This window comes from Topomyia yanbarensis, chromosome 2 (genome assembly GCF_030247195.1).
Source record: "Topomyia yanbarensis strain Yona2022 chromosome 2, ASM3024719v1, whole genome shotgun sequence".
Lineage (NCBI taxonomy): Eukaryota > Metazoa > Arthropoda > Insecta > Diptera > Culicidae > Topomyia > Topomyia yanbarensis.
In genome coordinates, this window is record NC_080671.1 from 145955633 (window position 1) to 146060640 (window position 105008).

The window sequence follows — 105008 nt, forward strand, 5'->3', positions numbered from 1 at the left end:
CCTTTCTTCTGCTCTTCTGTTCTTTAGTTCTCCTTTTTTTATTCTTTTGCTCTTCTACTCTTCTGTTCTTCTGCTCTTCTTTTATTTATTTTTATTTTAAATCATAGATCTTTTTACTTTATTGCCATTTGCCTCTTTATTCGGGTTAAAAAAATATTTTTAGAAAAATTTAACCCTATGCGAATCGGGAATCGAACCCAGGTGAGCTGCGTACAAGGCAATCGATTTGCCAATTACCCTATGCCTGTCCCTGTGAACTACTCTACTGCACTTCTGTTCGGTAGTTTGAACAATTCGATTTTTTCAATGTTTCAAAAATATATTTTTACCCGCTTTTCTCATTCTGCTCGACTTAATTTCATTTCTCCCTGCAAGCTGACTATATCATCCAATTTTACTTACAATTTACTCTCTTTCTGCCCCATGCACCATCTAACTACGTTTCCAGAGCATCGATCAGCGCGGTTTTCGTGTTTGGGTGCTCACGGCTGCAGCACAGTCTTCTTTTACGCCTCGATCGGACCGGTTCGTCGCTTTTCAAACCCGTTTAGATATCTCGCGTGCCACTTCCAAACGGAGAGTATACTCGCCCACAACTTCGCGTGCGTGCGGCGTACGGTGGCGGCACGGTGGCGGACCGAGTCATAACAATTTCGGCGATCAACGCATCGAAAGCCGGTCATCAAGTTGATTGTTTAGTTCCCGTGATCGGTATGAACCTAGTTCCTTGAGTGTTTGCTTTGGTCGTAGTGCAGCCCAAGGGCCGGAACGGCTCATCGTTTGCCACAGGCTCTGTGCCCTCCACCAGGAGGCTCAGTGGTGTAATTTCGGAACCATCCAGTTGTTACCAGGTGTGTGCGTGTGTGTGTGTTATTTGTGATTTGTCCCCCTGGCTCGATATTTGTATCAGTTCAGAAGTGTTATGCTTCTTCTTCTTTTTCTTCGAACGAATGAGAAAGTACCCGTACTCTGTCAGTGAAATGGTTAATCCGCTTTGCTTTCCTTGTATTGAAGAAAGAAAAAATAACACTCCACTGGAGACAGCAGCTTTCATCGCAGAGTCGCGAGCGTTGATATTCAAATTAGGGTCTCGTTGAAGGAAAACTGCGCATGTTCGGCCGGTGATCAGTCACCGATGCGAAAATTTTAATTGAAGTGAATTTTGTCTCGAAAATGCCTCGCTGCAGAGGCGAAATAATAAGTGCACGGGGAAAAGTGTGATCACAATCGTTGGTAATGGAACTGTTCAAGTTTAGTGAGCACAAACAAAGTCTAGTACTGGGAAAGCGTTGTTGTATTATTTTCGTATCAAAGATAAGATTAAATGTGAACATTGTTTGAAACATTGTTACAAACTTTAAACGAGATAGCATAAAAAGGTGCCTTTGTTATGAAGAACATTTCAATTATTGATTAACTTGTTCATTTGCTATGATATTAGAACCTGTTTTTATTCTCTTCTTTATATTTCCTCTGATCCATGAAATTTTTACAACAGATCTTCACCCTTAAAATAGTTTCGAACATTTTACTAAGGAACCAGACAAATGCTTAAACAGAGTCGTTGATGCATAAATCGTTGGTCGAATTTATGCAACAATGGACTTATGAAACTGGTCCACTTTTTTCGTTTCTGCATCAAGCGTTAAACGTTGCTGCCGATATGCAACGAGTTACGGTATCGTTTTTCATCATTGTTTTTGATTTTTTCTCGAAAACTAATGGCAAAATTTCCAGAGCTTCCGGAAGCTGCTGGAACCTCCGTCCTCTTATAGCGGTAAGCTTGAATCTAGTTGGTACCGCCACACGGTACTATCTTTGATTTTAGGCCCGAGTTTAGTCCGGCCTAAGACGTTAGTACCAAGGGGTTTCCAACAGCATTGATTACATGTCACTCCCGAAAAAAATTACCTAGATTACTTCATGGTTATAAAGATTACTACTTCGAAAAACGATTATTAATGAATTACTCGATTACTGTAAAATTCCTCGATTACTCTGGATTACTTCGAAGCAAAGCGAGTTCCTGTTGGAATTACTTAGAATTATTCAATTATTTTAAGCTGAAACTGTTCATGCTTAGCAAATTTATCGCTATTTTATTAGATGCAGTCTAGTTCTGTTGGATTATTCTCACTGCAAGAATCCCAATGCATGTGAACCGACAAAAAATTCAAAACGACGATTCAGATAAATAAAAAGATTTCTTGTTCTTTTTTTATCATTTCACACAATTTTTATAATATTAAAAATGGCAAGCGGCATGCGTCTTCCTTAGGGTTCATCTCTTAGCCCCCTTTTGTACATTTTGCTTGTAAAAGACATTTATGAATATCTTGTAAATTTTAACACGCTAAGGCAACTTTCAGATGATGGAGAGGTCTCCGTAATAGGATTCAAAGCCATCGATCTGCAAGGTACTTTAGATAGTTTGTCTGCTTGGACTTATCAACCGGCTATAAGGTTTGCCATGAACAAAACAAAGCTAGTCGTATTTTCAATAAAACGTGACTCATCAATACTCGTTGAGTCTCCTGACTTCGGCACATTCAATCAAAATTTCACCACTTTCCACCAACTGCTTCAGTTTATGTCTCAGAATTAGCCGTTATTTAGGATATCCTTGGGATCGTTGTGAAGCCCTTCCTGTAGACCATTATTTCATCGTTACGGATAGTATAAGTCGTATAGAGTTCCGTTCGATGGAGCGTGGAAAGTACTCTTCGTATTTTCTGGGAAAAACACGAAAACTCCTGAGTGTTTTATCTGAGAAGTCATATCAGATTACTTTAGTTTGGGGCCCTTCCAATTGCTTCATTCCGGGTAATGAGAAGGCGCGAACTCTAGCTAAGGCGAGTGCATCACTAGGTAATTTTTATGAAAGATCAATTCACTTCAACGCATTTTACAATATATTTTTCACTTCAAGGGACACTCAAAAGAAGGCAAAGCTCGTGGAGCAGTAGAGACTTAGGAAGGTGGCAACATTGTTTAACCCTAAAAGTGTCGACGAACGCCTGCTTTAAGGGGATAGATATGGGTTGTAATTTAATTCGTGTAATGCCCATGTCAAATCATTATATGTCGGATGCGCATTCCCGGTATATTGGGATTGTCGAGAACGGTTTTTGAACTTGTGGCTAGGGATTATCACGACATCGAACATGTTGTCTGGTCATGAGACAAGCATTGTGGCGTCAGATCTCAGATAAACATATTTTTTTTGGTTCTAAATGTGCTGGCGATGAATATCCAAACATTAGTAATTTCTTCTCTTTTTTCTATCATTCTCTGATCTCTACTACAAGACTAGCAGAAAATCTATTGCTGCACTATTAAAAACCGAATGCAAATAATGGACTGGAAGTCGGGCTCCTAAAAAAAGACCAACCGAGACGTGACTATTTTACAAGTCTTCCGTGTGCCATAATGATGCAAGTTTGTGTTCATCTTGTTTCTGTCATCGTTGTCCGCTATCTCTTTGCTGTTTCTAATATGCTCTCTACTACTAAATTCCCCAAATGTCGCTCTTATGAATGACCCCGTTGTGAATATATTTCCAAAGAATTGATCCCCGATGTGAATGTCTTTCCAAAGAATACTTTGCACGCCTACCAATTGCCGAAAAGTGTTTCTCCTAGTTTTAAATGTAAAATCTTGTTAAAATGCTAGGATGTATTCAATTGTTTATGATTGCCTCGCTAATTTTTAAATCAAATCAGTAGATATCTTAGGGCCTAATAAATTCAATTAACAATTTATATATATTACCGATATTCTTAGTTTTAGAATGGCCATTGTATTAATATAAAAAAAAAAATTAAATTCCAAAAATATTTGGAGCTGAAAAGGACTAAATTTAAACATATTGAATTGTAAAACAATAAAATTGTTGGCACCGACTTTTTAACGTAAACGTGCCAGTTGAATAGAGCACTCAAATAAACACTTCATATGCGTCAGGGGACATTATTTAATATGCTACCGATTGTGTTCATTGTTGCGTTGTTCCCAAATGCATTGTCAAAAGTTGTAATTATCTAGAAAAAAATAATAATAGCTTGAAAATCTGAATACACCGTATTGTTTCGTACACATCTACAACGTGGTAACATTCTGAACCTTTAAATAAATTAGAATTATTGATGAATGCAAGAGCAAATAGTAGATTCAATATATTGCTATGTTGCCCCTAATGCGACATTTCAGCACTGTATTTGTTACTTTCAAAACACCATGGAGTTATTGAGGACGAGTTGTTAAAAGCAGCATGAGGTGTGCAAACCTTTTCCTCTGTAGTTTCAATAAGTCTAGTAAGGATCGGAATCGAGGGATTAATTTTTTTCCTAGAACTTTATTGAAATAGGTAAATAGATAAAAATGGCCGAAAAGTTGTGTGTAAATATGAGAATAATGAGAATTAGTGGGTAAAACATTTTAAAGTAAGTAATTTTTATGTGACAACAGCCCGAAATGATTCGAAATTAAAAAACACAACGGGGAATGCATGTCAGAATGACCCATTAACAATTTATTTAATGCAAAATATGTTAAGTAGGCATAATCCTGTATTTGATCACATTGTTATATGATCCAGTTTATCATTAAACCCTTTCTGCCGACGATATTTATAAACAATAACATTTCTACTCTGGGAATTCCCCGAGAAATTCTATTCATTATTCCTCAATAGTCATTACGCTCGAGTTTGTGGCCCAATTATTTTGATATACTCTGAATTAAAGGTTCCGACTGAAATTGAAGAGTAGACTAAGAAACTGTGGGTAAGATGGACAACATCCGTTTCTTACAAACGGGAAAAAAGTCAAAATATACTGAAACCATACAATTTTTAGAGGATATCAAATGATTCTGGAAGATAATGCTATTATCTAATACGTGAATTATCAGATATTTAAGCAAAACAATACTGGTGTCATTTTGGATATGACAGACACAGTAGGGTAGGGAAATATGGGCATATTTATTGGGTGAAACACAGCGGAATGCTGTTAAATTGTTTCAATCTTTACCAACGCCGTATGTCCATCTTACCCATGCCAGGTGTCCAACTTATCCATAGCACTTTTGAAATGACGATTTTGTGCTTCATTTTCACAACCACTTTAAACATCTTTCAGTTTGAAATTTTTTTAGCATCAGTTACTATGTTGATGCAATATGATCTAAAATTACGGTTGGTGTACAATTTGCGAGAACTGCATCAATCGATGAGTCGAATTTGCTATTTAATCATAAGCTGTTCGTCTTAGGTACAGTTCCCCTAAGTCGCAAGTAAAAGGTATTGTGAAATTCATATGTGGAATACCAAAAAATATTTTAAAAATGAAAGCAAAAATGTGAAAATCAAAATAGAATTGATCTTGTAGTAATGAATTACTTTGCGATTACTTTATGATTAATTGATTACATTGTATTTATGGTTGATTACGCGAATTATTTTAAGAATACAGACAATTACCATGCTTATTATTGATTACCAATGTAATCGACGGATTACCGAATTATTTCGAAAATCGAAGTAATTCGTGATTAAGGGTCACTATTTTGGCTTGATGGAAACCCCTTGGTTAGTACCTGTCATTACAGAAATGGCTGCATCCTGAAGCCAAATGAAAACAGTGTAAAAGGCCGCCATGTTCCTCTTACATACATCCCAATAATTTGAATCAACTTTTCGAACTTTATGGGCAATATTATGGCCCATGTTGCACACAAATCATATGAGGGCAAGTAAGCAAGTTTTATCTCGTACGAAAAACAGGTGTAATCGAATTTTAAATGCATTTTTAAAAATTTCCTTTATCGTCCTATATCTAGAAGGTGCTACACGCTCATTTCAAAATGCCACATCGAAGAGTTATATTGTAGGTTAGCAGAATCATATTGAAACAAACTGTCGAACGAAATTTTATAATTGGATTCAGAGATGAAAATTGTTTTCGTTCGTTAGTTTACCTATGGCTATCAAAATGAGTGAAGTTTAATTTGCTCACATTTTTTAGTTATTTTAACATGAGGAAATGAATATATAATCACAATTTGTTTCTTTGTCTAGTTGTATCCTCTCAAAGAACACCATAAGCAAGTGGAAGTTTATTTATATTTTTACTGCTTTTGAAAGAGTTCAAAACTAAGATTGAATAAAAAATTGTAAATGAAGCCATGCCATATAGCCTAAGTAGCACTTTTAAATATGACGGCAAACAAACTGTTACAAATATTCTCATTTTGATCGTTATTTAAATGTTATCGGAACTTGCTTCTATTGTTTCGTAATTAATAATTATCTAGCATATCTTGAACGATTTGCATTTCCGCTGTAGTACAAATCGATCATTCGTTTAATTCTTTATGATAGAACAGATATGCACAGGGTATGAAAGAGCTGTGAAAGTTTAGACTAGACAGATGACTTGGCAAAATGACGCAAAAAGTTGAATACGGAAAAATCGCTTAAATCGTATCGGAACTTAAGGGGGGTTGTGTAAGGTGTTATCGGCAAAAAATTGGGTACTTCAATTTTTTTTCGATGCAAAGATTCTTTGTCTTTTCTGTCAGGCGCCACATCGAAATCTTGTTTTGCGGTATACACCATAACTCAAAATCTACTGGACAAACGTTGAGACATTTGCACAGTTGTTTTTCACAGCATTTCACAAGTAATTAAGGGAGCTTTTATTTTTGGTCGATTCTCGATTTTTTCGTAGTACTTTGATACCAAAGTCCGAATATTGCTAAAACAACGATTAACATATTATTGTAAAATAATAATATTTAGCAGTTTGCAAAAAGCTCTTGTAGTTGCCTGGGCAATGATGTGAAGAAGAAGAAGAAGAAGAAGAACTGTGCAAAATTCAGACGATTGGTCCAAGAAATTTTGTCTGCATCCAGTATCAGGTTCAATTTGTAAATTTATAATTGTCAATTCATTATCAGACAGATGGCAGACTATAGGAAATAACTAATCATAATTTTTATTAATTAAAATTACTGGACTTTTGGTATTTCAGGCTTGATTGGGTACTCGTGCTGATAATTTGAATTACTTCATTTTCAGCAAAGTAGGTCTGCCAAATTCTATATGCATGGTTAGTAGACTAGTTGGGCAGGATGGTATAATAAGCCCCACCAGGCTAAAATTTCAGATTTTCATTCCATGGACAACATAATTATCTGAAGCAAATAAATAATTTTTATGGCATTTTTCATGTGTTGCAGACCAGCAACTGATACAAACTTTTCAAAAGATGTAAGCTTCTACTCTTTTTCTATAAGCATTTGATTTAATTTGGAACAGTCAAATTTGGCTGAACTGACTACTAAGTGTAATGTTAGAGAAGCTCTTCAAGCCCCTGGAGTGGCTAGCGCCTAACAATACAACTCTATAACGCTCTCGATAGTATGCACCAAATTGCTTAAGAGGTTGTAAAACAGTGGAGTAAAATTTTAAAACAATCGATTTTCTATTTATTAGTCTAAAATGTGCTTTAGGATGTAAAAAATGATATCCCAAAACATGGAGAACGAAAACATTTCAAAAATATACAAATCTCGACAAACATATGATTACGGCGTATAAGCCAACTGTCAAAATTCACTTTGAGACGAAATTCCGGACAAACCGTTACTCACCATGCACAAACGTTGGTAGTAAACGTAAGAGAAAAGTTTTCTCTTTCATTAACTGATGTGAACTGTATTCAGCCAGTAACGGTTTGTCCGGAATTTCCCTTCAAAGAGAATTTTGACAGTTGGCTTTTACGCCGTAATCATACGTTTGTCGAGAAATTTTTAATTTTGCCGCAACGCACAGAGGAGTAATTGGGGTGGAATCCTGGCCAAAATTATTTGCTGCTGCAATTGTTGTTATTATGCCATAATATGAACTAAAAATAGACAATTACTAGTTTTTGTAACAATTTGGCATCTACACACTTACCAGTGCAGAGGCCAATTTTCTATATCCTTTCAAATACTAGTAATTTCTAGGTGATCTTTGTGAATACATTTATTTTTCCAGTTGCATAAACATTTGATCAGTGGGAAAGGGAGAAGAAAACGGACGCCTGTGCATATTTTCATAGAGATACATGTTGGCAAACATAATATTTGGCCCTACAGTATTTCGGTGTACCTCAAATTAGTCAAAATTTCAATATTTTCAAATCGCTTGGGATTGGTGGATCGGACAAGATCGGAAGAGTTCGAATATTTTTTGTATAGCTGAAATCTTGTATTGTAATACTGCTTCAGCAACTTTGCCGGATCTAGCCGTATAATGTAACTTTTTTATAATTCAAATTTGGAATAAAATGTTAAAATAAGGTATTTTTTAAAGTTGGTGCAATACACAGCAAGTTTACTTTTTTTAGTTAGTTTTAAGCTGAAGTTAAACAAACGGTTGTGTTGAACTACGTTTGTAATAATATTATCTTATTTAATACAGTCATCATCACTAAAAAGCGATTTTGCTGAATATATAACGAAAACGATTAAAATATCCCATTGGCATACATGCAAAAATTCTTTAACAATTTTTGATATACTCCTAATTTTGCCACGTTATATAGTAGGTTCTTAGGTATGTAAAAAAATATAACGAAAAAAAAAAATCGAAAAAAAATATTTTGGTTTTTGGCCAAGAATTTGTTCTAGTTACTCCTTTGTGCAACGCTTCTTATGTATAACCCATGTGTACTGCAAACTTTACCCGCGTTTTTCTCGAAACCACTGGCCGGAAATGTAACTCGAACAAATGATTTTTGTACGCTTTGAAATTTTCACAGTATATTCAAAATTGATTTCTCCTGTCACGTACGTAGGATTAAATTTTTTATTGCTTACCTTTTTATTGATTAACGATTTTGTGTAGATTTTTATGACATTTTCTACGTTTTATCACTCAAAACTGCGCCATTTCGCTTAAAATCAAAATATCGAAAAAATCCTTCGTACATCGCTATTGACATAAGGAATCAGAAAAACTTTAGTTTTTAGCGCTAGGTAAAAAATCACGGGAGATAGATTTCCGACCATGGACCCCTTCCAAAAAACGCGCATGAGGTGAAAATGCTGCAGAGCCGCCTTCTTGTGATGCAATTGCTCGAAAAAATTATTTTATTTGATTATATTTGTTATAAATCCCATTCAACAAGATGTCGATTCACCATAAACAGTGAATTTTAAATTAACTTTATTGTACAGTTTTTTAACATAGCCGTGTATTGCTGATCAGAACGTAGCAATGCAAATGGCAGCATCATGTTACCGGAAGAAGACAAAAATATGCAAAAATTTGTCATGCTTCTCCTGCACACATTTCGTTATTTTCAATCCTCTCTTCGGCTTTATTCTGTATAAATATGGCTCCCTTTGCTCGCAATAAAGATGGCAATAAATAAGCCAGTTTATCAGGTAGGAAAGACAAGCACTGTTGAACAACACCAATAATAAATAAAATATCAATTAATGCGTCGAAAACTACGCATTTTCAATAAAAGTGGAATAACCCATTAAGTGGGTAAAGAGTTCGTATCCATAAATGAATACAGCTCTTGTACGTCAACCTGGGTATGATTTACCCTTTATTTTTAGCAGAACTGTTACAACAAAACGCGTGAAAAATATCCATTCCTGAAAATCGCGCCAGAATGAAAAATACTGTCAATAGAATTATTTCTGAATTAAAAAAAAACATAAAATAACATTCATTTCACATTATTGTCTCCTTAACTACTTAACAAAATAAAACTGCCAACTGGATAAATTTTTGGTGGCTGGATCTTTTGGCTGCTCTATGCGCATATTTGCAACATCCGCAGTAGTTTAAACAGCCGTTTTTACGAGCATTGCCGAAATGTTCCGTTTCCACCACGTACTCAGATGCAGGCCGGTAATTTGCAGGTTCCGCTACGAACCTTAGTTTGCAGGTAAACTCGCTTAAAATAATTCTTAATGACTTTTCACTCATTATTAAGATCAGAATATCCATTGACATTATCTCATCGAGTAGTTGTGAAATGAATAAAAAGCACCCATTGTTAGAAGCAAAAAATACCCATTTTTGACAGCTCGAATAACTTACGAAAATGGGCAATTTGAATACTTAAAATGGGTAATTTTTTTTTACCGTGTTTATCTACCCGCATTTTTTATTTCCTCGTTTTTTCCTTCTTTCTAGACGCTTGATTCCAGTTGCACATCAAAGGGTTACAGTAGAGCACGTTTGGATAAATTGAGATCAATTCAATCAATTCAGATCAAAGTTGTTTTTGTGAAGTAGAAGAAGAACTACAATAGGAATTGTTTTGATTCTTTTCTTTTTGCTTATCGCTAAGAGAATAAGCGGGACCATTTAATTCGTTAATATAAATCGATAACATATTTTCACGAATTATTGCCCATATATCTATTGTATCAAACATCAAAAAAGTAAATAACGGAAGAAAATTACTGTTTTAGGGGATAGATCCAATCAAATGACAATTGGATATAGATCGTAAAATGCAATATTTTATGAATTTTCCTACACTCGTGGTTAGCAAATTGAATCAGAATGTTAACAACTTAGAAATTAGCTCCACAAATACTCTAAGCTAAGAGTAAATAATTGATTTTAAATATGTGCAATGTTCCAATAACAAGAAAATCACATAAAACATCTGAACACAAAATATTTTGAAATTTATTGTGAACACAACGGTGATCAATATATTTATTTCGATTTTTGGCATATGCATCAATAGTTCTAAACAACCGGTACATTATTCCAAAACATTGCTTGAACCGCGAATCAGAAAAGAATACGACGTAAATATGGAATACGTCATATTAAAATATTAATTAACTCTATAGAAATAATTAAACAGGTATAAGATTTTGTCAGTTGTTGTAATGATCATAAGTTAGTTTGAAGCCAAATTGCGTATAAACGGCACAAATAGTTACAGGGTGTTGATATAAATATATTGGTAGGATGTTTTAAACTCTCATTTATGTTTTAATGTACTTATTATTTTGTTCATAAAAACATAGAAATTTTGTTAGCAAATAAAATCGTTCCAATTTGCATTGATGCATTATAGAAATATATCTATATTCTGTCTGCCACAGTGCAAAAAAATAAATATAACGCTCGTGAATATAAATGATAATTCTGTCAAAGTTTAATTTTTTGTTTGATCTTTGTTTACTTTTTATTTAAACCTCGCTGAAAAACGTGTATAATTTTAATTCGCAGGCCTTCATTGATAATTGATCTTTATTTCAAACTTGTGAAAATTTACTTGAAACGAAAATAAATGTTCTCCCCCACGTCGATAGGTATCATGTTCAATTAGAATGACACTCACAGTTCATTTTTAATTGAAATTGAAATATTTTAACCAATTTTTTAATCAAAGTTTGAAATCTCGACAAACATATAATTCCGGCTTAAAAGCCAACTGTCAAAATTCTCTTTGAAAAGAAATTCCGGACAAACCGTTACTCGCCAATCACAGATGTTGGCAGTAAACAAAAGAGAAAAATGTTCTCTTCCAAACTGCTATGAACTGTGTTTATCCAACGATGGTTTGTCCGGAATTTCCTTTCAAAGAGAATTTTACAGTTGGCTTTTAACCAGTAATCATATTTTTGTCGAGAAATAACTATCATGGCACCAATTACAACCGATGGTTCAGCCACCTCTAACTCGACGAGCGCCTATTCAAACTGAATAAAAACATGTATATCAATTTATTTTCTTTTGTGCATATTATGTCACTACAAAGTACTGTACATCATCGGCCAACTTTCAACTATCCAACACGTTAAAGTTCTATGTTCAGAAACATATCGGCAACAAGTTGACAAAATTGTTCTCAAACCCTATGGAACGAGATATTTGACGAAGAAAAGCTATTTTACTGCAAGAAAATATTGGAATGAATTTACTCATTTTCTTTAACTTGATTTTGTTGTTTTTTAACATTGACGTGTAACGCAGATCAGAACGCAGCCATATAGATGACAGCATCGTTTGATTAAAGCTTACCAAATATTTTAGGCCGGTTTAAAAGTTAGTCCGGTTTAAAAACAGTTAGTACGGCTTTGTGCTTACGGCTATTAGAGCTACTACTGTATAAAAAATGATAGAGCGCACAACCCAACATACAACAACGATACAACATCATGGAGTTATACTATCTTAGAATTCGAAGCATATGATAATTTTCGATCACTAGTTAATCTAATCTAAAAACACATTTAATTTCAAATAGCAATATTACAAATCTTTTAATATAACGTTAAAGGTATTCATAATTCGTAATTGTACACTCTGTTATTATTTTTACGAACTATTTGGAAATTAACAACCAATAAAACAATAATTTATTTTAATATTACTTGAATAATGACTCGTAAAAATTATGATTTTACCTTTCTCCTATAGAAAGTGAAAGGCCAGGCAATCACTCTGAAAACCGACTTTTTAACCGAGGCCCGGAGGGCTCAGTCTCTTATACCATTCGACTCAGTTCGTCGAGTCTGTGCGTGTTGTCGTATGTGCGTGTGTATGTATGTATGTGACCAAAAATAAGCACATCGGTTACTCAGGAATGGCTGAACCGATTTTTTCAAACCTAGTCTCAAATGAAAGGTACAACGTTCCCAGAGGCTGCTATTGAATTTCATTTAATTCTGACTTCCTGTTCCGGAGTTACAGGTTGTAGAGTGGGGTCACGCAAGAATTTCCCATATAAACCGGAATCAACATAGTATATAAAAGATGCAAAACTTCATGAAATGTGTTCGAAAATGTTTGAATTTATAGTTTAAGCTCACTGATGTCCAATCAAACCCACGTTGACCACATTGGACAACTTCGGCGGAACCGGAAGCTTCTGGAAAGTGGTTATGTTCCTGAGTTGAATTGACATCTGCTTCTCAGAAATGTCTGACTCGATTTTCACATAATCAGTCTCAAATAAAAGCTAGAATATTCCTATTGATTTCTATTACATTTCCATTGAATCGGAGCTCTGGTTCCTGTTTTACGGGTTGAAGTATGCGGCCACATGCGAAATTTCCATATAAACTGCTAAACAATATATGTATGAATGATAAAAATAATTAAAATGAGTTACAAATTGCTTGAATTTGAAAAATGAGTTACAAATTGCTTGAAATTGTTGGCCGACACTCTTATACCATTCAGCTTCGTGTGTATTTGTATGTGTGAGTTGACCGAACCGATTTTCTCAAAACAAGTCTCAAATCGCCGCTGTTGTGCTATCTTATGACAAACGCCATTTTGGGGTGAACTGAGTTACATATGCCATATTACTAAGTTTTAAAATCTCCATAAAGTCGCGTTTTCAGAATTTCGAAATTCTGCTGGGCTACTGAAATATAGTGAAACACGATTATGACAAGCGCCAATTTCTCGAGTGATCGAGTTGTGCTATCTTATGACAAAGAAAAAAGAGACAACATTCTTAGTTTGTTGGCTTGCTATAAGCCGAAAAGCTTATAGCAAGCCCACAGATGTCTCTGATGACATAGGTAATTCCTATGCAGATCAACCATAAGCATTAGCTAGGTTCTTGTCTCGGGAGCAAAACTTTTCCCACCATAGTTTTTTTCTGGGAATGGTTGGCTTATATATTCATGATTATTGAACAAATTTCCTTTTGAGATTTCCACTTGTTTTGGAAAGTATACCGAAATGTAGTGATGGATTATGCAAGAAGAACATTTATTTCGTCTAGTCACCTGTCAACAATAACATTGTTTGATAAACATTGTCTCTAAATTGTCAATGAAACCAATTTTTGTTCATTGTTTTTCCTGAATAAAGGAGGAAAATTGGAAAAATTTTGTGTTCTAATACCATCATTTTGTAACCTGATATTGCTGCTATCGCATGGAAAAGTATAATATTGGACATAGTGATCTATAACGCATAATTTTACGAATCAATTATAATTCATTTTTATATGAAATCTTCTGTACACATTTGTGACACGTCATACATATTTTATCATCAACACACACTTATGACACGTATGTGAGCGACTTTGGTTTACATTTTAAGTAAAAAATGTAAATATAGTCAATCTATTTTCTCACAAATCGATTACTTCAGAAAAGATAGAAGCATCGAATGCCTGCTCCGAAAAGCTTCTAACATTTATAAATTTTAAGATATTGAATCTCAAACTTTAAAAATCGTTTTTCTCGAAATGTGCTAAATGGCGCTTGTCATAAGATAGCACAACAGCGACGAAATGGAACGTATAATATGCAGTTTGGTGTAGTGTCGCTTCCCGCTTATCCTAACACCTACACCTTGCATCAACCCCCCCCCCCCCCCCTGTCGACCCCCGCATCTGCATTAGGGCATTGCAAAAAAAAACACTCATTTTTGTAATCTGAAAGGCCTCCTATTGTGACAAATAGCAAAGTAAACTCAAATGCCAAATTTCATATCATTTGGACAATTTTAAATCTCTGCCTACGTTGCTTGAAATTTTTGACATTGGTTTCATGGGAAAATACAGTGTGTCGCCCATTTATACGTTCACCCTAATTTCACAGATTTTTTTCTGTTCAAACAAACTGCACCAATTTTTTAGCGTTTGATTTGAAGCTTAATCAACCATGCTTCTCGGAATTTAGAAGTCCTGGACAGAGTTAAAAATAATCGAAACTCTTTTTTGACGGCTGAAAATGAACCTGTTGCGACTCGCGGTGAATAGAAAAAATATTCATTCAACTATCCATCTTATTCATTCAATTGAATAGGGTTCGTCGCGGTGCGGATGTGGGCGGTAAATGGATTGTCCGCACCGCAACCGCAAAAAAATAATAAAACCGCACCGCTTACCGCAACCGCACTTTATTTACCGCACCGCACCGCGCGGTAATGCGGTAAAATTCATATATATTTTTAAAAATAGTTTTGAAAAATTGTTCATTTGTGTAACCATATAGCATAAAATGTTATTATTATTCACACGAAATTTAACTTTAAGAGACTCCTCAGAATGTAATGTTCATGAAAAAATCAATTTTTGAATTTACTATTAATAAAATTCCATACATTTTCAGGCAAACATGATACATTGAAAAACGTTCTACTGCAGTAATAGGAAAACTTTTATTTTAGCAACCCTTCAGTTAATTGAAAAATGTGAAATAAAAATGTAATAAGAAATGAAGTTGCATATTTGTTTCTTTAAATTTTCATATTTTCAATGTTTTGACATATGAAAATGAAATGGATGATTTTAGCATTTACGTAGTAAAAACCACCTTTCATTCATACCAGTACTTCCATATAGTAGCGCATATATTCCAATACAGTGAAATAAAAACATATTGTATTTCATGAATAAGAACGACGCCATATTTGACAAAAAAATGCTCTATACATTACATCTAATCAGGAGTCCGGTCTCAACCGGTACAGAATTATTAAATATTAGAAAAACTGCAAAAAATGTATGATTTGTAGCATACAGCAGAAATGATTTTTAAAAATAGGGGGTTTTACGGACAAAATATCCCAAAAGTCTAACTTCCGCATTCTTCAAGAAACGGATGTATTCTCATTCAAAAACTAAGATGGCTCCCTTTAAAAATGCACGAAGTGCAATTTTCTAAAGGCTAGTTCGAAAGTTCTAGCATTTAATGTTTTTTTTCCCAAAGAGCCAATGGCAAAAACTTCAATTGAAGTGAACGGGAGTCAAACTATGTGGTATTTGGCAAAAAAGCTACAAAATAGTCTTAACTGAAAAATATTAGGACTTAATTTGGTAGAAAATTATAGTAAATTTAAATGGAAGTACGCGAAAAAAAGTTATGAGAAAGAGTCCAATAAAATTGACTGCAGAAAAATTCACAATGAATTTACACAGCAATCAAAGAAGATAGAAATACGATGTTGATGAACGAATGATAGAATAATCAGCTTAATTTGGACCCCTCCTTATTTTGAACACGTTCATACATTTGTATCTTTTACTGCCAATTACTCCAAATTCGTTTGGTTTGATGAAGATAATTACATTCTTTGGGTTGTGTTTAAGTTCCAGCATAATTAGTTCATCTCTAATTCCTTTAAATTAGTCAAAATTCACAATTGAAAAATTAATATCGAAAACGATTCACAATTCCACGATTTCCAACAGAAATTGGGAGAAGTGATGCACTTTTAAATTGGATTTAAGAGTACAAATTCATTGTTTTTAAACGATCTAATCATTTTGTCTCTATTTGGATCTTGCATTTTATGTATTTGAAATGGTTAGTTTGTTAAGTTTTACCTAGAAGTATAAAATAACTAGTCCAAAATATGTCGTAAAAATAATAGCGTCAAAATATTTCGGGCACAGCTAGATTTTCGTAATAGCAGTCTGTTTATCAATTTAGAATAATCAAAATTATCACTTTATCAATTTTTTTGCGGTGCGGTTGCGGTAAAACCGCGCGGTAAAAGCTCTTTCCCGCACCGCATCTGCGGGAGAAAGTGTCTCACCGCACCGCAGATTTCATACAGATTTCATTCGGCTTCCCTAATCACTAGGGCATTGCAAAAAAAAAATTTTTTTTGAATTCTCAAAGGCCCCCCCTCTTATATTGTGACAAATGTCAAAGTAAGCTCAGATGCCAAATTTCACATCATTTGGACAATTCTAGACCCCCGCCCACTTCGCTTGAAATTTTTGTACTTGGTGCTATGGGAAAAAGTGGAGGAAAAATATATTAAAGGCTATAACTTTTGAAGAAGCAATCAGAAAATTACATTTTATACCTCTTTTTAAAGGAAATAACGTTAGTACTGGAATGGAGATATTCCTTTTTCTATAAAAATACGGGAAAGTGGGGTACTGGGTCATTTTGACCCCAAAATCCCCTATTTTTTTGAATTTTTCTGCTCCGTTGTGCAAACCATACATATTTTGCAGTTTTTCTAATGTGAAAAAATCTCAGAAATCGTACGGAACCTTTTAGACCTTTGGCCGAATACGAGAAGTTGGGGTTATAGGGTCTTTTGTCATTTAGATAAAATTTTATCATTTTCTCGTGCATATATCTCTATTATTTTTCATTCAATTTTCGTAAATTGTACCTTGTTCAACGTGGAAAATCCTTAGGAACAAAATAAAAACAGATTCGTTACCGGTAAAATTCAGAAACATCAAATTATCTGACATATAGTCTCGATTTCACATTTTTATCATAAAATCGCACACATTAACTCCATTTAACAACAAAATTCTTATTTAATTTACTATTTATAGTGAAAAATGCGCTTAGGAATCACATGAGAAAATTTTCATACCTGGAAAAATAGGTGAAGTTGAGGTATTAGGACATTTAATGAAAAAAATGTGGTTTGTAGAGTTAATGTCAAAAAATTTGATGTTTTTGAATTTTAACGCAAACGAATCTATTTTTGCTGTATTTCGAAGAATTTTTCACGTTCAACAAGGTACAATTTATTAAAATTGAATGAAGATTAATAGAGATATATGCACAAGAAAATGATAAAATTTAACATAAATGACAAAAGGCCCTATAACTCCAACTTCTCGTATTCGGACAAAGGTCTAAAAGGTTCCGTTCGATTTTTTTCACATTAGTAAAACTGCAAAATATGTATGGTTTGCAGCACGGAGCAGAAAAATTAAAAAAATAGGGGATTTTGGGGCCAATATGACCCAATACCCCACTTTCCCGTATTTTTCTAGGAACAGGAATATCTTCATTCCAATACTAAGGTTATTTCCTTTAAAAAGAGGTATAAATTGTAGTTTTCTGATTGCTATTTCAAAATTTATAGCATTTAATATATTTTTCCTCCACATTTTCCCATAGCACCAATTTCAAAAATTTCAAGCGAAGTGGGCGGGGGTCTAGAATTGTCCAAATGATGTGAAATTTGGCATCTGAGCTTACTTTGACATTTTTCACAATATGAGAGGGGGGGCTTTTGAGAATTCAAAAAAAAATGTTTTTGCAATGCCCTACTAATCACTTGCCCCACTCCGAAGAAAATTTCATAGTTCCTCCCAAATAAACTTCCCTAGTAGGTCTGCAAAACCAGTGAAAAATTTGGTTTGAAATGATTTTGAGTTTGAAAACTACTTTAAATTTGAAACTAATTTAGAATTTGTTAACAAATTGAATCTTTTTGGCGGGGTCCGGACCCCCCGAACCCTCCTCCTGGATCCGCTGCTGGGTTCAAGTGTTTCAGCTACGACACATAGCTTCTCAGGTTCATGGCAGTCGATCCATTGTTTGTATGGTGCAAATCGTACTGAATATGTAATGGACATTTTCACCATTATATTGAACATAACCAGCCATGGAATCGTACACAAAAAACTAGTCATAAATTCATGAACAAAAGGTCACGATTTCGTGAACTTAACATTTTACAAAACCCATGACCAAGTTCTTGAAATTATGAATAATAAACTTCGGATTCATGAAACTATTTGTGTTTTCAAAAAACTAGTTCGCACCGAATATATACAAAGCGTTACATTAGAATGTTTGGTTAGGGTACTGTTATTGTTCCATGGACATGTTGTGTTTTTGTTGTGATTCTAGTTCATGATTTGGGAATATACAGCCGACAGTCAAATGATGTTCATGCTTTCAAGAACTTATTCGCGATTCTTGTGATTTCTCATCACGTTATTGGGCTATCTTATTCATGAGTTTACTATCACATTTTTCTGGCAGCCTAGTGGGATTAAAAATCATGATTTCAGGATCTTAGTCGCGATTTTTGTAATTTCTATTCACGTTATCGTGATATTTTAGTTTTTTATTCAATTTGTTTATTTGATAAGGCAGGTTTGCGTTAGCTTAAAGGTGCCAATCTTGGTTTGTTTTACATTTCAAATTACTTAAAACTAGGGGATTACATATTGATTTTTTTTAAATTAAACTAAGGAGCATTTATAGCTATACATATGCACAAGGCGGTAATATAATTTTCGTAAGATTAGGGGGGTCATTTCGTTTTTATGGCAATATGGTTTGAAATTTTTAGTAGGAAGATTATTGAAGCAAATAATTTTTAACTAAGGGGGACAATTTTTATAACTAAAAACTAGGAATAACTAGAGAGCGTGATTTAATTTTGTAAAGATTCGGGGAGATTAATTAGAATTATTTTTTGTGGTAGTAGAGTTGGCCATTTTCAATAAGATTATATAATATAACAGTTAGAACTAGAAAAGAAAGAAAGGGAAGGGAGGGGCTAAGGGGTGATACTTCTGGGTATAAGAGTCAGGGGAGGGAGGGTAGACAAATATGGCAGGGAAGAAAGTTATTAACTTTCAGTTGCAGGCATCGGGAGATTAACGGCATAGGATGTAGACTCGGATGGCCTTCATCAAGAAGAATTATGTACAGGGAGTCCGGATGTTCTTCGTCGAGTCGGCAGGGGTTCCTCCAGACGGCTCAGATGCAGATCGGAAAGAGTTCGAGTTGCGCATGTGATGTTCGTACTGTAGGTCCCGTGTTTGTTGGCTCATTCGACAGAGATTTTTTGTGTCGCCTTGGAGTCCCATCAAGCCTTCGTGGGTGTATGGTACAGGTGGAAGAGAGCGTTTCTGAGAATGATAGGAAATAAGGGGCAAGTAAATTTTTATATTCATGGTTTTTACGAAGATGTATATAAGGGACATATAGAGGACATCGCGGCTTGCCAGCACATCTCGAACCGGGACGTTGGGTGGTCTTCCTCGGGCCCGGAGGGTGTCCATAAGCCGAGACCTGGCGAAACTGTACTCGGTGCACGCCCAGACAATGTGCTCGATATCGTGATAGCCGTCGCCACAAGCGCAGATACCACTCTCCACGAGCCCAATACGCTGGAGATGTGCATCAAACGTATAATGGTTTGCCATGAGTCGGGACATCACACGAATGAAGTCACGACCCACATCCATCCCCTTGAACCAAGGTTTCGTCGATACCTTAGGGACTATCGAATGTAGCCACCTTCCTAGCTCCCCATTGCTCCACGAAGTTTGCCAAATTTCGAGGGTTCTCTGATGAGTAAAACTGAAAAATTCGTGGAAGCAAATTGGTCTTTCAAAAATGTCACCTTCTAGGGCACCCGCCTTAGCTAAGGAGTCCGCCTTCTCATTGCACAGTGGTCGCAATGGTACCAAAACGTGCGTTTAATTAATGGTGCTCTAAGAGTTGATTTTAGCGATTTGGTGTGTTAGAAACACTTTTTCAGAATGGAATCCCCCTTCTTTTGATGTATACTGAATTGTGATTAATCCACCTAAAAGTGGGATAGAAAATTTATTTCCACTAACTTTTAAGATAGAGGCACGATGTCAATGACAAAGTTATAATAAATTCTACTGCGAGAAAACTTGTTGAACATGAAAACTCTCCAGAATGTAATGGTGTTGAGATAAAGCACGTTGTTTGTGGGAGGCATCATAAAATCATTTTTTCATTATAACTTTTTTCTGAGATTTTTTCAATTCTTCAAATGTTCTATGAAGATGTTGAAATTAAGAAATTGCAGATATTTGTCGAAGACGTCAACATTTTTTATTTTAAAACTTAAGAGTTATTAAATAAATTGGGTTAAAAATACCGCCATTTTGAATGACAATTACTAAGAGATATGGAAATATGTGGAAGACATTTCGATTCTATGAGAAAGACAGTGAAAACTACTATAAGCAAAAATACTACTCAGAACGGGCATCCACTGGCCTGTATATAAAAAATACTTTCCGGCAATGGATGTTTTTCATTTTGTAACAAAATAAGTACGAGTTTTTCAGCATAAATTTTTTAGCGATTTTTTTTTCTATGTGTCGAATATTCTAAAAAAATCAGTTTCATCCGAATAATGATATTGCACTATATCTTAGTTGTTGTATATAACACTAGGATTGTTTTTTCTTTGTAGATCGGTTCGAAAAACTTATTTACCATTGTCTGAAAAATCGATCCAGCGAATACTGGATAGAAGCGACTTGATAGTCAACACGGTTCAGCTTCTTCTCCTGATGATGAATTAACGTCTAGTAACTGGCGCTTTCATTGCCATCCATCAGTGATGGCATAATTAGTACCTCATCAGTAAAGCATGGTTACACAAAGTGGAATAAAGATAATCGTTGCAATTGAATAGCATTATGCTTGCATAGTCGTGATGCCGATGTCCTACAAATTTATTGAATAATAAGAAATGGAAATGAGTTGAGCTCATTTCAAGAGCACTTCGCTGTTCCAATTGAGCTAATAATTCCTTAATCTACTGATTGAGATTGCATTACCTTACCCCAGCGTTCAATGACATTTGTGAACAAAATTTGCTAATTGAAGGAACGGTTCCAGATCATACCGCGAATTCTGAGTTGGAGACGATTTCGCCTGTCACTAGTTATCACAAATATACGATGATCAAAAGTATTTTCTAGGTTTCGATAATGTTTTCAACTATGTTTCATGAAACTAGGATAAATTATAAATTGGTTAGCACCTTAATTTTTTCTTTAAGGGGTATTCCAGTTTACATAAATCTTTCGTTTTGTTCAACAACAAAAAAGTTTGTTTCTTCTGCGGCCTTCATAACTTTGCTGAAGACACAATTTATATTCATACAGTTGATACCTTGAATTCAATTTTTAAACGTTTTCTTTAATCAGTGAATTTCTATCAGATATTTATCCTATAAAGTTTTAGCCCCTACTGAATTTCATCAATTTTTAGAAGATAGTAATTTATTTTTATCCCGATTTTGGGATTTAAAGACGCATAGTGCACTGGACGGGTAAGAGTATCCTCTTGCAATCAATGAAGTTTTCGTGATAAGGTGACATCAGCACGGTTTGATGAAACTTGATCACGCATTCAAAGAAGTTAGCACATTAATTGGTCATAACGTCCATTTCGATGCCTAATGTAGTTCCATGAAACTTTTTCGAAGTCACTTAGTCACGAATACGTCAACGAAAAACAGGAAAAATAGTTTTGATCGTCTTTTTTGGGATTGGGTCTACTGTGCGCTAGTGATGTGTTTTGCTTTTTCTTTAGAGCAGATTCCTTTAGATTTTTGCCTGATATGTTTATGATCAGTGGAATTAACTTGGATCCACCCTGCAGTGCCTATGTTACGCGTCAAAAAATCTACGATATCAGCGAAGTCAGTAATCTAAACAGCAATTTTCACGATCCGTATTTTCTTCTTGGTTATAAAAATCATGCATTACTGCTGGCGGCTTCAGCTGTCCTCTCGTAAGACCACCTTCGTTTCTTCGTTGTATGCTACCCGCATAACTTATTCCTGTGGAAGTAATATTTTTACAGCGGTGAATCTGGTCAATACGACAGCCGCTTCAAACACAATCGCTTCTCAGTCTTCTTTTCCATGAAAATTAATAGTAGAAAGCTTCCATTTATTTGCTATTTGCAAATAATGAAACACTTTTTCACTTTGTTTAGAAGTGAGAAGAAAAAATAAATGAAAAAAACAACAACAGCAAAAATAAACATTTTACTGCCGAATGAATCTATCCACACCAGACAGAGGCGGAAAGACACCAGCGAATGAAAAACGGTGGGGTACACTCAGGTTGGTGGTTCCATTCGCCTAACTGAACTATCACAACAAATCAGATGAAGCTGTACAACTATATAAATGTTTATGCTCTGATGAACATGCGCCGAGTGGATTCACCGTAAGTCGGTCGGTTGATCCAGAATTAAGCCGAGGGAAAGATCGGTTTCCGGTTTTCACATACAGGTCCGTTTAACTTTGTTGTATTATGTTTCAGCTTAGCTGCTGTTTTTCCTTTGTTTTGCTGTCTTTTTGTGTAACTGTTAATGTTTTCAGTCGGAATGATTTCCATATGACTGGTTATATATGTTAACCATTTCATTTTTATGTGAAGGGTTGATCCACGTAATAGTTTGTGCAAGTTTCGAATTCTTTATTTTTTATTTTTTGTGGTACTATATAAATCTCATCTCTGTAATAATCTATAGTATAATCCCCTCTTATTTTTTTTTGTTATCAAAATTCAATATCTCGATATAAAATCGGTTTACGAGCTAATTTAATTGACACGACAAGCCCATTCTCTTGATATATTTGAAGTGAGATGAGAAATTGTAATGACTAATGAGATGTCTTCAGCAAAAAGACGGTCATAAGTTATTGTGAGGGTTTCGGATAAACTTCAATTAAAAATTATCTTCGCAGTGAATCTGTCCCGATCAGCTCATCTGTTAGGGCATAATTCGGAACAAAATAGTTTTCCTTGCATTTTAAGTTTCTCTGATCATCGAATCCTACACTTAAGCAACACTTCTTGTAAACCAAGCTGTTTCTGCAATGCAATATTAATACCAATTACCTGGAACACAAAATTTACGATGTTTCAAGTAAATACGAGTCCTATTCCTCTCTGTTGCCAGACAGCAGTGAAAACTAGCAAATCTATGAATCTTCTTTATTCGTTGTGAATCAAGGTTGGATTATAAATTCCTGCATGGAGGATAATCTTGTGTTAGGATTAAGTTTTAGGGTATAAATACAAATTCTTACTGTTAATGTTTTCGCTGCCGTACAGAGCTGTCTAAATCGTAGCCGTACAGTAATCAGTCTGTGTCCTATCATTTAAGTATAATAGTATTAGAGATTCACGGTAATCAAATAAGCTAGGAAGTCTATTTAAACTGTAATTTAAATGTGCTCCTAATGGTATTATCCACACAGTCTTCGATCCGTACTGTTTCTCCGTATCAATTGTATCCGTACTGTTTCCTACCCGCACTAACTCTGTCCGTACCGTAGTTTTAATTCCTGTTAGGTTCAGTTTTAGGTATTTATAAACATCTAATATGATTAAACTTACCAACGATACAGTTAGGGTAGATTTAGTTAGAAATGGGAACAATTATTTAACTTGAGAATTGGGTTAATTTATAACAATTGTGAAAATGTGTTCTAGCTCACGCTACTTTTTACCGAATGACTTGACTTTTTTCTTTCTTCCTATCTGACTGTCTTGTCCGTGACCGATATTCGTGCCAATCCCTCGAGAAGGCGAAGGGCGCGGTTTGTTGATGTTGATTTGCTGTATGGGCGCCGAGGGGCTCACTGAACTGTATGGCGCTATTAACACTCTCCTTAAAATTTACTTATCAAAATATTCATAAACTGAATCTTAGTTTCACCATTACCTTTACTCCCGTAAATGGCCTCACAATTAACCTTATTTCAAATTAATACCGTCTACTTTCTATTTCGACACTTCATATAATCTAAAAAAAAAACTATCGATCACTTTACACTTAGGGACCATCCATAAATGACGTAGCATTATATGGGGAAGGGGGGAGTTTTGTATTTTGTGATGATTTGTGACGACAGGGAGGTAGGAGATCATGTCATGCTACGTAGCTTTTTTAAAGGGGAATAGGGGTTGACCTGATGTCACGAGAATCTTACCCGTTTTCTCTAACTAACATCGTTTTTGATTTTTTGAAATTTTTTACGGGGACAACGAGGGGGGTGAGGGTTACGGTCAAGCTACGTAATTACCAGGGGGGTATATAGAAGTTTGTGATGAAATGCTACGACGGGGGAGGGGGTGTTAAAAATCACTCAAAAAATGCTACGTCATTTATGGATCATCCCTTATTCTTACAAACCAATTAAATATGCACACTCACTGTGTGATGACGGTCTGTAGAGCTCAGAGTTGCCGACACATCATTAGCGCGGTCATAGTTAAGGAGTTACATAGCCTTTTATTTAAAAAAAATCGTTTTTATTATTACGTTATCTAAAAGTCTATGAGAATATTTTTCCAAATTTTCGTCCATCAAGAGCAGAGGTAACTTGAAATTATAAATTTGATTATCTCGAAATGTCGTTTTTCCAAAAATGGCATTTCCGTGATCACAATTGCCGAAAAACCACTCAACCGATTTTCTTCATTTTTTTCAATAGTTCGTAATTAATTTTTCTCGTGCCTTAACGATTACTTTTTATGACTCAATTTTTGTTTTACAGATAAGAATTTTTTAATACAACTTTCAGATTCAGATTGATTTTCTAGGGAGCAAGGCAAGCGAATGAAAGAAAATCCTGTTTTAATCCACCTAGCGGTGCAATTGTGCCTTTCTCATTTCTCTAAACTATGGCACGGAGGCTTTTTATGTTCAACATAATTGTGGAAATGTCCATTACATTCTTAGTACACTTTGCACTTATACACAATGGCATGCCAGCCACGAACTTGATGAGCTACGTGTCGACGGTGAAAAACTTGAAACAAAAAAATATCGTACTTCATTAGCCTCATCAGCATTAGATCAATGTTATCTGCTTGCTAACTCATTTTTAAGGGAGGGGAGTGAACAGTAGAGGGGAGGGGTGTAACCCCTCTCCTTAAACCATCAGCTACGCCTCTGTTAAAATCCAGAAACCTTATACGAGTCAAAAAAAAAATTTGGCCGGGATTAGGTTGACGTTTTTCAGAGTGATTGCATAACCTTTCTATATGAGAAAGGCAAAAATATTATTTATTAAACTAATCGTTAAAGTATCAGGAATACTCCTATACTAATGGAATTGAGTTTTGGGGTTTTAGTTGATCTGTTGAACTTCAAGCCTCTTCAATTAAAAAGGGATTCGAAGGAAAGGCCATAACTCCGCCAATTACACTAGTTTACAAATTTTGGGTTAATTGCATGAAGTTAAGAAAAAGGGTGTTTTCTAAGTTAATTTTGGGTCGCTGAGCACGAAAATTATATCCATTTTCTTTTTCAAAGAACCGTTTTTGTGATTTTTTAAAAAAGGTGTTTTTGAGCCCTTTTTGCAGTTTTTGGTCAATATCTCAGGAACAAATATTCCGATTAACACAAACGACTCACCATTCGAAAGATGTGCCCATTCCAAAAATGTATAACATGTTAGGATAAAATATCAACAGTTTTGGGTTAAGAGCAACCAAAGTCAAAAAAGTAGTGTTTGGTGAAATTACTAATTTTTGGTTGATTTTTCATAAAAAAATAAATCAGCCAAAAAAATCTTTCAAGATCTTATGTGACAAGCAAATTTCTCACGTGAATTTTAAGCCTAAGATCACGAAAATCCGACAAAAACTGGTGATGTTATTGGGCAGCGAGTGAAAATTGCTCTGTTTTTCACATATCTCTTTTGGTCTTAAATAAGATTACTCCAGTTTACAAGAAAAATAAAGTTACGAGAAAAAGTGATTTCTAGATTAATTTTATGTCGCTGACTACGAAAATAATACTCTATTTCTCTTTCAAAGAATTTCGAGTTTAAAAAAAATGTTTTTCTTTTGCTTCCGCTTTTTGTTTTAGCTCTATTTTCTATTACAGGAAAATAATTTTTCATATTTTCAGAATCTAATGTGACAGATTTTAACAATTTGAAGTGTTTCCTCAGTTAATTTTGGATAGCTGAATACGAAAACCAAGTCCATTTTTTTCAAAGAAGCATTTTCAAGATTTCTTTGAAAAAGGTGTTTTAGGGCACTATTTTAGTTATTTGTCAATATCTTGTTCAAATAGGATCCGATCGAAACAGTTCGAAAGGTATTGATGTGCCCTTTCCGAAATTGTATAATATGCGTAGATCAAATCTCGATAAACATATGATTACGGCTTAAAAGCCAACTGTCAAAATTCTCTTTGAAATGAAATTTCAGACAAACTGTTACCCGCCAATCACAGATGTTTATAGTAAACAAAAGAAAAAAAAATCTCTTGCATTAGGTGCTATGAACTGCGTTTAGCCAGTAACGGTTTGTCCGGAATTTCCTTTCAAAGAGAATTGTGACAGTTGGCTTTTAAGCCAGAATCGTATGTTTGTCGAGAAATGTACATTTATTATGATTACAATCGACCAAAGTAAAAAAAAAGTCTAATGTTCGAACTTTTTTAAAAAAAATGCATATTTCTAGTAATTTTTTTATAATAAATCAAGTACAAAAGAAAATTCTTTTAGAATCTAATGAGATAAATAATCTATTTGCATAAATTTTAATCCAATGGTCACAAAAGTCGGATGAAAAATGTAGATGGTGTGAAGCACTGAGTGAAAATTGTAACTTTTTATTTTTCGCACAATCATACTTTCGGCTGAAATAATCTTCTATACTTGATAGTTATTGTTTGTATTGGGTAGGGTGGGTGCTCCTATAGTTGAGGTGTACCAATAGTTGCAGTAGTGGGTTATACGCCTAACTAAGATACCAACCATCAACAAATATTTTTTATCGATTCATCGCACTAAAATTATGCGACAATAAAACTGTTATCCTTGAACTTTGCTCAAATAACTATTGAAAAAAATTATTTTCTTAGAATTTTGAGCTCCCTTGCACCTATAGTTGATGTAGTGTACCTATAGTTGCAAGTCCCATAAGAAAGCAATGGGATTTGCAACAATAGGAACCGAAATTAGCGATTGCACCACTATTGGTACATGTGTTCCTATAGTGGTACAAGCGGTTTTGAATACATAAATTGGTTACTAAGCCATCTTTATATTTTTCCTATGAAGTAGGGACTGAAAACTTTCGTTTAATGTATTAACATTGCCCATAGGTCTATTAATCGATTTTTTATCAAAAGTTTTCCTTAAGCATGCGACTATTGGTACATCCACCCTACTGTCTTCTCGAGCTTGCATCCATCCATCCTGCGGCATTTGAATGATTTTGGATATTTCATTGTACAACTAAGTGCTCTTTTTAAAATGTGGTAATATCGTTGGAAAAGTTTTGTTTTGTCTGTGGTGAGTACATATTTTACGAATTAAAGGAATTTTAGCTTTCTGCTTCAAAAGGCTTCACAGCAGATTCTCAGTTCACAGAATATTACGTGGCTAGTGCTACGATCCCACTGAGACTCCTTCCCAATAGGGACGACTGGCTTATGAGACCAGTGCTACACCCTCTAAACCGCTGCACCAGGACAGGGTCCGCTAAAATCATAAAATTTCCATTTCGCTAAATGTGCCATAGCATCAAAATTTTCCACCCGATGTTAGTGATATTAGGCTTAAAATTAACGTAAACATATTATTTGTCATCTTAGATTCTAAAAGGTTCGAAAAAAAATGCTTTTCGGTAAAAAAATCATTTTAAAATGAGTATCTTTTAAAAATGGTCAAAAATGCACTTTTTTAAACTTTGGTCTCTTGCAGCACAAAAAATTTGACATATGATCGACACATATTATATGTTTTTGGAAAGGGTATCTCGGCACCTTTCAATCTACATATTGACTAAATTAATTGAATGATTTTGACAAGAAATATTGACTAAAAACTACAAAAAGTGCTCAAAAACGAGTTTTTTAGAAAATCACAACATCGCTTCTTTGAACAAAAAAAATGAATATTGTTTTCATGTTCAGTGATCCAAAATTAGTCCAAAAAATACTTTTTCTTGAAGCTTCATTTTTCTTGTAAACTAGTGTATGACCATTTTGAGCTTTTTACCAAAAAAGTATTATTCGAAAATACAAAATCACCCATTATTTTGCATAAAAAGAATAATAGGACATTCATATCTTGATCTATCGATATACATCATATAAATGTTCATTTTGGAGCTACGAACTGCCGTTTAAGTTTTAACCACTGGGTTTTTGTTGCAACACGATCAGTACTTGGTCGTTTAAAACTTATTGCGATCTGTTCCAGGCAACTGGGGCAACTTAATGTCTTCCTTATGTAGCAAGTATGCTTATGAACAGAGACAACTCGCATCCAATTTCCAGTTCAATCTTCAGATTTATGCAACGATTTTACTAGGAAATTATGGCCCCCATTACATCGTTTCACCTTACGTCTTACTTGCTTGATCATTTTCTCCAAATACCATACGATCACTCAATCAACCTTTGTTTACTGGTGGAAGTATGCAAATCGGTCGATGGTTTTCAGCTCGATCGTCAGGAATTGAGCACAGCTTCCTTCTCAAGTTTGCTGCAAAGCCGGTTCAACAACTACTCTAGATAATGTGCACAATTTCCACCCCATCGGCTTCGCCACAAACTGCATACATTAAGTTTCAATTCCTCCTTTGTTATGTTGGTCATCTTCTCGTGCAAGACCGTACTAGCCGGAAGGCAACTCTTAATTGAGCGCATATATATAATATAATCCACCGATCGCTTCGCATCTCCTTCTCGTGTGTACAATTAAGAGATGCGAAGATGGCGAAGATAATAATAATAATAATATTAATAGTAATAATGACGACGGAAAAATCGTTATGCGCAAATGAAAGAAATGGGAATAATGATTATTCGATATAAGCAAATACAGCCGCCAACCAATGTAGCAGAGTGCGCGCGCCGGAGGTAACTTGCCTTTTTTCTTCACACTAAGAGAAACCGAGGCTTCAACAACGGCCGGCGGAGGGCGGTTTGTAAATGACCTTCAGCAAGGCCGTTGCGTGAGCACACCTCAGGCCATCTACCACCAGGTTCCGTTTCGCCTTACCGACCACGGTATGGACCGAGGTCCAGCACGAACCCACGCGCAAAGCCGTAGAGGTTCACAATTAAGCGGATTAATTAACAGTCATGTTATGCTACATTATGACGGTGGCTGTCTTATGTTGCTGCTGGTTTTTTTTTCTTCACCGCCACTGGCTGTTGTTACTTGCTGTTTACCATCCGGTGAAACTAGTGGCGGTAAAATAAGATTAAAATAACAAAATTACGGCGAAAGGGGGCGAGGAACTTTCTACTTGGGCAAACACAGACTGGCGTCACGTGCCATTATTAGTTTGGTAATTAAATGATGAAAAGCCGCGCTCACAAAAACGAACAAAAGGATAATTAAATTTCCTAGCTAGGAAAAAGCGGATGTTAACCGTGCGCAACCGATGGGTTCGTATAGGTATCCTTGCCTTCAGCTACATGCAACTATATGCAGGTAAATGAATGATTGCATTGATTTGTGAGTAACTTCATTATATTTTAGTTTTTTTTTTCATCCCATAGTGAGTCAAGCGAAGAAATGACATCGCATTGAACGTTTCCTTCATCAATGCTAATAAAACAATTTTATTACATACATTATTTCAATATTGCTTCATCAAATTACTCAACATATACACTTTCACTATCAAAACCTTTATAACACATTAATTGAACTATAACATCCTCAGGCTCAATACCGTAGCCAGAGGAGTTCAAAAACACAAATATGTATGAAGGGAAAATTCCAACTTAAAAAATTTCCATATTTTACATTTTTTGGTGAACGAACAGATATACAATTCGTAATCTTGTAAAAATTACAAGTGTAAATTGTTATGCTGGGGTGCGCGACGTTAGACATAAATACATTAGGCATAAGTACGTTTGGTATACATACGTTAGTCATAATGTAAGCTACGCATAATGCACACCAAAAAATCTGAATTTTATCATTGACGTAATTCACAATTCAACAAATCGTAATTGACGAAGTAATTGACGAAGTATAAGTATGTTCAGTTGTATATGAAAGGTGTACTTTCCATACGCGCCATAAAATTACACTCTTCAACATTTTAAACAAACGCCATATGTATAGTAAAATTACGTGATTCGCAAAATTTAACGTCATGTAAAATTAACCCTACAACGGTTTCGTGACTTTTTCTATACGTAAACGGTTTTGTGGGGTACATTTATACCCCAGAACTAAAATCTCTCCAATATGCCTTATTTTCATTAAATTTATAATCAAATTGGATAGTTTTATTCTAAAATTATTCGTAAAGAAACATGTTAAAAAGATTCGTGTTCAGTCTATTATTAAATGTAATAATATTACATTTTTTATGGAACAAGCCTTTAGAATTCGTCAAAATTCCCTTTTTTCCTTAATATTGCTATAACTCCGGTAGTTTTTAATAGATGTTGACCATCTGTATGGCGTTGTAAAGATTATTAAATAGCCTTTTGAACAAGTAGTAAATTATTATAGATCCTGCCAAAAAGTATATTTATTCGGATGATTTTTCGAACACCAAACGCCAATACAAACAGTAAATATACAGCAATATGCAGTAACGGAGATAAAACAGGAAGGCGTCGAAGGGACAGACAGAGCCAGTGCAGTGTACGTGTGTAAGTATATTTCGAAGCCTGGGCTACAGTAGATGACGAATTCAGCTGTGCGTGGTGCATATTATATACAAATCATATTCAAGAATGTGTTTTGCCTCTTTCATCCGCAAAAGAAAAAATGACGATAACGATCCAAGCGGATTTTCCAGTACCGTAAATCGGGGTGACATTGATCACTTTTCGAAGTAATCATTACATATTTTTAGACGCAACACATTTTTTTCAAGTTTAATATTTTTAAACCATGTACTGATGTATGGAGAACAAGATTAGATGGTTTTACCTAAAATTCTCCGCTTCCAGCTATTTTTCCAAAAATGATTTCAAATTGAAGTCTCTTTTCGTATTCCGGGGTGACTTTGATAACCTGCATGTATACCCACATTAAGTTATTGATGTCAATGTTTTTCATTCAAATGTTTGTTTAAACTAATTCTGGAAAGATACTCATTGTTAAATAGATGTTAATTGGTATTATACAAAGTATTTCAATATACTGTAAAATTCGAGTAATCAAAATTCGTATAGTTTGTGTCCAACTAGAATAAAAGATCCTGAAAACCTTTAAAACTGCTAAAATTGTTTCATTTCGGTGCTTTATCAATGTACAAAAAGTTTCATCCATTTTATCACGTTGGACTATTGAACAATAAAAAATATTGCAAATTTTAGCTTGAAATAATTTGAAATAATTGCCAACTAGTTTCACAAAAAAATGTATTTAAAATAAGCAAACTCTTAAAAATAAATTCAGCACATCCCACTCTAAAGGAAAATGAAAACTCGCTTGTAATTTATTACTCTTGCTCAAACCTGAGATTTATTTGTTTTATAAAAAATAGAAACTTTACGAAGCTTCGTAAAAATAAGGTAAAGTCAAATTTCGGTTTATTGTAGTTTTTGTACCCAAAACCAAACAATATACTCAAAAAGTATAACAAATCAGTATTTTATAAGTTTAGAGCAAAAATCATTCCATATTAACATGATTCGGTAGACTATTCTGGTTTAATATGCGATCTACGAAAAAAGTTTCGAGTGATCAAAGTCAGCCCGTTGATCAAAGTCACCCCAGTTTACGGTAACTTTGCTATAGAAGCTTTATTATATCAAATAACAGGTTCTATTGTTCAGCAGTGTTGAACCTTATACAATTTTACACAAGTTTCTCGCGTACTATATATTGATATTTAGCTTTTAAAAAAAGATATAATAAATTTTTCGAATTATGTATACATGACAAAACACTAACGTAAACGGTTTTGTGGGGTATATTTATACCCCAGACAAACTTTAAGCGGGCACTGTTAAGTTGGTCATGTGTAACAAATAGGTTTCACCTGCTTTAATGGGAGTTTAATAATCAAATTGATTTATGATAGATATTGCTTGTAAAAAATGTAAATTTACGTCTCGTGACCCTTACATATACCAGCATCAAAAATGACTTAGTTTTACGTTTCTTTTTAATATTACATGACGTTGAATTTCGTAAATCACGTAATTTTACTCCACATAGAACGTTTGTTCTGAATGGTGGTAAGTGTAATTTGATGCCATTGCGCAAAGTATATGTTTCGTGTAAAATTAAACGGAACACGACAATGTTTCGTCGTTTCGTGAATTACAACATGTTAAATTGTGTCATGTTTGCAATTACGTCAATGATTAAATTCATGTTTTTTTGGTGTGTATGCTGGGGATGGCGTATGAGGGGATTGAAAAATATTATACCCTTCATTTAAGACTAAGAGTGTGATAATCGTGTCAGTAATATATGAGAAACCTGTGTGAATCTAATTTCGGAACTTGGCCATTTCCTCGGATCTTCCGGAATTCTCAACGGTTTTCAATGTGGTCAAAGAGACTTTGATTTGTAATTAATGGTCTAGAACAACAATTTCAAGCAATTTAGAACTCATCTCAATTAACCCTAGAACGTTGCACTGGAGTATAAATATACCCCACGCCTTCTTTGGAGCCGTGTGACGACGAGAATTCGGCATTTACCGACCTGGGACCCTAACCATAATTCAATTTAGAGTTTCTAGTAAGAGTAGGAAAAGGTGGTATAGCCAGTTTGCTAATAGCATTCGTGGAAGCAGGAGGCAAAGTTGGCGTGGGGTACATTTGTACCCCAGTGTACGGTAGCCGTTAGTGTTTTGTCAGGTTTCGTGCTGTCAGTGGAAGTGTGATTCGTGACAATACCAGTCTAAATACTGGTTGTTTTAGTACGTAAGTAACAATTAATATTATATAATCGTTTTTAATGATTTGTTTAATTGATTTAATTTAATTTTGAAGCGGAACAAAAAAATCGATCAAAATTTTGCTGATTTTTATTGTTTTATTGTTTATTTTTTATAGTTTTTTAAAGCAATGGTTCGCAAATATAATTTGCGCACAATAACTGCTGTAACAGTAACGTTGCGTGTTACCAATGTGTTACTGGTCAGAAAAAAATTTTCATCTCCATTTCCACCCCATTTCGTGGTATTTTCCAAACCCCGATTTTTAAACTTTCACTCTTCCAAATAATTGCTCTTTTTCAAAAATATCGAAATTCCATTTTATACAGTATCAAGACCATTTTTTCAACTTTCAGAATCATTTGATTTTTTTTCAAATCGGTTTAAAATTCGCAAAGTTATAGTATTTTTTGTGAAAAAGTCAAAACCGCGATTTTTTCACTTTTTATTTTGTTTAAACCAATTTATCTATCGTTGATTCAATAAATTCCGTACTTTCACTTACACAGCTGTTCTCGCAATTAAAAAACGAAGAAAATGATGTATTATACATTTGTTTTGATTGCTTTTTTACCTGAGAAAATTGCGTTTGATCGCGTGGGGTTAATTTGTACCCCAGATCTAGGGTGGAAAACACAAGTGCAACGTTCTAGGGTTAATTTTACATCATTTAGATATAATAATTATACCGGTTTATATAAGGATTTCGCATGTGAGCGCATTCTTCAATCTGTAAAACAGGAACCAGAACTCCGATTCCAAAGGAAATTAATAGCAGTCAATAGGGATGTTCTATATTTCATTTGAGAGTAAATTTGAAAAAATCGAGTAAGACATTTCTGAGAAGAAGATGGGAATTGAATTCAGGAACTTTCCCGCTTCGTTCCCGAATCTTCTGGTTTCACCGAAAGTGTTCAATGTGGTAACAATGGATTTGATGAGCTGGGACTAAAAATATAAGTAATTTAGAATACATCGAATGAAGTTCTTCTAAATAACATGCTGATACCGATTTATATGGAAATTTCATGCCTGACCGCACTCTTCAACCCGTAACTCCGGAACGGATCAAAATGAAATTCAATTGCAGTCTTTGGAAAAAAGTTGAGACTAAGTTTGAGAAAATCGGTTCGGCAATCTCCGAGTAAACGATGTGCGATTGTTGGTCACATATACACATACACACATACGCATACACACAGAGACATTTGCTGAACTCGACGAACTGAGTCGAATGGTATAAGCCCTCTTGGTCTCGGTTAAAACGTCGATTTTGTGAGTGATTGCATAGCCTTTCTATAGGATTTTAACTCGTTTAATCGGCTTTCAAAAATCTACATTATGCTGTCATCGCCTTGCTTTAAAGAGAGACTGCCAAAACAAAAATACTATGAAAGTTTTTAAACCCGCGTATGCATAGAAATGTAACCTGTGTGATAGCAAAGGAATGGCTGGGTGCGTTCTTCATTTATGTGAACTGTTTTTGTTCAAACATATTTTAAGCCTATATTATTGTATAAAGCGGCGAATCGTATTACCAACACCGTTGAGACCAAATTTTCAGGGCGTAATAATGAGCGAGCACAGAAACAGTGTTGGCCTACGGATGTAACGTTCGCTAGGGTCTTAGTAATTGGAAAAATCTCGCGTACTTTGATGAAACCAAAAATATAAACATTTTGCTGAATAATATGGAAGAAAACTATTCTAGCAGCAGTATATGTATGTTTGCCATTCTTTGTTTCATGAGCTGTTCTTCAGGACAAATATTTTCTTCTTGAACAATTGCCGCATATTTAAGTCTGATGCTTTGGCTTGAATGATAGCACGAAAGAAGCGACTTTCTTCCGGTTTACTTCGGATCTCTTGGGAGACTGTAGAACTATAGTTTTGGATAATATGTTTTATTTCGTTCGTAAAATGATGCCTTCACTTCATAATTACATATGGAAGTAATGGAAAGAAAGTGAAATCTCAAGAAAACAAAAAAAACAGCACTGTAAGCAATCGTCGTTTTATATTTTATACTACAATATCTGGCAACACTCCCAAGAAGCCCTTTAGTATATTCAGTTTCCAATCCGAACGTCTGCTGATGTCACTTTCGTCCAATCACGATCTGGTTCGGAATTCGTTCAAAAACAGGGGCAGAGCTGGCGGATTCTGTCCTAGTGCTTATCGTACGTATATTTATCGTCCGTATGCCCAAAGTATTTATGCCTAATGTAGTATACCCACTGTGCTGCGGATGCGAGCGCTGCAACCGAAAAACATATCAATCGCATACCACAACTGCATTGCACTTACCGAGCTGTAACGTGTTAAACGCTGGAATTGTGATAATTCTAAAGGACAGGAGATGATTGATGAAAATATTCGTCGAATGTTGCCTGTTGAAAATCAACGTCGAATGTTGCCTACCGAACAAATTGTCCTTGCTTTTCAGGTCATATTATTTGTAGTAGATACTCGAATCCAAATACATAATCCGTCAAAGAGAATTTTCCATTCGTCAATAAAAGCTGTATTACGTATTGTCAGAGTCAACTAGGCATTGAGTGGAGAACATTCTAACACAGCTATTTTTTCATCGCGAAAGACCACTTTCGATGCATAATGATTGAATCTAATAGAATTCGTACACTTTTTTAAGACAACAAACGAGGATAGTTAGGCAGCAATAGCTCTAGCCTAGGTTCAAGTTCCACAAGTTGCTATAACTTTCAAATGCCCCCCATAAGAATTAGAGCTTAAAAACTGTCTCAATCACTTTGATTGAACGCGGAAAATTTTGTGGAACGCGTGCCTCAATTACGAATGTATCAGTAATCGAAAATAAAGTAGCATACTCAGATTGAAAATGCATCAAGCGGAATGAATGATTGGAACGAATGTAAACAGTCGAACTTGGTTACACTTTTCACCAATTCAAGTTAGCAACTTGGAAATGGGTTACTATAGAAAGTCTATACATATCAGCATGGGCCAGCAATCAATTTTTTGGTCGAAAACCCAGCACTTTTAAACCGTAAGTACTAGACAAGAGGCATGGGAAAATTCGTTCACTCGCGGGAATGTTGCCAACTGTGGATCACAAAGTATCCAAAACGTTGTGCTCACTAATTAACCATGAATAACGCGAAGTTATCCGAAGAGATGCAAGAACTAACGCTTTATACCCAAAAAACAACAGTTTGGAGCGGATTATGAGCCGGTGGTATCATTGGTATCACCACGCGTTTTCTGCCGCACCACGCCTTTTTCTCCTAATAGAAAGAAAGGAAAGAAGTTAAAGAATAGTCAAATAAAAAGCAATAAAGCATTCACAACACAAAGCGGCATACCGCATATAGGGTGATGAGCTCAATTTCGCCATGTTTCTTTTGTCACCCTACCCATTTGAAGCCGTTGGTTAGAGCAGCGTCTGTCATCTTTGTCCAACGCATTGAGTCAAATGGTAGCGCAACAATAGGGGCACTCGATTCGAGTTTTCGTTGCGTTCAAACACGAGAATTTCACTGTTTTCAGCGCATTTGTGTTATTATATTGGTTCTTAACAACGAAGCAAAGTTGTTAATGTAAATTTTTACGCATTCCATTGATTATAGGCCAAGAAATTAATGAATTAATGAGGCACCCTGCTTAGTATGGTGGAAATAGGCACTTTACCCTATGTGTCGGCAGTTTACTACCCAATACACCACCAGTGGGCGATATCTGGTAATTTTTTAACCTTGAGTATCTACCAAATTGTGGAACTGCGACGTCGAGCCTTGTCATAAATTGACCAGTGTATCTCTGTGGTTGCGGTGCACAGAGGAGTAACTGGGGTCAAATCCTGGCCAAAATTATTTGTTGTTGCTATTGCTTTTATTATGCCTTAATATGAACAAAAAATAGACAATAACAAGTTTTTGGAATAATTTGGCATCTATCCACCTGCCAGTGAAGAGGTCAATTTTCTAAATCCTTTCGAATACTAGTAATTTCGAGATGATCTTTGGGAATACATTCGTTTTTCCAGTTGCACAAACAGTTGATCAGTGGAAAACGGGGAAGAAAAGGGACGCTTGAACATATTTTCATAGAGATACATTTTGAAAAACATAGTATTTGGCCCTACAGCATTTCGGTGTACCTCAAATTACTAAAAATTTCAATATTTTCAAATCGCTTGAAATTAGTGGATCGGACAAGATCGGAAGAGTTCTTATGTTTTTCAGATAGCTGGAATCTGGTTTTGTAATACTGCTTCAGCAACTTTGCCGGATCTCGCCGTATAATGTAACTTTTTTATCATACAAGTTTGGAATAGTGTTTAAAAAACGTATTTTTTAAAGTTGGTGCAATGCACAGCAACACTAATACTTTCAGTTAGTTTTAGGCTGAAGTAATACAAATGGTTGTGCTCAACTACGTTTGCAATAATATTATCTTACTTAATACAGTCATCATTACTAGAGAGCGATATTGCTGGATATATAATTAAAATGATGAAAAATCCCCTTAAAATATCACCATTTTACATCCATACAAAAAATCTTTAACAATTTTTGACATACTCCTAATTTTGCCACGTTATTCAGCAGGCTTTTAGGTATGTAAAAAATATATAACGAAATAGAAAATCAAAAAAAAATATTTTGGTTATTGGCCAGGAATTTGTTCTAGTTACTCCTCTGTGCGGTGTGGAAATTGGTCCCATAGAACAGTGCGATCCTACTACAGCTTAAAACGTACATTTTCCAGAACAGGCACAGGCAGATAACGGTAGTTCAACACGATGTTTTCCAAAAGACCGTGTTGCAGCGCCAATTGCTATTGCAAAATCGTAGTAACGCTGTTATGAGGCTCGGTGAAGACTACGTTGGCTAGTGCGCAGCAACCTGCCATAATGTGGTCGATGTTGTCGTGTAGCGAATGGTACATCCGGCATATATCCTCGACGCCTTGGTAGCAAACATACCTCCTGCAATTTCTCGTCGGCATTATCCTGTCCTGGATGACTACCCAAGTAACACATTTTGTCGCTCAATTGAGTTTCTCAAGTGATTATGCAACTTACCGTAGTGTTTATGTACTTTTTTTGGTATACAATTGTGTTACGGCAAAAGCGCAGCTTGCTTGTATGATGTGCAACATCTTGAAATTTTTAAAGCAACAGTTGTGCAATTTACCCTACATCGTAGAACTCTCACAAAAACATTTCGAACCTTATTTCTGTTAAAAATGTTGCATAACAGATGCTGAAAAATATTCATCATCGCAAAATGTCATGTCTTAAAGAGAAATATTTATCATCTGCCAAATTCCAAAAGGAGTGCAATTGTGATTGTGTTTTACCCAAGAAAATTACAACGAATATATTTCCACTGTGAAACACCCTAAAGCGCAACCAAAGTATTTGCAGAATCATTTTCAACCAATGCACAGTGGTCCGAATCCACAATTTAAGAAGACGAAAAAGTTTGTAGCTAAACCTTATATTTTAGAGCTACGATGTCTTCAGGACAAACAATCAGTATCAAATAGGCCATCTCCAGATGTAGATGGTATTAGAGTGGCTCTTATTGTTAGGGTGTTTCAAAAATTATTTTCTGAATGTGGGGAGATAGAATATTACAGTCTTCAGCAATATAGTTGAGAAACTTATGCCAAGCAACTTTGCCGTTGCTTCTCAAAAGGTTTTCATTTTATAGCTATTTTAATTGTGCAACTTATGGTGTTCCTAACAAAAACTGTTCTTTTGCTGAATCGTTTTCATTTTTTATTTCCCGTAAACGGTGTCTTCAGACAACTGTTGAAGCTCATTGAGACATTTTTTTTTTCATAATAGAAAAAATCAGATATCACTTCCAGAACCGAAGTTATGAGCAATATTAAATAAAATATGGGTCCTTTTAAAATATTTATATCTAAAATTGCGGCAAACGAAAAAAAAATTTCTTCTTGCATTTCAAAGCGAATACCTTCAGGCAAGTTTAAAAAAATGGCGAAGGTGACTGTGGCGTAGTAGCGGGGGGGGGAGGTTTGGGGACGAAACCCCACCCCGAAATATTTTGGAGAATTTTGAAAAAATTCAATATGTTAAACAAATTTCTGCCTAAAATTTTAAATAAAATTCTCAAAGTTTCATTTGCAAAAGTCATCTTGTGAAAATATTTCCTTGTAGTGAAAATTGGCTGCAGACTCGACACCTACCTGACGGCACGTTGTGGAGGCTAGCTCAACCGCCGAGGACTATAACAAGTAGCTCGCGGCGAAGCGAGGAGCTGGGAGCTTATTGGTTCACGAAACGGATATCGGTACGGAAAGAAATTTCGCCACATTCTGTAGTCCTTGACTGACGGCGAACATGGACTGGAGAGTGTGAGAGAAGTATCCCCATAGAGATCACCAGCAGGGATGCCACATTGAAATCTGTGTTTCGGTCAAAAAAGTCTTTTTACCATCTGTGATGACTTAAACAGGAGAAATATCTGTGAAAATCTGTGATAAATTTCCAAAAAATCTGTGAAAAATCACAACATTTTCAAAAATCTGTGAAATTTTCATCAATATGCCAAAAATCTCTCATCTGTAAAAAGAATCTGTGATCAAAAATTGTGAAAAAAATCTGTTACATTACAGAAAAATCCGTGAATATGGGTAACCCTGACCACCAGGCGATTCGCTACCGCATCGGCCAATGGAACCCTGCTGCAGCACGAAGAATTGCGAGCCGCAAGCTAAAGTGGAAGACGAAAGCCTTTAACGAAAACCTCTTTGTTGAGTTACTTCGGCGAACAACGGAATCAAGTACGTTGATGCAGCTGATCTAACAAGAAGGATTGTGATGGCTTGTGACGTTACAATGTCACGAAAACTAGGGCCATGCAGTAAACGGCGTGCAGCTTACGGGTTAAATGAGTAGCTCAGTACGCTACACGCTGCTTGTCTTAGATCCAGAAGGCGAACTCAGAGCGTAAGATCGGAGAGTGAGAGAGGAGCGCAAGCGACGTTTTGAGAAGGTAGGGACTCTTTAAAACGGGAGATCAAGCTTAGCAAGCCAATTGCCATAAATAGCTGTGCTGAGAAATAAACGCCAATCCCTGGGGGACGCGTACTGAGTCGTCATGACGAAGACGAGGGTCCGTCAACACCAACTGAAATATATCCCGGGTAAGCTAAAGATAATCGTTGAGGGTCTCTTCCCGAATCACGATTCAACTACCTGGTCACCTACATCGTACGGCGAAGAAGAAGGAGGTAACACAGCCGAGTGGTAAGTGACTAACGACGAGCTCAAAGAAGCGTCGATGTGACTAAAATTAAAGAAAACCCCCGGTCCGGATGGAATACCAACCGTGGCGTTGAAAGCTGCGATCCTGGCATATCCGGACATGTTTAGGATACTACTGCTGAAGTCTTTAGATGATGGTAATCCCCGAAATGAGGAAGGTGCAGAAACTGATGTTGCTGCCAAAGTGTGGGAAGTCAACGAGCCATCCAGCCTGGAATAGACCAATGCCGCAGCGTGGCATAAAAGAATAAGCCAGTTCCTTAAGAGTTACTTCCAGAGTAGAGCACTGCTGTACCAGACGAACAAACGGGCAATAGGCAATGCGAGTCACAGCGGGCGTTCCTCAGGGCTTTTATTTTATTTATTTCCTTATCTTCGGTATACACCGTACAGACGCATTTTAAAACTATATATTTCTTATTAATATCTTATATCTATGCTTGGAAATGTTAAAATCATACACTGAAGAAGCTTCGTTAAATCTGCGGCAACATCTTTCCAGTGGATTATTTTGTCCATATGAAGTACGGTGTCTAGGGATCCACAACAGAGTGGGGTTACGGAGAACACGAGGAGGCGCATACAAATTAACGCCCGAGAGAAGATCGGGACTATCGATATTACCTGACAGCTCGAAAACAAAAACTCTTTGCAGCAAGATACGGCGAGTCGCCAGAGTCTGCAGACCGAGTAGCATACATCTATCGGCATAAGGAGGCAACACAACTGGATCATTCCATGGAAGTTTCCTGAGGGCGAATCGCACAAATCATCTTTGTATACGCTCTAGTCGGTCAATTTGAACGGCATGGTATGGTGCCCACACTTGCACAGCATACTCCAGAACACTTCTGATCAGGGCACAGTAGAGTGCTTTTAGTGCGTAGAAATCATCGAAGTCCGCCGTGTTCCGCTTTAAGAAGCCCAGCATTCCGAAAGCCTTAGCAGTTGTCGCGGTGATATGGTCGGAAAAGCTCAACTTCCTATCGAAGAGCACTCCCAAGTCACGGATCGAGTCGACGCTTTCAATTGTTCTACCAGAAGCGATAGTTCGGAAGATTTTGAGATCGTCCGCGTACAGCAATTTCCCAGACTTGATCCGACTACAGATATCGTTAATAAACAGAATAAAAATAAGCGGGCCCAGATGACTTCCTTGCGGGACACCTGTGGGTGTTCTGAATGTGCTTGAACGCGTGTTTTTTATACTCACGAATGCCGAGCGATCGGAAAGATACGACTGCAACCAGTTAGTCAACCAGGTGGGAAATCCCAAACTCCATTCTTTGTCCAACAGTTTCGTTTGGGATGTACGATGGGGCTTAACACTGCGGCTTCCCAGGAAAGTGAAAATCGTTGGTTTCGTGGACGATGTGTCACTAACGTTGAGACACTTGTAGAAATGGAGGTTTCGGTGACGGAGACAATGAAACCGCGAAAAGCTGAACAGGACGCTTCGACTGCTGGTCGTACGAGTTTCGATTGCGTACCGGAGGCAGTATGCCTTGTCGCCGAGATGATCCCCATCTGCATTACCCTGACGGAGGATATCAAGTGCTACAAACAATGAAACGCCAGAAACATGAGGAAGATTATGAGAAGCGATTCGATGGTGACGTGGCAGCAGGAATGGGACAATACGGAGAAAGGAAAGTGGACCTACCGGCTCATCCAAACCTGTCGGCGTGGGTCAATAGAAAGCACGGAGTGATGACTTTCCACCTGAAACAGCTCCTATCGAGCCACGGCTGCTTAAGGAGTATCTTCGTCGGTGTAGGTACGCAACGTCAACACTGTGCTTGAAGTGTGAGATCGTCGAGGAGACACCGGAGCGTCTTTGAATGTCCGAGGTTTGAAGTCTTTGAATGTCCGAGGTTTGAAGTGACGTGCAGGGAGCTACTTAACATGGGAGGACCGGACATCAACCCGGATAATGTAGCCTACATAATGACAAGCGACGTAGAGACGTGGAACGCAGTAAACAGAGATATGATGTAGATCAGTGATTCTCAACCTGGGGTCCGCGGACCCCTAGGGGGCCGCGAAGTCATTGCTGGGAGTCCGCGAAGAAAAATATATTTTCTGAGTGCATATTGAAATTTCAAGTCATGTTTCCTAACAAATTGAAAATAACATATTGATAGCATACAAAATTGCTGTTTATCTATGGGGGTCCGCAGCAACCCAGTGTGATATCTAAGGAGTCGGTGGTACGAAAAAGGTTGAGAACCGCTGATGTAGATCATGACCGTCTTACAATGGAATGGAATCGAACAACGGTTTCGGGAGAGCAATCACCGCCAGGGAACTCTCCGCAGGAATAAGCTAGATTCACCGCCGAGGATTAGTCGAGTAGACTGCAACAGAGCAGCGAGTATGAGTCGTCGAAACGCCAGCGAACCGGACGTCACGCTCCATGCGGATTCGTCAGACCGACCACGGCACCCCACCGGTTGTTCCGATAGAAAAATAGCGAAAACCAAAGAAGAATCGATATTGGGAGAACTTTTTTCGCCAGGGAACTCTCCGTTAGCGTAAGCTAGATTCACCGCTGGGGACTAGACTGAGTAGACAGCGACGAGACACCACTAGTCGCGGGTCATCGGCGCACCAGTGCACCGGACACCCCGCTTCACCAGAATCGCCGAACTGACCTCGGCACCTAGCTGATTAGCTCGATCTCCGGAGAACTTCTCTCGCCAGGGAATTCTCTGTCGGAGTAGGTCAGGTCCATCGTCGGGGAATAGACCGAGTTATTCGCGAACAAGTCGAGGAGCGGAATGGATCATCAAGGAAGTAGTGCTAAGTGGCCCAAGAAGAGAACTTAAAGCTTAAAGGGCTTAAAGCAGTTGCGGTGCTAAATGGCACCGGTCACGGAGCCAAAGGGCTCAAGAAGTTGTAGTACTGAAACCAAATAAGAATCGGTATCGGGAGAACTTCTTTCGTCTGGGACCTCTCCGTCAGCGACAGTCAAATTCACCGCCGGGAACGAGACCGCGTAGATCGCGACGATACACCGCGCCGGGGCGCTATCAAACCGGATGCCCTACTCTACCGGAATCGCCGAACTGGCCGCAGCACCTGGCTGGTTGGTTAGCTTTCGAACTTCTCTCGCCGGGGAACTTTTCGTCGGAGTAGGCTAGATCTATCGTCGCGGACTAGACCGAGTAGTTCGCGAACCAGTCGGAAGCTCAACGAGGAAGTGGTACTGAATTGCACAAGGGAACTGAAGGGCTTAGTAAATTAGACAGTCTGAAATTTGCCGCCCAGATTGTCCTCGTAGGGGAAGAGCATTGATTCTATACCAACAGCTAGCTTTCCTACCTTGACTACCCAAACCCGTTCCCTGAGTTGTTGGTTTTGAACATTTTTTTCCTGCTCAGAATATTTTTGAACACTTTTTCATATATATACAAAAAAAATTTCATATTGATATTTCTAAAAAAAATTAAACGAGTTTGAAAATTGTGATTTTACTACTGAAAATGCCCCGTGTGGAGTAGGGCATTGCAAAAAAAAATTTTTTTGAATTCTCGAAGGCCCCTCCTCTCATATTGTGACAAATGTCAAAGTAAGCTCAGATGCCAAATTTCACATCATTTGGACAATTTTAGACCCTTCGCTTGAAATTTTTTGAAATTGGTACTATGGGAAAATATGGAGAAAAAATACATTAAATGCTATTACTTTTGAAGTAGCAATCAGAAAATTACAATTTATATCTCTTTTGAAAGGAAATAATCTTAGTATTTGAATGAAGGTATTTTTGTCTCAAGGGAAATACGGAAAAGAGGAGTACTGGGTAATTTTGGCCCCAAAATCCCATATTTTAAATGGTTTTTCTTCTCCGTGATGCAAATCATACATATTTTGTAGTTTTTTTTAATGTGAAAAAATCTCAAAAGCCGATCAGAGCCTTTTTGACCTTTGTCCAAATACGAGACAAAAATTGATGATTTTTTTCTATGGAAAATTTTCCATGCACGATTATGACACGTCATACAAATTTTGTCATCATATGACACGTGTAAGACCGACTTTTGTTTACATTTTAGGAGAAATCTCGCAATGTAGTTAACCGATTTTCGTAATATTTGAGAGATTAATGCAGAATAGATAGAAGCATCAATTGTCTTCTTTGAATTGTTTATACCATTTATAAGTTTCAAGATATTCAATCTCAAACTTTAACCCTCTAGTGCCCAAATTTTTTTGGATTGAAAAAACTTTTGGAGGTGGGCCTCGTGATGAGAAAAATGAAAATGCCACCTAGCATAATGATGATAAAGTATGGATCGCGTGAGATGTTTTTCGAATAAAACTGCAAATCAATGATACTTGTTATTATTTTCCAGCCTCAATGCTCCTGCATTTTAATTTCGGCGAACAATTTGTATTCAAAAGCTAAATTTTTGAAATTTTTCAGGTGAAATTACGAAGTAAACAAACAAAAAAACAAATTTGACTTGTGGTTACGTATATCACATATACGGCCAAGAAAAGTTCTTTTCGCGGACTATCGAAAAATCTAGTCATTCGTGGAATAGCTTTGAACTCGCCCTAAATAACAAAAATGCTGAAATTTAAAAACTTTACCTAGCCTATTTTCGTCCTAACCATGTAAAACCGTTGGTTAGAGCGGCGTTAGCCACCTTTGTTCAACCTATTGGTTCAAATGGCGATTTTTGATATCATAATGGTTTATAAGAAGAAAGCAAAGATATTGATGCCATTCATACGCATTGCATCAATTGTATTCCGAGTAATTAATGAAATTGTGAGGCACCCTTCCTAATACGACCAAAGTAGGCTCTTCACTCTAATACGCTCGATAACTTAATATCACTTACAATGTGTACGAAACAGAATTTAATGCAACATAAACACATTGGAGAATGGATTAAACAGTACTTGAAGTGCAGAACTAGAGACAGCGCCATATGTCTAATACAAAAGGAGAAAAAAAGATTCCGCCAACTAGCCCCAGGCTCCCCTAAATATTATTAAATGATAAGAATATCCATATTCTAATTGCAACATTCACCCACAGTTTTCAGAACATACTTTTTTCAGCTAAAATTGCACGTAATGCTTGTTTCGGTACGATAAGTAATCACTAAAGACTGAAAATTTTTGTCGCTCAGGTGCCCAACACCGCCTTTAGGCGGGCAAAGTATTTTATCAAAAAACCTAAACTTTTGAATTATTCCACTAAACCAATTCACATCTACAGTGAAATGCTAGTAACAGGCTACTCAAAAATATTTTTTTTAGTTATTGAAATTTCCAAAAACAGTTAAAATTTGTTTAATTAAGATTACCACTAAACACAAAATAGTTTTTTTCCTCGAATTTTCAACTTTGACAGAAAGCTATGACAGAAATGTGTGTGTATGAAGGGTGTGAGCGTTGGGAAGAAATGCTAGTGCGGATGACAACATACAATCATGTTTTAGTAGTTTTATGTAGATTTTTATAGAGACCGCCTAGAGGCGGTGTTGGAAACTAGAGGGTTAAAACAAAACATACTTTAGCACGCGGCGCTCGGTCAAATTAAAATAAAACAAACTTTAGCGCGCGACACCGGGAGTTAATGCAAAACACGTCCACACTTATTGACGACTAAATTAATGACTAATTGGGTTATTGGGTTATAAAAAGTCAAAAGTGTATGTGGATAAGCTTGCAATGAATGAAGCTTTGGGAACTCGACGACATCATAAATTGAACATCAATCAATTGAACCATTCGAATTCAAGCTCTGCTTTGGTCAACATTTAAAAGAAATTGTTTCCAAAATTCAATAAATGGCAAATATTGGTTTTTCGAATGATAATAAAGATTTCGCGCTTGAATTGGCTTTTGAATTTTTTTTTGCTGGTTTAAAAAAAACTTTTGATGTATGTAATAATACAAAAACTTTTGGTCAACAGACAAAAAGAAATCGTTCAATGCAGGAAACAAAAATGTATACAGAAACTTTATAAAAAGTACGAAACATTTAATTTCCCTCGAGGAAAATAGTTTCACCATAGTTTGTTATTATTTTTTCAGTTCGTGAAATTAACGAAATCAATAATTTACAATGCACGAAAATGCTTCGCTGAATTGCTGAATTGGCATGCTCACATTGATTTCAGAGTCAAGAAAGCGTGCATGGCCTTCGGACAGTGAAGACGAACTTTTGGAAAGACCTGGGATCTCAAACCTAAATACATCTATTGAATTTACACGACAATTGTACGTCCAATACTGTCATACGGATGCCTGATGTGGTGGCAGAGGGGAGAGGTGATGACTGTTAAATGTAACCAGAGCTTTAAAAATTGACATCCCTGCGTGAACTTCAAAGAGAACCGAAATTCAATCCCTGCCCGCCGCTATGAATGAAATGTTTGGTTCGTTTCCCTCGTCATTCATTCTCCTGACATAGCGCATTCGGGTTCGTATATGTTCGGTTTCAGAAGTAAACTGAATTTTGTTTCTATGCTAGCTCTGAGAGGGATTATTGAGCGAAAATGTACTAGACATAGATTACGCAGCTCACTAATGCTCGAATTGTCCACATAATAACAAATGAATGCTTTGGTTGGTGACATTCGATTCTGCATGAAATTTCAGTCAGTTGGAAAGTTGAATGACCGAGGCGTCAATTCTGAATGTCAGTTTCGATAAGCAGAAATAGTTAAATGATTTTGAAATTTCGAAGCACTGAATGTAACATTGATTACACCACTAGAATTACTCGAAACTATATGGGTGAGCTAAATAATTTTAGCATCACGCTTACTTCCGACTAATCAAAGAAAACACATCGTACTTGCTTCTCCTGTGCCGAAGAGACTTTCTTTCAGATTTCTATGTTTTTAAATTATTGTAATTTATCCGATTTCTGTGAATCTTTTGCATTTTTTTTGTCAGCGGCAGTTTTTGTGATGCGAAGATGCTTGCAGTTACACTTTCAAATTCAATTCAAACAATCTGCTCAGTAATTGGTTCGTTTTTAATTAGCTCAAGTTTTTTTACAATCATCATCAAGATTGGAAGAGATGCACGACTTCTTGAAGAAAGCTGTAATGCTTTTTGATTACAGGTTTGTTTTACCAAAATTTAGGAAACAATTTCAATCAATGTTATTCTACCTACCGTTGAATGTTGTGCGGATAACGAAGACGTAATGTGTTTTCGAAAATGCCGTTTTTTCAAACCGAATTGAGAGGATAAGAGCGAAATTCCGAAAGCAGTCGTTCTGAGTGAATAGAAAAGATAGAAGAGGTGCTCTTGAGACTTCTTAGATTAGCTGATTCTTTTCTCCTCCTCCGTGATTTCTGATTATCTCTCATTTTAGTCCAAAACGAATAAAAACAGATCGTGAGACTGCTATATACTGAAGATACAAAATCGAAATTACTAGACTAATAGATTCAACCAGTCACAACATTTTAGTCGCAACAGTGTTGAGAACTCGCATGAACGGAACGATTTCCTCGCATGAAAGTGAAATTAAGTGCCAATGAAAATGATGATGCGTTAAATTGTTCGCGAAAGCAAAAACTGTTGCCTCAGCTGTACCGTTCTTAGTAAATTGAAATATTTTTTGCCTAGTACGCTTGAATGTGATGTCTAGTATTCATACTAAGAGTACAGAGTGCACAGACCTAATACAGTAATTCAAATTGGGTACAATTCAAAAACCTGTAATTTAAATTTAAAATTGAGTTGCCAATATCGAGTATTACATCTGAGTTTTGTTAAACGGGACAATCACTTGCGATGATTCGTTCACTTTGGGAGAGTTTTAGTACTCAGTCGTCCATTAAGCTTCTTCTACTATTTTTTTAAATAATTCATAAGTGAACTCGATTCAATGCTTTAGCCAATCGAAACAGTGGGTCTGTTATCTAGTTATATCTATTTCCAACAATAAAAATAATAAAATGAGTTTTACTGGTTGTCCAAAAGATCTCACGCAAGCTCTTAACCATTGCACGTAGATACCTGTTTACGAAGCAGGGAAATATTTTTTCCTCATAAACTGCGTATAGGGGGTCGTTCATATCTATCTCGCTATTGAACACTTCCGTGTCATAATCGTGGTTGCTGCCTTTATGTTAGCAAGCCTTTATGATTGTGAATTTCCTCAATGATTGTGCTGGCTGTAGATTTTGAGATATTGACGCAGCTTTTGTCGTTGTCAATATTACCTGAACATGTGCCACATATTTGGTAATTGTTTGTGTTCAGCGGTAAATAAATCTTAGTGTGACGTTTTTTCACAGAACAGGAACGTATTAGTTTCCCTTTGATATGTGCAAAAAATACTATGTGTAATTGTACTATCGCATTATGTTTTGTACTGCATTTCTCCCATATGTAATATGTATCTGCAAGTAAGCGGTATCCGATCTTGTAACCGATTCTCTCACCGTTCATTTATATGAAGATCTTAATCACAGCATTGTCACACACAACCATTAAAATTTAATGGCTTTAAATCATTCGAAATCAATGATTCCGCCTGATCGAATTTGTTGAACGCTATGAGCGCAGAATACCTGAGGTGGTAGAACTCAATAAAGGTGGCTATCGTAAGTGTAGCCTTCATTTTCACCTTCAGAAATTGTTTCTCATCATAAATACTCGGTCTTATGCGAATCACCACTAATCACAGTATTTGGCCGGTGCACCACTTCTTGCTTCTGCGACTCACTCATCTCGACAGATTACTAGGGCATAGTATAGTAGAAGTTTCCTTTGTTCTTCAGACAAGGAACACAATATAAAAGCAACTTTACCACACTGAATTTCGTGACCATTAGTTTTGGTTGTTGGAAACAGCAATCTTCTAACTTTATCTCAAACCAAACGAGCTACAAGCTAAAGTCGCTGATAATAATGTTTTTGAAATTTATTTTCAAAACATTTCGGGGGGGGGGGGGCTCTAGCTACGTGCCTGACGCACTGGCTCAAACGGTATAATGGATCGTGGGTTACATTCGAATTTTGGTTTAACTGAAACATAAGTATGTCACCATTTTCAAGCCTCTTTTATTAGTATACTGTTTCTTTGGAAGGAAGCCAAATGTATATTTATATCATTCAATACACATTAAATCGTTTGTAGATCGAGTAATTAACTAAACAGTGCGGCAGCCTCCTTTATAGCGTTAGGAAAACCCATAACCCTAAGTGTAGTATCCTCCGTTGAAATACCGAACTACTCCCGCAGCAACCTCAAAAAAAAAATTCCGCGTACTTTCTCAATCGTACTCAACCAATCATTTGACCATTTTTCTCATATTTATCTTACTTTCCAGAAAGAATGAAAATTAGATACGAGCAAGCAATTGGAGCAGCAGCACCAGCGGTGGCAATCGGCGGCATCAGCAGCGTTAGCTACGCCAGCAACGACGACGGTGGAAGATGCTCTCATGGCATTTCTTAACGTACATGATTGGATTTCTGCTGTGCGGTGGCCAATTTCTAACAATAGCTAATGCAAGTACGTAGCCGGGTATGGCGAGAAAAAAAAATCCCACCATTAACCGGTAGTAATGTATAGCTTTAGTTTGCTGCTTGTACTCTTTTAGTAGATCAATTTAAATGGATTTTTTCACACCGAGCGGTTTTGTAAACCGTTTATAAGAGGGTGAATGGGTTCGAAAAGATCAACTTTTCTGATGTTGGGCTTTGTAAAATGCTGTGTAAAGAAGTGTGTATAATTTTTCAACGATTTACTCACCACGAGGTTGCGGCATGCAACCGCCACTTTTCGATGCGATGTAATTCCTCAGTAGGAAATTGGTTTTACTGATCGTGAACGTCGTCGTGCATTGACTGAACAGATTTAACCGTGACCTATGACTCAAAACTCATTATCGAAATGATTGATTCCACAGAAAGATGGTCCATTTATCAGTTTGCATAAGTGATATTTTCCCACAGCCAGCATTTCCGTTGCGAAAGCAATAACTACGTACTACGTATTTGTGAATAGCTGAAGAAAATGCATATTTAATGAGTAGCAAAAGTTCCAATATAAGTGTATTGTGGTCATTAATAGCAAAACATCGAATATTGCCTTTTTCATGCAAGTTCAAGTCTAATCTTCTTCCCTCTTCACATTTTTAGAAGAGTACTTTTCAAATCAATAATAATAATCAGCTAACTGACTTCAGTCTTCCTTTGCCCGAATACTCATCATTCGAACAAGCTAAATTCCAGTTTAACACCTACCAATTTGTTCGGAAATTGCGTTTTCTCCTCGCTTATCCGATTCATCAACTGACGATGACTACGACGACTATCGTTCACTAAGCCACCGGAGCTACCGTTTTAAAAGTCACTTTCCCTTTCAAGACGTAATCCACAACGTGCTGGGCCTCCCGTCGACCTGCATGCATCAGAATGTGGTCCGCCAGTGTCGATTGTCGTTTTCCTGCTGGCTCGAAGGTGGCCGTCATGTGGCCGGATGTGGTGATAACCGGTGGTTGCTGTCATGCTGCGTTAAGGACAACGATCTGCAAACTTCGTCCGCGATGATCAATTCCAAACTAGCGTTTGCAGCTCCGATGCGTCCCGCCACGGCAATGGTTCCTATGGGTGTGATGCCGGTTGCTCCAGTCAAAGCACATCCGTACGTGCCGTCATCCAAAAAGAGTAGCTTTTTCCGACGGCGATCCGATCAAATGGGAATAATGGTGAGTGATTTATTTTATTCGTTTTGGACACAATTTACTTCACGGTACCATTCTAGGGAGACTGCGGCATAGCTCGTACACCACAAAACACACTGCAGAAGCGAATCATCGGAGGTCGCACAGCCAATTTTGCCGAGTACCCTTGGCAGGCCCACATTAGAATAGCGGAATACCAATGCGGTGGAGTGCTGGTATCGCGAATGTTCGTGGCAACGGCGGCCCACTGTATCCAGCAGGCACGACTGAAGGACATTACCATCTACCTGGGAGAACTGGATACTCAAAACTCGGGAAAGATTGCCGAGCCCCTGCCAGCAGAGAAGCACCGGGCAGAGTTGAAAATCGTACACCCAAAGTTCCTGTTTCGGATGACCCAACCGGATCGATATGATTTAGCCTTGCTGAGATTGACCAGGCCAGCCGGCTACAAGACGCACATTCTGCCAATCTGTTTGCCCACGAGACCGTTGGAGCTTATCGGAAGGAAAGGGATTATCGCTGGCTGGGGTAAGACCGATGCCAACATGGGACAAACTGGAACGAACATTCTTCGGACGGCGGCAGTTCCGATTATAAGTAACTATGAAACATGATGGTTTGTTGACGTAGCGCAGTTGTAATGGAATTTCATTTTAGGTACAAATGATTGTCTTCGTTGGCATAAAAGCAAGCTGATCAATGTTGAATTGTACAACGAAATGTTTTGCGCTGGTCATTCGGACGGTCATCAAGATGCTTGCCTGGGTATGTTTGCTTTATTGGATTATCTATATTGTTGAACCTAGGGGTACATATGTAGTGTAAGAATCGTATATTTTCTGTAGTCGGATGCCAATACAATAGTAAGTTGGTGGGAACTCTCCTTATCAGCATTAAATCTATATTTCATTGAAAAAACTAAAATATGCCTTGTAATTTTTATAGCCGCATTTACCAATAGCGGTACAATTACTGATTTTGGTTCCTAAAATTCCAAATCATATTGATTTTTTGTGGGAAATGTAATTCTAGATCAATTTGCTTCACTAAATGTTCAAGAAATGCTTCGTCGATATCTTCGAAACAATACAATGTAGCAATCGTCCAAGTTCCTCATTGCTCCAAATAGTTTGCCAACTGTCGAGCGTTCGATAAATACTGAAAAATTAATTGAAACAAATTGGTTTTTCGTATACAAAAACAAAACTGGGTCAAAACTGGGTTGAAGTATCTCAGCCAAGAATCGATTGGCTGGGTTCCTGTCAGGGAGCATGTCGTAAGAGGCAACTGAACACAGAAGACCAAAGGTTGTAGGGAATCTCAACATATGCAAGACCTGGCAGGAAACTATTTACTCTGACGGTATCGTGAATCCGTTGGCAAGCTGACTCGCACCAATCATCATTGTATGATCATAAGTACATAGTCTTTGATCATTTAAACATCTTGCTAGCTATCGTCACATATCGTAATCCGAAACATCCGTACTGGAACCCCTATAACGAGAGATTAGCGAAAAAGTTTTAGGAGTGACTTGGATGAGGTGAATAAAACAAAATCACTCATACTAGCAACATACCAATAGGCTTGTCCGTTACGAGTTATGCATGCTTCTAGAGAAACCTCTCCAGAAGTCAGAAATTTGTAGCGACTGGCTCAAATGGCACGTTCCCTATGTTGATAGGAGATTTGTGCCTTGCCATGACTTGTCCATTCATCATCTCACTGATGGGAAGGATTGGGGAAGTGGTAAGATTAGGGATAAGGAAAATAACGGCATAAAGAATATAGATAATACGGAAGTATTCTTCACTCCCAAAGGAAAACACTTCTCGATGAACTGACATGTCAACACCCCCGAGGGGATATTGATATAACAGAACGACAACACCCCTGAAAAGATATTGTCATTCAAATTTGGCTTAAACCGATTCAGATTTATAAACTTTCGCCGTGACTTGTTGGAAGTAATAAATTAGTTTATAATACTTTTCGCTCGAAATTCCAGAGAACGGTCGTCTGTACTGCAAAAATACTGATGTATTTTCTCTGTAAGCGGCTTGGTTCTCAGAACTTCTCAGCAAACTGCCCACGAACTAGGACCGTTTAAATGATCAAAGACGATGTACCTCTGATCTGATAACGACGGTTCGAACTCGTTGAGTACGAGCCAGTTTGCCAACCTATGCGTAATACTCTCAGAGCAGAGAGTTACATCTAACACCTTTTCTCTGCCAGATAGTGCAAATGTTGGAAGATTTTCTACTTTAAGTATATGCACATTTGAATTGCTTAAGGGGAGCGTCTGGTGTAGTGGGCAAAAAAGTCGACTACTTTTTTATACGCTTAATTGTTAGTATTGAACCTCTTTAAGAGTGTCCCGCGACATCGGTGGCCACGCTGAACCTCTTTTACTTTAAACAGCCATGCGTTCCTCTCGCGTATTTGCTGTAACACATGCAGATTTCGAAAATTCGAAAAACTGACAGCGATAAAAATACAGTGTGAACAATTAACTCTAAGCTACTTCTACCCAAATTTTCAAGAGCAAATACCCAATGGATTATTTTCTACAGAGTTTTTCCGTGACGCAATTTGATGTGGGATACCCTTTTAAAAGTGTTTTTTTCGAAACTGCGTTTTACAAATTGGCGAACACGATAACTCAAAAACTAATCAACGAATTGATTTGATTTTTTATGATAATGCACGATATATGTAGCCTGTCGATGAACCACAGAAAACTGAACCCTCTTGTTTTGAAGAAAAGTGAGCGAGTTTAGCAGTAAAATTCCGAAATTTGAACTTTTTTAGTTTTTTTTGGTTCATCGAGTAACTACAAGTCTAAGGTTTACAAATCTTATTGAATTTCCGGTGCCAGACAATTTTATCAAGAGTTGTCGTCTTCGCCACGGCGCTCCTCGACGTGGAAATGGTTGGACGTGTACTTTTGGAACGCTCGTAGCGCCATCTTTTGGCAATACTATTTTCTTAAACAATTGATCATAGTAGGCTACAGAAAATTTAACTTTTGAACCAAAAGAGATAGCGCTTGGCTGTCTTCGACAAAGTTGTAGAGGAGAGTATTTTTATATTTTTTTCAGAAAACATGTTGTCTACGTCACTCATAGCAATCGAGTTATGAGAGCTTTTCTATGGTGAGCTCCTTCATTTCCTATTTTAACTTATAACATTTTTTTATGATTTTTCGCATTAACAATGTTCTAGAGTATTTTTTATCATCACAAAACACACAACTTTTCCGAAGAGACCAGACAGCTGTGAATGTTGTGTAAAGACTTATAGCTGGTTTTGATTTAATTTTGGCCTGTTTTCGAACCCGTGCAATTTCACTATCGGCAAAAACTGTAATCATACTATCAATTATTCTGATAGGACTAGGTTTCACTTACAAAACGAAGGTAAAATTGTTTGTCCATAAGTACCCGTTCAAAAGTTATAAACTTTTGAAAACAGAAAGTCTTTACACAACATTCACAGCTGTCTGGTCTCTTCGGAAAAGTTGTGTGTTTTGTGATGATAAAAAATACTTTTTTTCCATACGTTTATTTGACACGGCATTTGCAAAAGTTTTTTACGCCAGTTTCTTTTTTTACATAGCACGTTACAAAAATCCCTAAGACTAATTTTAACTATACTAGTAATTTGTCTAAAACTAACACTGAAATCACTTTATTGTTTGCTTTTTTCCTTACATTGTTGTATTTCATTATGATCTAGTATTTTCGGGTGTATTTATTTACTTGTTTTTCTGTTATTGTCTAAATTTAAAAACTGAATATTCTAGGACACTTTAATTGGTGAATGATTAGCCTTGGGTGAGAGTATGAGGAGATGAATTTAATTAAATTTTGACAGACGCTGTTTTTAGAAAATGATAGATAAGTTCCATGTATAGAGGATCGCTATACGCCAGGATGTCTCTAACAAGAACATGGATTGGTCTTCCTCGGACTTGTAAAGAATCTACTAATTGTGATCTGGCTTCACGATATTCAGTGCAGGACCAAACAACATGCTCAATGTCGTGGTAACCCTCTCCACAAGCACAATGATTACCCTCAGCGAGCCCAATACGACGGAGATGCGCATCTAAAGTATAATGATTGGACATGAGCTTAGACATCACACGGATGAAATCCCGACTTACATCCAATCCTTTGAACCATGCCTTCGTTGATACCTTAGGGATAATTGAGTGTAGCCATTGTCCCATATCTCCATTGTCCCAAGATGTTTGCCAACTAGCAAGTGTCTTCTGTCGAGAAGCGCTATAAAATTCATTGTAAGCGATGGGTCTTTCACCATCTAGTGCACCAATCTTGGCTAAATTATCAGCTTTCTCATTGCCCGCAATAGAGCAATGGGCAGGGAGCCACACTAGGGTAAATTTATAACATTTTCTTGTTAGGTTACTCAGAGATTCTCGTATCTTCCCCAAAAACAATGGATCGTGATTATCAAGCCTCTGAGCGTAGAGCTGCAATTGTGCTGAGACTATCAGTGAGGATAAAGTAATGGTTCGGGGGTAAAGTATTAATTATTTGCAAACTATAGTGAACTGCTGCTAGTTCCGCTATATAAACAGAAGCGGGTTCTGCAAGTTTGAGAGAAATTGAAAAATTATTGTTGAAAATACCGAAACCAGTGGCCTCACTGATTCGTGACCCATCAGTGTAAAACATTTTAAGGCAGTCTATGTGTTGATATTTACTTGTGAATATTGTAGGGATCTCCCGCGAGCGTTGATGATCCGGAATTCCTCTTGCATGGACGTGTCGAAGAATAAAGTGGATTCAGGAGTATCTAGAGGATTCGTCGTATGGGTCGACTGCATGCAACCTAAGGCGATTCATAAACAACGATACTGTATCCATTCCAGTTTAATAATGTGAGTGTTCGCAGCTGAACGGAAAAAGATGCACCCATATTCCATTACTGAAAGTATTGTTGTTTGATACAATCTTATCATGTCACTTGGATGAGAACCCCACCATGATCCAGTTATTGTTCGCAGAAAATTTATCCTTTGTTGGCATTTCGTTATTAGATACCTAATGTGGCCTCCCCATGTGCCTTTAGAATCGAACCAAACTCCAAGGTATTTAAAAGTCAGGACTTGGGCTATCGTTCTACCAACCAACTGAAGCTGAAGCTGAGCTTCAGCTCACGCTTCCTTGAGAAATCGACCAACTCTGTTTTCTCGGTAGAGAAATCGATGCCCAGCTTTAAAGCCCAAATTGATAAATTATCCAAGCTATCTTGCAATGGTTGTTGTAAATTTATAGCTTTTGGTCCTGTGGCAGAAACCACCCCATCATCTGCAAGTTGTCATAAAGTGCATGGGCTGAAATACAATTATCAATGTCATTCACGTAAAAATTATAGAGCAGGGGGCTTAGACAAGAGCCTTGTGGGAGGCCCATGTAACTTATTCTAAGTGTCGCCTAATAGCCATATGAAAAATGCATGTGCTTTTCTGACAATAAATTGTATAAATAATTATTTAATATCGGTGAAAGACCACATTGATGTAGTTCCTCCGAGAGAACATCAATGGAGACTGAGTCGAATGCTCCTTTTATGTCTAAGAACACAGACGCCTTTTTGATCTTTTTTTTGCGTAAGCGAGTTGGATTTCTGACGAAAGTAGTGCCAGGCAATCATTCGTTCCCTTTTCTCTCCGAAAACCAAACTGGGTATCTGAGAGCAAGCCGTTCGCCTCAACCCAATTGTCGAGACGTCGTAGGATAATTTTTTCCTGGTTTCCCGGTTTTGGAATGGCGATAACTCTCACTTGTCTCCAGTCACGCGGGACAATGTTCTGCTCAAGAAGCTTATTGAATAAATTCAACAAGCGTCTTTTTGCTAGGTCAGGCAGATTCTTCACCAAGTTGAATTTGATTCTGTCTAGTCCCGGAGCATTATTGTTGCATGAGAGGAGTGCAATTGAAAATTCCATCATTGTCAAAGGCGAATCTATGAAATCGTTACTTGTGGGAGCATTGCGAATGATTTTCTGCGCAGGAGCAGAATCTGGACAAATTTTCTTGGTAAAATTAAATATCCAACGATTCGAAAAATCTTCGCTATCATTAGTCACGTTTCGATTCCTCATTCTTCTGGCTGTGTTCCAAAGAGTACTCATTGATGTTTCTCTAGAAAAGCCATCAACGAAGCGTCTCCAATAACTAGACTTTTTGGCACGACGTATACTGTCAAATTTGTTTTGCAAAATGAAATAATTTACAAAGTTCTCACGTATACCCCCTTTCTGTTTCATAATTTCTTTGTAGGCAACTTGTTTAGCTTCATATGCATCAGAGCACTCTTTGTCCCACCAAGGATTAGGGGGCTGTCTATTTATTGGCATTCCAGGATTGCATTTCGTTTGGGCTTGTTCTGCTGCTTCAATAATTAAACCCGCTAGGAATTCATATTCTTCGGTAGGGGGTAGCTCTTCTGTCGAAGCAAGAGAAGTGGAACTTAATGTTTCGTATGTTTTCCAATCAATATTTCGTGTTAAGTCATAAGGAACATTGATTGAATTCGTAAGGCCTAATTCACTGTTAATTGAAACAACGATTGGCAAATGATCGCTACCGTGAGGATCAGGTACAACCTTCCACGTGCAATCTAACCGAAATGATGTCGAGCATGGAGATAGATCTAATGCACTTGGACGTGCAGGAGGTCTGGGGATGCGTGTTGTTTCGCCAGTATTTAAAACTGTCATATTAAATTCGTTACAAACATTGTATATCAAAGAGGATCGATTATCATTGTAGAGGGAACCCCACAATATTCCGTGCGAGTTGAAGTCTCCCAGTAATAGTCGCGGAGCAGCCATGGATTCCTTTACCTCAAAAATTTGACGTTGTCCAATTTGAACTTTGGGAGGTATATATATATATATAGAAGCGATAGACATGTCTTTGCCTTTAATATTCGTTTGGACTGCTACAGCTTAAATGCCAGCAATCATGGGGATGGTAATTCTATAGAAAGAATAGCACTTTTTAATTCCTAGAAGCACTCCTCCATACGGGGTGTCTCGGTCTAGGCGAATAATGTTGAAATCATTTAAGTTGAAATTAATGTTTGAGGTAAGCCATGTTTCACATAGAGCAAAAGCATCGCATTTTAAATTATGCAGTAAAATTTTTAAGGAATCAATTTTTGGTATGATACTTCTGCAATTCCACTGTAAAACAGTGATGGAGTCTTTCACCTTAGGAGTTGAATTAACCATTGAAAGATATAATTGCTGCAAGGATGGGCCATTGAGCAATCAGCTGCTCTAAAAATGTTCTAATTGTTGGGAGGAAAGCTGAAAGTATACTCTTTAGTGGTTCAGAAATATTGAATGCTTTAAAAATCCAATCAACAATTTCAGAAAATTTCAAAAACGTACCCCCGGTTGAGGCTCAGAGGAAGTCGAAATTTTATTATTTCCAGTAATGGGAATTGACTTCGGTTTTGAATCGGAATTTTTCGGTTTTAGGCGCAGTTTATCTATTGGTGGGGGAATTCTGGAATTTCCGGGTAAAACAAATGATGTACCTTCGCACGCTCCGTCAGAGTCAGACTGTTCCGAAAATAGAGATGTGTAAGTGTTTTCTAAGAAGATGGGTTTAGGGGTAGCATTTTTCAACATTTCTGCATAGGATCGCTTAGACCTCTCCTTCAAGGATCGTTTAATTTTAACCTCGCGCAATTTATAAATGGGGCATGCAAGGAGCTCATGCGAGTTTTCTACGCACATTAAACATTTTTCTGAATTTTAATTGCATGTATCCTCTTGATGAGAACCCCCACATTTGCCACACCGTACCTTATTGGAACAGTAAGTGGATGTGTAGCCAAGCTGTTTACAATTAAGACAATTCATTACACGAGGGATAAAAAGGCGAACAGGGAGACGAATCTTATCGATAATGACATAGGACTGGTGGTATCCAACGGGGAAATACGATCGGAAATGGTGAGTGAAGCTAAGCAATCATGTGAAAAAAATTCCTCCCCAGAGGCGAGACTCGAACTCGCAACCTTTGAGACTCCGGCCCAATGCACTAACCCTTATGCTATCCCTGGGTATAGTGACATCCCAGAAAGAACATATAACATATGTTCTTTCTGGGATGTCACCATACCCAGGGATAGCATAAGGGTTAGTGCATTGGGCCGGAGTCTCAAAGGTTGCGAGTTCGAGTCTCGCCTCTGGGGAGGAATTTTTTTCACATGATTGCTTAGCTTCACTCACCATTTCCGATCGTTTTTCCCCGTTGGATACCACCAGTCCTAAATAAGGTATTGGCACTTAAGCCAAAAGACCAAAAACATTGAATTATTAGGATAATGACATAGTTGGGCAGCGCAGACCCAGCGAAAGTCACTCGAAACGAATCAGACAGTCGATAAACTTTTTTATCTCCTTCGTGTGATACTGAATGCAATTGCTTGCATTCAAGTATCTTTACGTCTTTAAGTATGGTGTCTTTGAAACGACCAACCCCATGCTTAATTAAGTCATCAACAGTCAAACTCGATTCTGTGATGACCCCATCAATTTCAATTTCCTTTGAAGGAATATACGCTCTATATTCACGCGTAAAAAGCTCGCAAGAAGCAATTGCATTGGCTTGTTTAAGACTACCAATAAAAAATACTTTAGAACATTGTTAGTGCGAAAAATCATAAATAAAAATGTTATAAGTTAAAATAGGAAATGAAGGAGCTCACTATAGAAAACCTCTCATAACTCGATTACTATGAGTGACAGAGACAACATGTTTTCTGAAAAATTTATAAAAATACTCCCCTCTACAACTTTGTCGAAGACAGCCAAGCGCTATCTATTTTGGTTCAAAAGTTAAATTTTCTTTAGCCTACTATGATCAATTGTTTAAGAAAATAATATTGCCAAAAGATGGCGCTTTTTCAACACACAAACATTGTAGAATATATGAAATCTCTAATATGCACAGTATTGACTAGGGTTGGGAGTACCGGTTTTACCGTTACCGAAAACCGGTAAAACCGTCCAAATATTAAATACCGAAATACCGGTTTTGCAAGAATGAAAAACCGGTATTTTCGATATTTTTTAGCGAAAACTATTTAAATAATTTTTCATTGTTATAATGTTAATATTTTCACCTACTAATGTTAGAAGTAAGATCGCCTGTTTTGGGACACTTCAATGTTTTTGTATAAGCAGTGGAATGCAGCTCGATTCATCTTCAGCACATGGCTGTATTAAATTAGTGAATCAGTTTCCTTCCTTCGATCATTCTTGCTAATAGTAATAATGTTATTACGCGCGCGAATGTTAATTGCATAACAATCTGCATCATATTCAATCGTTTGTAGAGAGAGAAATCAACTCATATTTGTCGTTTCATTGGTTATAATAATACGATGAATATTATTTATATTTCGAAATCTTCAATTACACAGCTATTAGCATATTCAGCAGTCACATATCGCTTGAATCAACTAAACAACACTCACGACAATCAGTTGTCCGGAGTTGAAGTTGCATTTTTAACAATCTAAGAATCTGTTATAAATTCTCGGTGGCTAGCTGCCCAGAGCAATGAATACATGATAACACTTCTCCAAGTTGCATTGACTTGTGCAATTATTTACCTCACCCCACTGACAAAATTCCTGCTCGTGGCAAACGTGGAGATGCAGAGGTACACGGTCTCCATAACAAAATTTACGCCAACATTTCGTTTCTTCCCAGATGGCTGTAAGGACGCGGCAGACATCGCCATTGGCATTATACCGTACAGAACTCTCGATTGATGATGGATAGCTACTCCCAGGGTCCATTCGCAAATTTTTTGTGAAATTTTGCTTGTTCTGTTCAATTAAGGACTAGCAATTACGAGTTTTACGGTCATCCTGCTCATGCTCAATTGGAAAAGGGAGCACATAAACGCTGGTTTTCAAGACGAGGCGGAATTGAAACTTAAGCGGTTTCATATACGAAGTAGGACTGTTAAAATGGGTATTTTGAATACTGGGGACAAAATAGACAGATTAACCTGACCTATTACAAATCTAAAACGTTTTTGATGCGCTGGAGCTCAAACATTTTTTGAACATTATTTTCAGTATATGTTAAGGCATTTGTATAAGGAGAAAACAGCAATTTTAGTACAGTAATGGTTTGTCGAATCTCTTTTGTCTCTTTTTGTCTACTGCATTTAGCTAACCTGCTGTGCTTTTTGGTACAATAAGCGAGTTAGACAACATGACGACATGCACACTTTTCATGCTGCGATCATCAGTGGTTCTCAAGTAACGTCTGTTGAGCGATTACTTTGTTAATAAAGTATGAATTGGCATCAAAGCAAGTTAAATGCGACTGCTTTGTAAATTCAATTTAATTTCGATTTTTTCTTTGTGATTACCGGTTTTTAGCGGTTTTACCGGTTTTTTTCATTTTCAATACCGAAAATACCGGTTTCTCAAAATGCCTCGGTTTTCCCAACCCTAGTATTGACTTCAATGAATTAAGTACCTCAAAACGCGCCACTGTGCCACTGTGTCCGTATTAGCCGTCTTTCCCCTACTAGGTTATACAAGAAGATAATCTATAGAGGTTTGGAAAATGTTTCATGTTGTTTCTCCTTATTTCGTCGCTGTTGTGCTATCTTATGACAAGCGCCATTTAGCACTTTTCGAGAAAAACGATTTTTAAAGTTTGAGATTGAATATATTAAAAATTATAAATGCTAGAAGCTTTTTGGAGAAGACATTCGATACTTCTATCTATTCTGAAGTAATCTCTCGATTTGTGTGAAGATCGGTTGACTACACATACAGTTTTTGCTTAAAATGTAAACCAAAGTCGCTCGCATACGTGTCATAAGTGTGTATTCATGATAAAATATGTATGACATGTCACAAATGTGCACAGAAGATTTCATATAAAAATGAATTATAACTGATTCGTAAAATTATGCGTTATAGATCACTATGTCCAATATTATACTTTTCCATGCGATAGCAGCAATATCAGGTTGCAAAATGATAGTATTGGAACGCAAAGTTTTCCCAATTTTCCTTCTTTATTCAGTAAAAACAATAAACAAAAGTTGGTTTCATTGACAATTTAGAGACAATGTCTATCAAACAATGTTATTGTTGACAGGTGACTAGACGAAACAAATATTCTTCTTGCATAATCCATCACTACATTTCGGTATACTTTCCAAAACAAGTGGAAATCTCAAAAGGAAATTTGTTCAATAATCTTGAATATATAAGCCAACCATTCCCAGAAAAAAACTATGGTAGGCAAAGTTTTGCTCCCGAGACAAGAACCTAGCTAATGCTTATGGTTGATCTGCATAGGAATTACCTATGTCATCAGAGACATCTGTTGGCTTCCTATAAGCTTTTCGGCTTATTGCAAGCCAACAAACTAAGAATGTCGTCTCTTTTTTCTTTGTCATAAGATAGCACAACTCGATCACGCGAGAAATTGGCGCTTGTCATAATCGTGTTTCGCTCTAACTCAGTAACCCAGCAGAATTTCAAAATTCTGAAAACGCGACTTCATGGAGATTTTAAAATTTAGTAACATGGCATATCTAACTCAGTTCACCCCAATATGGCGTTTGTTATAATATAGCACAACAGCGACGATTTGTAGACTGGAATGGCTTTTGTTAGATTAGGGGAACATGGGGAGACTTGACCAGGTTTTTGGCTAAAACTGCATAAATCTCTAAAAAAGCCTTCAATCCCTCAAAAGTCATTGAGATATAATGTGCAAAGTTGTTGTGAAGACTCATGATTTTTTGCAGAATTTTTGTTTTAATTTTTGAAAAGTTACAAAAGTTTTTCTGTGATCGTTTTTTTGGTCAAGTCTCCCCACTGCACATTAATAGTAATTAGTAGTCGAGTAGATATGTCCATACAATGTTTGATAAAAAATTACATCATTTAATGCAAATTTATTAATCACGTAATATTTTCTGTAAGGAAAGGATTTTTCATTCCAAAATTTTAAAATTACCTTAAGGAATCGAAAAAAGTATAAAAATATTTTTTAAAAAAATTCGAATAGAAGACGTCATAGCCAAAAATAAAATTTTGCGCTTGGTCAAGTCTCCCCATGCCCCCCTACTTATGTTTGTGAATTTTTAAAGATTTATCAAACTAATATTAAATTTTAGCATTTTCCGAAAAATCAACGATTTTCATCAATAACCCAACTTCCACCACCCCCCCCCCCCCCCATCACCCAAACCAATTTCTGGCTACACCAATTCATGAGCGTATTTGTTTATTCTAATTCGTTCAGTAGATGTCTTTAGCTAAGTCAGTACCTTTAATAACTGATTATCGTGCCTCATAATGATGCCATGATAAAATGGAAGTAGATTACTGCCAAGTGCGGTTACTGCTATTTATTAGTCCATAATATCATCACTAGACCAATGATTAACAAAGTTCTATCCCAGATTCTGTTCCGGCGCCTATCACCGCTGGTAAATGGATTTGTCGGGAGTTATCAGGCCGGTTTCATCAACCGCAGATCAACAAACGACCAAATCTTTACTATACGGCAAATCCTCCAAAGATGCCGTGAATACCAGGTCCCGACACATCACCTGTTCATCGACTTCAAAGCCGCATATGGACCGTGTAGAGCTATGGCAAATGATGGACGAGAACGGCTTCCCTGGGAAGCTGACAGGACTGATTAAGGCTACGATGGATGGTGTAAGGCGTTGTGTCAAAATTTAGGGCGGCCTCTCGGGTTCGTTTGAAACACGCAAGGGACTAAGACAAGGCGATGGGTTGTCCTGCCTGCCTGCTGTTCAATATAGCGCTGGAGAGTGTAATGCGAAGAGCGGTGTTCAACATGCGGGGCACGATTTTTACGAGGTCCGGACAGTTCGTGTGCTTCGCTGACGACGTGGACATAATCGGTAGAAACGAGGAGACGGTAGCAGATCTGTATACCCGACTGAAGCGCGAAGCAGCACAAGTAGGACTGAAGATAAATGTGGCTAAGACGAAGTACATGCTGGCTGACGGAGCCGATCGCGATAGGGAACGCTTGGGCAGTGGTATTATGATCGACGGCGACGAGTTCGAGGTTGTTGACGAGTTCATCTATCTAGGCTCATTGGACATTGCGGACAATAGCACCAGCCGTGCTTACTATGGGCTCCACAAAACTTTGAAATCCAGGAAGCTTCACCGCCGCACGAAATGCACCATGTACAACACACTGATTAGACCGGTGGTTCTCTATGGGCACGAAACGTGGACAATGCTCGAGGAGGCACTCGAAGTCTTCGAAAGAAGGGTGCTGAGAACGATCTTCGGTGGTGTGCAGAAAGATGGCGTGTGGAGGAGAAGGATGAACCACGAACTTGCGCGACTCTATGGTGAGCCAAGTATCCGGAAAGTAGCTCAAGCTGGAAGGGTACGGTGAGCGGGGCATGTTGTGAGGATGCCGGACAACAACCTCACCAAGTTGGTTTTCACCTCCAACCCGGCAGGTACAAGACGTAGAGGAGCGCAGTGTTCCCGGTGGCTGGACCAAGTGGAGCAGAACCTGGCGAGTATCAGGCACCTGAGAGGTTGGAGACAAGCAGCAACTGACCGAGTAACGTGGCGGAATATTGTGGAACAGATTAAATCATGTTAATATGATGTATAATCAGGAAATATAATATAAACCATTGATTAAACACATTTTAATCATTTTTCCATTTCTATTCATTTCAAATTTAACATTGGTCTGCAAGTGAAAAAATACGAAGATCTCATTTCGCTTCGAGTTTGATTTGTACTTTAAAAGTTATTCCAATCTTGATAGTAAATAGTATCCGAATGCATTTGCTCTTCCGTGTGAACAGCACAGCTTTTGCGTCTGTTTAAATACTCTATGTGCCGCGACGAGTCTATATCTAGGCGATATTAAAGTCGACAAATACTTTATTTTCTCTCTCTCTCTCTCGCTCCATCTCTAGGTGACTCCGGGGGCCCACTGATCATAAGCGATCGCGGTCGGTTCACGCTGATCGGCATCACCAGTGCAGGGTTCGGTTGTGGAGTAGACCACCAGCCAGGAATCTACCACAACATCCAGAAAACGGTCAAATGGATTCAGAATGTGATTTTAACCGGAAGCTGAGCAGCAGTCTGGTGCTGACGCCGTGCGAGGCGATGGTGCAATTTCGGGAATCAACAGTATTTTGTTACGTATTTTATCGTAGAGATTATAATGTATAGCGAGTGTGCACATGATTCTATTTTAGAGAAATTTTACAAATTGTACCATCATGACAAGCTGAATGTGATTATCTACTTTTAAAAACTTTTTGCAAATTTTATACTACTTTCGGGAACAAACTTCTTCGATACTCGGTGGGTGCTTCTATTTAATTGGTTTTAAATCGTAATCAACGTTAATTATAAATCTGTCTGCACTTTCAGAAACACCTATTTAGATTGTACGAAATGTATTCGTTAAGAATCATTAGTGAAATATTTATTTTATATTAGAACAATAAATTGTCAACAAACACGAATAATCTATAGAAATGTTAGTATTGCTTGAAGAAATCCCTGCATCTCAACCCAAACAACATCGAATCGTCATTTCACACAAATTATCGTATTTAACGAAAGAAAACAAAGATCGAAAGCGGGATGGGATATCCGCTGTAGATTGAATAGCAGCCGCTGCTGACAGAAAATATTTATAATTCAAACCGAAGGTCTATTTCAGCCATCATAAATACCTATACGCGGATGAATGGACAATCTAACACAGCCTGACCACATAAATTTAAACAACGAAACAATCAAATGCGCAAAAAAGTTGAAAATCGAGACATTATGGTTGGCATTTCACGGTGAAATGTTACTCTCAAAAGCGACGTAGGCGACGGCGGAAACAAAAGAAAACTATTACGAGAGTTAAGACTTAAATAAGCGTCTGAGCCCAAATGAATGGTGTGTTGTAAAAACATGCGAAAAGTGGATAAAAGCTACTGCTGAATCAAATTTTCACTAACCTTCTAGTAGATCCAACCATCATATTATATTATCTGCTTCGACGGATATAAAGGACACGGATGGTGGCTATAAGACATATTCGAAATGCATAAATGTGAAATGGAAGGGAATGAATATTTCGAAATGCAAGTGTATCAGACTTTAAAAGTTTATAAAAAAGTATGAAAAAAGACACCGCACATCGTTCCTAAGAATTCAAATACTAACCAATATAACCTGAAATTGGTGAAATACTCATGCCTGAACGGAAATTCGATCCGGATGTCCCAATTTTCACTCTACCAATTGAATAGTAATTTAAAATCCAATGCTCCGAACTGGATGAAATTTCGCACAAATATTTTCAAAAGTATGTACTTTCAGAATATTCAATAATTTTTTTTTCGATTTTTTGAGTTCCAACTTTGTATATAATCCCTTAACAGAGACGTGGATCTTTGTTATGTTTACAATCTATAAAATATGCAAATAAAAACAAATGTTATTTAATATCCGTTCGAACTCATGCACGCCACTTTCTATTGCGTTCGGAGACCTTCTTTCGTGGCGGGGAAATGTCCATCTGCTCGCCAACTGCGTCCTTCAATTTCTCGTATCTTGCATGTGAAGGCCATCGTCAGAGGGAGAAAGAAACCGCCATTTTAAAGCCGCCATCTTTAATTCACCCAAATATTGATTTTTTCAAAGTTTTGAATAATAAACGTATATGCTTCCTATGCACCCACACCTTCCTTTATCCGTGTTGTTACACTCTTGCTACCACTTAGCCAACGAGTCCGTTATGACCAGTCTCGTTGCCTTTCTTGTATTCCACCACTGATAGCATTCGACATCCTCAGGCAGAATGATGCAGATGGGTACCACACCAACAATGACGCATACCGCCATAGCGGTTTCGGTCTTTACGCGCTAGCCACACGAACAGCCAAAAGGCGAAACGTGCTCGTCAGCTTCATCCGGTCTCCCTTTGAGTTCAGCGCAACTAACTCAGGCTATGCCTCAGTGTTGGAAATAAGACACCCACGAGGAGACGTCTTTTTTATTTAAGAGGGGGTGGACAGAGCTGACAGGGGAAAAAGATATGAACTTTTTGTTTCCGGCATCGGGTTAGGATTACTGACTCGGACGGTTTTCATCAGGATGCATCATGTATTGGAATGCTGGGCGGTCTTCATCGAGCCGGCAGGGGTTCCTCCAGACGGTTTCGTAGTACGACTTAGATGCGGATTGGCAACACACCGTGTTTCGCGTGTGATTTGGGTCTCGTGTTTGTTGGGTCATTCGACAGAGATGGTTTCGTCTTGGGGTCGCATTAAACCATCGTGTGTACAGTACAGGCGGAAGAGAGCACTTCTGAGAATGATAAGAAAAATGATAGAGGCAGTTACATTTGGATATTGATGATTTTTAGGAAGATATATACGAGAGACATACAGAGGAGATCACGGCTTACCAGTACATCTCGAACCGGGACATTGGGTGATCTTCTTCGGGCCCGAAGGGCATAGAATAGTTTAAATCTGGCCAAACAGACTCAGCGCATGCTCAGACAATATATTCGATCTCGTGATAACTGTTGCCACAAGCGCAGATACCGCTATTCGCGAGCCTAATACGTAGGAGATGAGCGTCCAGCGTGTAGTGATTGGACTCAGCCGACACATCACGCAAATGAAATCCCGACCCACATCCATTCCTCTGAACTAAGGTTTCGTTGTTACCTTCGGGATGATTGAATGTAGCCATCGTCCCAACTCTCCATTGCTCCAAAATGTCTGCCAACCTTCTAGCGTCCTCTAACGAGAGATATTGAAAAATTCGTTGATGCAAATTGGCCTTTCATATATGTCACCTTGCAAAGCGCCCGCCTTAGCTAAAGAGTCCGCTTCTTCATTACCTGGAATGGAGCAATGCGAGGGAACCCAAACTAAGGTAATCTTGTACGATCTTGCAGACAAAGCACGCAGGCGCTCCCAGATTTTCCCCAGAAAATATGGAATGTGCTTTCTAGGTTTCATTGAACGGAGAGCCTCGATTGAGCTGAGGCTATCCGAGACAATAAAGTAATGATCGGTGGGCAAAGTATCAAGGATCCCAAGGGTATACTGAATAGCAGCAAGTTCAGCGACGTAAACTGAAGCAGGATCATTAAGTTTGAATGAGGCGGTGTGGTTTTGGTTGAATATACCGAAGTCAGTGGAGCCGTCGATGTAAAACATCTTGTTGCAGTCGACTTCTCGAAATTTACTACAAAAGATGCTTGGGATCACTTGCGGACCGACCGACCATATCGTTGTTTGGTACAGCCTGATCAGGTCTCCTGGATGGGCAGCCCATCATGTTCCTGTTATTGTACGGAGAAAGTTGATCCTTTGTTGGCACTTCTGTTCCAGATAACTAATATGTCATCCCCAGGTACCTTTAGAGTCTAGACCCCGAGATATTAGAAAGTTGAAACCTGAGCATTAGTTTGACCCATTAATTGAAGCTGTAGTTGCGCTGGTTCACACTTCCTTGAAAATACGACTAGCTCAGTTTTCTCCGTGGAGAACTCGATACCCAGCTGGAGGGCCCAAGCAGATAAATTGTCCAAGGTATCTTGCAACGGTCCTTGCAAATCGACGGCTTTGGGACCTGTAACAGAAACCATTGTCTGCAAGCTGCCTAAGCGTGGAATAGCTGCCTGGCTGCCCGTCGTTCCGGAAGGTCTTATACATGGCGACCTTCTCCGCGTACATGTCTGAGCACTCATTGTCCCACCCCCATGGGTTGGGAGAACGTCCGCGAGAGTTTGCGCCTGGTACTCGTTTAGTCTGATCTTGAATCGCGTATCGAGAATCAACCCAGCCAGGAACCCGTACTTTTCCTCTGGAAGCTCTTGAGTGGAATCGATTTTGTTGGATATCGCGGTCGTGTATATCTTCCAATCAATATTTCGTGTATGGTCATCCTCGGATATATAACTTTCAGCATTTCTCTGGCAAGCTCATTCTCTGGTCGAACGTCGGAGCGGAGCGGTTTTGAGCTTCGTGGAACACCTTGAAGCTCGGTGTATTTACACAGGCACACTCGCTCATTTCGATTTATTTAGGTATTCGTTCCGCATAAAAGATTAAAATTTGTGCGTATCGAAAATGTTGAGCCCTATTTAGCTCGACCTTTTCGGGCTCGGCATCACTGTGCGACGAACAGTGACGTAACTATATCAAATCCATGGCCAAAATTATTTCACTTGTTTTTAAGTTTTTTACATTTCTTAGAAAAGAAATGTATAAAATTCGCTCAAACTTTCAAGATTTTTTCCGAGGCCCGGACGGCCTTTACAATCGACTTAGCTCGACGATTTGGAACAATGTCTGTGTGTATGTAACGGACAAACTCTCATTCGCATTTCTCAGCAATGGCTGAACCGATCTTATCAAAACCAATTTTAAATGAAAGGCCTATCACCCAGACAGAACGCTATTGAATGGTTTTTGATTCTGATTTTTAGTTTCCAAGATATGAATGTTTGAAGGTACAAAAATGGCATTTCATGCAGTTTTTTGAAATTTGCTGCCGAAACTGACGACGCAACTAAACAATTTATATATTTTTAGAAAGCTTATAGCCTTTCGAACGAACTATAAATTGTTGAATCGAACCATTATCTAAAGAGATATTTAACATTAAATGCGGACGAAAGATTTTTATCATTTCCCATAGCCAGAAATACGACCAAAAACATTCAATGTATTATTAGCGTTAAAACGGATAATTTTAGGATTTAAAGCATACAATATGCCATTAATTTGGTATAGTAATTTTACTGATTAATCCATCTAAGAGTGAGATATTTTCATAAATTTTCTTGGAAGTGATTGTATTGAAATAATGACTTCAGCAAATTTGTAGCTTTTACTTTTGCGATTAACTTTACTAAAGACATCAAATACATATTTCGAATACTTTAAAAGTTATGGCTTGTTGTTTGTGGATTACCCTTTATCGCCTATTTATTGTTCAATATAGTAATAATCCATTTAAATGAGCCAAATATTATTTAGATAAAACAAATTTCGTATTCCATTTTTCTATCTACAACAGCTAGAATAACCACCAAAAAATTCCAAGTTGTCTAGATGGAGCTTGGTCACTTATCAGTGCAAAAATTTTCATTTGCGCAAACTTTCTGACTTATAACCATCGGATCGATCTGAAACATATCTCGGAAAATGAAAAGCGAAACGAATAACTCCAAGCAGTGGTGTAACCAAGGGTATGCTTTGGGGTTTAACCAAACCCCCCTTCACAAAAAAAATAATTGGATTGAAGTTAAAAATTTATTGATGCTGACTGATTTAATTTAATATTACAATGATAACTATCTGATCAGTACAGTGATAACCTATTGTTTGAAACATCATGAGGACCTTTGAAAAATTGTGCGAATGCGGTCCTGATCTGTAACTGATCTATTGGTCTTGATCTCAGAGTTGTCTAATAACTTAAATATCAAATACTTACCTAAAAACATTCCACTAGAAACTCATTTCAGAGTTCTGAAATCAATCATAATCATAATCATAATTTCCTATCATACTGAGTTCAGTTTTGAAGGGGTGTACTGTAATATGGATTAGGGTGTTTTTTAATAGGAAGCAAAACTGGAATTGCTTTAATGTCTATGAAACTTAGAACTGCTCACCGAAAAATTGGATAACTTCCAACATTTGCTGAAAATGTTTTTATTTTGGCAATGCGTCGAGTTAAGACGAAAACGTTATAGAATTAATAACGAGAAGACCACCTTCCAAAAGTAGGGGAATTTATGAAAAATGGTGTTTCCGTTTCTTCAATTTCGCAGGTTTAGTATCTTCGATGAATTTTACAAACGTTAAACTGCATATCATTTGATAAAATAAATTTGGTGTTATATCCTCCAAGAAGTACTTATGGCGAATTTACTCTTCAAACAAATTTAGTTCCAGACTTAATGTCTTCAGTAAAATTTTGGATAGTGCTATTACAAACCACTTTGTTGAAGACATGAAGGCTCCATGTGTTCAAGGTATTAACATATTTTAGGCATTTCTATTTAATTTTAAATTAAATTATTATGATTTTACTGTTTATGATAAATCTCTTCGATTTACATTTTATCCAAAGCTTGAGTTTGTGAAGCTCACAAAAGAAGGTTATTTTAGAAAAAAAAACTAGATTAAGGAACACTTCGTACATATCATTTTATAACTTGATATACTACATATACGTAGTATTCACGCCTACAATAAAGTTGTTTTAAATGAAAGTCTCAACAAATTTGCTAAAGACAGGAACTTTGTTACAATTTTTTGAAAAACTGATTCTCCATAATTTTAAAACTTCAAAGATGGCGGATTCGTAATTATGCCATTTGGACAGTAAGCTAGATATTCACCAAATCCCCACCAAACCGAATTTCTGACAACGCCGCTGACTCTAAGTAGGTAGGAACAAAGTCGTTCTACACTCGTCTGCAAGAAACTTCTTCGAATACTGCCTATTATAATGCATTGAAGACCCGATTTGATCAGCCCCCAATTTTATCAGCCTCATATGAAAATATGTGTGATGGGCTCTAGCCAGGGCAGGAAATATTCGAACCGAACCTGTGTTCGAATATATTCAAAGCACGAAGCTTTGAGTTGCTGGTTCGCATACACAAACGCCGCATCACAATCGTATACATTGCGATTGCGGACATTTGGGCGATAGTTTAAAATGCTTTTCATGAGGACAAGTAAAGCTTCTTATTCGTTTCTTTGATGTTCGGAAATATATGAAAGAAGCTTTTGCGTAGTTTACGTCAAACACGGAGTAAGCTCTTGGTTCGTGCGATAGAAGTTTTCGAAACATTAACGCTGAGCTTCGAAAGGATGTTCGGTGAACACAGAAACAAAGATTGCCTCGTCTATTTGAGAATCACGAACACCGAAGCATTACATCGATTAAGGTTGGACTTTCCGGTTTATCATGTGATAAACGATACTCTTAACATTTAGATGTATAGAGGTCGTGCTTACATTTGGTAATGCATTTTAGGGAGGGACTAGAAAAAAGGTAAAATGCAGTATGCTCACTACATTAAACGATTGTGGAATGGTGAAATTGTGGAACAGAGTGAAGTGTTTATCTTAGTTATTTTTCTGTTATAGCATACCAGTTTTGTTATACAATTTCTTGAGGATAAAGATATGATATTAAATTAGAACAAAAAATCGGTTGTCTCACTTGAGAATGTCATCGACCATCTCCGATTTAAACTTTAAACTGTATTTAAAAATCTCCATATTCTAGACAGGTGATCGAACTATCAAAACTAAACAAAAACTACAGCTTCTTTTTAAAATAAAGGAAAATGGTGTTAAAAATAATATAACAAAAAAGCCAAAATATTTGTCAGCAAATGGGAGAAAAGCTTGCATAATAGAGAAGCATTCAATTAAATGTTTTTCTAATTCCAACTTTAAAGATAATGTTAAATTCTTACTAAGTAGTAAAGCCAATTTTCATCAAAATTATCCTATCAAATCTGGTTTTGATGTACGAACATGAGTTCAGACCAGGGCCGCAGAGAGAAAATACAGGGCCGGGGGTCCAACGTACGGGCCCCCACCACTGTGTATTGCCTGAGTACAAGAACAGTCAATGTTTGAAATCCATTGGAGCTCACTGATATTATGTATAGTGCACTGAAATTTTATATTTATGTACCATTTTTTTGCTCTAGTTGTTTGTAGTGCCAATGAAGGAAAAAACGTAAAGTTTTTTATACTTTGGGAGTTTTTAATGCCTCTTCGACAGTTTTGGTGACTTTAAAAAGCGCCATTTTTGTTAATAATATTTATAAAAGTAGAGAAATGGCAAGATTAAAAATGAAGTGATTACAAAAATTAAAAATATCTAAACGGCAATCAACGGCAAAAGATAAAAAACAATAGGAAAACTAAATATTAAAAGAATGTACAAAAGAGCTAAAAATAACAAAATCAACCAAATAAACAAATTAATGTCAATTGTCAAAAAATATTTAATCGAGAAAAACCAAAACAAAACCTATAAAAATTGATAAAGAAAACAGGAAACTAGAAAAACATATTGCGAAGATTAAAAAAGTCGAACATTATTGAACAAATGGTGAAAATAATGAAAAATCGATAGGAAAGTAGGAAATTTTTTTAGAATCAATGAAAATGTAAAAAACTACTAAAATTAATATAAAAATGGATAAATTTGAAAAACTCGATAAATCAAGAATAATAAAATTTATTTAGCATTAAAAACAAGACATATTTAAAACAATAAAAAAATAAATAAAACACTAAGAATTCATAAAACTAGAGGAGTATATAAAAGACAAGAATAAAATAACCATAGAGAAATTAAAAAAAAATGGAGGAATCAGAAAATTTTGAAAACCTGTAAAATTGAAATGATAAAAAAACGAAAAAGTAAAGAAAATTGGAAGTATTGAACAAAAAACGGAGCAAACAGATAAAATGGAAAACAAAAAATAGTAGAAAAAAGCTAACATGGTATACTATAGAAACATAAATATGAAGATATTAACACGAAAAAAATGAATAAAATGGATATTATATAAAGAATAGAAAAAGCACTAAAAGTGAAATTTAAAATAAATTCAAACAACGAACTAAATGTAAAATTAAGAAAAAATGCGCATAGTGTCCAGAAAAGATAAATCAATTGTTTAGGAAAATAAAAAAAAGTTCAATGTTAACGTATAGGAAAATGGTCAACAGAAAAAGTACTTTCAAAATAGGTTAAATGGAAAACATAAAGAAATAACAATAACGAATTAAATCTTAGAAAAAGATATAAAAAAATAAAATTATATTAAATGAACAATGGGAAAAAATAAAACTACGTTAAACAAAAAGCTAAAAACTAGAAAATGAGGAAGAAAATAGGAGAAAGGTACAAAATTAAACAATAAGACAAATTGAAATAAATTTGAATAAGCAAAATTGCTTTTGGAAACGCAAAAAAATATAAAAAAAGGAAATAGAAAAAGCAATTACATGAATAAATTCAATAAACAAATTCTAAAAATTAGCAGGGTAATAAAATATGAAACAATAAGAAACAACCTGTTTTAATCCACCTAGCGGTGCAATTGTGCCTTTCTCAATCATGAACACGAGAATGTTTGCGTTGTTTATATTCATTAAAAGCTTTCAAAAAGCATATATTACATTCTATTATTATACATGACATGACAAATATACAAGAAAAGAAATCATTATTCGAGTTCTAAAATTTTGTAAAAGAGAAAAAAACCACGGTAATATTGAACTGAAAAAAGGTGCGAAATCGGCAAAGTCCCAAAAAGTCGATTTTTATAAAAAAAAATTTCGTGATAACATAAAATCTCGACGTTTCATGCATTTTAAAGATGTTTGGCATCAAAAACACGAATTCGATTTCTGAAATTTCATGGGGTTCCCCCTTTGAAAAAAAATTTGAGTTCCGGCTTGTATGGGAATTTCATATGTGACCGGACGGTTCAGTCTATATTTCCGGAAACATATAAGCAATCCATGCGAAATTTTATAGACATCTGTGGGGATAATATAGCTATCATTTGGGACTAAGTTTGTGAAAATCGGCCCAGCGGCGTTTCCGAGAAACTGATATGAGTTTGCTAGTTTTGAAAGATTGCCGCTTTTCCCGGGCTCTTCCAGAACCGTCTATGGTCGTTAATGTAGTCAACGAAAGTTTGTTTGGCCGTCGGTGACCTAGAACTGCAAATTTAAGTTGTTTGAGAGACATTTTAGCGAAATTTTTACCTTTTTTGCTTTCATCGGAGTATCGGTTTGAATCACAATTTCCTTCGAGATCGCACGCCACAACCCGTAACTCCGGAACCGGAAGTCGGTTCGGGATAAAATTCAATAGCCATTTACGGGGACGCAACATCTTTCATTTGAGACTAAGTTTGGTTGATTCGGTCTAGCCATCTCCGAGAAACCGATGTGACTGTTATTCTGAATTTGGATACTGACGCCGGGGCTTCCGGAACTGATGATGGTGGCCAATGCGACCAAAGAGACTTTGAATGGCTGTTAGTGACCTAGTACTACAAATCGAAGCAGTTGTGGTCATATTTTGGAAACATTTTCACCATTATACATCATTGCAGAATTTATTAAAATCGACATTTTCTGCGTGATCGTACTGATCACCCTGTAATTCCGGAACCGGAAGCCGGATCCATTAGAAATTCAATGGCAGCCTATGGGAACGTTGCACCTTTCATTTGGGACTAATGTCGTTTTTTATTGAAAAACACTGGGGCGGTGGATTGCACTGGTTTTGCACTTTCTAGCAGAATTGGGAATGAAACACGTCTAGTGGCCTGCTTTTCTGCTAGAAAATGCAACACCAGTGCAATCCACCGCCCCGGGGTTTTTCAATGAAAAACCGATTTAATCCACCTAGCAGTGAGATGAAACATTTCTTACACATTTCACTATTGGATTAGTTTGCAGAACTCACGAGAAGTATGCACCCAACTAGAGATGGGATGAAAACAGTTCTAGTTTTCTAGTATGGTTGGGAGTACCGGTTTTACCGTTACCGAAAACCGGTAAAACCGTCCATATATTAAATACCGAAATACCGGTTTTGCAAGAATGAAAAACCGGTATTTTCGATATTTTTTAGCGAAAACTATTTAAATAATTTTTCATTGTTTTTTTATAATAGAGCTTTCGAAATACTTTAAAAATATTTTCACCTACTAATGTTAGAAGTAAGATCGCCTGTTTTGGGACACTTCAATGTTTTTGTATAAGCAGTGGAATGCAGCTCGATTGATCTTCAGCACATGGCTGTATTAAATTAGTGAATCAGTTTCCTTCCTTCGATCATTCTTGCTAATAGTAATAATGTTATTACGCGCGCGAATGTTAATTGCATAACAATCTGCATCATATTCAATCGTTTGTAGAGAGAGAAATCAACTCATATTTGTCGTTTCATTGGTTATAATAATACGATGAATATTATTTATATTTCGAAAGCTTCAATTACACAGCTATTAGCATATTCAGCAGTCACATATCGCTTGAATCAACTAAACAACACTCACGACAATCAGTTGTCCGGAGTTGAAGTTGCATTTTTAACAATCTAAGAATCTGTTATAAATTCTCGGTGGCTAGCTGCCCAGAGTAATGATAACATGATAACACTTCTCCAAGTTGCATTGACTTGTGCAATTATTTACCTCACCCCACTGACAAAATTCCTGCCCGTGGCAAACGTGGAGATGCAGAGGTATACACGGTCTCCATAACAACATTTGTTACGCTAACATTTCGTTCCTTCCCAGATGGCTGTAAGGACGCGGCAGACATCGCCATTGGCATTATACCGTACAGAACTCTCGATTGATAATGGATAGCTACTCCCAGGTTCCATTCGCAAATTTTTTGTGAAATTATGCTTGTTCTGTTCAATTAAGGACTAGCAATTACGAGTTGTACGGTCATCCTGCTCATGCTCAATTGGAAAAGGAAGCACATAAACGCTTTCAAGACGAGGTGGAATTGAAACTTAAGCGGTTTCATATACGAAGTAAGACTGTTAAAATGGGTATTTTGAATACTGGTGACAAAATAGACAGATTAACCTGACCTATTACAAATCTAAAACGTTTTTGATGCGCTGGAGCTCAAACATTTTCTGAACATTATTTTCAGTATATGTTAAGGCATTTGTATAAGTAGAAAACAGCAATTTTAGGTCTGTTTTCGAAGTAATGGTTTGTCGAATCTCTTTTGTCTCTTTTTGTCTACTGCATTTAGCTAACCTGCTGTGCTTTTTGGTACAATAAGCGAGTTAGACAACATGATGACATGCACACTTTTCATGCTTCAGTGGTTCTCAAGTAACGTCTGTTGAGCGATTACTTTGTTAATAAAGTATGAATTGGCATCAAAGCAAGTTAAATGCGACTGCTTTGTAAATTCAATTTAATTTCGATTTTTTCTTTGTGATTACCGGTTTTTAGCGGTTTTACCGGTTTTTTCATTTTCAATGCCGAAAATACCGGTTTCTCAAAATGCCTCGGTTTTCCCAACCCTAGTTTCTAGTCTTGCACGAATAAAATCTCGAATAAATTATAGAAATCAACAAAACGACCGAAATAAAAAAGTAAAGCAAAAAATGAAATACTAGGTTTTTAAATTCATAAAATGAGTAGAAAAATTAATATAAATCAAAATTATAAAAAACACGAATGAAATTAGATTAGGTTATCAAATAAAAATTAAGATTATATTTAGAAATAGTTATAAGAATAATAGAATAAATTGATTCATACTAACAAATTGAATGAAATAAAACAAATGACTGAACAAATGAATCAAATGAATCAAATCATTCAAATGAATCAAATGATTCAAATGAATCAAATAAATCAAATGAATCAAATGAATCAAATGAATCAAATGAATCAAATGAATCAAATAAATCAAATAAATCAAATGAATCACATGTATCAAATGAATCAAATTAATCAAATGCATTAAATGAATCAAATTGATTTAATTCATCCAGTGAATACAATGAATCAAATTAATGAAATGGATAAAATGAATAAAAAGAATGGATGAACAAAATGAATAAAGTAAAAAATAAATGAAATGCATAAATAAAACAAACGAATCAAATAAACAAAATGAGCTGAAGTGATAAAATGAACAAAAAGAAGAAAATGAGCAGACTACAATGCATTGATAAAAATGAAAAATTAAACAATGGTAAAAGGTTATAAATTAATATAAAGAAATAAATTGATCAAATAAATTATTTGGATGAAATGATTAAAACTGAAGAAGTAGTCATATTATTAAAATGAAGAAACTGAACAAAATTAATAAACTGAAAAAAATGAATAAAATGCATACAATGAAAACAATGAATAAAATAAGTTAAATGAATGATATAAGTAAAATGCACAAAAAGAATAAACTGATTAGAGTGATTTCAAAGAATGAAACGAATAAAATAGGTAAAATGAACGCAGATGAACAAAACGAATAAAAAGATTTGGAATGAAATAATTAACTAAAATGAAATGGTCATATATATGAAGCTAAAAACATTTTTGAATAAAGAAAATGAATAAACCGGATTGTACGAATTTGAGAACCATTGCATCAGAAAGTTTTGAAATGTTTTTGAAAATCCCATCTTCTGAGAAAAGGCTAATAAATATGCAATGGACTTTCTAGGGCTTCCATCTTTTTTTTGGTTTTATTCTTTTTGTTTTCATGCTTCTTTACTTGACGGCGTCGTTTTAAAATTATCTGGTGTTTCTACTTTATTGTTGGATCTTAATTAGTTATCAGGAACCTGGAACGTTCAATTTGCTTTGGAATTCGAAATTTATTTTTTAATCACATATTCCCGAAAAAAAGGTTTATGTACAGAATATCATTTACTGGTCCAGTATTTTAACGCGCAATTGAATACAGTAAAGTGAGACAAGGTCACATGTGCTTTCAAGCCCCTTGCACAGAGAACGACAGGGAGAATGCGATTCGTGAATGAGACAGGTAGATATTTCAAAGTTTTTATTTGCATTGAAGTAAATAGTGTGAAATGTCTAGGCTATGGCGATAGCATAAAAGCCGTGCAATCAGTTGATTGCAATGCAGTCTCTTTCCATTCATCCTCATAGCTTTCATATTGTTTCGTTCCGAATTCTCGTGCAGGTAATATGGATAAATAAGTCATATACAGACCAATACTGTGAAAAAGAAATGGTTCAAACTACTCAGTATATCCAGATATGGACGACGATAAGTTAGAAGACACACTGTAATTGCATCCCCCATCGAGAGTGGGTACTTTGGGAGACTTCTTTTCCTGGATCTAATTTGTGGATATTTTTGGTCTTTGATCCGTTATTTTTGATGAAAGTTCGTACCAATACAACGAATGTGCAGCTGATACAACTCATGGTTCATTCGCCTGCGCCACGTTCCGTCTTCCATCTGCACGCCACCATATATGGTACGCAACACCTTTCGTTTGAAAACTCCAAGGGCGCGTTGGTCCTCCACGAGAAAAGTCCAAGTCTCGTAGCCGTAGAGGACCACCGATCTAATCAGCGTCTTGTAGATAATCAACTTCGTGCGGCGGCGAATTTTGTTCGACCGGAGCGTCCTACGGAGTCCAAAGTAGGCACGATTTCCCGCCAAGATCCGTCTCTGAATTTTACAGCTGTTATCATTGTCGTCGGTTACCAGTGAGCCCAAATACATGAATTCGTCGACCATCTCGATTTCGTCACCGTCAATCCGAACTCGGGTGGGAGGTTCACACTGTCTAGAACCTCTTCCTCTCATGCATTTTGTCTTCGAAACGTTGATGACAAGTTCGATCCTGCTGGCTTCAGCTTTCAGTCTTTGAGCATATGTTTCATTCAATATTCAATAGAGATACGAATAGTGTAAATATCGCACGTGGAATGTCTCTTTTGAGAATTTCCATCGTCAAACTTTCATATTACCCAGTTAAGCCAAATATTTTTCTGATATAGCCATGAATTTCCTTAATTATAGTGTAGATACAGGCTTTGAATACAATTGAATTAAAGTCGAGTTGATGTAGCAGCAGACAAAAAATAGTTTTGTTTTCTCAAACTTTCGCAATTACAATTAATAAATATTTCATATTGGCAGAAGATCTTATCACACAACTTAGAAATGGATACAGAAATAGCTAGATAGATGCGATAGAAGAGAGAGAAAGAGAGAGAGAGAGAGAGAGAGAGAGAGAGAGAGAGAGAGAGATGGGGGGCGTGTGAGAAATGGCAAATGATGGTTAATGCAGTGACATTATTTTTATAGGTATATTATTATGATATATTGATTCTTACATTCGCATCATAAATAATGTAAGTAGTAATTTTTGCGCCATAACCAGTATAACCTAAATCTTGCAAAAGAGATAAATTTTCGCTAGATTTTTGGGCTTCAAACATACAGTTGCTTTCGGTGACGCCACAAGTATAATTATATTAGAAATCTTTTATCTCAGTACTAGGTGAATTACTTGTTGATCTGTGTATTGATATATCATCCAACATTTACCTCATGATTGAACGCAATGCCTAATCCAAGGAATAAATACTAGAACTCAATGTTTCTTTATCAACACATTATTTTGTATTTGAAGTGAACTTATATATTGATTTTTGAGAAATAGTTCATTTATTATAAAGGTAATTCACAAAATGTTCTCAACATCGAATTCCTTGAATCACGTAGATGTGTTTTCATACCCCGATATTCAAAATCGGTTTAGTTTTGCCCCTAAAACACCAGTAAAGCAATACTTTGTATGAAACAATCTCATTTTTAATTAGTGGAAATTGGTAAGCGAGGACTAAAAATACAAAATGGTTAATATCTCCGCCGCTCGTGCACAGATTTAGACAATCTATAATTTGCAAAAAACCTGCCGTGTTTTAACAAAATCACTCATATCTCAGAAAGTAAACAACATATCGAAAATCAAAAATAATAGTGTCAAATGGCAACGTTAGGCCTTTCATTTGAAACTAATTTCAATTAGATCGGTTCAGCCGTTGCTGAGATAATTACATGACATTTTGTACATACATACATACACACATACACACACATATACAGACATTGTCTCAATTTGTCGAGCTGAGTCGATTGGTATATGAGACTCGGCCCTCCGGGCCTCGGAAAAAGTTTTCAAAATTTGAGCGAATCCTATACATTTCTTTTGTAAGAAATGTAAAACCCCATAAGTTTGTGAAAATCGGTTCAGCCATCTCTGAGAAAAGTGAGTGAGATTGTGTTCGCGTACACACACAGACGCACATACACACTAGGGTGGGACAAAAAATAGATTCCAGCTCCGAGCAACTTTTTAGGTACCATTTGGGTCCTAGAACAACTGTGCAAATTCTTAGCTCGATCGGTGAAACTATATTTTTGCGCCCACTATTTGAAGTTTACATGGGATTTTGTATGGGAAAGTTAATTTTTACAAAATAATTCCTCCAGGAGTCGCCCATTACTTCCTAAAAATAAATCGTTATGTGGCTTGTAAAGGAAATTTAACAAAGAAAAAAAGTCTCGAAAACCACGAAACGATCTGATGCTTGCGAAAATAGTTATTAAGCAGAAACCGATTGATGCTCTGGCGATTGATAAAATATTCATTTTTTCTAACACCACTGCTGGTGGTCATCCAATTATACGCAATTTTGTTTTAATTCTCTGTTACGTATCTAAATCGTTTATCTATACTATTTGGCCACTTCGCAAGGTTTTGAGGGATAAATTGAGGCTTCTTTTGTACATAATAAGAGAAAGTTAAAAATTTTGTATATAATAAAACCGTCAGAAGCAGTGATGCTATGAAAAGTGAAATTTTCATCAATCTTCAGGGCATCAATCGGTTTTTGTTTAGTAACTTTTTCCACAAGCATCAGATCGTTTTGCAGTCTTCTAGACTTTGTTTCCTTGACAAATTTCCTATAAAAATCAGACATCTGTTTATTTTTAGGAGATAACGGGCGACTCTTGGAAGAATTAATTTGCAAAAGACAATTTTCCCATACGAAATCCCATGTAAACTTTAAACCATGGGCGCGAAAATATAGTTTCACCGATCGAGTTAAAAATTTGCAGAGTTGTTCTGGGAGCTAAATGGGACCCAAAAAGTTACTCGGAGCCAAATTTTATTTTTTTCATATAACCATGTCCCACTCTAATACACACACATACATACACACACATACATACGTACACACATAGACATTTGCCGAACTCGACGAACTGAATCGAATGGTATACGTCACTCGGCCCTCCGGGCCTTCGTTAAAGAGTCGGTTTTCAGAGCAATTGCAATAAAGGCAAAAAATAAAGAAAGCAGAATTTTCTCGAAAAATTACGAATAAAATTTAATAACAGAGAAAAAACTATACCTAAATTAAAGTAAGTGTTAGTGATTGCAATAGGAAAACCTGTTTTAATCCACCTAGCGGTGCAATTGTGTCTTTCTCAATCATGAACACGAGAATGTTTGCGTTGTTTATATTCATTAAAAGCTTTCAAATGCATATGGGTCATTCCACGCGAAGTGATCAAGGCACATGTAATCGACCTTCACGGATTTGAACCAAATTTGGAGGAATTGTCTATGGTCTATGGTCAATATGTAAAAATCCAAATTTTTGTGTCAATTGAACCACCTCTCGGGTCATGGGAGCACCTCCCGTTTTGACAAATTGCCAAAACCTTTGATTTTGTTTTGATCATATCTCCGGTTCTAATAAATCTAGAATCAAACTGTTACATGGATTTTGAAGAAAATTATTCAAGGAGTCTATAAAAAATATAAATTTTTGGCAGCAGTGCTGCCCACTGTGCGATTTTTCCAGTTAAATATTAAAAATTATTGTTTCTCCCAATACATATATTTCAATTTTGAAAATTCTAATGCCATCGTGTTCCTCAGACATTTTTACATAAGAAACACTTATAATCTCAATATAATTTGAGCGGATCCTGAGATACACCGTTTTGAAGGGAAAAACTCGCGTGGCTATCAAAGCTTAGAGAATTGCATTTGGTCGAACATATTCAATTTTTACATTTCAATGTAATAATGCGAGAGGGTGCATTTGTCCCCAACACCCCTCCCTCCCCTCACGCAACTACGCCATTGAGGTACGGTGTCGGTTTTTTCACCTTATATGATCTTAAATTCTCCGTCAAGTGAACTAAGTTTTGTCAATTGAATTTTAGATACATTCAATCTTGTATACTTTCCGAATTTATAATATGGTTAAGTGAATATATTTATTTCGAACAGTTTGCATTAGATCGAGGTAGTGTCTTGAAAAATTTTATATAAAAAATAAATCGTTTGGAACGAAAAATATATTTTCTTTCGCTATTCTGACTGGAATCGCCCTGCAGCAGAAAAATAAATCGGAAATTGAGCAGAAAAAAGTTCATTATTTAGCTTTTACTACCACCAACGTATCATAAAGTAGCCTCCCCACAATGGCCTTGGTTAGTAAGAGCTTCCTGCACATGGATCAGCTGTTCCGTGGTCTACTAGGCATCCACAGCGGGCAGCAGTAACTATGTTGCACATTGATACAGGAAATGTTGAAGCATAATACACAGGCAGCTTCGGTCTTTGCTTTCTAACCACTTAAACGATTGCCCGACCAACCTGCTAGCCGATGGGAAATTGCAGAATAAAGTTTTTTTTTCTTTCGCAAGCAGCGACAGTCTGATAAAAAATTAAACTTAAAAAAAACTCCGATGATGCCCTTACATCGCACTCGAAGGAAACACAATTCACGCAGCATTTGAGCATGGCAATAATGATGATCGAACACATGTTAATAATACAATCGGAAAATGACTCAAAAGAGAAGTTGATTGAAGAATTGCATGTCATTATCTTTTATCCATTAAAACGATAACATTTTTGACGATTTGTGAACGGTTTTATCTGCTAATGACCCGCGAGATTCGATGCTGATGAGTGATTGATACATCCGGTGCTATGTATTTAAATATTCCTCGTAAGTTGAAACCAATCATTTTACTCTACGTTACGAAAAGCTTTTGATTTCAAAGACAAAAATTTAGGAAGCATCATTCAAAACATGGATAACATGGTTCCTGTTGCAGCCGTCAATATTCGGATGGACAGTGAACACAGCGAAGCAGGAAAAGGAATTACAAGTGAACGGTAAGAAACAAAAAACTAAAATTAAAAGTTGATTAAAAGCGTTAACATCATGTTTTCACACAACTCCATTTCAACACGTAATTCTACCGGTATCTTTTCGTAGTACACTATTTTTTCAACTAGTGAATAGGCGCAAAAGTATGGTACTAAACCAGTTTGTAATCAGTCACCCGTTACCGCATCGCCGCTTTGGGTTGCGCTGATTATGGTAATCGACCCGTTTAGAGCAGGTATCATTATCGGTTCATCATCTGTATCATGAATACTATATCACTGACATTTTAGTAGACGTGTAGATGTTTTTTTTTGGGAAAAAAACGTCTGGTGCAACCACGGCATTTGAATCTCGGATATAAGTGGCAGTGGTGCTCCACTTCTCTAGACTAACAAGTTATGAGATGCGAAACCCATTCTGTCCCTTCTTTTGATATTTTCAATGGGGGCCATAAACTCATACGCGATCATTTCTTTTTAACAAAAGTTGTCCAATCCAAACACCGTCCGGTCGTCTCTAAGGCTAGAAAAGCTGGCTGAGTGCTACGTTATGTTGTGTGGAAACTCATTTCACTTTCAATGCGCCCGCTAAACGCTGCCGCCACCACCTGCTTTACACATAAAGTGCTGGGAGGAACGGACGACGCTTTGTGGACAGCATCCGTTGAGCGGCAGACAGTCTGCCTTATCGACACCAGACAAGCACAATTTCGCCCAACCCGGTCTTTTTTTTCGTTGTGTGGCTTCGTAATCTGGAGTTGCGTCAAACCGTTCGCGGCTCTTCCGAATCTCACCGCCGCAGTTGAGATATGATCGCGACTCGAATCAGTTGTTCATGCATTAAATAAATGTTCGGTTGATAGTTTTGGGAGTTCGGGGTCGTCCGTTTGGTTTCATGGTCGATTATGCAATAGCGAAAATCCACCGGACCATCGGTGAGGAGAACCGGAGCTGACTGAGCGCTGTGACGGTAAAAGCTGCAGTGGGAAGTTGTTGTGAGTACATGTTTGCCACCTCCAGCGGAGCCTGTTGTGTTACTTTGTGCGTTGAAGAGAGGGTGGAACAATTCAACCAAAGTCGATTATTCGTGGTACGGACGCGATTCGTTTCGGTTTGTTCTAAGGTCTCGGTTGAACTCGGCGGTCCGTCGACAGTTTTCTGTCGCCCAACAGCATATCAAACGAAATTAATGTTCATAGTAGGTAATGTGCGTTGAAGATCGGCAAGTGAGGAGAAATAAATTAGCCATTTAGAGTGGGGGATCATCAGGTCTATTGAAGAGCTATTCTCCGTTCAAGAGTGAGCCTTTATCAACAACTTGAATGACCAGCAGTGCGGTGGAATTTTGTAGTGCCATTGATCGAAAAAGGGAAAATGAGGCAATCTATACTACATCATAATAAATTTTACCATGTGAAAGTGAAATTGAATTGAGACATCGATCGAATCCTCGGTGTTTTGTTTGTACAGCAGCAGCAGCAACGGGTTGGTCTTTTGGTGGCTGTGGTCGCATTCAGTGGAGTCATGTGGTGCGACGGAGAAGCTTAAGCTAATCCGGAACGACACAGAGGCCTGACCACTTTCAGTGCTCTGATCCCCGGTTGCATGGAGCAGTGAAATCAAACGAGCTGTCTGTTTGTCTTGCTGCGATAGGATGGTTACGAGGCGAACTTGTGATTATATTCAATCGTCCACGAAATGGAAGGAACTAGATGACCGTAGCCGGAGAACTGACAGTGTTGGAAGATTTTATGCGAACCGATTCGACCAAGAATATTGTGAACGTGGTAGATGAGTGATGAGAAGTTTGAGTGTTACACAACTCATATCCATTGAGGTGATAGGATAAGAAATCCGTGCTGGTTCCAAGTAGTAATACGATAAACTAAACGATTTTTCTGAAAACAATAACATTAGTCAAATTCATCACAAAGTCCTACGTGCAAGTGAGAACAATTCTATGTTTGCTGTCTCTTTCGTCAATATCTTGTTGGCTTACACTGAATGTGTAATATTGTTAGCAGAATTGAGCAAAGTTAAACGGAAAAAATCCGTTCATAAATTCATGAACAAAAGGTCACGATTTTGTGAACTGAACGATTTACGAAAACCGTGACCAATTTCCTGAAATTATGAATAATAAACCACGTATTCATGAAGCTGTTTGTGTTTTCTAAAAACCAGCTCGCCCCGAATATATACATGGTGTTACATTAGAATAGTTGGTTGGGTTGCTTTTGTTGTTCCCTGGAAATGTTTAGTTTTTGTTGTGATTCTTGTTCATAATTTGCGAATACACAGTCGACAGTCAAACGTTGTTCATAATTTCAAGAGCTTATTCGTGATTCCTGTGAATTCTCATGACGATAGCGGGATTAAAGATCATGATTTCAAGATCTTAGTCGCGATGTTCGTAATTTCTATTCACGTTATCGTTATATTTTAGTCATGAGTAGAGTGATTCATGTTCATGATTTTAGGTATTTTTGTCACTAGTTGTATGCTTTGTGTTCATGATTTCAGGTTCTTAGTCACTTCATCATGTTATCATGATATTTTATTTTAGAGCTTACTTTCAAAGAGTAATGTAACTAATGTTCATGATATCAGCAGCTTTATCATGGTATTCGTAAATTCTCTTCGCCTTATCGTGATCTATTACTTTTTGGTTACTAATTGTTTTTTTTTTACTCGGAATAACGTGACATCATTTAAATAAGACTCATTCGCGATATCTGGTCCTGTGAACTATATCACGCACACTACTTCTCAGTGCAGTTTTCGTTTTCTGTCCGGACATCACAATCAAATAAATAACGTTTCTTTTGTGATAGAGTTCACGTAAAAATTTCATTGCCATGTTGCATGAACTTGTAAATGATTAGGGATATTTTCTAAATATCACAAGCACCCAAATAGATACTAGATAGATCGTAAAACATTTACTAGAAATCATGAGCCAGTTCGCGAATACATGAATAATATTTTATAATTTCGTGAACTTTTTCACGAAAACGAATGATAAGTTGTGACTATTAAACTTTGTATCATGAACCAATTCACGAATACATGAATAATATTTCATGATTTCGTGAACTATTTTAGGAGTATGGATATTGGATCGTAACTAATATATTAGGAATCATGAATCAGTTAACGAATGCATGAAAAATATTTGTTGATTTTGTGAACCATTTCACGAGTACGGATATTGGATTGTAACTAATATATTAGGAATCATGAACCAGTTCACGAATACATGAATAAAACTCCATGATTTCGTGAACTATTTCACGAGTACGGATATTATATCGTGACTAATATGCTAGGAATCATGAACCAGTTCATGAATGCATGAACAATATTTTATGATTCACGAAAACGAATGGTAAGTTGTGACTATTATACTAGGTATCATGAACCGGTTCATGAATACATGAATAATATTTCATGATTTCGTGAACTATGTTAGGGGTATGGATATTGGATCGTAACTAATATATTAGGAATCATGAACCAGTTCACGAATGCATGAGTAATATTTGATGATTTTGTGAACCATTTCACGAGCACGGATATTGGATCGTGACTATATATTAGGGATAATGAATTAGTTCACCAGGATTGAATGGATTCATGAATAAAATTCTGAATTTCGTGAAATAGTTCACGAAAAAATGACCAGAATATTTTGATTTTGTGAACTATTGTTCCTATAACTATGAAAAAATCATGAGTCAACCTTTGGTTTTATGAATAATGTTCATAAAGTTGTGAACTAGTTCTTGGCGGAAACCGTGAACTTCACAAAACAAAATCAAATATTTCCACTAATGAAAGCGTTATGCGGGCGTTGCTGAAGGGAAATTGAACATAATTATAAAAGCCATGATTTTTGGTCATAGTCCTGTTTTCGTAACGTATAAACGTGATTGTTCCAGAAGGCACTTTATTCACGATTTTGGGAACAATTTTTTTCCCGTGTGATACTGAAAGAATTCCGAAAATTTTCAGTTTAGTCTTCTTTTAATTTTTTTAATAGGAATCAGGAATCAGTAGCGACTGGCTGAAATGGCACGTTCCCTATGTTGATCGGAGATTTGTGCCTTGCCATGATCTGCATTTTCGTTATTTTTCTAGTAGGAAGGATTGGGGGAATGATATGGTTTTACCCCTAACCACATTCCTGACAATAACGACACAGAACAATTAAAACAGAGCATTCCCCGGAAGTATGCTGAACGATCTGCAGGCGCTACAATAGCAGAAAGAAAACTTCTAAATCCCGGAGGGATTTATAATTTTTATTTAAGCAGTAAGCGAGTATATCAACACCCCCGAGGGGATATTGAGATAACAGAACAACAGCACCCCCAAAGAGATATTGTCATTCAAATACGGCCTATAACTACGGCTCTTTCCCACACTGCACTCATAGAAAAAATAAAAATTACATTTGACGCAAACAACGTAACGACGTATATTTCCATCCGATATTAGCATTTAACTTGCTATGATATGTAAAATCAAATATTGTGCCTCTTTTGATGTAAAACTTAAGCTGAATGACGTAAGAAAAGCCGAACAACTCACATTTTTACATGTAATTACATGTAAATTTATGTAAATTGGGACGCTCCTTTTATGTGCATCTGGCAAGACGTAAAGTTACACGACTTTTTTTTTACTGTGTGGGTTAGGAACAATAGCATATGCTTGATTTTCAGCATAGTTTCAACTATATATAGAGAATAAAAAATCCGGATACGCAATTTCATTACTACTGGGCAGTTACATATCAAATGGTATGAAGTGCCGTGATCGGATTCACAAAGATCACACGAATAATACTCAGCACACTGAATAGTATCCATATGATAATTGAGTTCGCAATGTCCAGTCAGTGCCCTGACTAGAATATTGCAATTGTGCTTGAAAAAATGCAGTAAATTATTTGGCATTTTCGGACTCATATCTCGCAGAAAAGTCTTTGTTGGAACGCGAGTTTGCTATGCCAATGGTTGGCATGTTCGGATGCAGCCCAAGAGCGAATCTTGTATTTTAACCAACTTATCGAAAGTGGTAGAGCTGGTTCTGTACCAACGAAGTCAGCCGCAATGCCCGCTCTAGCCAATTTGTCCGCTCATTCATTTCCAGTAATACTGAACTGACCATAGGAAGCCATAGAAGGAAGATAGTATTTGAAATGCTAAGTTCTTCGATTTGAGATCGACATGCGATTACTAATTTCGATCTCGAATCTGTGGAACTAAGTGCTTTCAGGGCAGCCTGACTGTTAGAGCAAAAATAGTTTTTTAACCGCGAATTCCCTGTTAAAATGCAAGTTGCACGTCACATAAATTAGCGAAGATTTCGGCTTGGATTACAGTACAGTATCTACCAAGCGAATAAGATTGGTTTAATCTCATTTCACAACAATAGACACCAGCACCGGCTCGGCCCAAAGAACCGTCAGTATAACAAACTACGTATTCTTCAAGTTGTCGCACCATCCACAAAGACAGCCATTTCTCGCGAAGGAATTCTCACATTAAAAATTCTAAAAGAAAAACTACATGTGAGTGCAAGGGTTCATCCATAAATGACGTAACATTTTTTAGCCTTTTTGAAATCCCTCTCTCCGTTCGTAGCTTTTCGTAACAAGGTTTTAAACCCCTTCCCCTCTAGATAATGACGTAGCTTGATAACAACCCCCCTCGTATTATTTCTCAATTTTTTATTCGAATAAAGAAGACGTGTTATTATTGCTGCTGGCAATTAAGACATTATAGAATACATTTTTTTCCTTGACAGCTCGAAAGTTATTTCCTTTCGAGTGATTAAATTCATCTTCGAAAGCGGCCTATTTGGAATGTTGACAGATAGGTAGTTGATAGCTGCTGAAATTCAGCAGTATAGCAGAAATAAGGGACATCGAATCTCTGGAGACTCGCTAACTCAATCGTTTGTTTCCCATTTATCTGTCAGTATTGCTCGAGCACGAGTCAAAAACACTTAACCTGAGGAAATCGATTCAATTTTTTTCGAACGAGGACCATTGACAAGTATCGTGCGGAGCAAGTGTATACTCATCCCAAGTAAGCATTTGAGGCCACAGTCTTGTGTGGTTAGCTGCACGATCTATTGGGTTACTGTTCCAAAGCCCAGTAACCTTAAGACGGTATGCCCAAGAAAGGGCTTCGTGTTTCATAAACACATATAGTGGTTATATGTTCAAAAATGCCTCTAGATCAGGAGTAGGTGTTATCGAGAACGCACCAGTCATCGCCATCAAGACCATCTTCTGAAGATGGTTTAACTTTAATTGGATTGTCATGACTTCTCTCTTCTGTTACCAAACAAGGCACCCGTATGCCAGTATTGGTCTAGCAATTGTTGTGTAGGTTCACTGAATTTACTTGGGTTTGATTTCCCAAGATTTGCTGAAAGCCTGTCTACGTTGGCCGAAAGCCCGTCTGCATTGACCGAACCCATGCAAACTTTCTTGATTCTGAGATCGATGTGAGCTGTCCAGTTTTGAGTTAAGAATTACACCAACGAACTTAACTTGATCTGCGACAATAATTTCAGTGTCAAAGAACAGCAACAGACGAGCTCCGGTTGCAGTCCTTCGTTGCGTGAAAGCACCATTAATGTTTTATTTGGATTAACTGATAGTCGAACATGATGACAACATTGCTGAAGAATACATAAGGCTTGTTGCATCAAATCAAAAAGTATGTTAATGCAGATACTGGTGATCATCGGCGAAACCATTTGTCGGCAACCCAAGCTCATTACGTTTCCTCAACAAGCCATCAACGAAAAGGTTCCATAGAAGTGGTGACAGAACACCACCTTAAGTACATCCTCAGACACTTAGTGTCCTTTTTCTGCTTGTCTTAACAATGAGCACAGATGTCGGTTGCTAAGCATTGCTTGTATCCAGTTCGTGATGTATGAAGGTATTCCATAACCTCGTGTTGCTTCCAAGATGGATTCGAAAGACACGTTGTCAAAAGCACCTTTAATATCAAGAAAAATTCCTAAACTTGATTGCTTTTGGGAATAAGCTTTTTCAATGTTGTAGAAAACATTGTATAACATCCGCCGCTGAACTGCATGTTGCATTGCATGCAGCTGGTGTTCGCCCAAGCTAACATCCCGAATGTAGTGGTTGAATGAACGTTACACTGATTTGAAAAGGAAGGAGGTCAGACTGATCGATCTAAAGCTCTTTGCCTCTTCATAAGTGACGCGGCCACCTTTGGGAATTAATTTTATAGGGGATAGACATAGCGTAGTTGGTAAATCGATTGCCTTGTACGTAGCTCACCAGTTCCCAACCCCGCACATAGGGTTATAGATTTTTCTAAAAAGAGATTTATCTAACCCGACATAAGGCGAATGACCCTATGGTTAAAACATATACAAGCAAAAATAAAAAAAATGAATTTTACAGTTATTTCCTGCCTCGCTAATGGAATGTATTCTGTTGCAAGTAAGTAACTACAAGTAAGAACCCTTTTCAAAATATGCTAGAAGTGTTCATATCCTCTTTGTATCAAAACTGAATTGATTCCATCTTTTCTCGGAGGATTATACTGAGCAATACTTTCAATCACCCATTTGATCGATTCGGCTGTCACAATTCTACGACCAAATGCCCAAGAATGAGTGCTACCTGAAAAGTAATCTGGGGCAGTCGTGAGTAATGACTCTTTACAGCCTGGAAAGTGTGTGTCAAAAAGACAGTTGAATACTACATCTTCGTCAGACGACTGTTCACCATTCGCAGTTTTAATCGAACTGACATGAAAGTCTTTCGATTTTGAAAGTAACTTATTTAATCTGCTAGTCTAGTGCAGAGGCTTTTCCAACCACTTTACTCAGCCGATGGAAGAGTAACGGCGCCGGTTGTTAAGTGGTAAGCGTGACCGCCACTCAATCCAGTTGGTCTGGGTTCAATTCCAGCCGATGTCGTTGAGATTTTTCTGAGGTGAAAAAATCTGTGGTCACGTCTTCCTTCGGAAGGGAACTACAGCCGTTGGTCTCCGGTTCATGAGTTGATGGATCAATATGTAGTCCAGATAGTGGAGTCACCTCTCTGAAGTCGGTCATGAAAAAGTAGAATCCAACTTCTATACTTACTAACAAATATCCTTCTCCCGTGATACTTGTGAAGTGCGCAGTAGCATATATATATAGCCTCTAGCAAAAGCAAGTATCGTACTAACATGCCTTTCCTTTCCTTCCGCGATCTACGTTCGGGCCTGGCCGGCGCCGGTATTGATCTATAAACACTTTAGGATTACCAGGAATTGCAGATTGAAAGATGTTTCGCTATGTGACGATATCTAGCGAGACGTTTAAATGATTAAAGACGATGTACTTATGATAAGATAACGACTGTTCGAGCTCGTTTGGTACGAGCCAGACACCCAGATGGTGCTAGTTACTGACGAGATGAATTCGAAACACAAAAAATAAAACTCAATCACTTTTTTTATTTTTTGCGTTAGAAGACTATATTAAATAATCAGAAATAGTCATTAGACTACTACAAGGGAAGGGAAGAATATTTTAACAGGTTCAGTTCATTATGAAGAAAAAAAATGTCGCGATTTAGTTAAGGCTCAAGTTACCTCAAGGCTTGGTTATGTGCGAAAGAAAAATTGTGTTCAGCTTTGCCACCAGATTATCCATTTAAATCTTTCCAAAACTCTAAAAGAAGAATATCAGTCGATTTATTAAATTATAACGATTCAATTCATGCAAAATACCTGCTGGAAAAACTGTCGGCTTAGCTGTTAGGTTTTTTCATTGCGCAGTTGTGTTGCGTACCCCAGTACGGTGTGGTAGTGTGACAGAAAATCACAGCCATTTTTTCAAAAGCACCATTTAGCGAAACCGATAGTTTTTCCAGCAACTATTTTGTATGATTTGAATCGTTGTGATCTAATAAATTGGCTGATATTCTTCTTTTAGAGTTTTGAAAAGGTTTAAATGGATAATCCGGTGGCAAAGCTGTACACAATTTTTCTACCCATACTACCCAGCGTTCAAATCTAACACATGCTCAAAAAAGGTAACTTGAACCTTAATGTCCCTGTTTTGTCAGCCGAAAATGCACCATTGAGATGATAAAAACGGGTCTTTACTGTATTTATTATTCACAGTAATAGGTACATCCCATTTTCTGAGGATATTCCTTCAATTGCATTAAACTACACCTATTTCCAGGTAGTTTTCAAGGGGTTATTTTATCGACTTCTTCCAAAATTCGGCGAACCTATTCCCATTCGAGCGATAGTTTATGTTAAAAGTGTATCCTAAATTAATTGGTATACTTAAGGGTTTGTATGTTACAGATAGAGAAAATTAATAAATTTTCAGCTTTCCCTACACAATATTACAAAAGCTTCTTAAACAACTGTTGCTAATAAGATTATGTAAATTATAAAGTATTTGAAATTTTTTAATAGAAGTGACGGAAGGTTATCGTAAAATTTCGTAAAAAAAATCCAGTAATAATGATTTGAGAGTTTTTTTTATTTTTTCTTTGGCATTAGGATTAGCGATAATAATTCAGATCAAAGATACTACTGGGAAGCCATTTTTAGAAAAAGTCGATATCGAAGTAAAGTTTGAACTATGCACCCATGCACTTCAGAGGTAGCAAGATATCAAGATCAGAAATTTCAGTGGTTAATTCTCAGCCGCGTTGGGAATTTGAGTAATCGCTATTGAGAATGAACTTCAAATCCATTCGAAAGTTTGTTCTTCGAATTTTTTTACTCAACACAACATACATAACCCCTTTAGGAAAATTCAGTTTTCCCTACACAATGCATTGAAGAATTTATATATGTTATTAACGGAGTATTAGCAATAATTCGTTTTTATTTCTATTTAATAAACCATTTTTCCGCTTTTCCATTAAATTGGTTTAACCTTTGAGATTTCTTGCACTGATATTATCCTATGCTAATTTGACCGATTCTCTGAGTCCTGCCACTGTCCCATGTAGTATGTGTTATCAAAAACATCGCGAAGCATCAAGTTCTAAATGTTCTCAATCGATATAATACCCGAAGAAAGCGATAAGAGTTATAAGAAATGTATCATCAGACTGTTAGGTGGATTAAAAGCGTTTTTTAGGATGTATTCGAAGACTTCTATGTATATAAGGTTTTTCGTGTAATCAAGTCACATTTTGTTTTCAAAGGTAATACATTTCGCATAATCTAGGATCAATTTAGTAACGATTTCTCGCATAATTGATGGGAAATGGACGTAAAATCCAACTGCCGCAATGTACTTTGCGGAGTAAATTTGAATACAACGTTTCAAGCCAAACACAAATTTGGACAGTTGCTATTATGTTTGCGTTCGATTAGAAACGGTTTGTCCCAACATTTCCTCTTGAACGGAATCATAATAGCTGACTTAAATGATCATAACCTAAATTATGCGACGTATGATCCATTCTAAAACATTCGTTAGAATTGTCAACGAAGAAGTTGTAATGAATTCCGTCAAATATTTTAATGCTACTAAACCCATTTATTTTTCTGTTAATGAAATAAGTGCTCGAAAATTAATTTCCAAACCACTAGGCCTCGTGTGAAACTATTTTAGATATTACTTCATTAAAATTTTAAACAACTTTTCCGGGTGCTTTTAGATCAATTTTTAGTTGTCAACAAACTTGTAGACAATTAAATTTTCTATCAAATTCTCACTTTTGGTGTTGCTCGAATGTCTAAAGCACCATCTTTGGGCAGAAATATGAACTAGCTCCAGGAGTAAAACCAACATTGTTACGAAAAAAAAAGTTGCTCTGGACCCCTCGACGGATTATTTGGATCTTAGTTTCAAATGAAAGAGGAAAGCCCAAAATATGTTGGATGAGGTTCGGGAAGGCGGGTGGTTCTACTGGCACATAAAACGGCGGGCGGGAAATTCCGGAACAGACTCTCAGACTTCTGGATCAAATTAACTAGCATCGGATGTAAATTAACGTAACGTAACGTGATTAACATAAATTCACATAACGCGATCACTGGAGGATGGAGGGCAATCTTCAGTACAAATTCAAATAACGTTCACGAAATCGAATTAAACTTTATTGCGTTAGGACTCAAATGTATTTTACGATCGAAACTCAGCGTATATTCCGAAGTTTCAGAGATGCTGATTTTTTTTGCATAAAGTTGTTTTACCAAACACACCGTGTAGCGTGTTACTGCTGACTTCAGCTTTAGTAATAAAGTTTTTTTTCCTTTAAATTATTTTCAAGGAATTTCATTATAAATGTCTAACCTTTGGGTCGTTCGTTTCTTTTATTCTGGTTAGAAAATACGTTTTAGAAAAAATCTCTAACCCTGTGTGAGGAGTTGGGAATCGAACCCAGATGAACTTCGTACAAGGCAATCGATTTGCCAAATTACATTATGCTCACCTCCTTCATTTCATTTCATTGACATGGTTAAATCTGTTTCCTCGACTTAGCATTATTTTATATATTTTCAATGCCTAACCAAAAATCTGGCATAATTGAGTGTCCTTCATGTCATACACAATATATATTGCTTCTCGTAGCGATCCTTTTATTGTAAGAAACCCTTTGCTGGGTCATTCGGCTACATCTTGACTGTAAGGTTAGCACATTCTACGATATGTAGCTGCTTTTCATGCATAATAAAGCTCTTTTTCCTAACCCTAACCCTCTCACCATCTGGGTTTCTAGTTAGACAATGTATCTAAACTAGTACCCTAGACACCCAGATGGTGCTAGTTACTGATGAGATGAATTCGAAACATAAAAAAAAAACTTTATTTGAGTTAGGTTTTGTGCGCTTAACGCGCAAAGTGGTTTAATCCATTTTTTCGTTATGGGAATTAATATTGCATAATTTTTTTTTTGTTTTTGCATATTTGCATCTTTAAAATAAGGAAAACATGGTCAAGAAAAGATTTACTTAAATTCAGCCTAGCTTGTCTGCTAGAGCCCATCAAACATATTTTCATATGAGGCTGATAAAATTGGGGGCTGATCAAATCGGGTCTTCAATGTATTATTTAATTCATTTATTTATTTATTTAGGTTTGATGGGGATTTGGTGAAAATATAACTTATTGCCCAAATGGCATAATTACGAAACCGCCATCTTTGAAGTTTTAAATTATGATGAATCAGTTATTCCAAAAATTGTAACAGAGATCCTGTCTTTAGCGAATTCGTTGAGACTTTCATTTAAAACAACTTTATTGTAGGCATAAATACTTCGTATATGGAGAAAAACCGAGTTATAAAATGATATTTACGAAGTGTTCCTTAATCTAGTTTTTTCTAAAATAACTTTCTATTGTGAGCTACACAAACTCAAGCTTTGAATAAAATGTAAATTTTGTCGTTTATAAACAATAAAAGAGATTTTTCATAAACAGTAAAATCATTATTAATTTAAAATTAAATAGAAATGGCCTAAAATATGTTAATACCTTGAACATATGGAGCCTTCATGTCTTCAACAAAGTGGTTTGTAATAGCACTCCCCAAAATTTTGCTGAAGAAATTAAGTCTGGAACTAAATTTGTTTGAAGAGTAAATTCGCCATAAATAGTTCTTAGATATAACGCCAAATATATTTGATCAAATGATGCGCTGTTTAACGCGTAAAATTCATCGAAGATACTAAATTGGCGGAACGGAAAAAGCCATTTTTCATAAATTCTCCTACTTTTGGAAGGTGGTTTTCTCGTTATTAATTCTATAACGTTTTCGTCTAAACTCGACGCATTCCCAAAATAAAAACATTTTCAGCAAATGTTTCGAACAATAGGTTATCAATGTACTGATCAGATAACTATCATTGTAATATTGAATTAAATCAGTCAGCAACAATAAATTTTTAACTTCAATCCAATTATTTTGTTGGGTGAGGGGGGAGAGGTGTTTTGGAACCCCAAAAAATCATCTTGGCTACACCACTGCTTGGAGTTATTTATTTCGTTTTCATTTTCCGAGATATGTTTCAGATCGATCCGATGGTTCTAAATCAGAAGGTTAGCGCAAATGAATTTTTTTGCGCCGATAAGTGATCAAGTTTCATCTAGACAACTTGGAATTGTTCGGTGGTTATTCTAGCGGTTGTAGATAGATAAATGGAATACGAAATTCGTTTTATTGAAATAATGTCTCGCTCATTTAATCCATAATTATATTGAGTAATAAATAAGCGACAAAGGGTGATCCATAAACAACAAGCCATAACTTTTAACGTATTCTAAATATGTATTTGATGTCGTCAGTAAAGTTCGCAAAAGTAAGAGCTACAAATTTGCTGAAGGCGTTATTTCAATACAATCACTTCCAAGAAAATTTATGAAAATATCTCACTCGTAGGGGGATTAATCAGTAAAATCACAATACCAAAAGAAAGGGCATATTGTAGGCTTTAAATTCTCTGAAAATACTATTGACCAAAAATTATCCGTTTTGACGCTAATAATACATTGAATGTTTTTGGTCTTATTTCCGGCTATGGGAAATAATAAAAATCTTTCGTCCTCATTTAATATTAAATATCTCTTTTGATAATAGTCCGTTTTAAACAATCCATAGTTCGTTCGAAAGGTATTCGTATAAGCTTGTTTAGTTACATCGTCAATTTCGGCAGCAAATTTCAAAAAAACTGCTAATATCGCGAAGGAAGGCCTTTCATTTAAAATTGGTTTGGATAAGATCGGTTCAGCCATTGCTGAGAAACACGAATGAGAGTTTGTCCGTTACACACACAGACATTGTCCCAAATCGATTGGTATATGAGACTCGGCCCTCCGGGCCTCGGAAAAAAAACTTGAAAGTTTGAGCGAATTCTATACATTTCTTTTCTAAGAAATGTAAAAAATCATCTTGATCCAAAAACTCAAAGTTTTTTGTTCACTGTCTGTTACACTGCGTAAATTTTGAAAAAGATAATTAGCGTTCTTTATCCGGGAAATATTTAAATGGTTTTAATAGTTTCATTGAGTTTCTTCAAATATAAAGGTTGAAGTTCATGACAAGTGAATTTTATACGAAGATTCTAACAGAGTAGGAGATTAATGCAAGAATAGTTACATTGGTCATCCCCGAGAACAATCGAAAAAGTGAAAAAGAAGGCATACATCATTAATCCTCCGGCACTCGCGCGAATGGCTCCCCGAACAGGGTTGTTAATCGATAATTAATCGTCATCGTCGATAACGTTAACCACCCGTCAACGTCATCGGAAACTCCGTTAACGATAATGTATCGTCGCCTTCATCGTCATCGTCGATAATTGTATCGTCGTTTTCATCGTCATCGTCGGTTCATCGGTTATCGCGATACATTTTGCGTTACTTTGCCGTTTATTGGGGTTGAAGTTGATGCGGTTAACTTTCAATTGTTTCGAAATAAATACCTATTGAAGGACATGTTGTTGGCAGTCGAAAATCAATAGTTTTGGACATTTTCTATGCACAGGGGGTGGGGGGGTTCCGACGATGTGTCAAAATGGAATTTTTTGTCAACTTTTCGGGAGAGTTTTATATTGAAGGGAAAGTTATTGGCAGTTGACAATCAATAGTTTTGGACATTTTCAATACACAGGGGGTTCGACGATGTGTCAAAAAGGCTCTTTTCAACTTTTGAGGAAAGTTTGTTATATTGCAGAAGTTATTGGTAAGTGAAAATCAATAGTTTTGGGCATCTTCAATGTACCGTCGGTGCATCAAAATAGAATTTTTTTCAACTTTTCGCGAACTTTTTATATTGAAGGGCAGGTTGTTGGCAGTTGAAAATTTGTAATTTTTGGACATTTTCAATTCACACGAGGATCCAAATTGGCAAAAAGGTAAAAGAAATTATTTGATCCACGAAAAACATTTTTAGTTATAGTGTCTTCAGCAAAGTTTATTTATATTTTTTGCATTTAAAAAGTATTGGTTGGGTGATTAATCCCTCTAAAGCTGAGAAGAAAGTTTTTGCTTATGTTTATGAAAATTAAAAAAACTTTCTTTGGCAAAGTTGTTGAGAATATCTTAAGTATTAACTTCGCTGAAGAGACTATGTGTCTATCTATCGATTTTAATTTACATTTGTGGAGATTTTTTTGATATACCCCTGAAAATTGCTTTTTTCAAAATACTTTTCCTGGTAATTTTGTAGTATTTCAAAATGTGCCAAGATGTTGTTCAGCATAAGAAAATACAGAATTTTTGTAATGTATGTTTATTTGTATCTCTTACAACTTAGAAGTTATCGAATGTTTTAGTGTCCAAAAAGCAATATTTTGGTACGGAAGCCGCAAATTTCCGCAGACGAATACCAATACAAATCTGTAAAACAAACACTATCAAAATCGTTTGGTGGGCTCTAGCTTACGTTCAAGTCAAATTCGAGTAAATTCCTTCTTTAGCATATTTTTCTTATCTTAGAGATGCAAAATATACAAAAGAAATAATACTGTACTGTAAGACATCTTTAAGGGAATTTTTTGCTAAATGATCAGAACGGGTCATGAGGCTTTGTCGAGGAACTAAAGAAAAAATATTTTAACCGCTCCGGTTTATTAAAAAGAAAGAAAAAAAAATGTTAGTCCAGGTGTTTGCGTTTCGACTTCCGTCTCTTCAGAACCAGAAAAAATATGTGCCGATTTTGTCAATGTTATCGTTTTATCAGCCGATAATTCGCCAAGGGGCTGATAAAAACGGGCCTTCACTGTATTCAAAAAACGAATAAAACTCTATTATGAGGCCGTACATAAATTACACTACATATTTAAGGGTAAAAGAAGGAAGCATGAAGCATCTTGTTACATAGTGGAGAGAAGAAACGGAGGAGGGGGCTAAAAGCTTCCTAACTAGAAAAGGAAATCAAACGTTGGAAATATGTATGTATATTCTCCTTTTTAAAATCCGAAATCTTCTGGTTTAAATTAAAATTATAATAAAATCTGTTAATCACCACAGACTTAAGCTGCCCATAATCGGAAGTCAGTCCCATGTAGATAGGGGGTCCCATAGAATATGGGACTGACTTGCGATTATGGGCAGTAAATGTGTAGTGTAATTTGTGAATGGCCTCATAATAGTGGTTTAGTAGTTTTTTCAATATATGTTTTTGCGTGCTAAAAATTACTAATTGCACAATAGCTCAAAATTTGTTTTCTTCATGGTCAAAACAATTTTGGTCACCTTTTTGCCGCTTGGAAACACTGTGCACCTGGGACTCTTCTGTGCACCAACTTACTCGAAAACTTGAAAAAATTCAATTTTGACACATCGTCGGACCCTTCTGCGTATTGAAATGTCCAAAATTATTGATTTTCAATTGCCAACAACTTTCCCTTCAACATAATACATTTTCCCGAAAGTTGAAATAATTTCATTTTGACGCATCGTCAGACCCCGCTGTGCATAGAAAATGTCCAAAACTATTGATTTTCAACTGCCAACAACATGTCCTTCAATAGGTATTTAATTCTAAACAATTGAAAGTTAACCGCATCAACTTCAACTGCAATAAACGGGAAAGTAACGCAAAATGTATCGCGATAACCGATGAACCGACGATGACGATGAAAGCGACGATACAATTATCGACGATGACGATGAAGGCGACGATACATTATCGTTAACGGAGTTTCCGATGACGATACATTATCGTTAACGAGTAACGCCGATAAATTATCGTGAAAAATGTATCGCATTAACAACCCTGTCCCCGAATGAGCAGCCGCTGGTGCTGGAGGAAGATTTCGCTAGAGTTTCGGAAGGTGTTGCACAAAAAACAACGGCGCGAGTGATGGAGGGTTAAAAAGCTGTTTCTGCGTGAGAAATCACTCAGCATATGGGAAAAGATTGTTAATATCGTACTAGTTTAGTCAACACTTATCTAAGACTCCTCATACCAAAAATATTCACTGTGCCCTATTTCAGTTAAAAAACTGGCATTATAATGTTCGGCTAAAAGATGGGACTTTCCAAGCTCTCAAATTCCACTGAATGCACTGTTCCACTAAACTCAACTATTTAGCAAATAAAAAAAGTGCGTGTGAATTGACTTACAAACCACTAGGTCTCATGTGAAACTAAACTTAGACTTAGACTTGGTTAAAATATTAAGCAACTTTTCCGAATAATTTCCAATCGATTTTTAGTTGTTAACAATTAAATTATCTATCAGATTCTCACTTTTAGTGTTGCTCGAATGTCTAAAGCACCATCTTTGGGCAGAAATATGAACTAGTTCCATTGTAAAATCCATGTTTTCACGAAAAAACTACTAAAAAGGTGCTCTACCCCCCGATGGATTATTTTGATGTTGGTTTCAAATGAAAGAGGAAAGCTCATTCATTCATATCCTGTAGTTTTAAAGATGCTGATTTTTTTTTGCATAAAGCTGTTTAAAAAAGTCTCCGTGACGTTGCGTTAATTGAAAATCGATTTTCCTGGAACATAAATTTTACATTAATTTACAAAATTTTCATATGATTCGAGTGTTGAATAATATATGAAATCCAAAAAAATTCCCAAGACTATTTGCCTAGTTCATGAAATTTAAAAAACCAGTTATCTTAAAGGTTACACAGTTTAAATGTTTTCTATGCTATCTTTTTTGTGGCAACAAAATTGAAAAGAAAAAACTGAGAAAATGTTGACTCATGTTATTCAGTGAAATTTCAGTATTGTAGTTTACTAGTTGAATTATTTGTGAAAATTAACCGCCCATTTTCCCAAATTTGGATGAAAAATAATCTAAACTAGTCTCAAATTCAAAGTATTTTTTCTAAACTGCTTTACAGAATGAATGGATGAGTATATGGGTAAAAACTTCTCAACTTTCAATTATTTCATTTATCATTTTCTCAACTCAGCGCATTCATTTGATATTGATGTATCTCATAGAGTACAATTATTTCGCAATATTCTTTTTGCATAAGCAATCAACGAATTCAAGATCCAGCAAAATATTTTATTTTTGATTTCCTGTCCAAAAAACTGAATGTCCTTCAAATTTCAAAATGGTGTGCAGCAAGTTTCGCAATCATGTCACTTTATAATAATTTAAATGTGATTTTAAACAATTGCTAGGAGTAAAAAATCTGACATCAACTTCGACAAAGTCGGCGAAACAAGTCGATCCCACGTGTGAAGTAAAAGAGAAATAGTCAAAAGGATTAAGGGTAAGGTAGACGAGGGGTTTCAGGGATATTGAAAATCAGATCAGATTTAATTCTGATCTGAGAAATTGAATGTGCAAATATTTCTTAGCAAATAAAAAAGAATATATTTAGTTAAGTAGTTGCCAAGTCACATCTTCTCCCATATTTTGCTTCGTAACTATAATTAAATAGTATTCAGTCTTCCAACACTGCCATCATATTTATGTAAACCGTAGCCGCGCGGTCTGTGTCAATAAAACAACGAAACCAATAATCCAGACAATACCTAGCCCCCCAATAGTATAAATCAATCAACCTTGATTATTATGCATTAAAACCAGCAGGAAAAGACGCAGGAAACAAAGAAGCTATAACAGTGAATGAGAAAGAAGCAAACAGACCACATTTTTTTTGTTGTGGTCGAGGAAGTGTGTAACGTAACAAGTGATAGTAAAAGTGATTACGCGATCGTCCCACGGCGGTCACTTCCAAGTTAGCGCGACCAGTCGGAGTGAGAACCGGTTTCACCCGAAAAGCGAAGCATTTATCGCGACAGTGTCAATCGTCGTTTTGTGCGGATGGGAACAGCCGGCGACAGAAACAAAAACATCAACAACAGCTGATGTTGCCTGAAGTGACTCGGTGTAGCAAACAAGTGCCAAAGTGTCGTTGTCGTCGCGTGTGCCGAACCTCTCATCCACGCGGACCAACCAGACGCTGAACATCGCCCGATCGATCTTACCGTGAGATTGAGTTATGAGCGGTTCAGTAGTTTTTCGCTGGTCTACTGCAGTGCCACCGCTAGGTTCGATCGTGGTCGTACTGCTCGCGTGCTGCTCGACTGCAGTGATCTGCAACAGTGCTAATGTCGGCGACGTGGGCAACATTAACCGGCACTACAACGACGTGGTGCAGCGGGATGATCTGCAGGCGGTTATCAGCCGGCAGCTGCCGAAGCAAGGCAAGTTTTTCGAGGAGTTTGATCGGAGTGAGTAGTATTGTCATTTCATGGTAGTGCCAAGGGCTAGCGAAGGTGATCATGTAGTGGAATGGAATTGCAGGGTTGAGGTGACGGGAGGATTTAAAAATGATCATCAACAGTAACAGTACTATGGTCGAACAGATGAAGAGATAAAATCGATTTCATGCTTCGTCGATCAGCTGATGAGAGTGAGTGATGGGTGGAAAAAGAAATTTAGTCGCAGCGATAACAATGTCATGCTTGTCTGAATTATTGAACTATTGTTATATGGGAAAATGTGATAAGCCGTTTTTCACATATGGCGGCGTGATTAAGTTAGTAATCACATAGTGAAACATGTTTTATACATGGCTTTAGTTTATCGTAGTAGGTTTCGGTATCACTCAAAAACAATTAGAATTAATTGCTACGGGCTGATTAAATTATTATGTTCTTGAATCGATTTAAAAAAGAGATTTTCAAAACACGTAACACGTAACTCATTATGCGATCGGACCACATTTACTTGATTTATTGAACGTTTAATGATAGAACTGTTCTCATTTGTCGTTCATTTTAACTATCGTTACCACCAAGGATGCAAAATGCCTACCTTTTCTGCGGCTGTAATTTTTCTGCCTACATTCTCATTTCTCTTTCAACGCTACTGTCGTTCGCTATTGCAGGACGCCCAGTGCAGTACGGCAGTCTGTAAGCAAAGCAGTAGCATGACAAAAAATACTGCCCCCAGTACAGCCACCAGACGCGAGCGGTACAGCTTCTCTTTTCTTATTTTACACTTTTTATTATTTTTAATCTATTCAATATTTTCAATCACAAACGACAACAATGAATGCGGTTCGTTTATGCCACGACCGGCATTAACGCTTTCGTGTGCGGGCCTCTCCCTTTGACTATGCAGAGAAAAGTGTACAAAGCGAGAGAACAAACTTTACCACGCTACACTCTCACCGAGCAGTCGGAGTACAGCAGCAAAACAAAAATGTATTCTACTGCTGTACGGGAAAATGTACTCGGTTTGGCTACCGTTCTGGCAAGAGCTGTAGTGATGCGTCGCTGTAGCGGGCTGTACGGCTTGTGCAAATGTAAATATACCGAAAAAATGTAGTTTACCGGTACCTTTGGCATCCCTGGTTACCACCTACAAGTTACCTATTTAGAATTTTCTTGCTAGAAGAAGGGAAGTATTTCCGTTTTAATTACACAATACTGATAAAAAAGCAAAGCATCGTGCGGCGTCTCTCCCCTACAATTGGGATGGACGCCGCATCAAAATTGCGAGTGAGATGCCGCACTCGATGGTGGGGGATTTGTAGCTAAAATATATTTTTTCACCTCGGAATGTCATTAAATGATCATTTGCGTTAGGTATAGGCTCTTAATAAGGTAAAGCCACAGACCAACGGACCTAACACAGTGACATATAGGATTATGAGCCTATTTAACTATATAATTAAACGGGCGATATGTATCTAAGTATTAGTTACTTCGGTTTATTCTTTAAAGTTTCAGGCAACAATTTTCCTGGACGCATTGATTTGTAGTGATGTCAAT

At 36.7% G+C, this 105008-nt stretch overlaps 1 protein-coding gene across 1 annotated transcript; it reads left to right on the plus strand.

Annotated features, from left to right (window-relative positions):
* Positions 1–517: 517 nt before the first annotated feature.
* On the plus strand, positions 518–65969 carry LOC131681648 (serine proteinase stubble). The gene is made up of 6 exons (XM_058962574.1): positions 518–851; positions 50028–50212; positions 51070–51410; positions 51467–51986; positions 52047–52154; positions 65420–65969. The coding sequence occupies exons 2-6, from the start codon at positions 50134–50136 to the stop codon at positions 65581–65583; spliced, it is 1212 nt and encodes a 403-aa protein (XP_058818557.1). The 5' UTR covers positions 518–851; positions 50028–50133; the 3' UTR covers positions 65584–65969.
* Positions 65970–105008: the final 39039 nt, after the last annotated feature.

What these genes read in the sequence shown, in the direction of transcription:
- LOC131681648 (XM_058962574.1), top strand. Translation starts at nt 50,134, where the DNA reads ATGCTCTCATGGCATTTCTTAACGTACATGATTGGATTTCTGCTGTGC. An exon ending in CCGATCAAATGGGAATAATG is followed by an intron (nt 51,411 to 51,466) that starts GTGAGTGATTTA and finishes GTACCATTCTAG; the next exon opens with GGAGACTGCGGCATAGCTCG. An exon ending in TCATCAAGATGCTTGCCTGG is followed by an intron (nt 52,155 to 65,419) that starts GTATGTTTGCTT and finishes CTCCATCTCTAG; the next exon opens with GTGACTCCGGGGGCCCACTG.